This window comes from Numenius arquata, chromosome Z (genome assembly GCF_964106895.1).
Source record: "Numenius arquata chromosome Z, bNumArq3.hap1.1, whole genome shotgun sequence".
Taxonomy (NCBI): domain Eukaryota; kingdom Metazoa; phylum Chordata; class Aves; order Charadriiformes; family Scolopacidae; genus Numenius; species Numenius arquata.
This window is the reverse complement of record NC_133616.1, coordinates 19,856,345-19,984,544: the sequence shown is the minus strand read 5'-3', so window position 1 is coordinate 19,984,544 and position 128,200 is coordinate 19,856,345. Positions and strand designations below refer to the sequence as shown.

At 40.2% G+C, this 128,200-nt stretch overlaps 2 protein-coding genes across 2 annotated transcripts; one reads left to right on the top strand and one right to left on the bottom strand.

Moving 5' to 3' along the window:
• The first annotated feature begins 30,938 nt into the window (after positions 1-30,938).
• IL6ST (interleukin 6 cytokine family signal transducer) lies at positions 30,939-66,989 on the top strand. The gene is made up of 16 exons (XM_074165881.1): positions 30,939-31,032; positions 38,701-38,781; positions 39,883-40,194; positions 41,992-42,124; positions 43,389-43,549; positions 43,893-44,044; positions 46,079-46,238; positions 52,565-52,647; positions 53,777-53,996; positions 55,211-55,387; positions 56,084-56,185; positions 56,741-56,887; positions 57,629-57,769; positions 59,062-59,158; positions 60,017-60,098; positions 60,955-66,989. Exons 2-16 carry the CDS (start codon positions 38,715-38,717, stop codon positions 61,678-61,680), a joined length of 2,760 nt encoding a protein of 919 aa, XP_074021982.1. The 5' UTR covers positions 30,939-31,032; positions 38,701-38,714; the 3' UTR covers positions 61,681-66,989.
• A 14,584-nt stretch (positions 66,990-81,573) lies between these two features.
• IL31RA (interleukin 31 receptor A) lies at positions 81,574-117,684 on the bottom strand. Its single transcript, XM_074166500.1, has 16 exons — positions 117,447-117,684; positions 106,644-106,725; positions 104,292-104,588; positions 102,811-102,931; positions 100,430-100,611; positions 98,931-99,082; positions 97,289-97,454; positions 96,599-96,681; positions 95,879-96,095; positions 94,227-94,409; positions 91,443-91,544; positions 89,954-90,100; positions 87,303-87,443; positions 85,845-85,938; positions 84,277-84,355; positions 81,574-82,173 (listed from the first exon to the last, which is right to left on the bottom strand). Exons 2-16 carry the CDS (start codon positions 106,693-106,695, stop codon positions 81,574-81,576), a joined length of 2,616 nt encoding a protein of 871 aa, XP_074022601.1. The 5' UTR covers positions 106,696-106,725; positions 117,447-117,684.
• Positions 117,685-128,200: the final 10,516 nt, after the last annotated feature.

The following is a 128,200-nucleotide window of genomic DNA, read 5'->3' as shown; positions in this document are numbered from 1 at the left end:
ATAATATGATGGGGATTCTCTGTAGTTTGTAAATGCAAAGGTGCTGATTCTGAGGCTGTGTGCCATTAACATATCTTTTTAAGGTTAAAATGATAAACTCACAATAAAAGGCAGTTTTATCAAATGAAGGATTTTTGCTCTTTGTTTTTCACATATTTTCTACATTGTAAGTTTGTGGTTTTGTGAATTCAACAAGCTAAGAAAGTACAATGAAACACTTATCCCTGTGGGACATACAGGGCTATAGCACACACTGTTCAAAACTGCTCATTGCACTGACAGATTTATGCCTCTTCCATTTAATTCTTCGTATTCCTCAGTGACAAAAATGCAATTGTGTGTTGTTATTTTCATAAAACAAGGACTGCTTGGTCCTGAGTTATTACCCATTATTTCATCACTTTGATCACCGAACTGAAGGAAATCCAACCAGACTGCTGTTCAGTCAAGAGCCTCGGCAATTGCTATAAGCCTTTGATTAAATATTTCACAAGACTGTCCTTGCCTAGAGGACGACAAAGACATCAACCCATCAACCCCTGCTTGCTTCAGGATTCTTCTCCAAGTCTTGCTGCTGTTACTCTGGAGGCTTCCCCACTTCTGATTACAAAGGGGCTGTGGGCGTTACTGTGGGCGGGGGAAGGGGGGCTTCATCCCCTTTTGTCACCCCATCTGTATCACCACCATTGCTAGTAAACCTGTCCTACATTAGCTCTACCTCAGCAGCTCATTCAGCCAGGACATGGCATTTCTGTTTATTTCTAGATAAATGTTTTACTAGCTGTACAAACATTTATTTTGCTGTGTCACAGTAAAAGACAAACCTAACAGGAAAGAGAAAATAGTCATGTCCCTGTAGCTGTAGTTTCCAATTTCCTTGCAGTAATGACTGTAAATAGAAGGATGGCTGGTGGCTGTCACAGAGAGTCCCAGAAAGAAAAAAAGCAGAGCACAACAACAGATGCTTTGACGCAATACAGGGAAGAGGGAACTTTTGCACACAAACAAAAGGATATTTTGTTTTTAAACATCTAATCCAAATGTCGGGGTATAAAGCTCAAATTCAATAAGTGATCACAGAATCACAGAATCACATGGGGTTGGAAGGGACCTCTGGAGATCATCTAGTCCAACCCCCTGCCAAAGCGGGTCCACCTGGAGCAGGTTGCACAGGAACATATCCAGGCGGGTTTTGAATGTCTCCAGAGAAGGAGACTCCACCACCTCCCTGGGCAGCCTCTCCTCAGTGCTCTACCACCCTCAATGTAAAGAAGTTCGTCCTCATGTTTAGGTGAACTTCTTATATTCAAGTTTGTGCCCGTTACCTCTTGTCCTATCCCTGGGCACCACTGAAAAAAGACCGGCCCCCTCCTCTTGACACACACCCTTTAAGTATTTATAAGCATTGATCAGATTCCCCTTCGGTCTTCTCTTCTCTAGACTAAAAAGACCCAAGTCCCTCAGCCTCTCCTCATAAGGGAGATGATCCAGGCCCTTAATGATCTTTGTAGCCCTCTGCTGTACCCTCTCCAGCAGTTGCCTGTCCTTCTTGAACTGGGGAGCCCAGAACTGGACGCAGTACTCCAGATGGGGCCTCACCAGGGCAGAGTAGAGGGGCAGGATAACTTCTCTCGACCTGCTGGTCACACTCTTCTTGATGCCCCCCAGGATGCCATTGGCCGCCTTGGCCACAAGGGCACATTGCTGGCTCATGGTCATCCCATTGTCCACCAGGACTCCTAAGCCTTTCTCCTCAGAGACGCTCTCCAGCAAGTCAGCCCCCAACCTGTAGTGGTGCATGGGGTCATTTCTCCCCAGGTGCAGCACCCTACACTTGATGTAAACCTCTAGCTTCTTGCTGAAATCCATGAGAGTAAAACGCTCATGTGCCTGGGCCTGACAGGCAACCTAATCTGAGGCAGGATGGAAAAACTACAGCATGACAGAAGCACGCTCTGTTAGAGGAAAAATCAATTCTCGCATGCTGTGTCTTTGCACCTGACCAGTCTTGCTCAGTCCAGCCTCACTGAAAGGGCCAGAGTCCCTCCTACAGTGTAGCAGACTGGTATTTGCTCCATAGGGTCACTGCCTGAGCTGGTCCACTCTCCAGAGTCCCTAAGCTTCTCTGCCCTGGAAGTCCACCAGTTGCAACCCCCAAATTCTCTATTCTGACTCCAGCCCTTTTGTACCTCTCCCTGTGGCCTCACACAAAAGGCAAGTGGTTCATATGTCAGTTCCTAGAAATATCCAAACTTCAATGCAGACCGGTACAGAGCAGATGGTTTTGGTGCACAGAGAAGGAAAAACCAATTCATACAGCTCTGGCTGGCAGCGAATGAGGTTTGTCTTCCCAGAGAGAGAGCCCAAAGTAACCACTCTGGCAGAGATTAATTATCTTTAGTTTAACACACTGCTTGGGAATGGCTACAATGTGTGGAAGGAAAAGAAGACCAAATGGCACAGCAAAGAAATCCCAGTGAGGTCAAATGTTTGTAACTCCATCAATCAGTTGACTGGGCGAGAAAACCAGGAATTTTGCCATCAGAAAGAGGCAGATCACATCCTGCAACTCCATTTTTTCCTTAGTAGAATGGGATCCTTGTTGCTGTTACTGGTTTTGAGAGAGGGTTTGAAACTCTCTCATCTCTTGTGTTACCCTGCCTGTCCAGGGACCAGGGGAGTCCTGGGCTGCCTGATGGCAATCATATAAATGCTGTGGTGGTGCCCGTTTGTTTGCCAGCTACAGTTCCATGCTGGAGACAAAGGTACAGGAGCAGTCTGTGTTGGCTTCCCATAGAGCCTTGAACAAATTTCAAATGTTACAGCAAGAGAGAAAGGGAGAGATGTTCCCCCACGCCTTGGGCTGGACACTTCCATTCCCAGAAAGGAAGTAATGAACTTTCTGGTTTCCCTCTTCAGCAGTGCTTTGTTAATGCAGCATGGGTGGAAAAACCTGAATAATGAACTATTTTGGATATCAGATAGCGTTGTCTTTCAAATGAAATTCCTTCAAAAATGCAGAATTTCACATGCAGTCATTTGAAGCTAGAAACCACTGTCTCCTCTCTATACAATCATTTTGTGTGACAGGACACATCCGCTAGCTGATTTTTTTCCTATCATTTCCCCCCTTTTTCCTCATCTTTTTCTAGGAAAGTTTTTATTTTCCCGGGGTCTCCAACCCGGGAAATAGACTTTTTCAGGAAAGGAATGTAAATCAAATTGCCTGTTGAAAAGTAAGCCTAGGATACAGTACTTACCTGAACAGAGACAGTCTTAAATGCATGGTAACCTGAACTAAGATCCAGGTCACTTTTCCAATGTGTTTCTTCTGTAGACTGTCAATAAAGTAGTAGTTCACAATTTACCAAATATAGATCTTTTAAAAATTAATGCTTATAGAAAGCACTAAAAATTATTCTCAGAAATGTTCCCACCGGGAACTATTCTTATCTTTTGGGTTTGATAGCCAAGTTTTACAGTAAGTAAACAAGCCAAATTAAGTCGAAGTCTTTCACCTTCAGAGGAGAGCAGACTGTTGACTGCAGCATACTGCATGAGAGATAACGAACCAATACCTTCTTAAGCTACACTGACCTCTTGCCCAGACCTTTCCTGGAAGATAATGGCAGGAGAGACAATAAAAGGCTAACACATTTGCGTAGCAATTGCCAAGAAATGGCTGGTCAGTAGGTCATGACAGAAACTATTTTTTTCCTCTGTCTAGTGATTAAATATCTCTGGCACATTCTTCTGTGGCAGTAGTTGAGTGTTAACTCATGGAGTGTTGCAGTACTCAGGTGCCCGAGGAGTTTGGCTTGGCACAGAGAGCTAAGAAAATATGTATACATACAGGATACATTTTCTGACCAAAACACAATATTCTTCCTCACTGGAACACGTTCTACATTCCATATATCTTTCTTATGAACAGAATTTGAAAATGCTTTTAAAAATGGTGCAGCCTTTATTCCAATGGACCATTTACTTACACATTGATACTAAACGGAGTGGTCCACTCTTCCAGTAAGCTGTGCAGGAGGTTAGCATTAGTCCATTATTTAAAAAAGAGAAAAATGTTCATATGTAAAACGAAGGATCATCCAGTATTATGAGGATCTTTCAAAGGCTTTTCTATCAATGAGCAGAGTATCTGATGAGCAGGCTATTTTTTTTGTATAAATACATAAAGAAGAAGCAATGTGCTCTAAAATTCAGTCATAATAAAGCATTTTAAACACCCCAAAGATAGAGATCTCTGTCCCTTCACCCCAAATGCACTGCATTCTTTACCATCACCAAAGACAAGTCTGGATAAGCCCTACGTTTTTCCTCTGCAAAACACCAGAAGCATCCTAGTTACCACTTCAGGCCATAAAAGCATAGAAACTTTTCAAACAACTCTAACAGGGCTATGAGACCTCATCTGATCATACTGTCATCATGAGTCATCAGAACTGTTACTCTGCATCTGTGTTATAATAATGATTTCGAAGAAGATGTAAGTATTGAAAGTATATATTATTTGCCTTTGTATTTTAAAAGTGGATTTTTCCTCTCATTATTTTCATACTGTTTTCCTATGTTCCTTAGTTTCAGAGAAAGCAAAGATTTTCCTGTGCTGTCCCTACGGGTGGAAAAGCTCTGCATTATGACAGAGGCAGTTTAGACCAGAGATTGTCAGGTGTCCAGCATCAAAGCCACCTCCAACCAACAGGGCACCATGGGCTGTGAGCAGCACTTGATGTGAAGCAGCTGACACAGAGCCAAGAAATAAACTCCAGGCTCATCAGGATCCTAAAGTTCAAGTGTTCCCTCCCTGACAGCCAACACTGTTGAGGGCCTGCCTTCTGCAGCTGCTAACGAGCCTAGTAAGGTCTGCAGAGACCTAGAAGGTACAGCCTCCTGCAGTAACTTTCCATTCCCCATCTCACTGTTTATGGTGCTCTAGGGCACTTGGTAACGTGGTGTGACCTTCTGCTGCCCTGCAAACACCAGGAAGAACCTGCAGAGTCAAGGGGGTGTTCATAGCTGTTCAAGAGGAGTACTTGACTCTATGCACATGTGCCCTCCTCCACCTTTGTGCATGTTTCTGTGCTCACCATGTGGGATCCCATCCTTTGGAAGAAGGATGGTGGTGGAGTGCCTTGGATCACACAGGAGCAGACTAAAACTGTCTGAACACATCAGTGCCTTGAGAAAATGCTTGGTCCAGCCCTCCCAATATGTCTCTGTAGCCATCATCATCACTACAAAAGACCCCACAGTCATAGCCTTCCCTATCAAGATTACATCAGGAAGATTAGTTGGTTAAGAGGACAACTGAGAGGAAAGAGCAGGAGAAGCAGATTCCCTGCTTACACACAGCGCCACAAACTTCAGCTATGATTTCAACTTGTCAACTGAGCTGAAAGTAGCTTTGCATATATAGCAAAAACTATGAAGGGAGACCTTCCCAGAGTGCATGAATAGTTGGTTGCACTTAAATGGTTGAAAAGAAATGGGACTGTATCTTTCATACACAGAAATTGAGTGTAAATATCTAAGAAAGCAAAAAATACGGGATCTAACCAGAAAGGCTATACTGAATATACAGTTGTAAAGACTGCATTTTCAGTTTCTAAATTTGCCACTCATCTCCTGTTTCTGAAGTGACTATTTGTAGCAAACCCTTCAAAATAAGGCAGAGACTTATTACAAAGAACAGGTAAACCAAACTATTAAATGATGACTTAACCCAGAGGGAGGCTCTGCCTCCTGTTTTGTCCAGCTCCTAGCACCACACAGATGTACTTTTTTTCTGATCTGGAGACTGTAGCTTCTTAAAGGTTCATTCACCCTCCAGCTGTTGATCCAAAGAGACATTCTGTGTAGAGAATCTATCAGAAAGGGGTTGGATGCTGTTGAAAATTCTAAAACTTGAAATTCTAAAAATGTTTTTGTGCTTTGGCCTCTCCTGTTAGAGTGTCTAGTGTTTTGCCACAGTGTTGTGATCTTACACAGAGTTTCCTTCCATTGTTATTTGGGCATTTTTTGCAGTATGTCCTAGAAACTACAGACTGAAGCCACTTGAAGTTTGTCATTGTCCCTGCGGTCTTTCTCTCTCAGCAAAATATTTTTAAAAGACTGATTTTCCTGTAAATAAATTTGTCATCTTATTTTCATTGTGGGTTCCAAGACGTATCTTGGGAAAGCTCTTCTAATTTGCCATTGCTTAGGTTTCTTCATGAGACACAAAATCATACCCACTGAAAGGGTCATGATAATAAATATGCATGGAAATTTCACCTCGGAGATGTCGTGGCTTGTCCATGGCAAAGGCCATGAGGAGCAATTTGTGCCCTTGCTGTCCTTCTACTTCCTTCTTTTCTTTTGGGATTTTTTTATTCCCAATGAATTTACATCAGAATTCTATTGTTTTTACCCTTACACACATGCCTACTGTACTCTTAATTAAATGCTGCATTTATAGGCACTTTAAAAGCACAGCTCAAGTCTCTCCCCTACATTGTTCCTATGCAGAGTTCATACTACTTAGTTTCAGAAATTAAAAAATCAATGTGTCAGGACGTTCAGGTATATTACTCGTTTCCTTGGAGTAGTCATTGAGAATTCAGACACCACCTTCTTAACCTCAATAACTGTGAGGTCCTAAGACTCTCGGTTCACAACAGCAAGAAATACTTTTCCAAGTTCTTTTTACAAAGAAAATTTCATTTGGCATCAATACTGTCAGATCTATCAACATCAGTTTTCAATGTTATTTTTGTAAACATAAGATCAGCACATCAGACCATTGCCAAAAATAGACTGTAAAGTTGTGGCAGGAACCAGGGTAAGCTCTTTATCTAAATGGCAAAAAGCAAGCACCAGTTTTTGCATGCTTCTGGTGCTCTCTGGTAAGGTGGTAAACAGGAAGATAGTCTGCTTTCACAGAGGTTTTATTCTCCTCTCAGCTTTTATGTGAAGATAGCACCTGGTTACTAAAATCCACAGAAATCTTGTAACAAACTGGAGGGTATTTTTATACATTCTAATGAAATTTAGCACATGAAAAATAATCACTCCATCACTGAAACCTTCTCAAGTAGGGTGGTAAATACTATTGTCCCAATGACACATTTGAAGAAACTAGGGTAAAAAGATTATAGACTAAATTTCCAATAGTGGCTTCTGAGAACGGGGGCTAGAGCGCTATATTCAGTGCTCAGGTGTTAACCTTCCAAAACGTGGCTTCTGTTTTCCCTCCTTACGGGAACTTGCTTGTGAGTGTTGAGTATTTCTGACAGTCAGGTGGAGAAATGCAGGAAGCAAATTAAGGGCTGAAAAGTAAAGATTATAAATGGCTCTCCTCAGGGCACAGTGCAGAGAGTCAGACTCTGACAGCAGATCCTGGCCACTGGCCTACGCTTATTCTTGGCTAAAAGCCACCTTGGCTAGTTTAGCTGCAAAGCTCCTGCTTTGGGGAGTGTGTAGTCATCACAGTACTATCACGAACAGTCTGAAAAGCAACACTACCCACGGACAATTCACATAAGACGCTGGGGATCTTGGCCAGGAACCGCAGCCCCAGAGCAGCAGTTAAGGACTGAGAAAGAGCCTTTATCTTCAGGAAAATTAAGTGACAACCTTCTTCATGTCAGTTACTTCATGTGATTACAGTCTGGGCTAGGAAAGAGATAGAGCTGCATTGGGTAAATTATCTGCCAGCTGAGATTAGCTCTTCCTTTGTCTCCTTGACCTTCCCTGTCCTCTTGTCTCCTCAATCTCGAGTATGGAAGAGAGCAGGCAGAGATTTTGGAGTCACAGTACCACTCTGCACTCTGCCATCCCAAACAACAGAAAAGAGATTAAACAAGCTAATATGTAAAGAGCATGTTCCAGCTGCTCTCCTGATGGGTTTTGTGAATTCTAACTGAAGTCGTCATATAATACCTACAGCAGCTTTTCTGCAACAGTAACTGAACAATGACTGTTACCACACAGGAGAGCTGCAGCCATTATCACAAAGAACAGTTTTGTTTCACATCCTCTAGCTGATCCAAATCAAAATGCTGCTGCCCTCTAGTACTGCCCATGGAGGGACACCAAGTATGGTACATGAGGTCAGCACAACCTTTCTTGCACAGCGTCACTTGGTAAGCACCTCAGCACACCATTTTCACCCAAACAAGATGTTTGGGTGTCTTAATCGCACTCTCAGAATCATTACAAACCCCTCCCAGACCAATTGGACCAGGACCTTACCTGGGTGGCCAGCACTTGGGAATGCAGAGCTGTATTTACAGGTTAACCATAGGAAAGTGCTGAGGAGGCACTGGATTGTCACATTCTCCATTTGTAACAAACAGGAAACTCTTGCAGTAAAATATAAATCACAAGTTTCTTTGTTCTTTTCTTTGACTTGCCTTTAAGATTTAAAAGGCCAGTGCTAACAGTGCTTACAACTGTCCTCTGTGAGCTGAATCAAAATTATCAACTCAAACCACGGAGGCCACTGGAACGCTCTAGGATGAGTTGAGTTCTTATGGACACATTCTATTTCAGATGGCAGTCTACTCTGAAAAGTTTCTTGTATTACTGTTTCACCCAGACACATGTAGCCATGGAAATAAAATCCACATGAGCATAAATCCTTTATTTGTGTTGTCCATAATCCTAGTTTACTAACCCAAATGTTGGACAAAGTTCAACCAACAGTCAAGGCAGTTCAAACTAACAGGTATGAATTGTTTCAAGTGGTGACTTTAGTTATCCTAATTTAAAATGTGAATAAAGCCTGTAGACATTCCTCTCTGTGCTAACCTGCACTTGTTTACAGTTTTCTTTGAATATGCCATTACATGAGTAGAAGCTTTACTTATCTCCTGGACCATCTTTTCAACTCTGTCAGAACATCAAGCTAATTCTCACATTCATATGCATTTCTGCAAGTTTACAATCTGCAAGAGCATGACAAATTCTGCATTCCACACAACAGAGTTTGGGGGTTTTTGTCTGTTGGTTGCTATGCATAACCACATTGTATTATTTAACTATGAAAGAATATTGCATTGACAGTCAAGTTGATTTTTCTATTCCAAACATTCTTCTAGAAAAATTTTAATCCCTCAGCTGCCTGAAGCTGAGAGATGTCAAGAGATCTGTGTCAAAATGTTCTCTAAACAGAGACCTTCAAGGAAATGCCAGCACAGGTGTGAACTACTTCCTTTCAAGCACATCTACTAACAATCTCAATCCTAGAGTTAGTCTGAGAAACCAACTCTCAAGCTATTTTTAAATATATTTTCATAACAGAAATCATGTCTCAGCTCAAGAGAAAATTTTCAGAGAGAAAAACATCCTAGTGACATTTTTGATTTGGCAGCCATCTGGATGTCTACAAGCCTGAATTCTGCTGGGGAGTATTCTTTTCTTCTGTTTACAGGAGATCCCTGAGAGAAGTCAGCACTGACCCTCCAGATGTTGAAATGTTATCCACATGGTAGGATGACTAGTGTTAACTCCTCAGTGCCATCAACACACAGTAATGTGATGCATTATTGGAAATGATAACACACCGCATTATATGAACTCTCAAACAGCCATGTCACAGCATCAAATGGCTGTAATTATTTCAAGTACATCAGGGTATGGTATACCACCTCAGTGTAATTACATGTATTTGCTCAGGCGTTATTTTTTTGGACTAAAACCGTCAGCCTGTCATTTTTAAACTGATTACCCAATCCTCCTGGGCAGGTCTCCCAGAGTATGTAGTCTTGTCTGTACAGTGAGTAAGAAAACATTGAATAACAATACTTGGTGATGTGGGGTGGTTGGGTGGGTTTTTTTTGTTTTGTTTTTAACAGTAAAGGAGTGTCAGCTGAATGCTGAAATTCTAGGAAAACAGAACTAGCTATCCCAGTACCAGTTCACTTCTGCTGTATACGCTTTATCAAAATGGTATGTTACTATCACTTGTTTCAGTGGCGTTCTCAATGAACTAGTAAGATACATTATTTTTAAATCAGAACTTGCTTCCTGAGGCTTACACTTGCCCTCCCCCAGCCCTCTGCAAAGAGGAAACGGTAGTGCCTAGTTCGGCACAACAGAGCAGCACAGCAACAAAATGGAAGGAAAGATGACAACGTGTTGAGCTCTGAGTCCCGTGTACCCATAGAGAGACACGCTGGAAAGCTGTTGCCAAGGGGGAAGGAAGGAACTGAGGAGCAATCACAAGACGCCACGTTTCCAAGGTGAAGCTCACAATGTGATTTGAGCTACACCAAGAGCTTCAAGGAGGCATTCGCAGCAATTGTGAAAGCAACTATTGCCACCAGATCCTAAGAGATTAGCAAATAAATCAAAATAAGATATTCAAGAGAGGTAGCAGCATGCTCTCTGACTTGGCCTGACTATTTTTTAAGAACATCTGCAAGGTTATGCTTCCTACATACAGCGAAACAAACACCAGAACACAGCTCCAGTTTCTGCATTGAAAAATAGGAACCTGCTTTCCAGGCAGAGCCAGGGAAGTTTATCCCTTCTCTTCCCATTGTCCTTCTAACAGTGACTCTCCCTTCTCTTCTGGGTTCCTGGCCACCTTGTGCTGTGAACATACACTAATTTTCACACCGTCCTTTTATACTGACCAGGACCAACACAGCTGGCTCAGGCATCACCTCAGGAATACATTCTATATACAGGCGAACTGTTTAGCACTGTACAGCTGTGCCATACAGTGCCAGGACTGCGCTAACAGTTCTGACTTTCTGGGAATACTTATCCAATTTAAATTAAGATCTTACTGGCAAGTACTCTTAATAGCCTCTAGCAAGAGTTTAAGAAAGTAACCAATAACTATGTTTATGAGAGAGTGGAATGTCACTGAGCAGTGGGACACGTGACAGTAAGCAGTACCGGGATTTATAAAAGAGAAACCATTTAGGGTGTGATTTGTGTGGTTGGCTTGAACAGCAAAAAAAAAAAAAGCAAATTCCATTATGCAAAATAGTCTTTCACTTTGCAGTCAGCATAACTGGAAATATAGCTTATGGCAGAAGCCAGCATTGCCTCAGACTGCATCTGCCCTCTCCCAAGCTGCAGGCAAATCTTTTGCTATTCATTCTTATTCCATTAGACTGTAATTGCACCAAAGCCCATCTGTTATACATAAGATGCGACTACTTTTTTAACTGTTCGTAATTTTTTTATTTATATCAAAGTAGCACCTGGACATTCCAATGAAGATTTAAATCTCATTGTGCTTCTTACTGTGCAAATACATTACAAGAGGCAGACCCCATATGAAATAAGAGGTGTGCACACAGAGTAGCAAGAGTAATAGCAGCTATGAAATGAAACAATTTGGTCCAGGTGATACAGCAGATGCCTTGGTTGGTTCCTTGATTCAGCCTTAAGTATTGTTAGTAGCTTTCTGAAATTGAAAATATGATGCCAGCTTGCAGTTAATGACTGAAAACAGTGGTATTCTCATGTTATTATCCATTAATATCAGTCCCTCTGTTTGGTTATCAAAATGGCTCAGCAGGAAATGAAGCTTACAGAGTAGCAGGGAGTGGTTTTTCCTTTTATGTCCTTGCTTCAGATCCTCCAGCTGTAAAAGAAAGATATGTTACTCAGAGAAAGGAAGGCTAAGTTGTCCATTTCTGATACCCATAAGTAAGAAAGAACGTTTGCTAACAGCATGTTGTAAAATTCACCCAGTTCTCCATAGAACTACGGTAAGAAAATAATAAACATCACGAACTTCATTCCCCATTGTTTTCTTTATGTGAGCTCTGTGAAACAACATTCCAGGTGCTGGTCTCTTCTCACAAGCAAACAGCGACAGAACAAAAGGGAATGGCTCCAAGTTGCAACAGAGTAGGTTTAGACTAGACATTAGGAAGAAGTTCTTCACAGTAAGAGTGATCAGACACTGGAACAGGCTGCCCAGGGAGGTGGTTGAGTCACCATCCCTGAATGTGTTTAAGAGTCGTTTAGATGCGGTGCTGGGCGATATGATGTAGGGAAAAACTCTGTAGAGTAAGGAAGATGATTGGACTCGATGATCCCAAGGGTCTTTTCCAACCTGAATGATTCTATGATTCTATGATTCTATGATTTCGGAATTAAATAAATGGTGCTTTAAATGACATGTTGATGAAACCATTCAAGTGTGAAAGGTCTGCTTTCTCTTTCTTACCCCTCTGGTGGTTGTTCTCCCTGTAGCACTACTCTCTTGGGGCCTTTAAATTGTCATACAGACTGAAACCCTTCTTATTGTCCTTGCAACATGGCATGGTCTTCCAAATAAGACCAACGTCCTTGCTATTTGATTTTCAGAAGCTTATATTGTCGTATTCTCATTTTATCTGAATGTGGGATTTTATCAATGTTCTACAGAGATTACATATGTGCTGCCTGATTTTCCTAGTAATGTACCCCGCATACAACTTTACCTTTCTCACTGTGAAATGACAGGATGGATCTATCAACACAGATACATACATCCCTTGTAGTCCTTAAAAGTCCTTTTCCACCCCAGGAGGAGGCTGCATTTTAGCAGTGCATAAAATATAATCATCACATATGCATAATTTCTTAGGCTTTCTCTAAGCATTAGCTATTTTAAAATTAATGGTAATAGCCTGTGCTCTTCCAAACATGTCACCAATGTATATAAATTAAGAAATCCATGTTCTTTCAACATTTACATAGCTTCACTCTTTCAGAGGATCTTTTACAGAATACTCTGTAATCCTTCTGCAGAGCATCTCTTACCCCTTACCTCATTCCCGTTACTATTTTTAAAAGCCAGAGATTTAAATGTATTCTCTAAAATGGAAGATTGCACTTGGTGTAGGACAGATACAACAAAGCCAGTTGAAAAATACAGCTGCTTGGATTCTAGCATATACTATTGTGAAATCACTGTAGAGGCACATTGGGCCAGTCAGAATCAAGTAAGCGATTTAGCTTCAAATCTTCCAGTCAACTTTAAAATAACATTTATAGAGCTCTGGGACACTGTTGGACTGCAGATAAGGGCAGCAGGGCTCTCAGAACCTTTTTTGTGTCATGTCACAAGAGCCTCAAAATATATTTAGTATAAATGCTTGATGTTTTGTTAGTGATATAAAGCATGTCAAGCATTTTTCTCAATATTTGAAAATTTTAGAATTTTAAAACTCTTTTTTAGGCCTAGTTACATTCCTGGGGTGAAAAGAAAAAAGAATACATGATAGACCCATTTCCAGCAATGCTTACATGACTTTGTATTAGAGAAGAGCATTACAAGAAGTAAAGAGGAAATACTGTAATCAGCACCCACAAGGTTTGAATGATTTAATGTAGAAAGTGAAAATGGAAAGACAAACATCTTTTTCCCAAAATAAGTCTCGTCTTCTTTAGGACAAACTCCAATTTGTATCTGAACAATACTTCCAATATAGTTCAAGTGTTCATTTAAAAAAATCACAAAAAATATATGTTATGTTCTCTGGTGCTTTTAGAAAAAAAAAGTTTATTTGTCACAGAGTTTGAGGCTTAAGGCCAGCTAGAAAGTGTGGCAGCTGCTCAACAACTATTTGAGGTGAACTGTAGACAGAGGTACTTTTATACATGGAAATTCACCCCTCCCTTTTCAAACCAGAAAAACAGGCAAGATGCCAGGGGCTACAGGCTATGAGTATGTTTGTGAAGGGGGAATTCACCTGCCAAACCATTAGCTCCCCGAGGACTGCACGACCTTCCACACTCCCTCTTCCAGAATACACTCTGAAACAGCTTCTGCCTGTGTTGCAGCCTAGAAAGATTAGAAACCGTGATCTAGTCCCATGGTCTTCCCTGGACTTTCCCCACTAATGTTATTTGAGCCTATTCTGTGTCCTGCATAATAATTCTCTATGCACATACAGAGAGTCCTATCACGTACCTACAATGCCCACAGCCTCTCTTACCATAGATTGAAAAGGTTCAGAAACTCCTATGGCAGCTTTCTAAACTGATATAAGACCTGATGTGGATGAATCAGCTGACAAAAAAAGTGGGAAGGCAAACTTCCTGCTACCAATATTTTTTAATCACAAAGTTTAGATTAATGTTTCTATTTTACTTATCCATACTTCCTAGGCTTGGAACAGAATTGTTTCACTGCAAATGGTATCTGGCTGCTGAGAACACTCTTTAAAATAATCTTACCTGGGTACAACTTGAGAGTGGGCCACAAAACGTATAGTGGAAGCAGTAGTTTTTCTTATTTCTGTCATTACATTACAAAGGTGAAGTACCATTCTCATCACCCTTAACAGTAAACCACTTCAATGTCAACATAACTTCAACATAGCTTCACTGTTTTCACAACATGGAAAGTTTGTGCATGGAAAGTTTGTGCTTCCCAGCCTTGCAATGGTGTTGATTCATGTATTTAGAATATAAATCCTGTATGTTGCAGCAGAGGGTGTGGAAGCCAGGTCACCGACACAAAGCACAACCAAAGACATAGAGTTAGTCTTTCCAATTTAAAGACAAGCCCCTATAGCATGCAAATTTAGTGACATGGTTTAGAGATGCGGTTTTTTGTTTTTGTTGGAGTTAGATTGATGGTTGGACTAGATGATCTTAAAGGTCCCTTCCAACCTAGACAATTCTTTGATTCTAAACTTGGCACTCTTCCAAACCAGGACAAAAACTACACATAGCACTGTTGTGTTTTGCTTTTTTAACAATTCTTATTATCTTGGAATTGAGCACCATTTTGCTCTTCCTGTAAGCTGGAGCATTTGTTTGTTTTCTAAATTGTAATTGTCGGACATGGTTAGCATGGTTTTCATGAACGCAGAGCTGCAAGAGGCAGCAGAGAGGACTTGGAGTACTTCTTCAGAGCAGACTGCCTCTCCAGACTATGCTTCTGCTTTTATAGCATAGTCTAAGCAAAGTGAGGTAAGATGATAAACAGTGGCATCTAAGAGATCTCTGGGATCATCAATAAGTGCAACCATCAAAGAAACCCCTTATGAAACATATTATTCCAGTGGTATCTTGTTCCATTATAGCCCAAAAAAAGAAATCGGCATTCTTTGGAAATGTGCTGAATGTGAGGAAAATGGAACATTCCTCCCCATCTGCTGGAAATACTCTAAAGTAAATAAGGATGCTAAGTACTGGGCAGAAATACTGGAAGTAATTTTTTAAAATAACAAAAAAGCAGACGCCAATGGAGGCCCCTAGTTGTCTTCCTAGGCTTAGCACTGGAAAGAAATTATGGTTTGGGAAACTAAATCTGCAGATAGCTGCCAGATGGTTAATCATGGTTAGTGGAGAACACAAAGGGCTTTGCTTGATGATTGGGCTTAGCAAAATAACAGCGGTCCCGAAAACCTGAAAATTTTACAGATTCTGAAAGGTCTGGAGTCAGTAAATTTATACAGTCTGGCTCACGAATTCAAACCCTTCATTTAAACGCATGTCAGACCCCACTTAAAAGTTGACTGTTGCCTAGGAAATACAGACTGCGAGGAAAAGCCTTAACAAACTTCCACTTGAGGGGAAAGGTGCAGGGCTTGACTACACTGCTAGTACACTACAACCAACATTAGACTAAGATGATAAAACTATCAGATCTCACTCTGGTGTTATCAGTTGCTGGGCCAGGAAGCATTTCCCATACCAACATTAGACAACACAACATTTGCTGTACCTGCTACAGTCACCTCGGGTCTTTAGATACTTTACAAAAGAAGTAAAAGTGACTTAGGAAATATAACATTCATAGTAATTGGAGAAATACGTTTGTTTTTCACAGGACAGTGAGTTGTATGGCCATTCTACAAATGTAATCAAAAACTGACAAAAATCCCAGAGGTTTTAGTGCAAGAAATAGAGCAGACTGATATGTGGAAATTTGGTGGGGTTTTAAAGCAATTTATTGCTTAAAGCAACTTATTTTAAGCAAATTATAACATTCTTTGTCTTAGGTACATAGTAAAAGATATTTTTTCTTTTTATTCCAGAAGCTAAAATTTATATACTACCCAAAATACGGTTGTCAGAGCCACAATGTGTTCTGTATCTCTTCAATAACCTTGTTACTTACCTTTTCCTTTTGACCTTAACAATTTTTGTCCCTTTTCAGACAACTTACTTTGCTGTTATTATCCCTAGTTCTTTTTTTAGCGCTAGGGTTTGACTTGAATAGGAAGTGGATTTGCTGTGTTTCCTTTCAATCTGTGTGTATGTCAGTCAGTCAAGCACTAAGCATTCTGTCCTTGTTTTCATGTTTTTCCATTTCACTTCATGAATATACTAGAGCTTCATTTCATAAAGGAATTGACATTAGTGCACTCAATGTTTCAAAAATCAACAGTAACTGAAAAGATACACACTATAAAAAATGTACTGTTATAGGCTCAAAATGCAGAAGACCTCTGTTACCATGACTTTTCTTTACATTTTTAGTTATATCTCACCTATTTTTGGAAAGCTGAAGATGAAAACTGACCTTGTAAAAGACAATGCAAAAAATTTAACTATTTCTTCTTTTATACATTAAGCTTTTCCAAGGAATCTTTGTTTTTCAGTCTCCATTTGTACATGGGCAACCTTCACAACATGCTACTTGGGCACGACATTTTTGTGCACACAACAGGTGAAATTCCCTTCCAGAAAATTAATTATGTCTGACAGACTGTCATTTTTTGTCTGCATTTTAGACTCATCTGCAAAAAATTAGTTCAACAAAGCTAGCACATATAGATCAACCTCATTTAACACACATACGCTGCATTATCAGTATGACACTTTCACAATGATCCCATACACCTAGGTAATTCAGGTAGGTAATTCAAAATGTCTTGACTGTTATAATTGCAAATAAGTATTTTCTTCTTACTAATTTCTGAGCAGCATCCTGTCTTAAGAGCACAGTGACAGGTGTATTTCCACTCCTTCATAGTCTGAGTTTCATCCTCCCTAACAGTACTTTAGAAAGGGATACCAACTTCACTTTAAGCATGGGCTATGACTAAAATCTTTGTGTGAAAGTCAAGTTTTAAGTTAAAGATGAAGCAATATAATTCTTACAACAATTCATATTCTTGAGGATTTTCCTGTAAATCATTACAAATTCATGCTGCTGATCACTTAGGTTGCGTATAAACAAGAGGGGTTAGTCAAGGTTAGCAGAACCCTGCAGAATTTAACAATGGGAGTTCAGTCCAACTGTTATTGAACTCAGCAGCAAATTCCTATTGATTTAAATGAAACCAGAATTAGGATTATTATACATTCATAATCACACTTAATTTCCTAATAGTGGCTGAATATTTAATTCCTCAAAGAACATCTTTACCCTACAGGATCAATAATAAAACACTCATTAGCTTTGCTGGTCTAGAATTTTACTGGCAATTTTCACTTCACAGTTGAGGAACCAAACCAGCTAGCCCTTAATAAGATGAAAATCTAGCTATGATTCTGCAATATACTTGTATCATCAAGATGACTTCATGTTCCTACCGATGAGAACACTGAAAACATACTGGTCATGTTGACTCCAACTAGTCTTAAGAAAAACAACAAAACAAAACAGTGAGAAAGCTATTACCAACAGAACTTTTTCATCTATGACCCAGCATCCATGAGACGAAAAGGCACACAAAAATCCTAAATCATGACCCGAAAAGCTTCTACCTAGATTTATTGTTCTTTTGTGCAGTGACTGTTGGAGTGTTAGGTTACATTCCTTTTCTCAAGAAAGGCATAACTGATTAACGAGCAGGCCAAAAGTTGTTTCTTGAGCTGGCTGGAAAAGTACCTTCTTACAGCATAGCACATACTCACAATGATATTAAAAAAATAAGTATGTGAGTTACCACTTTAGAGCTATCAGGCTTACAGTCTGTGAGCCAATAAACCTAATCTTGATCTGAATCCAGCTTTGGATAATTAACTTCTTCCTGTCTGCAAAATCCCCCTGCAGAATCAGCTGGATACAATCTAAGGCTTCACATTATTAAACAATTGTTACATTCACCCCAGACATGGCTGAATTCAATCATCTGTAAAAGGGACTTCTAACACAGAAATGAAACTGAACTTTCTGTCTTCAACCCAGACTTTTTTTTCTTTTTTTTTTTTTTTCTTTTTTTTTTTGGGGTGGGACAAAGAATTTCTGCTTATAGAGAAAAGAACTGTGTGAACACTGAGAATAGTTTCCCCTCATCCCTCAGATACAAGGGTCAGCAACTTGTCAAGGATTACATGTCAGATTGCATTTTTCTTTTCTAAGTCAGTGGTTGAACTTGCTGGAAGGAACTCGGCAGGAGCCAGGAACTGCTGCTTCCCAAGGGGCAAGATCCCACCACCATTCCAGCTATCAGTCAATAGCTGATCTGAATGTGAGGTGCTAGTTTCTGGCTGCCACCGAGTCCCAACGCAGGTAGTGAGGGCAGTGGCTTTTTAATCACATCTTCCTTCTCTTCCACGGCTGTATTTGCCCCTGGTACTTCTATCTGTGGCAAGGATTCCCATAGATCACAGTCTGCAACACCAGCCCACCTTACCAAATTTGCTTCCTGACGTAGAGGCATGCCCTGGAAGATACTAAAATAAAGCCAGATGCAAAAGTCAGGAGAAGGAAATGCAGTTGAGCAAGTAAGGAAAAAATATTTAAAAAAAAAAAAAAGCTCTAAAGGAAGACAAGGCAGGAAAAGGGGAGCCTGACACCTAAAGCTCTACAGGACAGCAGAGACAGCAACTACCAGATCATTCTTGGGAACACTGAATGTTCTAAGAAACCTCGAGCTACAAATAAACTGCAAAGCAACTTCAGACCATAACTTACACAACATTTGAGAAGCTTTCCCAGAGGTGGGAGTGGTACACAAAGGCACTATGGGCCGGCTTTTTTCAAATTGAGATATGGAATACATCTTTACTAAACATGGAATTGCTCCAAAGCAGATGGGTGCTTATTGTGAATATATTGCTGTATATCTAGGCATTCTCTGATTCTGTAATTAATGGTCATGTGAGTCTCTATAAACTATGCATATTCTCAGTGATGCACAATTAAACTTGTTATAAGGTATGCATAAATGTAACATTAAAAAAAACAAAAAAAACAACCCAGAAAGATGTTAAAGAAGTTTCTTCTCCCTAGGTTTGCTATAGCAGAGTCTCAGGCAATAATCCAGAGAAAAAAATAATTTATTCGAGCGGTATAACAGCAAGGACAGCCCACAGTGGCAGCCTCCAGAGAGGGACCCAAAAATTCCTGGGCAATTACACCCTTACACACTAGGGGTTCTCCCCTCACACTTTTCACATGCCTTGCACGCACCACCTGCTCCAATGGGAATTTGTGGTCTGGGGTCTTCTTGTTCCATATTGGATTCTCTGTCTCCAGGTAGAGCAGGCCCATTACCTGTTCTTATCTTGTCGAGGTACATCCTGCACTGACGGTAATGGTTTCCTTATCTCCTGGTTTGTACTGGTCTCAGGGCCTTCTTTTATGTAACTAAGTACAAGTCCAAAAGAAGTTCAGCTATCTATCTAGGTGAAAGTTTGAGGCTTGCAGCCTAAGGCTTCAGCAACTTTAGCGACTTATGCTAAGTGAGTTATATATAAGTAGTATGCCGGTGCAGCCTAGCATTAAGATTATTAACTTTAAATTATTAATTTTATTTAAACTGAACCCCTAATATTCCATATTCCTTTACAAGGACCTGTTGAATATATTCTAGTAACCCTATAAATAGAATGCATTGGACAGTACATGGACTAATAGCCCAATCTTCAGTGATAAGCTAATGATTACCACAGAATTGTAAAATAATTTAGGAAATAATTTAGAAAGAACTGAAGGCACTGTGGTACAAACCTCCTCTCAAAGCTCGTATCTCTCTCCCATCTTCAGCTCATGGGAAAACAGTGCACTCAGCACACTCAAAAATGAGATTACTCAACTTCACACTAATGTTTCTCAAACATTTAATTTAAAAGACTCTGCATATACTACTGCTGTTACATGACGACATGCATGTAATATACAGAGTGAAGCTGCCAATAGGAAACTACTAGGAAAATATTATAATTTGAGAAATTTTCAACAAATTCAATGTCTCAAAAGTAATTTGTTAACAGCTCCTTTTGATTCAAGCTTATCAGGCAATTAATGAGTGATATAAGAATTTATAAGCATTTCTGAAATACATTTATTCACATTGCTAAGGACTGCATATAGAAGATCAGGATAGTGAAAATGTTAATGCCTCTTTTTCAACAAACTATCATTGGTAAATGAAATATTCTTTTAGTTGATATTTATTATCACAGACAGTTATATAATAAAATTCAAGTAATAGTTTATGAACTATTACTTTGGAGCAAATACTAGCAAGCAGTTTCATAAAGGATCTGTTCAGGAAAGGCACTAAAATATTAACAAGAGCAGCCCACGTGTTTCAGGATATATTGATATTGACATGACTGGAACCCAGTCTTGAGTACATACATACCTTCAAGAAGATTCTCCCACTGCTTAATTAGCTATAGACAAAATATATTTAAGTCAGGCTTTACAGACTGAATGACAAGTGGCCCCAAGAAAGGAAGGGCAAAAGAAAAGATGCAGGAAAGTGACAAAGTCTGTAGTTTCAATAACAATTTGGTTTGTAGGCTACATCTCTTACCACTAATGTTTGTCTACCATTGTCTTTAATCTTTTAGGATCCGTGATTCTGGGAGAACATCTGTATTTTTCCACACGTTTATACAGCAGCAAGATAATGAGCTCCTAGTCCAGTCTGGGAAATGTGACTGCTACAACAAAACCAAAAAGAAATCACAAAAACTACAAAATTCTGTTCTTGGAAGTTAAAGCTTGATTACAAATATTCATACCAGAATTTCAAGTAACAATGAGAATTTCTAAATTAAGGGTCTAGAAAGAATGCTTCACAGCTCGGTGCAAGAGATGCTTTCAGGCAATGATTCGTATCTCTCTGGCTTGTCTCTTAAAGCAAGCTTTTACTGCTGTTGGCACTACAGAGGAGTTTCAGTACTGAGAAATTTGGCTTCATTTTGCTATGCTTTATGCATAACCACCATCATTTTTGTTTGCTAAATTCTGATGGCAAAGCACTTGTTACTATAGGTGGTGAGAAAAGAGGAAAAAGAACTGTGTAATTTCAGATTTTTCACCAGAATTTAGTTTGTTATATAGCTAAGTGATAGTATAAATGTGAGACACAAATACTCTTATCCAATTAACCTTCTCCCTAAGATGATCCTAAGAAGGAATTATTTTGATGGATTGATTCTGGACAAGTTGTAAATACAACAGCTATATTTCAGGTAATGCTAAAGGGAGCAGAAAAAAAGAGGAAAAGATATGAAAGTAAGGTTGACAATGGAAGAGGAGAAAAAGAGCACAAGGAGATAAAAAAAGAAGAACTCTTAATAAATGTTAAAGAATAATTGTAGAGGAAAGAGAAGAGAATATAGATCAGTGAGACCAGAAATGTAAAATGCAAAGAAAATCCTTATAGGTAATGAAGCATATGGAGCAAAGATCTGTATCTGTATCTTTGTACCATATATAAAGTTGTGGCATGAATTGACTAATATAAATCATTATTGTTTCTTTTATTTTCCAATGAATTCATAAGTTTCCCGGCTACCTAAATATATTGTTCACTGCAGATATAAATTATTTAAGACCTGTAGCAGATGGAAGCTATACCACAGTCTACTATGTCTTAGCAATGGGAAATTATTACCGAAAGCCTGTATTCTCCTTTGTTCTCCTTCATTCTATTGCTTACTTCATTCTATATACATACTTTTTGCGCTACACTTTCATGTACAAATTCCTATACTCCTTGTATCTCTTAGTTACACATTCACATACAAATAAACCTGGTATGCTGAATTTTGTTACTATTTTTTCGATTGTTCCTATTCTCAAGTCTTTATTCCTTCATTGTATGAAGCTGTTACTCTTTCTCACAAATGCACTCATTTTTGGTGACATTACTCTATCAGTGAAGTACTCAGAACTGAGTATGTTTCTATGCATAGCCTTAACTGCTCTGAATAGCATTAGTCAATTTAACTATAGGGCAGCAATGCATGAGGGGTTCTGTAATACAGAACTTGGCTTCAGTTTTACTGATGAGAATGTACTTCCCCAGCCTTTACTTGCAGCAACAGGCTCCAGCCTTCTGTGTTTTGTTTCTTGCTCAAGCAGAAAACTTCAAGCACAAAGCTGTCAAGATCCCTTTTTTAAAATGTGTCACTTCAAGGCAATTAACTATATATCATTGCTGATAGGTCTCTTCCTGGAAATCTAGTGGTGTCTCACTTTATTGATTTCTGTCTAACAGTAGGTATAGTGTGGAAAAATACAGGAAGGATTTGTCAGTAGTTTGCCTGCAACAGATTTTTTCTCTCTAAGCTCAACATACACTGTTTCTTCCGTAAGTGTCTACCCTCCTATACTGAGAAGTCACAAGCTGTAGTATGATAAAGCCAGTGTTTCCAGCCATAACAACAGCTTAATTCATACACAGCATGCTGCAACAGAATAGATCTCCAGAAGCTGGGTGTCACCCTGATGCATGAATTCACAGGAAGCAAATTTATGGTTGTTAAAGAAAGTCAAGCTGAATATTTTCTACTGCATACGGGTTCTTATACCACAACTACCCTGCTGAGTACTTTGCAGTATCAGACAGCGTGACCAGTGGTTATGAAACACAGCAACTTAAAGCACAAAGTTGTTTGTTATTACAGCTCCTCTTTGTGCACAGGAATGTGCTAGCTGGTACCTCACTGTTTAAGATATGGCAAAGTTTTTAATCTTGTGTTGTTCTGTGATCCTGCTTTCCCCATATAAATCATAGAATTGAGAATGGTTTAGGTTGGAAGGGACCTTCGAGATGATCTAGTTCCAATCGCCCTGTTCTTTGCACATAAAGGAAGGATGATGAGGTCAGCAATAGCTCTTCATGTTTAGAGTCATTTCACTACCTAAGACCAGCCCCTCACACAGACAAGTTTTAGCCTTAGTATGGAGAACTCCATTATGCAATGGAGCAACCACAGTGTGGAGGCTGGAGTCGGGCATCCCCTGTGCTGTCCCTGCTACGCTCTGCAGTTGAGGATCAAGAACACGAGCTCCATTTGAAATTCTGTGCCTTGTAAGCCAATTATCATACAACCTGAAGAGGCATGTCATGTGATTTTGTTCTTTAATAACTGGAATATTGTTACAGTCTGTCCAAAACACAAGGAAGGTCTGAATAACCATGGCCAGTAACATTTTGTCTGACTAGGACTGTTCCCTTGCTCACTGGAAAGGACAGAAAGTGCTACTTACATGGGTTTTTTACATGAGGTCAACATCAGAAAGGAATCCACAATTACATCCATATAACACAGACTGGCTGTGAATATACATACTGTAACAAAGGAGATTGAACCATGGGCTTGAGTTTTCAGAATGCCTTTTTCTATTGCTAGAATCACTTCTGCCAGTCTATGTTCAGGCTCAGCTCAGCTGTTCTTCACACATGACCTTATTTTGTCCAAATACTGGATTATCTTGGCAAGGAAAGACTCACTGACACTTTCTAGCATATTCGTTATTGTCCATACTGCTCATGAAAGTCTTTATGGCCAAGTAGGAAAGACAATCCCACTCATTTTGAGGACATCTTCCTTTCCTTTTCAATCGTCTTCTGCTACTCCTGGTTGGGTCCACTGTCCTAGAGTTCTGCCTTAAACATTGTTGAAGAACATGTCTACACTTTGGGCTGTGTATGCAGAATCACTCCGAAGGCTTTTTTGCTCTAGCAGCTGCCAAAAGCATACTAACCTCATGGGCAGCTCACAGTTCTGGCATAAATGACTCCAGCATGTCGTAACACCTTCAGCTTCTCTTAGCCACGAGTCTGAATCAGCGCTTGCTTGCTGTGAACTGCAGTTCACTGTATTACTCATTCTAACTTAAGCATTTTCTGTTTGACTAATTTCATCCTTTTCAGTATTTTTATTTTATCTTCACTGGTATTTCATATTTGCTTTCTTCGATTTAGAAGCCTTTTCATTTTTCTGGTCTCACTTTTGGCCGCCTTCTTCCAGTGAAGCTCAGACTCCTTTTTTTTCTGCCCGCTATCTTTTGGGAAAAAAAAACCACCTAGCAACATGTTCCATCAGTCAAAGCTTCCCAACTAGGTCTAAAATGGCATTACCTGTATAATTTCCAGCCCAGAAAAACAATCAGATTGCTAGGTTTTGCACCACTCTGCCAGATGTGCCACTACTTCTCAGTGCGCTACAACCAATCTTCTTTCTATTCCACATGCCCTGCTGCAGCTTCATGGTGTTGCCATTCATATTCCCCAGAATCACAGCAAAAGAACTGGGTCAAGTCCTCTTCAACAACCCAAAGCTTTCCTGTGAAGCTTACCTCATGTGGAGGAGTCAACTATCCCCATTTCTAACTTGTTCCAATGGTCCCAAGATTCTCCTGAACTGTGGAACCCTAGTTACAGCTCTACAGACCCTTACTGAATTTTGCAATTGTCCCCAGTCTCAGATTTTAGCAACCTACTGGGCTCAGGAATGCTGAAGAATGAGGATAGCCCTGTTGCCATATGCATCATTCACTGCTTGGTGCAACAAGTGCCATGAAGTATCAAGTGGACTTGCTTTTGCCTAAGTTGTACATATAGGGCCCGTGCAAACCCCATGAAGTTAAACAAGGCGAAGTGCAAGGTCCTGCACATGGGTTGGTGCAGTCCCAAGCACAAATACAGGTTGAGCAGAGAATGGATTGATAGCAGCCCTGATGAGAAGGGCTTGGAGGTGTTGGGTGATGAGAATCATAGAATGGTTTAGGTTGGAAGAGACCTTAAAGATCATCTAGTTCCAACCCCCCTGCCATAGGCAGGGACACCTCCCACTACAGCAGGTTTCTCAAAGCCCCATCCAGCCTGGCCTTGAACACTTCCAGGGATGGGCATCCACAGCTTCTCTGGGCAACCTGTTCCAGTGCCTCACCGCCCTCAGAGTGAAAATGTTCTTCCTGATATCTAATGTGAATCTACCCCCTTCCAGTTTGAAGTTATTACCCTCATCCTATCACTACATGCCCTCGTAAAAAGTCCCTCTCCAGTTTTCTTGCAGGCCCCCTTTAAGTACTGGAACGTCTCTCTCTAGAGCCTTCTCTTCTCCAGGCTGAACAATCCCAACTCTCTCAGCCTGTCTTCATAGGAGAGGTGCTCCATCCCTCTGATCATCTTCATGGCCCTCCTCTGGACCCACTCCAACAGGTACATGTCCTTCTTGTGCTGAGGACTCTAAAGCTGGATGCAGTACTCCAAGTGGGGTCTCACCAGAGCGGATTAGAGGAGCAGAATCACCTCCCTTGATGTGCTGGCCACGCTTCTTTTGATGCAGCCCAGGATGCGCTTGGCTTTCTGGGCTGCAAGCACACATTGCCAGCTCACGCTGAGCTTCTCATCCACCAACACCCCCAAGTCCTTCTCCTCAGAGTTGTTCTCAGTCCATTCTCCACCCAGCCTGTATTTCTGCTTGGGATTGCCAAGAAGTTAATTCCATTCTATGATTCTATTTGATTGGTTGCAGTAGTGTCTGCTTGGCTGAGTGAACTTTACCCCTTTGTCACAAGGATTGCAAACACCTACTTGCTCTAGGAAAAAACCAATACCCTCCAATCTTCCTCAAAAGGAAGCAATGAATTACCAAGCCTGGTTTTTGCTGCCACTGAGCAGCTCACGTTTGATAAGCTATAAAGCTGGGAAATGCTGTGACCGTCAGTAAATCATTTCCAACGGTTACATCATTGACCTGGTTTTGGCTGGGGCAGTTTTCTTCCTAATAGCTGGTACAATGCTGTGCTTTGAATTTAGGGTAAGAATAATGTTGATAACACATTGATGTTTTATTAGTTGCTGAGCAGTGCTTACACAAAACCAAGGACTTTTCAGCTTCTCATACTGCCCTGCCAGTGAGGAGGCTGGGGGTGCACAAGAAGTTGGGAGGGGACAAAGCCAGGACAGTTGACCCAAACTGGCCAAAGGGTCAGTATTTGGTCATGGGATATGCCATGCCATATGACATCATGCTGAACAATAAAACTGGAGGGAGTTGCGGGGGTCAAGAGGGTGCAGACACTGCTTGGGGACTGGCTGGGCATCAGTCAGCAGGTGGCCAGCAACTGCATTGTGCATCACTTGTTTTGTATATTCCTTTATCATTATTATTTCCCATTCCTTTTCTTTCCTATTAAACTGCCTTTATCTCAACCCATGAGTTTTATCTTTTATCCAATTCTCTTCCGCATCACACTGCAAGGGGACAGAGTAAATGGCTGTGTGGTGTTTAGCTGCCTGCAGGGTTAAACCACAACAATCACCCATTTTTTATCTTGCTGCTGCCTCCCAGCCTGCCTCTTCCCTTCTTGTTCAGGAGACTTTACCGTAACTTCATGACCTATACGACTTCAGCAGAAGTGTCTGCTACTGTTCTGGCCATCCAGGCCCAAGGACTACTCCTCTCCACTCACGGGGAAAAAAAAATGACTCTTCTAACTGTTAAAGAATGTCAGAAGATGGAGATCCACTGGAGTGTAGGGACACTGAACACCCATATTCGTAATTTCAAGTTCAGGACAGTGATACAAGCTGAGATAACATCATCACTTCAGCAAAAGGTTTGGATGTGTCACTGAACCTCCCAGATGAATAGTTCCATATAACGATTCAGCCATCCCACAGTCAGAACATTGCCATTAAAGGGTCTTGTTATTCAGCTTCTCCATGACTTTGAAAATTTTTCCCAAAAACCCTGTTATGACAGCGGTCCATCTCCAACAAAACCACATGTATCCGAGGAATCTTTTCACACCCCTGATGTATCTATGGGATGCTTTAAGTCCTTATACCAAAATAAAAATACATTCCAGAAAGATCTTTTCCTCTCTGTGGCACATCTATTGTAGGATTCAGTAGATTCTGCATTGACTGCAGACTTTGTCACAAAACTTGTTACAAAACTGCTGACATGATCCATAAAGAGTAGTACAAGTTTGATCCTAGGGATTCTCTAGCAGCATCTCTAAAAATATCTCTGCTCCCACAGTCAACCAGCTACCCAGAAACCTTCGCCAATCACAGAATGTTTTTCAAGTGTTACTGCCCATTGCCATATTCCCAGGCTATCCCCTTCTTCCAGGGGTTGAAACAGAGGGTGTGAAGGCATGCTCCACCTACCTATATCCTAGCTGTGGATGATGGGAGCTTGGAAATATTCTATGTAGGCCTGATCTGAGCACTGTGCTGGAACACAAATCGCAGTGTAAATGAGTAGACAGACAGTTCATCTCAAAGACCTTCCAATTCCTGACAATTAACTTCCTTTTATTCTTGCCTCATATATTTAGTGAATTCAGTAGACTAACTTAGTTCATATAATGCTTAATTCAATGTGCAGATTAAAATGCTTGTTTGCAGGAACGCTTAAAATGTGGCTAGAATTTTTAATTTCTCTAGGTATTTGAAACTTATTATTAAGTCACTGGTGCTTACATATCAGTACTGTATTGCATATACAGTAAGTATACAGCAGTATAATGTGTATCAGTAGGGAATAACATAATGCAGTAAAACAAACTAAAGAGTCTTTCAGGACATCATCCATGTGCAGAAAATGCAGTTCACAACAGGCTTGAAGAACTTAATTGTTTTCTCTACCTGGGATCCTAAATGTCCTGATTCTATCAAATGGCAATCATAATGCTATTAATTTTTTACCTGCTTGCACCAGAAAGTGCCTAGCCATATTGTAAGAACAGTCAGATTTTTGGTGTGCTATTGAAAGTACGGTCTGTATATTTTGAAAGGCCACAGTCCAGACAATCTATTTTATACTCCAGGCTACAAGACCCCATGCCAGAATGTAAGCATTAACAGCTCCCATGGACCATGTTTACGCCAACAGAGGGTCTGGCCCAGTGTTTGTGACCACAGTTGAGTTTCACCTTCACCATCAAGATTAAAAATAACGCATTTATTACTTGCGAAGATGCTGACACAGAACTAGAAATCACTGCAATATGAACAATCCTCCTGTTAGATTAAAACCTTAGGTTTCATAAGCATAAAAACAAAACTCAGCCCAGAGTGATGTAGTGTAATTGCCCAAAACATTTCAGTCCTGCCTGTGAAAGAAGGATAAGATTAATACAGACAATATTCGGGGGAGATAGTGATCATTTAAGAAAAATATATCTTATCACATTTAATTCCACTTACTTCCTTTGAATGTCAAATTATTTCCTCTGAGAAGCACAAGCCAAACAGTAACCCTGACTGAGAATCACTGGACTATCAAGAGCAACAAGATAAACTAAGTAATCAACAGGGGCTATTACAACTGTCTTCAGGTCACCCACAAGGTCAGTGGATACCCCACCATCTCTGTTGCAGTTAGGGTTGGTGGAAAACACAGAACTGACTTGTGCCCGCTGACTGACACCACAGAGAAACGGGACTCTGTGTGTCTGTTTCTTTATACTTTTACAAAAGGTTCTCAAGGGGAGATAAGGTATATAGGAAAGCATGCTATCATCACTTTCCAAACCAACAAAAAATATTAGGGAAAGCAACTCATCTTAGAGCTCACACGCTACTAAATACAGCAGCTAAATTGTTACTATATTAATGATATTTTGTGCCAATACAGAAAAATTAAGTACAATTGCAAATTGCTTTGCTCTTCTGTGCAACCTCAGCTATGTGGAAATAGTTTTACATTGAGTCTATATATAGCCTGTGAAATACAAGAACTTTTGCTTATTTGAAGAGTTACAATACATGTCATATGTAAGTGTGGACTGAGACAGGATTAGTTTTGATGAGGGGGTGGCAGGGGGGTGTTGTTCTACAAGTTCTGGCAGTAAACCAGGAATCGCTTCAGGCTATCAGATTTCGGAATGAGAATGTCACAAGAGGCTCTCTGTTGGCTGGGGGAAGGGAGGGGAGTTGAGCATCTACTCCTGGAATGTCTGTTTAGCAGCAGAATTCTAACGATCTTACATGACTGAAAATCTACCAATTATACATGATTCTCAAACTGTAAACCTACACCAACATAAGCAAAAATACACCAACCATAATCTGAAGAGAAAGCAAAGGTGACAAATCATAATGCTGAAGTATTTTTTTTTTGTAATGAAAAAACTGTGAAACTTATTTCCCCAGATGTCAGTTGTCCTGATACATTAATAAGGCTTTGAACACCCAAAACCCTGTAAGAAGATGGAAAGGACTGGGACTATTGGGTGTAGAGACCACCAACAGGAGAAACAGCACCACCGCAAGCACGTAAGATTGCTGGAAAGAGCATCAGCTGTGAGTAGGGACATTGAAGTAATAAATTTAATCTGCAGGTTAGATAAATACTTATCAGAAACTTTCTAAGTATAGGCGATTTTGTCTTGTGGAAAGTGGAGGACCTAAATGGCCTCTGAAGTGCGCATCCATCTTTACTCGGTTATGTATAAAATATACAACATTCTCAGAGTCGGTAACAAGGTTTTTTTGGGGGGGATAGTAAACCATCTCAGAAAAAAAATCCAAACATAATCAGAGATTTGTACTAACCATGTGAGAAACAGGTTATCTTCCACTATCTTCTTCCAAAGTTCTTAAATCTTTTCTCATTAGCAGTTCATGCCAGCCAGTGTTTGAAACAGGATATTGGACTAGATGCCCTATTTGTCTAGCCAAACTGCCTATTCCTCTAAAGAAGTAATTAAAAATATAACTCATATCCCACCAAGGCTCAAAGATAATTTATGAAATAAATGGGCAAACGCCTAAAGTGTATGGCAGGAAGTAACTCGGGCATGCATCAGTGATATCTAGAAATTTCCTGACTAGAAACAGCATACTTTACTTCGACACTCTTAGCACAGTGTCAGTTTGTTGATGTGGCACTGAAATGTGCTCCTTCTCACTCGTGAACTGGAAAAAATTAATCTGGAATGAAGAGGCCATCATAGAGCACATGACTGTGTCCCATTTACAAAAGTCATTTTTCAGGGTTACTGAACGCAGAAATGCGCAAGGATAACTAAGCACCGAGGGAACTCAGAGGCTTCCCTGCACCCTGATCACATGAACGACCTATATTAAGGGCCATTTCCTAGCAACCCAGCCTTCCACAAACACCTTTTCTAAGGGCTGCTGTCGATAACCGCGTTGTGCTAGCACTGCTACTCTTGATAACTCTCCAGCCGCTGCGGCTCCCAGGGGAGCCTTGTGAAACGCCGGGAAGGCTGCTCGCTCCTCAGGCCCGACCGGGACGACAACCCCCGCACAGGCCCGGCCGGCTGAGGGCCGACAGAAGCTTCCAGAGGCCTCGCCGGCGGCAGCGCTGGCAGGGGCAGAGCTGCCCTCAGCTGAGGGGCCCCGCGGGTGCCGCCCGCCGCGCAGGTAAAAGCCGTGGGGTGGGAGGCGGGGGAGGGGGGGGGGTGGGAAGGGGGCGACGGAGGTGACTGGGCTCCCGCCGCCCTCCCCGGGAACTGGGGCTCTCCCGCCCCTCGTCTGTTCTTACACACCTTGGGGAGAGCCTCTCTCCGAGGAGGGGCGGCGGGGGGAGCGCAGGCACAGCCAGGCAGATGGCGGCGGGGAAGGGCACCCTCCTCCCCTCACAGACCGCCGCCGCCCTTCCCGCCGGCCGCGCGCGCGCCCCTCGCGCCCGGGATCCTGGCACCGGCCGGGCGCGTTACGGGAAGCGCCTCCCTCCTCTCGGCGGCGTCACGCGCCCCCCCGCCTCTTCGTGCGCCAATGGCGGCGCGGGTGGAGGAGGGAAGGAAGGGCGGTGGGAGGGAGGGAGCATGACCGGGCGTGGGGCCGCGCGTGCGGGACGGCGGCGCGATGGCGCGGGGCGGCGGAGCCGTTATTTAGGGGCTGGCGGCGGGCGCGGGGCGCCGTGAGGCGGCGCCGGGGCCAGGTAAGGGCCGGGGACGGCTCGCAGCCGTGGGCGGTTCTCCCTTTCTCCTCGGTCCCCTGTCAGCTTCCTCGCCGCCTCTTTGAGCCCCTCTCCCTCAGGGGCATCCGCCGGCGGGGGCCGCGTTGGGCCCGTTCGTCTTCTCCGGGCTCGGCGGGCCGGGCCGTGCGCCGCGGGCGGGGAGGCCGGGGCGGGCGGGTGGGCGCTCAGCCAGGGCTGACTGGGAGGTGTGGGGGGAGGACGGCAGCTCTGTGCCGCTCGCTTCCCGAGCCGATCCCATGCCTTCCCCGTCATCCGCGGCCCGGCTGCCGCCCTCCTCGAGTGGGGCCGGGCTTTGAGGGGGCGCGGGTGCGCGGCGGCGTCTCGCCTCCTCTCGGCTGGAGCTGAGAGAGCCGGCGCGGCGCTGGCGCTTGAAACGCAATATGGCCTCGCCCGCTGGCTGGCCGCTCGGCCTCCTCGGTGCGGGGGCCCGAGAGGCTGTCGAGGGTCTCTTCTTGCCGGTAGTACCAGCTGCTGGGGGTGCCCCATCCGCGACCCTTTCCCTCTCCCGGTGCCGCCGCACTGACCCGCCGGCGCGGCGGGTGACACCGAAGATTATCCGGGTTTTGCTCTAGTGTGGTGGCTGTTAACGCCGACAGTCTCTCTCAATTAATAAAGTTGCTGCCATCCTCCCTGGACTCATGTCTTTAGGGCTTTTTCAGCTCTCTGATAAACTTGACCATATTATCGGCGGGTGCTTTCTTGTTGGAAAGTGTTGCGCTTTGTTGCGTTCACCACAAGTGGCCTGATCTGGTTGCCTGTAGACCAGAAGGTAGAAAACTGCTGGCCTTGGCAGAAGGGCACACTTTGGTTTACATCTGGTCCAACTACTGGAGGCATTGATTCCCTGAGGAACTGGGGAGGAGCGGGTACAGTGGGCAGCCTGAGTTGTCTGCGAACTTCTGATGTGCTCCTGACCTCCAGCCATCCTTACAGGGGGTCTTTGATGCTCTTCCTAAAGAAAAACGGTGTCATTATTGTCATCTTGCAGATGATGAGACTGAGGCACAAAGGAAAGCAGTGTGCCAAGAGTGCTGGCAGTGCAGGAGAGAATAAATCCCAGTCTCAGTTTTCATCCTTGTTTTAAGCTGACTAGGTGATTGCCAGCTGGTGGCTGCTTGTTACTTCTGAGGCATTTCTGAAGGAGAAACCTGGTAATAGAATTACGTGGGGGTTATAGTTCTGTCATCAGTGATCTACCGTGTCACTGAAAAGCAGGGAGGGGGAAGGGGACCTACAACCTGAATACTTTTGGGAGTTCTGGGCTTTTTTCTTTCACTCTCTTTTCCCTTTTAGAACATAAAATGTATACTTCTCTTCCTTAATACTGTTACTTTAAGAGGAATAACGATATATAAAAGATAATCTGTTGAAAGCATGTAACTTCTGAACTTAATAAACTTTTAATCTGTATGTTGGTATATCACAATAGGAAAGTAGGAAAGGATGATGAAAATCAGGTTACTTCTAGGAAGTAAAGTGCTAAAAATAAATATTAGTCTCTTGTCTACTTGTCTAGAAATGTGTTCAAATAAAGCCTATATATATACTCTTTGGGCTGAGGGGGGAAGATGCATGCACATCTGTAAGTCTGTATACAAAACTGTCTCCATGCTTCTCTGGAGGATTAACAGTAGTGCAGTTGTATGAAAATAAATAAACCTCTTGGCCAATTCATTTAGAATGATTCTTATATTAGCAAGAACAGTCTAAACTAGAGAACCAGCATTGGTGGTTGTCAGTCTTGAATGTTTGACTTCAAGATGAGGACATGGAATGCTAAGACATTACTTTGTATAAATTCATAGAATCGTAGAATGGTTAGAGTTGGAAGGGACCTTAAAGATCATCCAAGTTCCAACCCCCCCTGCCATGGACAGGGACACCTCCACTAGAGCAGGTTGCTCAAAGCCCCATCCAGCCTGGCCTTAAACACTTCCAGGGATGGGGCATCCACAACTTCCCTGGGCAACCTGTTCCAGTGCTTCGCTACCCTTACAGTAAAGAATTTACTCCTAATATCTAGTCCAAATCTCCCCTCTTCCAATTTAAAACCATTACCCGTTGTCCTGTCACTGCATCTCCTGATGAGTCCCTCTCCGGCTCTCCTGTAGGCTCCTTTCAGATGTTGGAAGGCTAAATTCATTTGCTTTTAAGACTAAAGCTACTTGCTAGCTGCAAAAATAAAAAATCTGAAGTTTTTCAGAGAAAATTATCTGCGATTTAAGAAGGTACCAGAAAGAAGAACTTAATTCTTGAAAGCAAATCTTTGGTGCCTCTAATGAAGTATTTAAATCATTTTAACCTGTGCCCCTTTGTTTGGGTTTTTTATTCTGAGTGCTATACTAAAACCCTAAAGGTAGGGAGAAGCCTCCTTCAAGAGGCAAAGGAATGAGTAATGTCGATAAATGACTTACCTGTTTGGTGAAAGGGATAGAGATATCGTTTGTGTGTAGGTATTTTAAATATGAAAATTAATTTCAGAATATTCTGTGTGTATAATGTTATGTAAGATTTTCAGGTGATTCTCTTGAAGGTGTTTGGGGTTTTCAAGAAGGAGGTAAACTTGGAGGAAGGAAGGAAGCTTGCAGATTAAATACACCTAATTCGGAAGTAGTTACAGGTTGAGTAATCAAAATTCCTTGAGAATAGTTAGAGCTTTTAGATGGGCTTTAAGTATTACCTGGCTTCTTATAAAACCTCAAGCAGTAGCTGCTATATGCAGTATCGCTTTTATGAACTCATTGCTTCTCTTATGTGCCTGAGCTATGTGGATTCTTAGTGAAAGATTAACACTTGAAGCAGTAAGATTAGCTCTTCATTTTTTTTTGAGGAATTTCTGGAAATCCATTTGCCAGCAACCTTTGGGCTTTTGTGATTGGTGTGATGGTGAGCCTAAGTAGACCTAACACCTTCCTGTGGTGGTCATGGTGTTATCTGTACTTCCTGACTTGAAAGCTGGCTTTGCTGGCAAGAACATGTTATTTTGGCTATAGACTCTTAAACTGTAATTGTCCAAGTGACCTACAAATGACAGTAATTCTCACCTCTCTGAAATGGAGAGTTGGTAACTCATCATATGACATACACCTGTAAACAATTTGGGGTAATTTTCATTATTCATGAAATAAGATGAATTTGTAAGACTCCTCTCTGTTGCTCAGAATAAGTAACAATATCCACTTTGCATTAATGACTGACATTTCTTCAAAAACTGTTATTCACAGGCTAGTCAAAAGACTCTATTCTGTTGCTACTTTATGCATATGAAGGTTGATTTCGGGATCATTATTAGCTTTTTCATAGGATACTGCCTGAAGGATCACTTCAGGTTCCAGGTGTAAAGGCTTAGTGCTTTCCTTTCAAAATGGTAGCAGGATTTAAAGAATAATAGAAGTCCTGTGTGATTTAGAGATTAAATTGGGTGGTCTTGCGGCATATGGGTTTTGTGTGTCTGTTGTTACTGAAGTAATCACAGCATTTTAACAGTTTTTTTCCTCTTTAAGATAAGTTCTGTGAGTTGAGGACTTCACCAGCAGCGGTCTAAATTGACCATGTTGTTTTTACTGTGTAGTATTTTGACGGACTAATCCTTTGCCATTTTGGCAGACTTAATTATGAAAGTAACCTGATGAACTTTTAACATCAGTTTCTTTCTTTGTCCCCCTTTCTGGTTCACTCAGTTGTCCATAACTACATAGCATAGATACAATGTTGATTTGGCTTTTTAAACAAAAAGCTTCTGAACTGACTGGCTGCTTCAGATTCCTAATACGCTACACCAGTCTGTAAAACAGAAGACTTCGGGCTGTGCTGCATAATTGCTGAAACTACTGAGTTTTCTGCTGTCCAGACTTGCAACTTACTCTGACTTAAAGTAGTTAATAGTGAACAATTGCTGTTCAGTAGCATTTCATTTGAATAATGGCACTATGTTTTGAAGTTTTGGTATAGCTTATGTGCAGGTTGTCTGCACCTGAGTGCCTTTATATACTCAGATTAGAAAACACTAGTTTCCACAGAAGTTTCTTCCTCACTCTAATCTGAAGTATGACTCCATGTTTTGTTAGTTACAAGCCCCACTATATTTTTTTTCCTTCTTTTTTTTTTTTTAAAGACTTTCATCTAGACAAGGTGAATGGAAGTGCTTAGTGCAACTCTGGTTCCTTCTCCCAGAATTAAATTTTAGTGAAGAATCAGTCTTGTAAAAGCCGGAGACTAATGTTTTAAAAAATTGCACACATTAGAAAGGATTGCGATAACCCCTTTGAGTTTGGAGGTGTGTAGCTTCAGTCTTCTTCAAACTGCATTGATCAGCAGGGGGAAAATGTAAAATACATCAGAACAGCCTAAAAGCAGATATATGCTGAACTGTAGCATTATTTTGACACTAATCACAGCCAATTGTTTCCCATACTGTGGGCGGGTGGGCTTTCTGCTTAACTTTACATTGCAGGTAATGGAGCATGAGTCTCAGTTCTCTTGACTTTCAGGAGCCAAGTGCAGTGGAATAAGTACTGTAAAGTGTGGAGGGTTTCTTTGCTCCCTCAAAACAGATACTAGCCTTTCCGAAGTACTAAGTGGTAGGGATTTGGACTTCAGCTTCCCATGAGTAAATGAATTTGCTCAGGACAATTAATATGTATTCAAAATCTGGAAGACGGTTAAATATGGAAATGGCATTTGTTTAAAAAGATGAAGTCATCTTATTTTGATTTCTTATGATAAAAATTATACTTTATAGCAAAACATGTGATAATGTTATATAACTGTTTTCTTCTTTTGAGTTGGTTATTGCTGTTTAAGTGCTGGTTTTTATGTTCCTTCAGGTGCTTCACAATATATTTCATTATATTATTGTTCACTATTTTATTAATCTGAGCTATACTTAAAATGACTTCATATGATTTTAACACCAGCAGTTCTTTAATAGTTTTGTGGAAATACCATTTAACCTGAAATAAATCATTACAAAAAAGAAAACCAGTAACTGTATAATGATGTAATACTTAGCTTAGCTGACACTGCCATTATTCTAGTGTGGCACCAATCATGATACTAAATAGGAGAGAAATACTATATTGAACAATCTTTTAAAACTTTCCTTTTTGCCTTTACATCTTCACTCTTTTCAGTGTGGGGGCTGCTTCTGCTGCTGTTCTGCAGCTTTTGGCAATTAGTGGGGAAGCGGAGCTGCTAGTTCTTTCCACCTAGCTTGTAATTGCTCTCAGGGTTTTCCTGAGTTTCAGATCTTCTGCAACTCAAAGTCATTTAAGTTGAACAATCTTACTTAAAAATAAAGAATTTTAAGCTCTATCCTTAATAGAGCACAACAAGCTTTAGGTAGGAAGCAGTATTTCTGATAAATGTTAAAGTCAAGACACTAAAACAGATTCCTGTGTGCTGATTTTATTCAATGTCTGAAGAACTAAATTAAAAGAGAATATTTTTCTGGGTTAGGTTGTATTCACCATGTGAATTTATTTAAATTTGGGAAACAAATTGGGATTTTAAAAATGCAGAAAAGCATTTTTAGATACTGGAAGACTTTGCATCCATAACAAGCAAAAAATCAATTGGTTTGTTCTCTTACTATATGCTTGTAATAAATATCTAAAGATGTATTGCACTTAAAACTGTATGATGGTTTTCATACCCAGGCCAATGAGAGTACTTGAGTATAACATAGAAAAAATGATTTGATTCTCAACTCTCCATATAACTACATTCTGATTATAAATGTCTTGTTATTTACTTTAAAAAAAACCCTAACACTTAGTAATAAATGTAAAAGCTTGATAACATAATTATCAAATCATCTAATTGGCAATATTTCTAGTATAAAATTTCTATATAGGAAGTTTTGGTGGGCTTTGAGTAATGAACTGACAAGTATAGATGCAAATAAGGATACTGCTGAGTGATTCTGATGGCTATTAGTCCTAACTGAAACACATCTACGTTGGTGAGCCTTACAAAGACTCTGCTATAAAAGTGTTAGTTGTTGGTTTCTAACTCTTGTGAATAGAGATTCTATTATACTGTTTACCTTGATTTGTTTGGTGTTTGTTTTTTTTTTAAAAAAAAAAAGGTCCTAGATATGCTGATGCCTAAGGAATGAGGTTCTAGCTTGGTATTGATGCATCAGTGCTAAATGTGTTGTCTAGTTTTATTGATCAGTATGAAATGCCTTGCATCTTTCTGTCATTATTATGAAGTAAACTACATGCAACCAAAACAACAAAGTATTTCCTGTCATAAAATGCAGTTTCTTTTCCTTCTGATAATAATAAATATAACTTTTAAATTTACCTTTATAGGGAATACTATGGAATTCCTTAAAACTTCTTAATGAGTTGCTTTCTGTAGGGGTAAAGCTCAGAATACCAGTTTCCAAGTAAGTTTTGACAGGTCAGTAAAAATAAAACTTCAGAAGCAGTGTTGCTGCAGGCAATTTAATCTCGAATCTTAGTAAACCTACACATTCTGTGTTTAGTTTCTAGCTATAAGAACAGTATGAAGTCTGTTTCTAGAAAACAGGCTGTGGACTAAATGTCCTGTTTAACTAAGCAAATCTACCTATTCTTTTAAAGATGCATAAATGTAACTAAAAGTAACATAGCTGATATGCTTAGTAGAAAATGGTCACTTGCTTTTGGTAATTTAGGTGCTTTATGACTGAGGGTTGAGAAACGCAGAAGAGGCTTTGTGGCTTCAAAACAACTGGAGTGGAAGCTACTCTGTGAATGATTCAATTCCTCTAAACTGTTTTGTAGAATTGTCAAAACAGAGAAAAAGTGAGCTCTACTGCAATGCAGAAATAAATAACATAAGATGTTAAAAGAAATTTCCAACTTCTGAGGAATTACAAACTCCCTTGTAAAGTTCTGAAGAGTTAGTTAAAGCTTTTTCTGTAGTAGTCAGCAGTTCTTGATATGGAAGTGTTGTGCCTCATAATTCTTAAATGTATTTTAAGTCTCTCTTGTGAATGAGACTCATGGTTTTGTGGTGAGTTGTTCTGAACCTTTGTGCAAAACATTTATGTCAGTGCCTTTGAAATCTAGGTAAGTATGGCAACCATAACCAAATTCATAGGGTTCTTTTTTAAAACCTGACCTGTGGTTCAGTTAGAATAGAGAGTGTAACACCTCCCAGAGAAGTACCGGTGAAGCTTGTTTGCATATATGACACAAACACCTTACGCTGATGCGTGTTGTGGATGCCCCATCCCTGGAAGTGTTCAAGGCCAGACTGGATGGGGCTTTGAGCAACCTGGTCTAGTGGGAGGTGTCCCCCCCCATGGCAGGGGGGTTGGAACTTGATGATCTTTAAGGTCCCTTCCAACTCTAACGATTCTATGATTTCTTAAATTTGTAACTAAAGAGACTGTAAAATGCATCAATTGTCTTAAGTAGACATTCATATTTCATCATATAGTCTATTGGATTTTGTTGTACAAAATGGAAACAATATGCCCATTCTCTCTCTAGAGTGAGAAGACGCTAACTCTTTCAGGAAAGTAAATGTGCGTACCTAAGAAATTGTCATAGATCAAATACAAATCTGAATTTGTCAGTGATCTAAAGTGAAGAGTAACAGTTTAAATTAAATAATAATCTTTCTCTGTTACAGAGATTCTGTGCAGCATGTTTTCTGGGTGGAACTGGGTGGCCCATGGCTTATATCTGCTCTTGAATTTTTGTTCTCTTAAAGGTAAGACTTTGTGTCTCAAACACAGGACATATGTAGAACTTCTTTAATCAGATGCTTGAAGCACGTACTTGCTTTTTGTCTGGATACTTGTGGGGTGGGGGCAGAAAGCAAGGTGTATTAACATAGAGAGATGTGGTCTATGGTCTTGATACTATGGTAAAATAATGCATGTTAAACCAATGCTCGCTTCTTCTATTCATTGCTCATCTGTGTACAGAGATAGTGAATGCTTTGCTTCCACTGATGTCACTGTAGCAAACTGAAGTTTAATTTCACATATGCCAAATGATATCTAAATGAAAGCATGTCTTAGCCTAAAGGCTGTTAAAACAGTAAGCTACTGGTGAACTAGTGTAGTAGGCTCTGTGATCAAGTTAAGAGTTATTGTGTAGCAAGTTGTCATCCTCAAGATGTTTAGTATGGCTGTTGATTCAAGGCAGCATTTCAGTCATCTATTTCATCTTTAAAACTTGACACACTTGATGTGTCTCGGTAGCAGTTGTCACAGTTTTATTGCTGTTTGGAAGTTCCTTTGTAAAAAGTACTATCAGATGTGCAGAGTTCACTGTAATTCCCAAATACCCTTACTGTGTACACACTGAAGCTTTTGAAATGGACAACTCAAGCACTTAACTGTTTGCATGCAATTCTTGTTCAACTAGTCCACCACAACAAAGATGCATGCTCATCCCAATTCTTTGTTGTCTCAACAGAAAATACCTTTTTAACTTCAAGAGTAACCTTAAGTATATTACCTTCCTCCTTCAAAATATACTAAATGTTAAGTCCTTTACTCTCCTCTCTCTCTAATGGTCCTTGTTTATTAATAGAGTTTTTTTTTCATGGTAAAACACTTTTGCAAAGCCTGGGGAGCACCGCACTGGTTTTGCTCCTTAAATCCCTTATGCTTCATTTGCCCCCTAAAATGCTTGGTGGTCCATTAATACACTTCAGTTTCATACCCATCAGGTATACCTGTCAACTCATTTCTTGCTTAGACATATGTATTATTTTTGACACTACATTAGTGTTGTATCACCAATATCGATTATGCAATGCTCTGTAGTTTTTAACAAAGATGCTGTTCTTTTTTCTTTTTAGTTTCAGGTGGACTTGTACAGTCATGTGGTCACATCATCCCAGAGTCTCCTGTATTGGCCCTTGGTTCCAATTTCACAGCATTATGCATTCTGAATGAAAGTTGTCTTGACTTTGGCAATATCTATGCTAATCAAATTATCTGGAAAATTAAAAATAGAGTGGTACCTAAAGAACAGTATCGAGAAATAAATAGAACAGTTTCCAGTGTCACATTTAATGACACTTCTTCACTAGCTACTCCTCTGACATGCAACATTTTAGCAGATGGACAGATTGAGCAGAACATTTATGGAATTGCAGTTACAATAGGCTGTAAGTACCATTTTGCTTGCCTTTTATTCTGATCTTAAGAAAATTGCTTCTGAGAAACAGAGAAGGGAATGCAAACAGTAGAAAACGTTCACATTTGCAGACACTTATTTCTGTTCCCTCAGTTCTTAGATAATTGTATAAAAACATTGTCAAATTACATGCCATCAAAGCTGGAAAATACGCACAAAATAAAGTTTTCTGAAGAAACAGAAAATACTCTTGGGAATTTCACTGTTGAAACAGGAAGAAGACAGACCAACAGAAATTTTGAAGCAGGAAGATTTAAATTACAGAAAGATGTGAATTTAACTGAAATAGGTCCTGGAAAAAAAAAAGCCTAACTTTTCCTTCTTGCTTCTGTTTCAGTGTTCAAGGAAATAAAACAAACTCGTATGTCCTGCTTTCATATTAACACTATGAAATGAGTGTTTTCTTCATTACTGTACTGAAAAATGTTTAGCCCATCTGTATCACTAAAGCTAGCCTGAACTGCCGTAAGGATGGAACATACTATTTGGATTACTCTACCTTCATACATAAGAAAATACTTTTAACTAATTATAAACTTCCCTTATTCAAACATGATAGTGCTTGCATAGTTTTGAGCAAGTGCTCTTTGAGACTGAGGTCTCAAGAAAATAACATGAATAACTTAATATACTACTGCTTAATTAGTTGGTGGACTGTTTGTAAGTGTCCTCGATAGCGGAGTGTGAAGGGCTGATGAATTATGTTGCCTCCTAGTGTTGGCAAGAGGTATTGCAGTTGATGCATAGTCTGTACTAAAGGCTGGCTTGAGTTTGCAATTTAAACTAATGTGGTTCTAGTTACAGAATGCTTTCACAGAAAAACAATGTTTTCTATTTCAACTTCTGATGAGTAAATTTCTTACCAGAAAAGATGTTACATGCAAAATCTATGGAAAGGTGAGGACAGATACTATATCCTAAGATGGTAAACTGAATGACAGTACAGATAACATTCTACATTTGAAATTCATGTATGAATCTTGAGATGCATTTGTATATAAAGCCTCTGTATTTTCATTTTGTCAATTAAAGAAAAATTCTGTAAACAATGAAAATAACAGGCTTGAGAACAATACAACTATTCAGGAACAAAACAATAAGGTTCATAAGAGACTTCTGTTGAAAACTGCATTCTGCTTGAAATTAAATAAGATTCTTAAAAGTATATTATACTCTTGTGAATAGTGATATTCTAAAAGCTAGAAATAAACTCTGTGTACTATGATTTGAATTTAAGAAGTAAAAACATAGTTCAGCTGCACTATGTAAAAGTTTCTTACGTGCTACTAAAGTGCATTGATGAAGATCCCTTATCTTTCTTGTAGGTGTTCACAGCTAAAGCATCCTTCTTCCATAGCTCAGTTGGGGGAGAACAGACCTATCGTAATTGCCTTAGAGCTCAGGTTATTGGCAAAATTGGCACATGCCAGTCCAGCTGTAGTGTTCCTTAGCATTTTTTCTGTGTGAATTGAAATAGATCTAGATGAAAGATGGTTGATAACAGGTGTTCTGCCTCAAAGAATGAAAAACCTTCTGTGTTACTGTCAGGTGCTTGTTCCTTATATAGCCTACTGTTTGTCAGAGAAGCTGGTTAAGCTTCTTGTCTTCCATTGCTGGAAGGTATCTAACACTTTTTGCCCCCTCTGTTAGTAACCAATCTGACTAAATACTTCTGATGTTCACTGAAATTGCGCTGATGGGACATTCGGCATGATTCTTACTGGGTTAAAATGGGTATATAGATTAATTATTAACTCTTTCTGTACAGTGCCTCCAGAGAAGCCCAAGAACTTAAGCTGTATTGTGCATCAGGTGTCAAAACTCACATATCCTATGATTTGTACCTGGAATCCTGGAAGGCATACTTTCCTAGACACTCACTTTAGGTTGAAATACAGATGGTAAGTAGCACTCTATAGAATATCTAAATAATTTTGAAGAATATTTATAGGCTAAACCAAACTGCCTTGAAATTCCTTGATACTTTGGAAGAGTTCTTAACTTAAATCCAGATTTCTGAAGCATTGTTGTTTATTTTTGGGGAAAGGGAAGAGTTAAAGAAGTTCACATTTAGAGTAATTCTAAGTCAGACTTGAAATTTTGCTGCTGCACTTGTTTTGGGGTAGCAGCTGTCTCATGTTTTACATCCTTCAAATACATGATTAGTGTGGCTTGAGTACAGTGCACCTGATCATTAGCTGACTAGACCCAAATTATATATTTTGCCCTTTTCTGTGTTGACTGTTCTATCCCATACTGAACAAGTAGAAGATGTCCCTGTTCATTACAGGAGGGTCACACTAAATGACCTTTAAAGGTCTCTTCCAGCTCAAACCATTCTATGATTCTAAGTAGAGAAACCAACACATAGTGACTGGATTTTGTAGAGGTATTATCTACTCTGTACTGCCCAAGAACTCAGAATGGTGTTTGTCCACAGTTAATCCTAACATGAAAGCTGCAGCAAAAGTATTTCTCCTGTGAAAGCAAATTAAGTATTTTTCAAACTCTTCAAACGGTCTCTTCGGTCTCTTGTAGTTTAAAATGGGCGGAATTGTTGCTCTACTTTGGAGACAGGAATGACTGCCTACAGCTTTCCATCTACCTCGCTCTGCTAAAGCGTTTTAGTAACAAGTGTAATAGAAAGTATGGATAGGTAGAAAACCTTAATGCTTTGCAAATCTGATGCCCCTAGAACTACCAGCTGTTAGTGTAGCAGAAGATGGTGAATAGAAATGGTGTGTTGCAGCTGTAACACTGTACTCTTGAAGGGTATTCACTACATCATTTAATGCATGAATAAGCCTCTAGTTACTAACCATATTGCTTTTGATTAAATGTGTCAGTACTTGATCTTTATTTTTTAAGTCAGTTTTTTTATGCAACTTCATAGTTACAATACTGTGGCTTGTGCTTTTGCAGTTATGTGACTTGAACTCAAGAGATTTTATTCTCGTTTCTATTCTAATGTCATCACGCATTTGTGGCTGAACGAGCAGTTCTAATCTCTTCACCTTTTCTGCCCACCTGTCTACTTACAAAGATAATGGCAGAAGGGAAATATACAAGCTAAACTGATTGATCACTCTGATCTACTTAAAAAGATTCTCTAAAGGAAACCAAACTTACTGCTTTGAATCTTGTTTTTCCTTCTCTTTTATTTAGGCCACAAGATGAATTTCCTGACTGTATACCAAAAGATGTAAACAATTCTTGTACAATTACTGATGTTCAGTTCTTTGTTAACCTGGAGGTCTGGGTGGAAGCAGCAAATGCTCTTGGGAAGGCTGAATCTGATCACCTTGTTCTTGATCCCATTGAGATTGGTAACTATATGCCTCTTGATAAAGCTTTAGTAATGCATAACTGCTGCTTCTGTGCATATTGCTGAATTGGTATGTTAATGTTTCTTCACTATAAAAATTAATACGGCCAAAATATTGTTGACTAGAACTTGAACTGTGCTGGACAAAGGTAGGTAAGGTGAGAGATTTGATCACAATTCAGATAGCAAGTTCTTGTTAAGTAGTCTGCTTTAAAACCAGTGTGAAGTAGCAGCCATTTGAGCTTGTGAAAGGCTTCAATGGTAGTGTTACAGCACAGTGTACCAACTGCTAGAGGCATGGTGAAATACAGCTGTAGAGATGACTCTAACTCCTTCTCTTCTAGTTAAACCTCTGCCTCCACACAACTTATCAGTCAACTCAGGAATACTACCTACTGTTCTGAAGCTTTCCTGGGATAATCGGATTTCAGGAGCTGTGATGCAGCTGAAATTCAATATTCGCTATAGGACCACTGGTGACACAAACTGGATGCAGGTAATGTTACTAATGTCCCTGTCACTCTTCTGCTGTAACCTAGCCATTTGTCAAATGACAGTAAAAGTGATCATCTCCCTGTATTCAGCACTGGTGAGACCACACCTTGAATACTGTTTTCAGTTTTGGGCCCCTCACTACAAGAAAGACGTTGAGGTGCTGGAGCGAGTCCAGAGAAGAGCAGCAAAGCTGGTGAGGGGTGTAGAGCACAAGTCTTACAAGGATTGGCTGAGAGAAGTAGGGTGGTTTAGTTTCGAGCAAAGGAGGCTGAGGGGAAACCTTATGCCTCTCTACAACTACCTGAAAGGAGGTTGTAGTGAGGTGGGGGCTGGTCTCTTCTCTGAAGTAACAGGCCATAGGACAAGAGGAAATGGCCTCAAGTTGTGCCAGGGGAGGTTTAGATTAGAGATGAGGAAAAATGTCTTCACTAAAAGTGTTGTCAAGCATTGGACCAGGCTGGCCAGGGAAGTGAATGAGTCACCATCCCTGGAGTTACTTAAAAGACATGTAGATGTGACGCTTAGGGGCATGGTTTGGGGGAGGACTTGGCAGTGTTAGGTTTACAGTTGGATTCAATGATCTTAAAGGTCTCTTCTAATCTAAATGATTCTATGATTCTGTACAGTATGGTTATCTTGCATACATACCTTAAGCCTGATGCAGTCAAGGAGCTGGAAAAGAGTAAGGAGTATGTCTTCAGTGCACTAATAGGTTCTTGTCATCAAGAGTTGCAGTTTTTTCTTCTACATCAGTCTATGGACACATTTTCAATAGCTTCTCAGTTTTGCCTCTCTTTAAGCCTTCTCTCAGAGTGGCAATATTCCAGCAACACTCTTTTCATCAAGATCTTCCCATATTTTATTTCAATACAGAGGTCCAAAAGTATTCTGAATTTTGTGATTTGTTGGAAGGAACACTGCTTCTGACTTAGCAAAATATGGTGTTTGAAGCAAATAGTCACAAGCATTTGTGTTATGCTAACGTAGTGTATTCCTTTGGAGTAACTGAGTTTTAGATGCAGAGATTAATTATTAAGGTCACCTGTATTGATATTTTAAAAAGCACCGTCCCACACAGCTTATTCTGTAACTCCAGGATCTGTTGATACATTGTCCTATTAAATCCCTTTAACTTGTTTTGTCCTTTTAACATGAGCATAAGACCATTGAAATAGTAACTTTAAAAACAGCTAGGCTTGCTTAGCTGTGGTGAAATTTGACTACTTGGACAATTCTTTGCATTCAGGATTAACCTCTTGAGTGTCCTCCACGTGTGTTTAATCTGCGGTTATTCCTCTTGCAGGGTAGTGGACTATAAAAACCCCTTAATTGCAAGTGGAATAACATGTGGTGGAGTCAGTGTATGTCTAGATATGTATATATATCTATAAATTATAATCTACATTACACATCTGTTTCTGTACATAGACAGTAAGAATATATTCTGGCATTCAGTTCCTGATCTAAGATAAAGTAAAGAGCTTGTGAAAAGAAACTAATTTATTAGCAAAAGTACAAAGCACTCTAAAACAAACTATTTCCACTGTCAGTTAAGAAACACTCTTCTATATCAGTGGGAGCAATGATCCTGGATTTTCTAGCTTTGTAGGAGGCTTCTAGCACAGGTATCTTGCAATTGATAATCAAGCAGATAACCTAGTAAAATTCTGAAATGTAAGGTAGGATATTACAGATCAGTAAGTAGAGGAATTATATGGGAGGGAGGGAGGGAGGGAGGGAGAGGTATGCATAAACTAATTAAAAAAGAAAACAAAATATGAGACATTGTCCTGAGATAACTGCTTACCTATTCTAGTATATGTATTGTATCATACCTGGTAAATACACGCAACTGTGACTGATCCCTTACCAAACCATGGTTAAGAATTGAAGCTTTTGGAAATAAGGGGGACTAAAACTGTTGTTTGTATTGGGTGTGTATGCAGTGGGGAGCCCTCTTAGATGGGAGCTGTAGTAGCACAGAATTCAGCTTTACAAATTTTGATCAGTGCCTCTGAAATATTTCCATTTACAGGTTCCTCCTGAAGATACAGCTTCACCAAGAACTTCATTCAGTATTCAAGGGCTCAGACCCTACACAGAGTATGTCTTTTCAATTCGTTGCATGAAGGAAGATGGAATGGGCTACTGGAGTGACTGGAGTGAAGAGAAAACTGGGGTCACCACTGAAGATAGTAAGTAATATATGAAAGTAGGTCACTGACTTTCAAAATTGTTCAGCAATTTGGCAATAGCCAGCTGAAATTGTGTATGCTCACTTGAGCAGCCCAATTATACATGCAACAAGGCTCTCCTGAATTACTTTCAATACTCACTGACTTAACCCATGCATTCCATGGGGCTTGAGAATAGCTTCCCATAAAGCTAGTCTAGGGGTGCTCCCTGAAAACAGCTAAAACGGGAGGTAGGGAAGAAGAACTTTCTTCACAGAAAGTTACATTCTCAAAGTCTCTTAGAGATGTAGGGTTTTTACTTTTTGTTCTGCCTTTGTGCAAGTTGGGTTTTTTTTCAGTAGACAGGCTGCCTTAGTTTATGAAAACTTGATATTTAGGAAAGCATTAGATAAAGCCATAGGTGAACAAGCATCAATAAGTATGAAACAAAAGATTTTAGTCATATAGGGTACTGTGGTGAGTTGACGTTGGCTGGATGCCAGGTGCCCACCAAAGCTGCTCTGTAATTCCCCTTCCTCACCTGGATGGGGGAGAGGGAATATAATGAAGGGCTCACTGGTTAAGATGAGGACAGGAAGATCACTCAGCAATTACTGTCACAGGCAAAACAGACTTGACTTGAGGAAATTAATTTGTCAGAGTAGGGTAATGAGAAATAAAAGCCAAATCTTAAAACACCTTCCTCCCACCCCTCCTTTCTTCCCAGGCTCAACTCCACTCCCAGTTTTCTCTACCTCCTCCCCCCAAGTAGTGCAGGGGAATGGAGAATGGGGGTTGTGGTCAGTTCATCACATGTTGTGTTTGCTGTTCCTTCCTCCTCAGGGAGGCACTCCTCACACCCTTCCCCTGCTCCAGTGTGGGGTTTCTCCCACAGGAGACAGTTCTCTATGAACTTCTGCAGCATAAGTCCTTCCCACAAGCTGCAGTTCATCACACACTGCTCTGGTGTAGGTCCCTTCCACAGAGTGCAGTCCTTCAGGAACAGACTGCTCCAGTGTTGGTCCCTCCATGGGGTCACAAGTCCTGCCAGCAAATCTGCTCCAGTGCGAGCTTCTCTCCACAGATCCTGCCAGGCACCTGTTTCAACGTGAGCTTCACACGGAGTCACAGCCTGCTTCAGGGCATCCACCTGCTCCGGCGTGGGGTCCTCCACAGACTGCAGGTGGATATCAGCTCCACCATTAACTTGTATGGGCTGCAGGGAGACAGCCTGCCTCACCATGGTCTTCACCACAGGCTGCAGGGGAATCTCTGCTCCGGCACCTGGAGCACCTCCTCACCTTCCTTCACTGACCTTGGTTTCTTCATAGTTTCTCCTCTCTCCTGGTTGCTCATGCACAGGTTTTGTTTTTCTTCTTATATATGTTATCCCAGAGGCATTACCACCATCGCTGATGGGCTCAGCCTTGGCCAGCGGTGGGTCTGTCTTGGAGCCGGCTGGCATTGGCTCTGTCAGACATAGGGGAAGCTTCTGGCAGCTTCTTGCAAAAGCCACCCCTGTAGCCTACCTGCTACCAAAACCTTGCTATGCAAACCCAATACAGGTACATAAGCTTACTCACAAACCTAGTAAAGCAATGATATGAATTAATGTGCATTTGGGAAGCGTAGCCTCTCACGCACCAAAGCATCTAAATTAAACACTGTGGTTTACTATTAACTTTCTCAAGGTATTCTGAATCTACAACAGTCTTGCTTGTCAGTCACTTACAGCAGCCTCTGCACTGTCTCTTACCCACTTGTTTACAGTATTCTACACACAGCAATCAGGAGTCCTGCTGCTCATCACTGATACAGTTGTCCCTATGGGAAGCATAAGAAACAGAATGCCAACTATAAACTGCTGACTTTAAGCAAGCTTGAATCTGTGTGGAAAATGGGAAATGGTTTTATTTTGGCTATATTGAATGACAAAATCACTGTTTCCTTAGAATTTCCTTTCTTGATGTCAGAATTCTTGCAGTTGTCATCCTGTAGATCTGGGCTTGTAATATCCTGTCCCTTTGCAGTAGGGGTGAACTCTGCATTGCTGGTATCATGATGTAATGATGAAAACTTCTTAGCAGCATCAGCTGTTTGGGAGAAATAATTTGGATCATGTTTAGTCTTGCACAGAAAGACTTTGCAAGCAGGGTATGTATAACTTCAGACTATAAACTGTTATTTCTTAAGGTACACAAAACATAGCAAACCACTAGGTTAAGCTTCAAGTTTGCAGCCTTGAGGAAAAAAAGAAAAACTGCTTAAGAGCCTCAGTCAAGTGTCAGCCTTCACTGCGTTGTGGAGCAAATCCTCAGCATTGCAAAGTTGCTGCTGTCCACCAATCTGTTAACATCACAACCAGCTCATCAACTTGGCTGGCATTTCAGCTCCTTGTGATGCTCCAGTCATCTGTCTCCATTGAAGTGTGTGCTCTGCAGGCGTGCTGCGTCACCCTGAACTCATTTGTATTCCTTCAGGATAGCAGCACTGAGACACTGCACTCGGTGTCTTCTAAGATCTGTGTCCACTGCATTCCACAGCATGTTTTTTAACTTCATTGATTGCTTCCAGTTGCTCATGAACACATGCATTGCTTGGAAATGTACTGTGGCATTAAAATTCACTGTGTTATGGATTTAATATGTTTCACAGCTGATGGAAGTTGTTGCAGTATTTCCCCTCTATAGAGACCCTCCTGCAGGATTGCTCTTAAGTAGAGAGACTGCCTTCTGGCATTGAGTTGTGCCAAAACTATTAGTTGAATATGTTTAGAATTTTCTGGTACTGCTTTTTTTTTTTTTTTTTTTGGCTGTTTTGTTTTGCATCATTTCATGACTTAGCAATTGTTGCAACAACTGTAGACTTGTACAAAACAAATAACTGCAATAACTTGCAAAACAATAACTGAGCAGTAATTATTGGAACACTGACATTAAAATCACATTCCTGCATTTGTTACAGTATGAAAAAATCCTGTTCTCAAATAGTGGATTCCTGCATTTTCCATTAACAGAACAAAAATACATGCAGTACATATACAAACACAACCTCAACCTGTGCATTTGGCCCTTTAATTTGCTTTCCAAATAAAAGTCCCAGGCTTTGATATATAACTTACTTTTCTGTGGTCTGTTTTGCTGTTGTCATTCATCTGAATGGCCCACTTAGACTGAACTGGAACTAATTTAATGTCTTTAATAGAAGTTTGAGAGGTGCTATCTGGTATCTTCTTGAATCTGAACCTCCGTTGGTGTCAGAACACCCTACACTAGCATCTTACTTCTTGCTAAAGGTAAAATTAACTAATTCCAGCGCGTGCAGTAAGCTTTCAAGAAATACCTGTGCTGTTAGTTGTGATTCATTGCAAATGTAAATACAGTCTGTTTTCTGCTGGTAGAACAGCATTTTAACAAATTGTTGTAGCTACCATTCCTAATGGTAACAGGACAGTCACACTTTTTCTGCATAGCTTGCTAATCAGTTAGAATTTTTTGCTATTGTAGCAATAAGTTGACAGTAAATTTCCTATTTTGAGTTTGCTTACCAGAGGTGTCATCACCTCTTGCAAATGCCTAGATGCACTTGCAAATTTACAGGCTAGTGGGATAACTTTTGTTGAAAAGGATCTCATGAGGGTTGTAGTTCCCTGATCCTTTTTCAACCAAATATTGGGCTCAACTTCAGGTTGCACTTCTTGGCAAAACCTGTGCCAAAATTTTATTCATAGATATTTTTTTTTATTTATTTTTTTTACTGTACAGTTGCCTATTGCAAAGATTAAATGAAACCAGCAGACACTGGATACTTAAGTTACTTATGCTGTTATTAATGCCCTCAATCAAATTACAAAACCGACTTTTAGATGTTGTGCTTTTTCTAAGACTTAGACCTATATCCCAGAAGATTCCATGTCTCCTTGCCTTCTGCATTCAAAAGATTTGGATGTTTGTCTCTGTAGCAAACTACCAAGATAAAGGCGTATTTACCACTACTGTATTCAGGAAGCTCTAATTCTATATTTCCGTATGGTTTTATCAGTGTTATGTTTCCAAAGTGTTAAGTACTGTAACTATAAAGTGAAAGTTTAAACAGAATCCTTAAATGCAAAGTCACAAATGTACAGTCATGACACTGATGAGTAATGTAAGTGTTCTGGCAATTTGAAATCTTTTGGCAATTGTTTTACTACCTAATCCTTACGAGGAAGCATTTTTTGAACCTCCAAATAGTGACAATAAGCCAAGGATCTTCATATGCAGCAGACCAGATTTGCTGCTTAGCTGTGTATATTACAGTAATATGCATTGTGATTTCTGGGGATTCTAGAATTAGTAAATCACCCTGAAAGGGATTTGATTTTAAAAGCCTGTTTGGTTTCCTCCTGTATCATCAGTAGCAGCAGCATTTGGGAACCACTTGCTGGTTTCTGACTTTAAAGAGAATCTAACTCTGTGGAGATTTTATGTCTTGTTTTTCCAGGAACTTGGTTATTTTCAGTTAGAAACTTTTCTCTTCCAATGCTAGGGTTGTGATGAAAGAAACTACTTTAGCTTGGTCCCGTTTCCATTTCATTTCTACTTTGATAGCCTGCAAGATTGGCTTTGTTTCTGGCCTATACTGATCCTACCCCATATGGAGCCAGTGAATGAACCTTCTGTTTGTGTGCTTGATACCGAGTAGGGAATGTATTCTTCCCTCTAACTACTGCAAATATTTTGTAATATCTGTTTAGCTTCTAAGTCAGCCTGATTTTTTTATTTTTTTTTTAATGTGCTTTAGCCTTTCCTGCTTGCACTTTTCCTGGTCTCCTTTGTGTAATATCCTACCTGTTCCTCAGTGCCTTCCAAGGCACCCCCTTCTTAAGCAGTCTTTTCAGTGCATCATTTCAGTGCATGTTTTAAAACAGAGTTAAAACAATATAGGTTTCATTGCCAAAACACAACTGTACTCAGAGCTGAAATGCACTGGATCAGAAATACTTCCTTATTTATCCTAATTGAGTTCCCAGTAATGAGTTCTGATTGAATTCATATCATCTTATATGTGAGAAGTAAGAAAAAGATTGTAGTATATACCACTTGTTTAAACAAAATGGAATTTAAGTATGCATAATGGCATTGCTTCAGCTCTATGGAAAATTTACTTTCTCTAGGGAAGATATCGTAAACTGTTCTTTCAATAGTCTGGTCACTTCTTTTCAGCTCCTAATGACAGTAGGGTTTTGTTTTCTGTGGTTACTGTCTCAGCCTGAGCAATTAGGATTTCAGAACTGCCTGCCTATTTAGACTGCATTGCTGTTCTGCTGTGGTGACTGGTTTTGCAAAAATACTGCTATTAGGGATTAAGTACCCACGTCTTATTTTTGCCTTAGAACAAAGGTGTTATAGTAGGAAATGAACGAGGCGGGCCATGTTGTATTCACGATCTAGCCAAGATCTAGGCATTTGTGACGTAGGCAAAACGTACAATTGCTTCTGTTTCATATGAATCAAATCAGCATACTCAAATGAAGTTGTTAAGATTGTTTGCTCCAATTCCCAGTTTTCCTTCCCTCCTAATGTAAAGTGTAAGAGACAGATGCACACTGTAGACTTGATACTGTTTTCTGCAGGTAAAATAACTCATTATTCATATGGAATAAAGCAATAATATAACACCCAGAGAAAATAGAGTCTAGCAAGATTATATATATACATACATTTTAAGATCATCTTTCTATTAGGACTAAGGCCCTCGCAAAGGTTTGGCCAATTTTTATTGCTTTATGCACTGTAATAGATTGATTCATTCTACTTTGAAATTAATTTCATAGTGGAAATACAGCTTGATTTTTTTGCAGTACTGACACCAGAAAAAATTGTAGTATTGTACAAAAGTACTGCAGTTCTATTACCCTTTTTAGCATAAAGGAAATAAGAAACATGGAGAATTCTTACAGGAGAAATTTGTCTCCTTCTTAACTCCACTGCACTTTGTTTTTTAAGGTGTCTTGATATTATGGGGCAGGGAGAGCAGTGCAGCTACAGACCATAGCAAGGTTTTCAGTACACAAACATGCAGGGCTGTGCCTCTGGGCATAGCCTGCACAGTGTGGATTTGATCATGCTTCAGTCAGCGCTGTCATCGTCAGTCCATTGTTGCAGATGCTCACCATGGTGTCTCTATTATACACTTAGAGCAGAACTGGTGTTTTGCTCATCCCTCAGGAAATCTTTCCGTGCAGGTTTTCCACTTAATAAACCAAGCATTATTTCCTTTGAGGAACTGAGGAAGCACTTTTTGTGTATGCTTTCATTAATAAATAAATAAATATTTCTACTATTAAGCATTGTTTCTTTCATCAGAACCATCTAAAGGACCACCCATATGGAGGATCATTGATGCATCTGACTCACCAGCTTCCTGGACCGTGCGTCTGATGTGGAAGGTAAAGCAACATGATAAACTGCAGCAATTGAGCATTCTTTTAAGAACGAGTTTTTAAGTGGTGAAATTGACCTCAACAAACTTCAGTAGGTAGCTGGGATAGTACAGGTTTTATTGATATAAGAAGTGTCTTTAGTATTCTTATTATAATAGTTACGAAAAATTAAAAGTACAGATGTAAACACCATCAGTTAACTGACACACATCTCTGATCCATAGCATACAGAATCCACTTTCAGATTCCTGACTTGCTGTCCTTAAGCTGTCTGTGGAATTGGAAACTTTCACTTGAACAAAGTAAACCTTCATGTTATGCCTTCTGCTGTATCCTAAAACTTTTCTAACACTGTCTGGACGGGAATACTACAGCTGCAAAATCCATTAAGTCTAGAGACATTCCAGAGGCCAAATTTATTAAATACAGCACTGCACGTTTGCATGCGGTAGGCCGTACTGTCTAGTTGGCCAATTAGTCCAAAACTGAGAAAGGGAATGCAATTATCATCAGTTCCATCTCCTGCTTGCTTTTGGTCTGTGAGCTTTGTCACATTTGTTCGATATGTCTTTTTTATTATTACTTTTTCCCTATTATTACTAAGTGGCTTCTGTGAAGTTACATGTATATTGATATGGCATCATTTTCTGATATAACTCGTGCCACTTGTGACATAATTTAGCTTAGAATTGGAAAACTGGTACTGCTCAATAGTTTCAACAGTTGTTTTTTTAAGTTATGTGAAAACTAATACTGTTACACAGAAACATAGTATTTTTCTGTTATTTGATAACACAGGAACAAGTATTTTTCCATGTGCAAGAAAAGAAAACTACTCAGGCTGTTTTGCATTCTGGTTCAACAACAGTTATCAACATATGTTCTGCAGTCTTTACGGAATAGGTTTTATTAAACTACTAGGTAGGAGTATGAACCAACAACAGAGAGGATTTAAACGAGAAATTGTTCTGGACTTACTGCTTTACAGAAATAACACAGGTTATTTGCACTTTCCTTAAGTATGCAGCTATTTGATCTTGTAACTTGTCTTGCTCTCAGATTTTTTAATTATGCATCAAAGACAATAAACATTTTCATGTTTCTTCAGTATCAATCAAAGATGTGTTTTTAACAGGCATTGGAGCCATTTGAAGCCAATGGAATAATCTTGCAGTATGAAGTAACTGTCAGAGCTAAATCATCTCTCTCCAGTCCACCAGAGAAATACAATGTTAATACCACCAACCTTACATTAAAGCTGCCAAACGGGACTTATGAAGTGACTCTGATTGCCCGTAACAGAGTCGGGGCATCCCCTCCATCAGTTTTACTTATCCCAGCAAGTAATTCAAAAGGTTAGTATCCTAGTAATGTCTTTCAACTGCACCTGCATGGTTTTGTTATAAGAAATCTTCAGTGTTGTAAAATGATAGCATTTATGTGGACACACAATTAAAGTATTCTGAATGTATCTACAGTCTTGCACCTTATAATTATGCTACCTTTTATATAGTAGGGAACATGTGGATTTTGTACTCACAGGTGCATTTGAAGCTATGTGTGCTATTTTGCTGTTCCTTTTGGTCAATGGAGCTACTGTACACTATATTCCGTATTGCTTCTTTTTTAGCATAGCAGGCATTTTGGTCTTTTAAATTATCAAAAGGTTGGGGAAGCAAGTATCCTTTACTTCATGTATATACCATCTCACCATTGTTCTTCCTTCTGCTTTCTGATCCTCCTCCTGACCCCTTTCTTCTGTTATTCTAGTCTGGCTTTCCCACACTTTCAGTATCTTCCCTGGTTGCTTTGTCATCTGCTTCCACTGTTTCCCTACTGTTTGTGTTCCTTTCATTGTGCAGTAGTAGTAACTACAGGCTGGTTTCTCTTTACTTCCACCCTCCTCTTAGACAATCCAAACAACTACCAGGACAGGAAGCAAAAAATAAGTACATGGACAGATGCTCCTTTTGGTGTAAGCACTAAGGGAGAGCCACAGGTTCTAAAACTATTAGATAAACTAATTAAGGGTATGTTTCAAACAGAGTAGCGTTCCATCTGGAGTACTTGGTAAGGTACATGAATGTGAGGATTATAATGGCAATTTAGAAGTGTCTCAAGGTTTGACCTCTCTGAAATAGACCCTTTCCTTCGGAAGAAACCTAGTATCTTTGAGCTTTTTAGACTTTGAGCAACCTTGTCTAGTGGGCGGTGTGCCTGCCTATGGCAGGGGGGTTGGAACTAGATGATCTTTAAGGTCCCTTCCAACCCAAACCATTCTGTGATTCTGTGGTCCCTTTACTGTGCAGTAAGGCAATTTACTGTGTTTGAGAACAGAGAAGCTGAGTCTAATCTCTGGTTTTTAAATAGCCTACTGCTACTTATTTGGGATTTCTGCTACAAGGATTCAGATGCAAGCTTCCAAATTTCAGAAAATGGCTTTTACATTAGGTCCTGTCAAGTTGTCAACATTGCAAAAAGTTGTCCACATTTGACAATAGCTATTATTATGAATATCTAGTGGAAGAGCTGTCAATATTTATCACTTTTCTGTTTTCTTTTATCACAGCTCCTGTGAAGAATGTTAGAACACTACCTAAAGATGGCAAGTTGTGGGTAGGGTGGACTGCTCCTAACAGTTATGTTCTTAAATATGTGATCGAATGGTGTCTGGTGTCCAACAGCTCAGACTGCATCATAGAATGGCAGAACGAACCAGGAAATGTTCAAGGAACATACTTAAAAGGTATTTAGCTCATAAGTCTGTAAATACTTCGTAGAGCACCCTAAAAACCTGATAAGTATTCTCATAGTAAGGAACATCCTTTTGCTGACTAGAATTTTATTACAGGACAGGAATCTGGGATAGTACTGAGGGCTTCTCTTACTTTATTATGAGAGTGGAAGTATCTGTGTATTTTTGTCAAATACAAAACTGTATCTAATCTTGCATTTTGAAATTTATATTATGTAACAGCAAGGATTTTATCTGCATTTTGTTTGGAAACCATTGATTTAGTGAAAAGGCTGAGTTCCTTCAAAATCAAATTCTGTGTTCTGTCTTTCAGTTCAAATAATGAAACTTGATCAGCTTTACAGTTTCTTTCAGATTATGATCAGTAGCTCAAATCAATTTTTGGGGGGATTCAGTGCTGCAGACAGATAAAGGCTTTTTATTTAAAATAAATAAGAAAAAAACCAGACTTCTATGAAGTCTGTTTATTAAATTTAACATTTGAATGTGAACCATTATATTGTTCCTTTAGTTGATATTTTTGACTGGTATATGAATGAGCTCTAGAAAAAAATAGTCAGTTGCATTAGATACAAGTGCATCTAATAAAACAGCCAAAACCCAGAGCCTTGTATCTGAAGTAAATGAGAAGGATGGTGAGGAATTGGACTGTCTGTGACACAACACATTTTAAATTCCTTTTATTAGGTGATATAAAGCCATTCAAATGTTACTTGATAACTGTGTACCCTCTATATGCTGATGGTCAAGGAAGTGGACAGTCTGTGAAGGCTTATCTTCAGCAGGATCGTAAGTATAAAATAATCACATAAACTGACTTTCTTGACTAAAAATAATGAGACCTTTGCTTTACTGTAGACTACATAATGAAAAATGGTCCTACATTTGAGGGTCATCTGACATAATTGATCTTGTCCCTTCTATTAACATCCATTCTACTTATTTACAGTATTTAGGAGTTAAACAGATCTCTGTGGCTGACTCTTTCCCTTTTTTCAAACCTATATCAGATAATTTGGCATGAGTTTGTTATTTCATTGGTGTAATAAAATTTCTATGCTGACTTATTTTAAATCTCAAATATGAAGCCAAGACTAATTAACTTCAGTTGAAGATTTCCTGTGATCTGCTGATTACTGTTTTTCATACATTTTTTTTCCTGGAGATTTCTCTTTTAAAACATCTTTGGGGTTGCTATTTTGTGTGAAGATAATGCTTTGCAAATTAGTTGGTCCAGCTCTTCCATTGAAGTTTATGCAGAATGGAAATTCAGTGCTCATTAATACACTGCTTCTGTGGATACAAGGGTGCCCAAAAGAAACTAATATTCATCTTCCATTACAGGTCCTTCAAAAGGACCAACCATTCAGACAAAAAAGGTAGGAAAAGCAGAAGCTGTTTTGACATGGAACCATCTCACAGTGGATGAACAAAATGGATTTATCAGAAGTTACACCATATTTTACAAAACTGTTGATGGAAATGAAACAGGTAACAAAAAGCAGACAAAGTGCTTTGTAGTATTGAAGTATTCCATCTGGCTCCTTCTTAATACATGTTCCTGAAAAACAAGATACAGAGTAGCGTAGGGCTTACACTCTGTCCTGGTGACATAAAGCTAATGTCTAAGGCATAGTTCTGCTCCATACCAAACAGAAAAGTCCCTGATGAAGGACTCAGAGCATTCAGTCTGTGTATATCAGGGTACTGAGTTTAGTTTCTGAAAGCCGATTTGCGGGTATTGTGCTCCCATCTTTCTATCTAAATACAGGCTGAGATCAAAAAGAAGGGATTTTCAATCCTTCTGGAGCTCTGCATCAATATATTACTATGTAAAACATCTTGTTGGAAGTGCATTTTAGTTCTCAATAGTGTGTGTGTCACCTGCAGGAACAAGGCAAGGAGCTAGCACTATTCAAAAGTTTTTCTTTCTTAGATTTGCTTGATTCCAATTGAGGGCCAATTACTTATGCCTACCCTACTTTTTGTTATTTCTGGTTAACCATGTTTTTTCTTGTTAGTAATTACCTGTCTCTGGTTAGCCATGTATTCTACTTATTAGAAATCCTAAAGCCTCAGCTTTACTACTAGTTTAGTTTTATTTTCCATACAGCCATACATTCTACTAAAACTATCTTGTACAACTGAACACATGATGTCCTAATCCTACGGTGTTTGTGGAGATCTAATAAATTTTACAGAAAACTAGTATAATTTTTTTCCTCTCTTTAGCTGTGACGGTGGATCCTTCCAAGACAGAGTATACACTTTCTTCTCTAACCAGTGACACACTGTATACTGTGCGGATGATGGCTTACACAGATGAAGGAGGCAGGAGTGGTCCTGATTTTACATTTACTACACAAAAATTTGGTAAGGAAGAGTGGCACAGTTAGTACAAGTAGGCAGTAATGTTGCAACAGTATGGCAAAGCTCTGTGTGAGATCTAATAGGAGGGGAAAGTTATTTTATTTAAAAGAAAAAAAGACTTTCACTCGCAGTCATACTTAAAGTGCATGATATCCAGGTAGCCTATCTAGTACTCAATCACAAAGCAGTAGTTTAGTCAGGATTTCTCTGACTGTACAGAGAACAAGCTATCCTCTGCAGGTCTCCTGGATGCTCTTTTCTGTTGGCAAACATGCTGGTTTTGGATGCGTTTTGTTGTATACTGTAGGTTATAGTATTCTTTTGCCCCAAATTGGTGTGAGTCATTAGGAGTTACTCAGTGCCCTCACCTTTTCTTCTGATGTTTGATGGCTCTTACCCTGGTCTTAAGGAGTCCAGAGTCTTTGTTTTAATCTGAAGCTAGGTTGGCCTTTATTATCCTCATACAGGTGTCCTGAGGAGCTGCAGAGGTGCACTGGGATCTTGATCTGCTCATCTAGGTGCCAGCCAGCACATGCCATTCTTGCAACCCTTCCTCAGGTTCCATGTTCTCATTCATATCACTATTAAAGTTTGCTCCAGTTCTCTACAGAGACTCATTTTGAACAGCTAAATTTATTGTACATTCAACTTTAGAGAGTGCTTCCTATTTGTAATGGTAAGAGCAACAACATTAACTGAACTGAGTTGTGAAAAGCACTTCTTTAGATTAAGCAGGTTTTTCTATTCTTTTTTTCTGTATAGTGTTGTTATTACCTAAGCATTCTATAAGGTTTACTTAAGAATGTGTATAACATTGGAAGGAATGCATAACAGAAATGCAACCTCAAGTGTTTGCAGGCAGAGGATGTTTCCATGTACAGAGTAAACTGATGGATGACTAGTGACTTCACTTACATTACTTATTTGACCATGCTATTGTTATGGCAGCCAGTAGGCCACTGAAACACCTGGACCATGGGTGAATTCACGTAGATGTTCCTGTCATACCTGCCCAAACTGTAAAACTACTTGCTTCACTGGTATTACAAACTTCTAGAGCAACTTGTGGGTTTTGTTGATGCAAGGCATTAGATTGTTGGGACAGAGCTTTTCATGTTTTCACCAACAGGCTCTTTTCATATGGTGAAGAGGTTCTTCCAAAGGTGAAGCTTAAGACTGAGCACTGCGGGTGTATTCAGTTTCAGATTCTCCCTGTCCCTTTGGCAGTGTAAGCTGCTGCTGGGATTCTTAAATGCCAAAGTTGGGGTATAACTGCTTCTCTTCATTTTCTTCAGGGAAAGGAGAAATTGAAGCCATAGTTGTACCTGTGTGTCTGGCATTCTTGTTGATTGTGCTCCTTGGAGTTTTGTTTTGCTTCAACAAACGTGACTTGTAAGTATAAATAAAGTCTTTCTCTTACGCTTCTGATATGTCTGGTCATAAGAGAGACATGAAAATAATGTAATACAAACAAGTAAATACTCTGCAGTTAGGTCAGAAAAAGAAGATAAAAACACACGTACATTGATCAGTGATAAACATTTTTGTGTTTTCCTAGAGAAATCGGAGCCTCTTCTGATACTAATTTCTTACTGTTAACAATTAGCCCAAAAACTAAATGTTCCATGACTCAATTCTGGAAGGAAATTCCTGTCTTTCTTGCTAGAGTATGAGAGTAGAATGATGGTCCTTAGATTGTGAAGCACAGAAGATCTGTTTGCTGGCTGTTTGAGCTATTTAACTACAGTGTTAGCAAACATTAAGCTTTACAGCAAGTCTTTCTTCAGATATTTTCATTTTATTTTTACCTGTGAAGTTGGCTTAGATTTTGACAACTGATATTTGTAAGTTGTCTTAAGACAACTTATTGATAAGTTGTCTTAAAGGAGCAACAGTGTATTTTTATACTGACATGTATCATAGGCTTGCCTAAATAATTGGTTTGTAGATTCTAGAGTGCTATAAATGTGAAAATCCCTCACTAACTGTGTAGCATTTGTTGTTTTGCTTTATGTTGGGTAGCTACATCTAATGCGTGGAGGAGTTGCAAGTGCAGTGATGTATTTTGATAAGTAGTGCAGCGTCCTACAAAGATGTAGAGAAGTGCAGGAAGCATTCCTGCTTGGAAATAAATACTCCTGCAAAATTGCTATGTACAGGAGTAGTATCGTGGGTTATGCAGTACTTGCTATCAACATAGGAATTTGGGGCGTGCATCTTGTAATTTGTTCTGGTTTTAATTCTTTACAGAATTAAAAAGCATATCTGGCCTATTGTCCCTGACCCATCCAAGAGTAACATTGCTCAATGGTCTCCTCAAGTTCCAGCTAAGGTAATTCTTTTCGTGTCCTGTGTCTTCCTAGTCCACGAGGTTTCAAATAAACTAACCAGTGGGAGTCTTCTGTCTTATAGCCCACACGGATTTTAATGAAAAAAAGTTTCCAGATGTTAAGTTTCAAGACATTGGGTTACAATATGGTTAGAAGACTTTAATGCATCCATAGATTCAGCATGAGAAATAGATGGCCCTTAGCACAAGTTCACAGCAAAGAGCAGGCTTCGACATTGTGAATTATATTCAGTTTACTAATTGAAAGGATCAAGTCCTAATTATTTTACTCATTCACAGGAAATTAGGATTAACTAAACAGAATTCATGATTCCCATTCTTAAAACTTTGAAGTGACTTGTTTGCCCAGCTAAGTCCTGAATGAGAGAGAAATCTCTAAGAGTTCCTCATGGATGAGGAGATGGCAGTAAAATTTATTCCCCATGTGGGGTGAATGACTTAGCAAATTCTGTTCAATAAACTGTGGCTAACTTCTATGAAGAAGTGCTGTGATGTTGAATACATTATTGAAAGTAATGTGCGTATGGCCTCAGCATGGAGTGTTCCTGTGCTGCACAGCAAATGGTTGTGTGTTTACGGCTCTTAAGAATAATTAAAATGAGAGCAAAGCTTGCACATCCACTGTAGTTTTAGAATGGCTGCATAACTAAGACTTTGTCTTGGAAGCAAAGCTACATCCTTAATTTTGTAACAGATACTTTGGAGATATTGCCGAACTTAGTAAAAAGAAAACTTACATGAAGAAACTTGAAATAATTACAGAATAAAAATTCAGATGTTTAATGAAGGGTTTGATTTTTAACCTTCCTCTTAGGCAACACTCATCTCTTTCTTTCAGCATAACTTTAGTTCCAAAGATCAGATGTACCCAGAAGGCAGCTTTACAGATGTAAGCGTCGTAGAAATAGAAGCTGATGACAAGAAGTCTTTCTCAGAACAAGATCTAAAACCCTTTGACTTGCTTAAAAAGGAAAAAAGTACTTCAGAAGGGCACAGCAGTGGTATTGGAGGATCCTCATGCATGTCTTCTCCTAGGCAAAGTGTCTCTGACAGCGACGAAGGTGAAACTACACAAAACACTTCAAGCACTGTACAGTATTCAACTGTAGTGCTTAATGGCTACAGAGACCAAACTCCTGTACAAGTCTTTTCAAGGTCTGAGTCAACTCAGCCACTCCTAGATTCAGAAGAGAGATCAGAGGATCACACTGGAGGAGGTGACAGCGCAACCCAGAGGCAGCAATATTTCAAACAAAATGGTGGTCAGGATGAAACCAACACAGACAGGCCATGCTTCGAAAGAACAAGGCAAATTACTCCAACTAATGAGGGGGATCTTGTGGGATTTGCACAACTGCAGATCTCGGGTCACGGTTCACAGCTGTTGGGCATTGGGCTGGAAAAAATAACCCAGGAAGCTGCTCTGCCAGATGTTTTACAGACAAGTATTGAAGGACAAACTGTGAGACCTGAAACAGTGGAAGGAAATCCACCGTCAGTTGATGAAATGCCAAAAAGTTACCTCCCGCAGACTGTGAGACAAGGGGGCTATATGCCTCAGTGAGAGAAGAGACTGGCTCTGTTTAGGCCTTCATTAGTGCCTGTTCACATTTTCTCCTGTGTCTCTGATAAATTAAGCTAGGTGTTTTTATCTGAATGCAGATAGAAATATTGAAATTAAGTGAAGAGCAATTTGACAAAGTACAATAAGGACTGTGTTTTTGTGGAAAATTTGCAGTCCAGACCTACTGGAGACTTACCTTTATGCACTACACAAAATCTTATGTCTGGATAGCTGAACAAGCCTTTGAGCTACCTTGGGTTTTTTGTGTATTGTCATATCAGATTTACACATGATTGAAAATGGCAAGTTTCGATTAATCACATCAGCCAATAGACCTCCTAGAAGAAATACTTCAGTTTGTGACAGTGTACAAGCCTAAAAAGCCAGCTTTAGTTGCTTGGAGCTTTTGTGCAAAAGTAAGACTGAAGCTTAGTATTCTAAAGTGGAAGAATACTTGTGTCATACACTTCTCAGTAGTTTGATCGACTTTCTGAATTTTGACTTGGCCCAGTGTCTCAGTTTCCAGCTTAAGAGACATGCAAATAGTGTTCATCCCCATTTAAAAATTATAAAAATTAACTAGAACTTGCTGTGGTGTGCAAATAAGAAAACACCGTGATTGCTTGACTCTGAATGCTACTATATTAATTTATATTCTGCCTATGTTTAGATATGCGTGCACATGAATTATATAATAATTTGCCCTAAAAATGTGCCTTGCAACTTGACGCACAGCAATTCAGTCTCATGTTCAAAAGTTTAAAAATCCATATGAAAACACAGAATAACAGTTGCTTAAAGCTTTTGTACCCAAATGGCTGTCTGATTATACCATACCTCCCTGGTTATATGAATTGCCTTTGTTTAATAAGTGCACCTTTGCTGTATACAGCTTGAGAGGCAAGTAATGAGCTGTAAGTTGTTACCATTTTTCTAACTGCTCAGGAGAAAGGGAATATGACTTTCTTCCTGATTGACTACAGTGACTAGTGTGCTGTAAACTCATTGCTAATGCTGCAGGACCTCCTTGAAACTGAAAGCAGCAAAATGGCAAAGTAATTGAAGTAGTTGAAGCTCTTGGAAAGGAAAAAAAAAACACCCACACCCTGAATTTGAACATTACTGGTAGCATGTATCTATCAGCAATCATGAGCCACAAATGACATGTGGTTATTAAAATTCCTTACTTTTTTCTTACGTCTCACTTTTCCCCTGTTCGTACAGTTTGCATTTTATTGAAGATACATTTCTTGGAGACTGTCTCTACCAGGGTTTAAAGAAAAGTGAAGTTACATTAAAATAAACCCCTTCTCCAATGGTAACTAGAAATTTGATGGCACTCTTGTAGATTTACTTTTTTTAACCTTAACTTAGTGTAGTCAGCTTTCTAATCTGACACTACTAAAACCTCAATTGAAAACACTAAATGCTGTGTTCTGAGAATAAAACAAGTGTTTTATTTCTCCTTCAGCAAAAGAACTATGTATTTTAAACTACCTGAAACCTTTTGTGCTGTCGCCTCTGGTGCTGCTCTTCTGCAAAGCACTTGCTAAAAGCCGTGGAAAGGCAGGTGTCAGTATCATTTCAACTTCCCTTGTCCTTGTCTGCCAGCTTGGATGAAAGGACAGGTGTACATATAAATGTTCATGTGTCTTCTGCTTTTGTTACAAAGAAATTCAATGCTAGAGTACATTCATAAGATTACCTCTTGAAGTGTGAACTATTTAAAACAGATCAAGAATGCAGAATCTTTAATAACACTTCAGTATTCCACAGTTCCTTTCTCCCAATTTTTTGTATCTGGGCACTTTTTTTAATCTAAAAGGCTTTGTTGCGGCTTACTATAACTACACTTTTCTTCAAAACAGCCCCCTTCCTTTTCTACCCTCTCCACCTCAGCACTTTCAAACTCCCTCCCAGAGGGCAAGGGCATAATGAAGACTATGCTGTCACAAGACAGCAGAGACAGTCTTTCGTTTTTTCAGAGGCTGAAGGAGCATTCCTTTGTCAGAACGCATTCCTCTTGGAAAATAATAGCTCTTACTTCACTGGGGGATTGGTCATCTTCTCTATGCAAACTTTGTAGTGACTGTAGAAACCACAAGTAAAAGGGAAAGTCCCTGTTGAGCAGTGTGTGTGCTTATTAGAATGGCCCTGCAGCCACGTGTCTCTAATCCACCTCCTGCTCATCTCTGAAATATTGTGGGCGATAACGTGGCTACTTAGTCTGAACATTGCTTGAGAGGCATGGGGTTTTTTCAAAAACATGCTGATGATGTCTTTTTTTTTTTTTTAATTGTTTTTTGTGATCCATTGATACTAACTTGTGATAGCATATGTCACATTTTAGGGACAACTTCAATTATTCCTGAAGTTGCTGTTTGCCTTTCTGTTGTGTAAAGGGGAAGGCATTTTATTCTCAGTTGCTGTTAATCATGGACTATTTCCAACATTAAACAAACAGCATCAAGAGATTCTCCTTTTTAAAGGTCTGTGCTAACAAGAGTTCTGGCCTGTCATTTCTGGCATCTTTCTTTCTTTGTTGTTTATGGGCCAGTGGAAATAAACTAACAGCATTGTACAGAAGAGTTTCCCAGAAAGAATTCTGGCTGGCTGGCAGTTATATTCTATCTTTCGGGCTTGTGCATTTATCTAGGGCTAAAATACTAAAGAGTAAGCAGGGGATACTGGTGGGTGAACAGCTTGTAGAAGCCACAGTACATATAAATAACAGGTTTACAGCTTGTTCGTGAACCTTTGTGCCAAATACTCTATCATCCAGTGTTCAGGGTTTAGCTTGATTTTGTTCTTTGGATCATAGCAATCTAAATGTATCAAACAGTTGCATACAGGTTTTTAGAGTGTCTGTAATGTAATTACAGCAATCAACTGAAATTCTCTGAACTTGGTCCTAATGTAGTAATTGGAGAAAAAGCTTCCAGCCCCACCAATAATTATGGTGCACTTTACAAAATAAAGGCATTATTAAATAAAATCAAACTTCAGTATTGATACTTCCATGTCCATCTTGATTTCCTGGACTGGAATTTTTCAGGTAGGGTAGGGGGAATAGTTGTAAAGACCTTGTTACTTTGTCAGCAGGAAGGGAGGCTAGTATAAATATAAAATATTTTTCCTGCATTAGCATGTGTGAAACATCTCTCAAGTGCAGGCTGGCTAACTGCTCCTCTGTTGAGAAGAAAAGTGAATGTGTTTATCTCTGTAGTTCTGTTATGGTGGTTCTGCTAGAACAGAAGGTTGTTGGGGTTGTTTCTGAGTGTGTTGGCTCTTTTTCGGGGCGGTTAGTCTGGGAATAACCTCTCCCACTTTAGTGAAAGTCTTAGGATTACATTTCATACACCCTACTGTAGTAAACTAAACTGCCTGTTAAGCCTTAACCTGGCAGCGCAAAGCAAGCAGGGCAAAAAATTTTCCAAACTTTGTTCTGGAGTGTTTGTAACAAGCGTGTCACTATCTGTGCTACAGCAGCCTAGCACAATGCTAATTATCAGGATTGGAAAAATCTGGCCCTGGGAGGAGGAAGAGGGAGTTGAGGGCTGCGAGGGCTGAGTTCCTGTCTGGGGCACTGGAGAAGCTATGTGGCCTGGGGTGGGGTTTGCAGCTTCAGCTTTTACTGTAAACCATGAGCACCACCAGATGCTTAAAACTTGGGTTAGTATGCCCAATACGTGAGAATTGCCATGCTGATTTAACTTCAGTAATTGAACTTGTGTAATTGGTGTCAGGTCTTGAATAGCCAAGACCCACATCAGTATATGCTGCCGTGGTATTGACTTTGCAGTGGGATCTGAAACTCCAAAGACTCTCAAGTTAATAGTCAGCCCTGCTCCAGGACAGGCACATTTTAAATTGTAATTCACGTGCATTAAATGGGACTGAATATACTAGTTTATTTTCCCTGAGACAGTTGTTCTAATTGAGATTAACTGTTATTTGGATACATTCCTTTAACTATGTTAATAAATTCTGCTGACTGATGGTTTGTAAACTTCATTAATCCGCTGTAACCTTTTGTCTCTTTGCTAGGATGGATACATATAGCCACTTTAAATTCCAAGAGTTGCTTTTGATGTTATTTGGAAGCAGTTTGTAACAAAAGTGTTGAGTCTTTTGTCGTGAAACAGCCATTAGGGAATCCCAGCCAACCCCCACAGTCTTCAGCTTAGCTCTTGATCCAGAAAACTGCAGTAAAGTGGAGGTATAAGCGCAAAAGTCTAGAGAAGGGTTAAATAAGTATTTTGCTTTGGACTCAAATTCCCATTTCTCTTCCTTAAAAGGAAAAGGATCGGTTTAAAAAAAAAAAAAAAGCTAAAACGCATCTGGTGTTTGCTTTCACTGCTGTTTCCTTTGTAGTACTTGTGCAATCTGAGCCATTCCTAGAAATGAACAGTGCTGACTTAATGTACAAGGATGCATTTTTAAGGCCACAAGATATGATACAAACAAATTTAATGGCTAAAGGCTAGATCTCCACAATTGTCCCTTTCCCCCCCCCCCCGCCCTTAATTTTAGTGCAGAGAAAGGGTGGGCAACACGTGCCTCCCAGAATGTAGCCTTAGCCAGTACTTGTGCTTATTTGCAACCTTGAAGGGGATATATGCAATAAAGTCATCGATACTCTGCAGAAGCACACTTCTGTAACAATAGGTGAAAAACACACATGGCACAACAGTCCGCACTCGGCTGGAAAGTCCCACATCCTCCTGCTCAGGCTGAAGCCTCTCCTGCAGCCCGCTCCGGCCATTGCGGGCCCGGCCCATGGGCGTTCTCTGCAACAGCCATCGCTTTTCTTCACGTCGAAGCACATTCGTTAACGGATCCAGTCAACTCGCCGTGTTTTTGTTAACACACCAGTCTTGTTTACAGTGTCACGTGTGGCCTGACACTTGGATGCAGCGATGGATTGCTGGAGTAACCACGTGCTTTCGTCTGAGGTTAAGGTCACTGAATGTGGCTGTGCAGATCCATGCATGTAGCCTAGCGGAGGCATGGGACATGGGGATAAACATAATAACAAGGAAAGTGCCTTGATGCTGGATTGGATGGCTAGTGAATGTAAACATTAAGTAAAATTTTACTATGTACTTAAAGTTAAGTATGGCTGATTAACCTCCTGGTAATTTGAATGCCAGCTCTAAAGGGCTTGCATACTCTGGCCAGAGGTTAAATTTGTAAATTGCTGCATAAGCTGTCTCTATGTGGAAATGTGTTTTAATATACCAGTACACTATTTTCATTCTTTTGCAAGCTGCATGTTTATTGTCATATAAACTCTGCTTTCTACAATTTACTTTACGGTCAGTGTTGAATGTCTTCTTCTTTGTTGCCCAGCTGAGCCTGAATGTTGCATTTGTCCAGTACATAATATATGAAAAGAAAACAAAACAAAATTCCATACTTGCCTTGTGTGCTGGAGTTGGTGTTTTGCAAGGCTGGCTGAAGTAGAAACCACAGAAGGAGAAGAGTCTGGGCACTACCAGATAGGCAAGAAACGGAGAGAGGTTCCCAGGGAGAGATGTGACCATGGTGTAGCAGGACTTTTGTCCTTTTTTTTTTTTTTTTTTTTTTTTTTTTTGTCCTTTTGGCTACCTGGCTGGGTGTACGGGACTAGTTCAGCAGCGGCCGCATCCTTGTTAGCCCTCCCTTTGTAATTGCTCCTGTAAACAGGTGTTGGCTGTGACTGACTGGCCTTGGTGGTGTGACAGGTCACTGTCCTGAGGCCCCAGCTCTGTTGCAGCTGCTGGCCATGGTGCGTGTGTTCTGTGCCCGGGGTCTCACCAGAGAAGAAGTGTCCATGTCTGCCTGCAGCTGCATGCGCTGAAGGTGTAGGACCAGTGCTCCCGGCAGCTTGTCTAGGTCTGTTGAAAGTGGGAAGAAGAGTGTCCAAAAATCCAGTTCTGAGGAACACCATGGGAGTGAGGAGCAGGGCGTGATGCTGCCCACTCATGCTAATTTCCAAGAAAGGAGTCCCAGACCAGGCTGTGTCTGATGCTGCCCTCGGCCTCACCTGCGTTTGGTTCTTTTGTTTCTAACGCGTGGAGGACCCTCACAGGCCGTCAGTGAACTTACTTCTTGGTACTGAAAAAGCCTGGTTGGGTTTTCAAAGGATGGTCGTATCCACAAAAGGCTTCAGGGGTGGCACCTGAGGAAACACAGCTTCCCTTTCCTGGCTGAGTTCTGGTTTGTGTAGTCAGGGTCATGTAAAGCTGGGGGGTAGGGGGGTGTATTTACATTATGCCATCGTGCCAGTTAACACCTTGATTTTAAATGAGGTGCAGACACAACACTGGGCTGCAGAGTAGTTCACTTACCGCTGTTTCGCATATGGCCCCTGAGGGTTCTACAGGAGCGTGGGGTTTTTTGCACGTCCTCCTCAGCTGAGCATCAGCACAGTTGTGCTTCATGACTGCAGGGCAAAGCAGATGCAGGAGAGGAGGCAGCAGTTTCATCTTCACAGCCTTCTTTCACGCTGGCAGAGTGAGATTGCTTCCCAGAACGGTTAAAATAGCCAGAGGAAATAAGGCTGGGCACGGAATGACGGGAATGCCCCGCTTTCCACGGGAAGCACATACTTGCGCGGAGATCGCATCAGAAGGGCAGAGCTACCAGGTTCCTGGGAACAGCTCTCCACCCCCAGGGCTGGGGGCCAGCAGTTTGATGTTCACAGTGGGGCAGGCCAGTGCTTTCCCGTCTTCCCAGCAGTCTCCAGCTACCATGAAATAACCAGAAGAGCCAAAATAACCCTCCCACCTCCTACAAATAGCTGGGAAATTCCTGGCTCAGCCAGGGAGGCTCTGAGCATGAGTGACCCAGCTGGGAGGTACAGGATGAAATTCAGAGGAGTAAATCTGGCTCCAGGCTCCCCTGCAAAATGGAAACATCCGGTGTGCTGGGCATCACACTGGCTTTCCTCTTGCAGTAACACGTTAAGTCACACTGTGGGCTTGGGCACTGAGCTGGGTCAGGGGACAGAGACAGGTTGCAGTGAAAGGACAGCTCTGCTGGAGCCATCCACCACTATCCACCACCATCCACCAGCGCTCAACCGGACCTTGACGACTGCTGGCACAGCCCATTAGCCTGAGCACACAATGTCGTGCAGCAGGATCTGGGCGCCAAAATCCCAAAATTTCAGAAAATGCTTTTCAGGGCTGGGAGTGCCTGGGGCAGTCGTTACCTCCAGGATGCAGCCAAGCAGCAGACACATGCTGGAAAAGCAACTGGGACCACTGAGGGAGCACCTGGGGCTGTGGGCAAGAGCCTGGGCGTCACCTGGGGACCAGGTACAGAGCAGCTGCCCTTGACAGCACGTCATGGCCCCACTCCTGGCCTTCCCAGTGCCTTTCTGGGAAGTTCTGGGCAGCCCAGTCGGCCCCAGCAAACCAGGGCCCCTTCAGGCCTCCACCGGGGCTGTGCCAGGAGATGGCAGCAGCCTGTCACCTTTAACAGCCGGACAGGCTGACTGCTTCAGCCCCAGTTCCTACCCGTGGCAAAATTACTCAAGTATTTAATTTATGGTTTTTTATTTCTTTTCTGAAGCTTTAGCAAGTCCCCTTGGCGTCCCTCCTGCCTCTCCCTTTGCCAGGAAAAGCTCTGACCCTTGTTTCGTGCATCCATCAGCCAGGATGCTGAGTGGGACATTAAATCCAGCCCCATGGGCAGGCTCAGTGCCTGCGTGCTGCCAGGCAGGTCACCGTCCCAGTGCCCTCTGGCACACGGTCCCATTGGCCGGGGCTGCACCATAGCACGAAACTGGCCCAGATTGCTGGCTCCTCATCCCCGCAGGCTGGCTAACAGGCTGGGATTTGCTAATACGCAGCCTGTTCTCATGCATTGCTACATCCTGAATCACTGCGCTGCACCGTCCGGATAAGTAACCCCCACTGCCTCTCTTTTGTTACCCATACACATTCCCATGCACATTGAGAACAAGGATGGGGCTCGATGACCATTTCTGGACCAGACCAGTGGCAGCAAAACACTTCCTGCTTGAACGGATGCAGCTTTTTCCCCTGTTTTCAGGAGATTCAGTGCTGGGTAAAGAATATGCGTGGCTGCAATGTGATTCAAAGAGCCACAGGGACCACCTCACCACACACAGCACCTCTTTCCATCACCACTGCAGGACTTGGTTATGGACACGGAGAGGGTGCTATTTTGGTACTAAGACAAATTTTCCTAAATAGGGGTACTGTAATAACCTTTAAACATATTCTGACCGACACTTGTCGTGGATTATCACAGAATCACAGAATCACAGAATCACATGGGGTTGGAAGGGACCTCTGGAGATCATCTAGTCCAACCCCCTGCCAGAGCAGGTCCCACCTAGAGCAGGACCTTAAGGGTCACCTTAAATTATGATGTGAAGGTTCCCATGTTGAGTCAGAGACACCTGAAGAGGCTCCCTCACTTTCACTGAGAAACGGGCTACCTTGCCTCTACCTTAAGCTCAGATCAGGAACCTGGGTCACATCTAAGGACTAGCAGAGCTACTAGGAAATCCAAGGCAGCAACTTGGTTGGTAGTTTTGCATCGAGACAGTCACACAAACCAATGGCACAAGGAAATTAGATGTCCTCAGGGACATGGGGCTGGGGAAGTGGGAATGAGCACAGGCAGAGTGAAGAGGTAGGGGGGGGAAAGGATGGGGTCACCTCTATCTGAGATCAAGCATCTCCTCTCCCTTGCACCCAGTAAATCAGGAGATGTACCACACAGCTTATATCCAGGATCATCATTTACTTTGTAAAGACAGTACTTCCAGAGAACCAGCCCTGCATGCTGGATGAAAGGTGAAAATTAGCAAAATCTGAACTCCTGTGTGTCCATTTTCACCCCAAATCACTCAGCTCCCCCCTGCTTCCTTCATCTCACAGCTAAGACAGCATGAAACCTTGTTAGGCTCATAAACTGCAGATACCACTCATCAGAAGTGTAAAAGCAATTAAGCCCTTTGGAAAAGAAAAGCAAAAGTAGAAGAGTGATGTAGTCCCTAAAGACAAGCAAAACTAGGCCTATTTGTGCGCCAAGCTATAAATCTATAAAAAAATCACTGTAGATGAAAGCAAATGTAGGGAGTGCGTCTGAAGGAGCTGTAATCTCATGGGAGAAAGAAGCAGCAAAGGCAGCAAGCCATGAAGGCAGCTGGATGTAAGTGTTTCTGGGCAGTATGCTAGTTATGAAAAAGCTTTACATTAAAAGCAAAGACAGTGTCACCCGTTGTTTAATTCTTCCTGTGTTCAGAGGATTTTTAAGCACATTTTGTAAATAAAAACATCTGTAGCTCATAAACAACATTAGCATAAATTCCTACTTCTAAAAGGAAAAAAAAAAACAAACAACCAAACAAACAGGAAAGGAAACAAAACCTAAAACCTTTCCCAGCTCAATGCCCCCTCCCCAGCTAACTGCTTGATTTAAAGACAGTAACAGAACTATAACCTAACTATAACCTGGCCATGCCCAGACTGAGCAGACACTATGAGAAGATTCACTATGAGAAGGGTGCTGTGGTCATTTCATAGAATTAAGGATAAGAAGAAATTTCTTGCATTTTCTTAAATTAGGACATAATTTACCATAGTATCATTTTAGAAAACCTTTCAAGATATTTTTTTTTTTTCAGAATAAAGTGTTGGGTTTATTTCAGTGATGGTTTAGGTGGGCATCCCAGAGCATTTACCCTGATTATAATCTTATGCTTGTTGTTTCTGACATCCCTGAACACTGTTGTGTAATCTTTCCATGATTATAAAACATGCTACGTCTTCATCAAATGCCAACAGACATACAGTTGCTCGTGTAACGGTGACAATTCCGCAGAAGTTACCCTTGGCTGGGTCCGCGCTGCACTCTGAGGACAGCCATGACAGGCACAGGAAATCAAAGTAAGGCTGCTTTTCTGAGAAATAAGTACTCACTTCAAAACTCAGTTCTATGAAGTCAGACACTGGAATCTAGATAATATAAAAGTTGGCTCAGCAGGCTTTCAGCAATGATAATGCACTTGATAAAACATCGGTGTGAGGCTGAGCAATGCCCCAAAATCAAGACAATCTAAGAGGTTCAGAAAAATGCCGGTGGCAGACATTCAAACTTTAAAGTGTTGATCTCGTTACTCAGTAGGGCTAGTCAACGTTAAAACAGTACTTTTGAAATATAAAACACCGCATTACAGCACAGTTTCTTTGGCTGCTTGAATTGGGAAACACAAGCCTGCCGCAGGCTTAGATGGACTGTTCTGTTGCTGGGCTCCCCCTGGGCTGCAGCAGTTCTCCCAGCACCCTCACCCCCAAGCCAAGGCAACCCTCCACCCCCCTCCACGCTCCCAGAGCTCACCCAAATAACCCGAGTCACCCAGGACCCTGGGAACGGACGTTATTAAGCTACAGCTGGGGCAGCTCAGGGCAGCCTGCGCCCTGAAGTACCCCTCTCTCGGAGAAACACGACTGGTTTGAAGCTATTCCCCTTTCTGTTTGGGGAGAGTGTTTCCTACAAATGCGTTTCCTACAAATGTGTTTCCTACAAAGAGCTGAAGAAAATAGAGCGTAGGAACGGCCAGCGTGAAATAACCACCCTGTGTTTACTTTTCAAGTGTCCTCTTTTCCGCAGAGTAAGGAGAACAAATCTACACCATACATGTGCACATCTGTTTCTGTTCGTGTTTTGATATTCTATTAAAAGAATCTCATTCCAGAGAAGAATTTCTTAGTCAAACATCTGTTCCAGCTTTTGGATTGTCACTCTTCATGTTCATGTTCTGAGTTCAAAAGCCCTAGATAAAACAGCAGTTTGAATTAAATAGCAAAGTGGCAGTGAAATTATTATTTATTCTTGGAAAAAAGGGCAAACAAAACAATCATAGGAAAGCCCAGGAAAAGATCAGGCAAATTAATCCAAGTTTACTAGAATAATTACATTTTTGCCAAATACTGAAAAAATAATTTTTGCTAAGTAGGAAAATTGTGAAAAAAACTGAAATACATAAAGGATTGAAAGACAGCATTTTGCTTAGAGCCTCCCTCATAAGTTATCAGACTGGGAAGCACATGTACACAAAGAGGGTACACTTAGGACTTTGTAATAAACACGCTTAATAAACATTATGACTAAGAACAGTTCATACTATAAAAAGAATGTTTAATGTTTTCCCGTAAGCTCCTTTTACAAATGTCATCCTTTGTAGAGGGGACAAAACAATTGCTTTAGGTATGCTTTGTTTCTAAACCATGTTTTCTGATAAATAGCCCTACCACAAACACCCCATAAGACCACTGTATATTTTACTTATGTCTTGCCAGGAGGCAGAAGAGGTTGCTATTAACAAATTCCTGAACTTGCAATAAGTCCATATGCTCATGGGCTCGAGAATTACCCATGCTGGGAATGTGCCCTGCTTCCTGCTATCAACATGGCAAAACGTTAACACAGAGCCGCAAAACAAGTCTTTCACTGCCTTTGCAGGAGATTTGAAACGAGAGCAAAACAACTCAGAACACTAGCTCAAATTAACATGCATTTCAGCTGTTTGCAAGCAACTTTTATATAGCCTCAAATAATTTCTGACATATGAGGTCTATGTGTTATACCCAAGTAGCCTTTGGCAGAGTATTTTACCTGAATATTTCAGAATAGCTGCTAGTAAAACATAAAGCTATTGAATAAACATTCACAAATTACTTCTTATAATCCTAAGGACCATTACATTTGTTATTTGTTATTAAAACACTGCATATTTGTTATTAAAAACACTATTTTGTGTGACCACTGAGATTTAGAATTGCATTGCTGGTTACATAAACAACTTCCCAAATGTTCTGATGTTGAGTCTTCAATATCTTGTATTTTGACATCTAGGTTAGCAGAGTTAAAACATTACAGCCTAACACCTGGAACCCCTGTTACAACATATAAGCCCTCTAACTCAAACTCATGAAGAGAGGCTTCAAAATAAAAATCTGAGATTTCTTTGAAATAAAGATTCAGAGTTGATTCATTATCCTTTCTTGTACTATTTCTAATCTCTGACACTGTAAGGGCAGAGGATTTGGTACCATTCAATGCAGAAACTACCGTCTGAACCCTCATCATGACTTTCATGACCACATCATATTGCGTGCACCACAGCGTGTCGGAGGCTGCAGATAGCATGATCTCTGGCATTTGTTCTGCCCAGCTTTTCAGTCTCATTTTCAAATATGTGGAACATAGGCCAGCATTAATGCCCTAACATCTTTGTGTTTACAGAGATCTCCTCAACTTACCTATTACAGTTGCTTTGTCTATCACAGCTGCAATCACTAGGCACTTAAAGCTATTATCTTACTATTGATCACAGTAATTATCTGTACCATGGGAGCACTGGAAAATATGCCCTCACTGCCAGTGTAGTTCTGGACTTGAGCCTGCCTGTATGTCAAGCTTCTTGATCATCTGGACCTCTTAAGTGCTGGTTTGGACTGAACTGCGAATTGCCAGACACCAGTACAGGTTAGGGGTGGACCTGCTGGAAAGCACTACTGAGGAGAAGGATCTGGGGGTCCTGGTGGATAGCAAACTTTCCATGAGCCAGCAATGTGCCCTTGTTGCCAAGAGGGCCAATGGGATCCTGGGCTGCATAGGGAAGAGTGTGGTCAGTAGGTCGAGGGAAGTCATTCTCCCCCTCTACTCTGCACTGGTGAGGCCACAACTGGAACACTGCATCCAGTTCTGGGCTCCCAAGTTCAAAAGAGACAGGGAACTACTGGAAACAGTCCAATGTAGGGCAACTAAGATGATTAAGGGATTGGAGCATCTCCTTTATGAGGAAAGGCTGAGAGAGCTGGGACTCTTTAGCCTGGAGAAGAGAAGGCTGAGGGGAGACCTTATCAATGCTTATAAGTATCTAAATTGTGGGTTGAAGGAGGATGGAGCTGGACTCTTTTCAGTGGTTCCCAGTGACAGGACAAGGGGCAACAGGCACAAGCTGGAACATAGGAAGTTCCATTCAAATATGAGGAAAAACCTCTTTGCAGCAAGGGTGACAGAGCCCTGGAACAGGCTGCCCAGGGAGGTTGTGGAGTCCCCTTCTCTGTAGACCCCCCTGGATGCAGTCCTGAGTAACGTGCTCTGGGCAGCCCTGCTTCAGCAGGGGAGTTGGACTAGATTGTCTCTAGAAGGTCCCTTCTAACTCCGACAATTCCGTGATTCCGTGAAGGAGCCAGCCACCTCCTCACATGGGAAACTTGGATGTTGAAACTTGTTCCCACCACCTCACATGGGAAACTTGCATACACTGAAACAAGGAGCATCAATCTAAAAACACAGCAACAAATACAGTAAAAACATAGACTAGGATTTCTGCTCAAGGGCCAGGTTCTTGTGGACTCCTATGCTGGACTCCATGCATAACATAAACAGAAGATCCCAGCAGTGAAGCAGCTTGCAATCTCATCTACGCTGACGAATGAGTCTGAGCAGCAATGTAAATTACATAAACAACTTCCTTCTCTGCATGTATTGCTGCACAAGCACTAGATTAATTATGATACCTCAGTGTCTGGGCTCAGGCACATGCGTACATCAACATATTTAGATGTACACAAACACTGCAACATGCAGTTTCTCAGAGGAGTCAATGTAGTTACATAGATGACATGTATCTGCAAAACTGCCTCACTTCTGAAGCTACATCGACTTGCAGGGCCAACAGGATCACCTCCTCTTCTCTTCTTGAAAGTCTACACCCAAAGATACTCTGCATGCACAAACTCTTAAGGAAGCAAACAGTGAATGTAACATTTGAACTTTCCTTATTTGTGAATGTCCAAAATACTGGAAAAGTTATACTGTGCACAGAAACAGCACAATATACTTTCCATTGCATAGGTACTTTTGTTGTTCTTACAACAAGGGTGTTTAAGTTTTCTCCTACAGGCCAATTTGGAGAAGACAGGTATACTTGTAACAGCGAACACATCTTCATGTGAAGTCTAACAACCATTTGGGAGAGAACAAAGGGGTCAGGGAAGGAAGGTGTGCCTCATCTACACGTCTTTTTTTAAATACCTCCAGGAATGGTGACTCCACCACTTCCCTGGGCAGCCTGGTCCAATGTTTGACAACCCTTTCAGTGAAGAAATTTTTCCTCATATCCAATCTAAACCTGCCCTGTCACAACTTCAGGCCACTTCCTCTTGTCCTTATTGCCTCTTACTTGGGAAAAGAGACCTACCCCTACCTTCCTACAACCTCTCCAGGCAGCTCTCCAGCAACTCTTCCCCAAGCCTGTAGCGCTGCATGGGATTGCTGTGACTCAAGTGCAGGACCAGACACTTGGCCTTGTTGAACCTCATCCCGTTGGCCTCGGCCCATTGATCCAGGCTGTCCAGGTCCGTCTGTAGAGCCTTCCTACCCTCAAGCAGATCAACACTCCAGCCCCACCTAGTGTTGCTGTAAACTTACTGAGGGTGCACTCAACCCCCTTGTCAAGATCTTTCATAAAGATATAAAAGAGAACTGGCCCCAGTACTGAGCCCTGGGGAACACCATTTGTGACCAGTCACCACTTGGATTTAACTCCATTCACCACAACTCTTTGGGCCCAGCCACCCAGCCAGTTTTTTACCCAGTTAACCAATTACACCTATCCAAGTCATGAGAAGCCAGTTTCCCCAGAAAAATGCTCTGGGAAACAGTGTCTAAGACTTTCCTAAAGTCTAGATAGACAACAGATCAGGTAAGTCAGGCAGGACCTGACTTTCATAAACCCATACTGGTTGTCCTATACATACCAGGTGATGGCACTCAAGATGATCTGCTCCATAACCTTCCTAGGTACCAAGGGCAGCCTGAGAGGCCCTTAGTTCCCTGGATCCTCCTTCCAGCCCTTCTTGTAGACGAGCATCACATTTGCTAACTTCCAGTCAACTGAGACCTCCCTAGTTAGCCAGGGCTGCTGACAAATGATGGAAAGTGGTGTGGTGAGCACTTCCACCAGCTCCCTCAGTACCCTTGGGTGGACCCCATCCAGCCCCATAGACTTGTGTGTGTCCAAGTGGTGTAGCAGCTCACCAACCATCATTTCCCCTTGGATTATGGGGGCTTCATTCCGCTACCTAGCAGAGGGGAGCAGAATGTCTTCCAGCTCAGAGGGCTGGGTACCCTAAGAACAACTGGCCTTACTGTTAAAGACTAAGGCAAAGAAGGCATTAAGTGCCTCAGCCTTTTCCTCATCCTTTGTCACCATGTTTCCCCCCATCATGGTTTAACCCCAGCCAGCAACGAAGCACCATGCAGTCGTTTACTCACTCCTCGCCCCCCATGGGATAGGGGAGAGAATCAGAAGAGTAAATGTGAGAAAACTTGTGGGTTGAGAGACAAAAAAATTTAATAAGTAAAGTAAAAGCTGCACATGCAAGCAAATCAAAACAGTCACCACTTCCCATGGGCAGGCAGGTGTTCAGCAGGAAAGCAGGACTTCATTATACTTGGGAAGACAAAACGCCGTAACTCCAGATGTCTTCCCCTTCCTTCTTCTTCCTCAGCTTTATATGCTGAGCATGATGTGACACGCATCGTCACGCCATGCTATGTGATGGCACAGAATATCCTTGTGGTCAATTGGGGTCAGGTGTTCTGGCCGTGTGACTTCCCAACTTCTTGTGCACCTCCAGCCTGCTCGCTGTCAGGACAGTGTGAGGAGCAGAAAAGGCCTTGGCTCTGTGCAAGTTCCACCCAGCAGTAACTAGAACATCCCTGTATTATCAACATAGCCCCATATTAGCTACTACGAAGAAAATGAACCCTATCCCAGCCAAAACCAGCACACACATCCCCACTCAATAATGATGGAGATTCTCCTTAGTCCTCCTTTTGTTGTTAATGTATTTATAGAAACATTTTTTATTGTCTTTTACTGCAGTAGCCAGATTAAATTCTAGCTGAGCTTTGGCCCTTCTAACTTTCTCCCTGCAGAGCCTCACAATGCCCTTGTAGTTCTCCTGAGTTGTCTCCCCCTTCTTCCAAAGGTCATAAACTCTCCTTTTTTCCTGAGTTCCAGCCAAAGCTCTCTGTTCAGCCGGGCCAGTCTTCTTCCCTGCCAGCTCGTCTTTTGGCACACGGGGACACCCTGGTCCAACACCTTTCAGGTTTCCTTCTTGAAGAACGTCCAGCCTTCCTGGACTCCTTTGCCAACCTTGCAGTGTTAAATCTCAAAGCAACATACAAACACAAACCCTAGAGCATCACTATGCAAAACTGGTAAAAAGGAATTGTAGTAGGACTGTTGAAATGACTGCAAAGGTGACATGAACCTATTTGCTGAGCAAGAATAGAAGCAGCAAGTCCCCCCATGCACACTCTGTGCTCAGATTAAGGCTCTGTTGCACGCAAACATTTCCCTCTGCTATGTGAGATACCAAACTGGGACCAGCGATCCAACTCTTCTGAGTAATTTCTCACTTGTGAACAGAAGTTGAAGCATCTGTCTTGAGAAGTCATACACTACCTCAAAAACAGAGAGATCTGTCTATGATAAATCAATCATTCAGGAATAGGAGAAGAGAGCACGTTATCCGTAATGAAATGCACATTGTGGCAAGACAGACACCAGCAAGGTCAGCCCCCTTGCCAGTCCATCTGCGGCAGCTGTTCAGCAGCAATCACATCATCTCCGAGGAGCACACACTGACCAAGTAAGTGTTAACTGGAGGAATATAGCTTCTTTCTCTTCACTAACTTCATTAACCACTAACATATTTCCCCATCCCCCTCGGGCAGTTGCAAAGGGCAAGAAGTACCATAGGTTGTGTAGCACGGAAAATTTGCCTGTAACAGGTTATATCAACGTTTGTGGGATTCCTGTTCAAAGAATTAAAAATCCTGGGGAGTTAAAAGTAAACTCAGGTAACAAAAGGCTGAATGTTTAATTTAGCTAAAAATCTGGTAAGTGAAAAACATGACCTATTAATAATTTGCCTTAAGGTCAGAAAGGAATTATTTGTATGATACACAGAAGGACAACTGTGAAGATGCATCACTGTCTTCTTGAAATTATGCCACAAGCTGATCCCTATTAACCTTGCAAAGACCCATACACCTGAGAGATTAATTTTCTGCATTTTAAGGAGAGGTAGAAATGGGCATTTTTCAGATCAGTGATGGTGAAATGAAATGAAATCTAGCAAAACTGCTCTCTAGGAATAATGACACCAGGTGGTCTATAAAAAAAATGTACCAAAAATGTTAAAGTATTGTAATGTTCAACCTGCCATTGCCACTTGACATTGTCAAAGTGGAATAACTGTCCAAATACTCAACTTATTTTCTGATCCTTCTCAAATAGGATCATATTTCTAAATGAAAATGAAAATCTAAAATGCATATATGGTCTATTTAGTATAAATTGATACAAACTTGTCCATGTCCTCTCAGTTTTATTTTTTCTCATAGTTCACAGCATCAGTTTGAAAGACAAATTATGAAAGGTCAGAAAGAATACAACTCTGAATGCAAAACAAACCAGGTCCAAGAAAATGGTGTTACAAAGCATGGGCAAAAGGCAGCCCTAAGTTCTGAGGTGTACTGAGCCCACTTATTGCATTACTGTTTTTCAGGTAAAATAACGGGCAAGAAAATCAGAAGTGAGGAGAGAAAAGCAGAATAGCAACATAGAAGGAAATAAAATGGATGGAAAAGCAGGTTATTACTTACCCTCCAGAAGCTAAGAGATGTTTCAGGGACACTATTCCCAAACCACCCACCAGGAATCTCCCCTTTGTAATGATCCTTAAAGATTGCATTATTTTTATTTTTTTTCACCTGACTCAATAATGCAACTCAGAGTACGCAGCTTTCATAAGGGTGATAAACAATCCCTAGACAGGCCCCAAAATATCTCTGTATTTATTTTCAAATCTTGTGATATTAAAACAAATATTGAGATTTAAGGGGAAAAAAAAAACTGCCATGACTGAGTCAGTGACTTCTGAACCCTAGGAAAGGGCAATGTAGTTGTGAGTGGTAAGTCCAGAAGGGAGTGAAGCAGCAGGAGCATCAACTCAACCAAAGCTGTGTCCCATGCTCATTTCAGAGCATGACTTATCTAAGCAAGCAAGGGCTCTTAAGAACAAACATACATACATTTTGGCTTATAGCACTGTGGTTGGGAAAGTGATCCAACAAACTTGGAGGGAGGGTAAAAATCAGTGTTGCTGTACAAGTAACCATTTGCAGAAATTGTTTTCTCATCCTTTCTTGGAAACTAAACAAACATTGCTACAAGTAAAAGCGTCTTCCAAACTATAGGCGAAAAGAATAAACGCAAACTTTACCCTGCCTTCTGCAACACAATGCAAGTAACAGCCCATGCATCCAAGGTAAGGCTCAGCCTCCTCATCCATGTTGGACAACACATTTTCCATTCTCCCACCCCTTTTCCTGAGCAGAAATAAAAGGCTTTCTATTCCTAGTCACATTTGTCCCTCATTTTTCTGTCCCCATGACTCCTGTATCTTTTTCACCCCTGAAGAAGTCTTTAGATATGCACAAACAAGACTGACCATGTCAAGCCTTTAAATCCTGTGAAAATAGTTTAAAGTCTTAAAACAGCTATATGCCATACATGTGTCATACTAAACACCCCATTTTAACACATTTTACTTAGAGTTGACCCTCTGTCTCTTTTTTTTAAACCTGTCATTTAATATAGTAAATCTTTTTGTAAGGATTTTACAGTAATAGCCTCTTTCCTGCTAATTAGCGTGATGACGAGTTTCCTGCTTAATTGCTGCTGTGTAAAATGGAAACTGCAAGTAGTTTTATGACTTACCAAAATCATAAAATAAACTACAGAAGTTACAGCCTTCATGTAGAAATCTCTAATCCTAAATTAGTTACCAGAGGATATCTGGGGATGTTTTGTAGACTTAGTGTTTTTTCAATACCTCCCAGAAAAAATAATTTCCTAAATATAAACTCAGTGCTTATTCCAACACAAGATGCTGTATTTAGCTGAATTTTTTTTTTCAGTTAAAAATATCAAAACCTCAACTGGGAAACACAGTTTTAAACTGGGAGAAATTTGAGGCAAAGGAACAAGAATATATCCTGCAGTAGAGAGAGTTTTAAAAAGCAGCAAACAAACAGGAGACACAAAAGCAACACAAAAACACGAGAGAAAGGGGAGGAAGCAATAAAGCCAGCATAACTTTTCCAAAATGCAGATTAATCAATAGCATATACATAACAAATATCTGCTTGTTAAAGACAGAGAAATTGTCTCATGCCAAACTACTAATTCAAGAGTCAGGATGCAAAAAGACAACTCCTGAAATCTACCAAGTATTTGCGAAACAGGAGGAACAGTACACATAAAACCAGATACAAAACAATTGAGGGAAATAATAATAGGAAAGTAGTTCTACTCCATGTGACTTAAGGAAGGATTTGGCAGATCCTGGCTTTGTTCAAGTCAGTCCACGTTTGCCCAGCAGAGCTCAGCCCTGGGGTCTGATTGCCCAGGGAGACACCGGTGAGCTGCTGGCACTGCTGGATGTGAAGATGAGTTCACTTGAGCAGACCAATATGGGAGAACTAAGAAGAAATCAGAAAAGCCACTTCCTTTGCCTCAACACTGGCACACCTATCTGGTAAAAAAAAAACAAACCAAACCAAACCAAAACAAACAAAAAAAACTCCACCCCACACTGAAAGTGAACACTATGGGTATAAACACAGTGCAAAAAATTAACTTCACAGTTTTTCAGAGGAAGGGGGTGTTTGCATCCAAATTAACTGAGATCAGGCTAGGCTAGGACATAGGAATACACGTGAGCAGCAGTGCCAAGATATATCTTACAAGGGGACTTTACAAAGGAAAGTTTTCTCATGCTAATGAGCCGTGGATAGCCCAAACATGTCCAGTGTTATGTAGGATTGTCCTGTGGCATTTTGTTGAAAAGGAAGTAAGACATTTGACTGGCTTTTGGATTCATTCTTATTGCATTCCAGCAAGTTCTCAGAAATAAGAAATTCCCTTGTTTTAACAGAATTTTTAAGGTATGGATTGAACAGTGCTTTTTCATTGAAATCTTCCAGCTTTAGAACTTCTTCCTTATCATTTTCTTCATTTTTAATTGAAGTCTGTTGGGATTCACATAAATCCTCTTCCAGAGCCTCTATGGATTGGATTTCCTTCGCTGGTATCAAAGCTGAATGCATTTGACTTCCGATATCTTGATCAGTAATTATATAAGACATGCATGGTGAAAAACATTTAGAAACTTCAGTTTCTTCATTATACAGCATCTCTGTATCTCCATTAATCATGCCTTTTGTATTAACACCCGTACATTCAGAAACATGGTTTTCACAATTCATTAGTAGAGATCCTTCCTGACTTTCTTCAGGAAAACAATGTTCCAAAACACTTAGATCTTCAAAGTCTACGGTTTTAGCCTCAGATGTCACGCCCTTCAAAAATGAATTATTCTGCCAGTACAAAGAGATAAATTGGAAAGTTATATAGGGACATGTATTGGTTTATTTTTTAACATAAAATATTGACATTTGGGCTCTGTTTAACTCAATTTTAGAAGTGCATTAATTCATAGATTCATAGATTGGTTCAGGCAGGAAGGGACCTCCAAAGGTCATCTAGTCCGACCTCCCCGCAGTCAGCAGGGACACCCACAACTAGACCAGGTTGCCCAGGGCCTCGTCGAGCTTCACCTTGAATATCTCAAGGGAAGGGGCCTCGACCACCTCCCTGGGCAACCTGTTCCAGTGTTCCACCACCCTCATAGTAAAGAACTTTTTCCTAATATCCAATCTAAATCTCCCCTTCTCCAACTTAAAACCATTGCCCCTCATCCTGTCACTGCAGGCCTTTGTAAACAGACCCTCCCCAGCCTTCCTGTAGGCCCCCCTCAGGTACTGGAAGGCCGCTATTAGGTTTCCCTGGAGCCTCCCCTTCTCCAGGCTGAACAACCCCAGCTCCCTCAGTCTGTCCTCATAGCAGAGGTGCTCCAACCCCCTGATCATTTTTGTGGCCCTCCTCTGGACCCGCTCCATCAGGTCCATGTCCTTTCTATATTGACGGCTCCAGACCTGCACACAGTACTCCAGGTGAGGTCTCACCAGAGCAGAGTAAAGTGGCAGAATCACCTCTCTGGATCTGCTGGCAACACTTCTTTTGATGCAGCCCAGGATGTGATTGGCCTTTTGGGCTGCGAGAGCACATTGCCTGCTCATGTCCAGCTTCTCGTCCATCAGCACCCCCAAGTCCCTTTCCTCAGGGCTGCTTTCTAATACCTCATCCCCCAGTCTGTATTTATACCGAGGATTGTTTCGGCCCAGGTGCGGAACCCTGCACTTGCTTTTGTTGAACCTCATGAGGTTCATCTGGGCCCACCTCTCCAGCCTGTCCAGGTCCCTCTGAATGACATCCCGTCCCTCTGGTGTATCGACAACACCACACAGCTTGGTGTCATCTGCAAACTTGCTGATGGTGCTCTCAATCCCTCTGTCTATGTCGTTGATAAAAATGTTAAACAGTACTGGTCCCAGCACGGACCCTTGAGGGACACCACTTGTCACTGCTCTCCATCTGGACTTCAAGCCATCGAGTACCACCCTCTGGGTGCGACCATCCAGCCAATTCCTTATCCACTGAATTGTCCACCCATCAAATCCATATCCCTCCATTTCGGCAAGCAGGATGTTGTGAGGGACCATGTCAAAGGCCTTACTGAAGTCCAGATAGATCACGTCCATAGGTCATCCCTTATCTACTGACCTAGTCACTCTATCATAGAAGGCCACTAGGTTAGTCAGGCAGGACCTGCCCCTAGTAAAGCCATGCTGGCTATCTTGAATCATCTCCGTGTCCTCCATGTGCCCAAGCAATAAAGAGTTCATTGCATTTCAACTGGGATGCCGTTATACGTGAATGAGTACTAAATACAACGTTAGTCTGTTCATTTGTTAAACACTTTCATATTTGGTTTTCTGTGCTGAATAGAATAAGGCTTAGAGTCAGGCTTGGGCTGTTTCCATCCTTTTCACTCTAACCAGCCATTGTTTCAGACAAAAGTTTAAATCTCATTCTCCACAGATTATACCTTATATGTAAACCTGATCAACTCCACTTCATTCAAATAAACACCAAAACTTTAACAAGGAATAAATACCCAACAATAAAAAAGATGGAAATGCTGGTACAAAAATATATCAAATCTTTTTATATGTTGCACTACATATTTGTGGAGAAGGGAGGAGATATCCAGATGTGGGAAGCTGACTCAATAGGCTCAATAAGCTGAGCAAATTTAATTGACTTTACTTAATAAGCCATGTCCACCAGTCACTTTATAACTTCAAAACATTATTTCTCATTATCATGAAAGAATTAAATGAATACATTTCATAAATATGTATCTTTTCCATTAGTTTGAAATACAATGAAAAGTATTTTAGTGCACTTAGAAAAAAAAAACTGTTGAATTTCATTCTTATGGAGTCATAAAATGACTGTCAGAGAAGGACTTCTCTCCATTTGACCCCTTCTTTAGTACACAAAATTGCCATTATTACCATAGATGCATCAAGAGGCCATTCCACTGCCATGCTCTCTGCAGGATTGGGTATATCAGGCCAGCAAACTTTTTTAAACCTGTCATTGAGAAAGGAATTTTAGTCAAATGATGAAAGAAATACATTCTTAATAATAAAATTAATAAATGTCTACAAAGCCCCAGTAGTGCTAAAATACCAAACTTTTACAAGGGAATTCTTTCCTACATTAACACAATCTTCTTCATTAAAATTGTTTTCCCTCACATTAATTTTTATTGCAAAAGATCTCAAAAATCTCAGGTTACAGCAACATTGCAGAAAAATTACTAATGCACAAAAGTCTTTTTTTATTATTATTATATAGTAGATCAAATAACAGCATGCCAAAATAGGACCATACACAAAACCTGCTGTGATCATGTTTAAGGGTGGCTCTTCAGTGAAAAGCCACATCAGGTAAACTTTGCTCTAGGAAAATGTCCCTAACACTACACCACACTAGAGCTACTCCCAAGTTCTTACGTTAACAGCAAATAAATGATGCTAACTGGCACTGTCCAATGGAGCAGTAAACAGGAAACAAAATCAATCATTCATTGATACTGGGTATATATATAAGTGAGCAAACCCAGGCCATAGCTTGACTTCTCATATTGCAATTTTATCTACACAAGAATATAAACACTCAGCTACATCTCAAAGTACTCTCCAGCATCAAAACATAGTTTCTTAATATTGTAAAAATTCAGAATACACAACACAGACAAAGACATAAAAGATCTGGAAATAATACTTACTACTTCAGCTATACTTCCTACCTGATGCTTTGCATGACAATGATCTTGGTTCTAATAGCTTAGAACACCCCAAAATAGTTAAGATTTTCAAATTTCTTATTAAGCTTCAGCCAAACAACCTGCTCACTTTTCATACTAAAGAAAAGCCCATGTTATAACCTTAAAAAATCCTCACAGTCATCTTTGGGATGTTATAGCATCCCCATGCTCTGAGGAAGCAATTTAAAATCTGGCAGGGAACACCTGTGACAGCAGATAAAAGGATCATGAATCATGTATAGATATGGATCCATATTCATGGATCAAGCAGCCAAATGCTTTCACATGATGCAATTTCTAGTTTCTTCCTGACTTCTTTACAGTTCAAGGGAAGGATCACAAACTAATGAAAGTAATATTAATATAGCTAAGATAAGCAATAGGAGTTAAATGAAATGTGTTCTAGTGGTGTACTAGCAGATATACTAAGAGTGCCTGGGAAAATATTTTTGGCATTAACAACTTTCCATAAACTGATATAGCTGATATGTAAACTTGTTTCTCCTATTTCTTTTGCTCTGATTTACCACAGTCTCTAAAATTAATATTTATTTTTGTACTATAGCACTTTAACTGCAGTTACAAGATAACCTGTATGCTTAGTTACTTGTTACTCCAATTGCTTATTTTCTTAATTTGACACTGGTTTGGAGCCCAACAAAAGCATATAAGACATAAATAAAAATTTCCCTTTTACAAGTTAAAATTAACAGATTGCATTCAGTTTTAGAAGGCAGAAAATGTACTCACGTGTGTTTTTTCAAAATGCATGTTATCCAAAGGCCTAACAGAAACAACATGCTTAATCCAACGGGTAGAGCAATGAAAATAACATCTTCTTTATCTTTAGAGAGGAAAAAAAAACAACCACCCATGGATGTTTATCATTTCTTCATGTATTCCCTTAAGACAGTTAATTTTCAATGTCCAAGTCACCTAATTAGCACAACTGTAAAGAGCTCTGTCAAAACTAGCCAAAATAACTCAGAATACTGTAAGGTACTCATTGTACAGCATGTCAAAAGGTGAGTATTTTGAATCCAATAAGTCACAGTTACTGAGCCAGAAAAACAGCTCATGATGAGACTTCTCAGGGTATCTCAGAAGCAGATGTATTGCATTTTAAAGTTTCCTTTATTTAAATAGAATCACACAATAATTCAGATTGGAGAGGACATCTGTAGGTCACCTTGTCTAACTTTGAAATTAGAATCAGGTTGGTTAGGGTCATACCAACTCAACCTTTAAAAGTCACCCAAGGTGAAGACTCTACCACCTGGCTGGGCACCTGTTGCTTTAGAGCCACCTAAAACTGCCAAATAGTGTCACTTCCACCTGTTACTACAAAATAAATAGTAAATTCAGTACAGTTGTGTTTTAAATACACAACAAATGCAGTTACTCTGACTGAAACTGCATAGATTTCTGAGCTAGCTTCCAAGTACCTACCAGAGGTAGGTATTGGCAATAACACCTGCAGACCAGACTTCAGCATAGCCTAACTAACCTTGCATTTGAGCACTGAAGTAGAAGATGAATTTACAGGCAAAAAATTAATTAGATTCGAGTCCCATGACAAGTTTAAGCATAGTTCATGCACTTTGTTGTATTTCTGCTTGGCCACCATTATGACAATTTATGTATGTATTGAAAACATCCTTCCAGAAGTAAAAATGAGGAGGTGTCTGAACTTCCGACCTGCAGCCATCATACCAACCTACTTGGTAAAATCTGGCTGAAATAAATAGTAAGAAATAGGAAAAGATATTTACACACACACACTGGCCACAACCTGGGCACTCATGCATTAGTTGAGTTTATAGAGCAGAAGAGATGCAACACAGTGCATGGCTATTCCAAATCTAGTATCTCAGAGGGAAATGCCTGCTTTTAAAATAAACTGTTAGGCACCCCATCCCATGATTGACAACGTACAAACTGTTGCTCCCACAAACATTCATAGTATTCCACAGCTTTGTTGATCGCAAAATAAATATTTTGGGTTTTGAATTCTAAACTTGAGGTTGTAGTCTGTGAGATGATCAGTGAAATTTAGTTAAATTCAGCTAGGGTTGGTAATTCTTCCTTGTTTTGTTTAACACTAATTAAAAGAAAGAAAGAAACAAATGCCTAAACAAAAATGTCCTATATTTCTTACTCCCAAATCTGTTTTTAAAATACTAATAAGTAACCTGGAATATTACTTACCGAATTTCAAAGTCTTGAAGGTTTTTGGCTCTCCACTGGTTCCACCAGCTCCATTGCTTGCCATGATATAAACAGTATATTGCATATTAGCCTGTAAGGACTTCAGTCTGTATTGCAGAACATCAGAGTTCACTGTCTCATCTTTTTAGGAGAAGATTTATGTCAACAAACACACAAAACAGTGTTACATCAGGGAACCGTACACTTATTTAGCATCTTTTACAATGATAGATCACAGAGAGAGAAAATTTAAATTACCAAACAATGTTTATCAATGCTACTTAAAGGTTTAGGGCGGGGGGAAAAACATGTTATGTTTTTAAAACTTTTAAAAATAAATACACATTTTTTTGCTAGTATTAAAGATAGGCAAATTATGGTCTCCTCTAATTTATTTTATCATTGAAAACAGGGTTTTGAGAACTTTATTTCCTGGAACATAGGCTCAGAAATTAAGAACTTAAAATAGTTTCTGCAGCTCGTGAAATTTGAACTACATTACTAATACATGCAGTTAGACACTGATCATCCAAAAGGATGCAATCTATCAGCACTGGAATATCACCCCAGTGAAGCCAGAGGAAAGCCAAAATCAACAGGAATTTTTTTCCAAGTTTCAAAATGCTTTTCTGAATAAAACTCAACATTTCCAGTACCTTGTCCATTACTGAAAATAGTATGATGTGCTTCACTTTTAAATTTTTTTAAGCAGAGCATATTTTGTAACATTCTATGTGTACAAACAGTATTAAAACCATGTTCTTATTATGAAATTAAAGTCACTAAAATATTTTCTGGTGCATAAAGTCCAAGCCAACTCATGTCATCATTTAATTCAGTCAAGAAACACTCAGGCAGCAGATATGCTGCAATATGCCCTGAGATTAAACAAACTGAGTTTCTCTTAAATCAAGGAGGGGAAAGTGAAGTTCTAGAGTTAAAAGGCCATCAGTGAAGTCACCTTGGCACAAACTCTATGTTCTGCTCTTATCAAAAAGACGTGACATCAGAGAAGCCCCAAAAAAACATCAAACCCATAGGGTGTTGCCATCTAAATTTAACTTCCTTGAGTTGCTATTTAAAACTAACTTCCTAAATAAATGAACCTGAACCCCTAAAACAGGCACACTCAGCTTTACATTAGAACTAATATGGAGACATATGGCTCCATAACATGAGGCTGCATGACTTGAGGATGACCCTGCACAAAGCAGTCAGCATTAAATTACTCAGAAACCAACATGGCAGAAAAATTTGCAGGTAGAGGACTGAAACTGACATCAGCTGGCATCAGAAATAATCAGCTTCCTCTTTCTAATTTAAAAACTACCAAGACTACTCTTGCCCTTGCTCCATACTGGATATTCAGAAGCAACTGAAGACATCACAAGATTTGTAAGTTTGAGATCTTTTTTTTAAAAAAAAGATCATGTTAGGTGTCTGCTAACAGTCACGTCTAAAACAAAGGAGGAAAAAGAACTATTTCTGAAGCACTGAATGATCCAATAGAATCTACGTCACCAAAACACTTCTTATAAAAGATTCTGCTAAGATTCAGGCCAGAGAAGCTATGAATAGATAGGATTATACTGACACCTTGTATGGATACTACTCCTGAAGTAGGAGATTAAGACTACGCTCAAAAAGTTATGCTATCAGCCTCCAGAGCAGAAAAGCAATACCAAGCACAGAAAATCAAACACAGCTGAAGAAATTAATCTAAAAACTATGTCTAAAAAAACTATTTCTTGGCAGCTCATTTGAGTTGCTTGGCTATCATTTGCTCTTTTGTTTTTATTACAAAACTGACTGTAAAAACATTTTTACTAGAAAATTTTCACCATACTGTTCCGGAAGCTGAGAGCTTGGGAAAGGCATCCTTCCAAGGACATGCATGGAACTTATAAAATCACTGACCCTTCACAAAGTTCAAAATCATGAATTTGCACAGGATCTATGACTATCCAATATATTTTAGCTCCACTTCAGCTCCACTACTTCTGTCACTACTTTGTCCATTGGCTTCAGAGATGTGTCACAATGGAAGAGAGACTTGAAGATTGTGGGAGACTAGTACATAAGTAAAAGGGGAAAATAGCAAGTATCTGACAAATGAAACTCTCTAATTGGGCATAACCCTGCAAATTTGATTTTTTTACTGTTAACAGAGAACAATCGGCAAAAAGCCTCTCATATACAAGTTTCCATCCTAGTCTGGAAAGAGAAGAGGAATGATAGTACTGCCATACATTGACTAAATTCATCACCTGGAGATCCATCAGATTTGAATCTGAGAAGCAGAAAAGATGATGTGGTCAACAGCCATGGCTGTACTACCCTGGGTAGTACAATACTAATAGTAAAAGATACTAATTGAGAGCAAGCAGTGCTGTACAAAATAAGTTCAGAACAAAGAAAGTGAGCAAGAATACACGCGCAGTATTAAAGCAGGGACTAATGACTAGAACACCCCACCATTTCAATTAAACCTAAAAAAAATTTAATCTTTATGTAAGCAACATTTTACTACCAGTATTTTAATATTTCAGTTTATAACATAGAAAGTGTGCTAATATCTATGAAAATAAGTATCTTCAGACAGCAGATTGTCATAACCCTGTTGAAAGCGTTGATGTTTAACGTATACTTACTCAATTCTTTTCCATCTTCAGGTTTATAAAATATTGTATAGTTAGTGATAAATCCATTTCTTTTATCTTTTGAAATCTCCTTCCATTTTATTGTAACTTCATTTTTCCCTGGAATCCCTGTGTCAGCCACAGGTCCTTCTGATGGCTCTACACAGAAGCGTTATAAATTAGAAAAAGTAGTACAATAGCCTAAGTACCGCAACGTTACCCATCTGTGTTACTTCACACATACCAGTAACATTAGGGACAACAAATGTACAAGTAAATATGTCATATAAGTGCTCTGATATAGCCCTTAACTTTTCTCACCCTCTTCAATGAGTGATCTCTTCTGGTAATACTTCCCCTCGCCTACTCTGGCTTTGCAGAGTTCTCAGTGTCACTGCATCCAAATACCCCAAGACCATTAAAAGGCTCTATCCTCACAGCATCCTCACTGGGGAAACTCCAGTGCAAGCTCACTGTGTATGTAGGACATCTCTGGCTGAGTTAAGATGCAACTGGGCCCTCCAGCACCCACAGGCTTTGCCCATTAATTAAACAAAGTCCCTCTACTTATACAATACAACCTCCTGTGCATGACTGGTAATTTTGAAGCAATAGTTCTCTGTGTTTCAGTTTCAAACCGTCCTTCCCTTTCTCTGACAAACTTTAGTACTGTCACAGATCCCTATAAACAGGGAGGCACTCGAAACAAAGTTCTAACTGTGGTGGTAAGAATTACTCAGACATACGGTACTCTATTACTTCCTCCTAGTAATTAATGCTGCTTAGTAGTGCATTGCACTACGTGTGTGTGCACACTTACATAGGCCTATATACACACACACGCAAGTTGGCTTTTTCACTTGAAATCTTGACATTACCAGTAAACTCCGTTCTTACAGCTGGCTGTATACATCACTGAATTCACACTAAACTTTTACAAATAAAGAAACTTTTCTCCCTCCCTCCCCCAAACACTATTTCACCCACAGTTTCTATCCAATCACAAATGTCATGGCTTCTTATCATTTTTTATACACAGGGCTGCAAAAATTTTGCTGCATTATAAAATTTAACAAAAAGCAAGCTTTTCAAACCATCCATTTTATTCTGTGAGTAGGAGTTCCTCATATATTATGACTGGTAAATACAGCCAAGCATTAAAATCAAGTTTAATTATATACATAAATGAGCTGTAACTTTTAAGAGATAGCAAGTTTAAAAAACTGTTTCGTGTTTGTAGCTACACTCTTTTCAAGTGCTTTGTATACAGTATGTAAACTTTACAACAAATGAAAGGATATCTATCACAAGATACAAATATTCTTTATTGTACAATTCAGTAGCTGATCTATGAGTAGAAATCAGGAAGCCCGAATCCTTTTTTTCTTAGCATCTACATCCCACCTTCAGAAATGGCAGTACCAAATTGCTCAAAGTTAATACACCTTGAGAGACAGACTGCAACACAGCTTTCCCAACACTATTAGTTTAAAATACGTACTTTTTTCTTGAACATAAGTTTGTATGGAATATGGAGCTGCTACTTTATTTCCATAGAGAGGATACACTGAGATGTTATAGCATATAAATGGTTTAAAGTCTCCTGTAAAGGGAAAAAAGGAATATTTACATATAATTCTCTATATGAGATTAACACAATGAAAGTAGAATAAGTCACAGGGCAGTTCTAAATATACTGTTACAGAACTCTATTTTCTACAACTTTTTAGCAAGCACAATATATATTTATTGCCTCGAATGCTCATTACTGCCCTTAATGAAATGTATTTTATTTAGTAGTATTCATAAGAGCACTTGGTTTCTGACTCATTTTTAACTGGAAGCACTTTGAATGGGTAATTATACATCAGCCTGATATAGCTTCTCTATACGAAGCCATTTACTCATCTCACAAAAGTTTAAGGTTTTGGAGGAAGTTTTTATTTTCAAATAGCCAGTGTTAAATTATACTTCCTGGAATATTTTTAATTTCCCATATCTTTAGGTTTACTGCTCTGCAGAAGAGAGTTTTGTCTCATGCATCAAACAACTTCAAGGGCACAACGGAGCACCATCTCTTAAATCTAGGTTGATGTTCCAGTTACACCGACTGCAGATCTGCTTCTAACCAGCTTGACTCAAAAGTACAATTGTACAAGCAGAATCTCTGCAGTGGAATTTTATATGTTTCAAGACACAGTTCAAGCTTCTGGAAATGAAGTTTTGAACTCTGAGCAATCCAGCAGCCAAGTACTCAACAGGGTGCAGCCCCTGCTTACCAGCGGCTCTCATTAACTCTGAGAGGACACAGCTGTGGCTTTACACCCTGTGGGACAAAACCAGCGTACAGGGTTTCTGAGACCATTCTTCCTCAAGATCCACAGCTTGTTCCGCAAGAATAATGGCTATCAGCAGATACTTGTATTACATCTGCTCTCTGCTGTTTTTTCAGCCCCTTACGCTTGTTGCAACCCAGCAAAAATTAAGATGGACCTTATGTCATCCTTAAAATTATTCCACAAAAGAATGCCAGCAGATCTGAATAACAGTAAGTCTGAATTTGCCTTGACATTTCTAATGTGGCTTTTGCTTAGAGTAAAAAAAGATCTCCTAATAATGCCGAGGAGGAAAGTTGGGGTTTTTTATATATATTGAGAAGAGCTATAAACAATATTTGCTTCTCACAGTAAATTGCTGAAATAATGTAACTTTCAGCACAAGACTCAAGACTCACCCATCTCAGTGTGTAATAAACTGCTCTTGAATTTTACTTCAAGCAGATTTTTGTTTGATTTGTTTAACTTTAGCATATAAACAGTATTTAAATCACTGTTGTTTGAGCCAGTAAGAAAAAATTCATGGGCAAGCTAGCTATATTCATCATTAATGAACTGAGTGTTGCTTTTCACTTCAGAAAATGCAGGGTACTTGTTTTCTGAAAACTTTAGACATTCTTTTTCCTTGATGTAGGATTCAGAAAGATCCTTATATGAACAAGATCCACTGTAAAATTTGATAAATTTAATTTTACTTGTGGAGAACCAAAGAACTAATAATCCAAAATTCACTTATCACATATATAATGTACATTATATGAAACATTTTCACCATTATTTCTGTGTTTGCAAAAAAAAGATCCAAACAGACGCATTTCACTAAAGGTAATGTGCATGGGATATTCACATCAACATTCACAGTTTGGCCTTTACACATATCTCTTGAACTCTGCACATTGTTTGGTTTTCATTGAAACTACATACACATAGCCAAAACATTACTACTTAGTGAGATTATCTGTTAAAAAAAAAAAAAAGTCAGTCTCTAAAACAGAAAAAGTGAGCAGCTCCTCACCTATTTGTCCCTGCATAATAAGGTCACTGAAACCCCTTAGAAATGCCTTAGGCCATAATACAAATTTGATTACGTGATACTTAACATGCCAGATTGACCAATCACTCTACTTGCTTATTTTAAAGTAGAATTCTCCCTTAATTCTCTTTCAGGTTTCTTGCTCTCTCTCTAATACATATGAAGGCACGTGATCTTTCCCCAACTTCAAATTCACTTTTTTGGTACTAGATGTCTCTGCTAAAATAGTGTACATCTGTCATTTGCCTCCCTACTAGAAGATTCATGGCGTAAGACCAAGCCACCAAGGTGCTTAAATGTGAAATCTGTAGCCTAAAAGATTAGGAGACAGCAAGTCATCGCAGCAGGGCAGGAGCCACGTGCAGGGGTGAGAGGGCATTCACAAGGGGTTCCTTGCCCTAGAGAAGCGTGACATGTTATATTTTATAGCGTACTGTATATGCAGGCTGACTCCCGTCATTAAGACCTGACAGCGCTGCCAACAGATCTACGTCAACACAAAGCAAACGCTCTTAGTTTCTCCACTGCACTGACTCATTTTCATTTTGGAGGGGGGAAACTGAGGCAGGGCAATGCCTTGATCCAGGCGTGTCCGACAGCTCACCCGAGGACCGTGAAACCTGGCTGCCTGTCAACGAGTCTGCACATCCCTTGTGAAATCCAGCAGTAGCTCTCCATCTATAAGGGAGCAAACACCACCTTGCATGTTGCGTGAAAATTCAAGAGTTAAAATTGTTGTTAAATTATGTGCAAAGATTTCAGTAAAGCATGTAATACTGTTATTTTTGAAAATGGTCTGAGGAAAGCTGGATGAATTGATCCTTGTTTGTTCTTTCCAGTCTACCTATAAGTAAATATACATAAATACATATATAGATGTACATTGTTATCAGCTGTAACTGATAAATGAACATACTTTTGTTAGTTTTCCAGTTTGTAGAATTTGATACATATTGCCATGATCGATTAAAAGGATCTGTCTCCAGTTCCTCATACCACTCCACTACATACTCGTCTGCTTCTGGCTCAGAGGCTATCCATTCCACAACCACTTCTTCATTTGTTGTAAAGGTCCTCACTGTTTCAATAATCTGAGGAGCTAAAAATTTAACAGAAAATGTCAGCAACTTTATCTCCATAAAAACTGAAGCAAGAAAACAAATCATTTACAACATGCTGAGATTGCTTCTTTAGAAGAGTATGTGACTTGGTCAAGGTTAAAAAAAAAGGTTTAAAAGGTTACTTTATACCTATGTTCACATGTGTACTTAAAATTCTTTAAAATGAAGCATGTAAGAATTGTTACAATGAAAAGGGGGGGTAGACATCAAGGAGATGATACTCAAGGAGATTTACAGAAACAGAATCAAAGACCATTCTCTATTTTAGGATCTGAATTTTACTGTTTGTACAATTGTACAACACAATTTACTACCAATTTTAAGGGTGGTGCAGATAATCAAGTTTTCCTTGAGATTATAAAGGCAATAGGAAAATGGTAGATCAAGTCAGCAAGGTCATGAATGACAGTGAAGCAAAAGTGAACCATCAACCCGCAGAACAGAGGTAATGAAAGTCTGAGTGAAAACCCAACCTGGCAAAGCAGAGGGAAAGAAAGACCTGGTGAAGCAAAGGGAAAAGAGATGTATGTAGGGGAAAAAAAGCGTGTCACAGCATGGAAAAAACAGAAGAACATTTATTGTGGTGTACAGAAGTGGACAGAGAGGTAGTCAGCAACCTCTACAACAAGATGACATCAGGTCTACTTATCCAGTTTTCTGATTAGACTGGAATTTGATTGAGCAATTCCAAGGGAATGCTTACACTGATGTCATGAACAGATGCTGTAAAGAAGTAACTGAAGTGTGTCAAACACAACATCTCTTACAGATCCTGGGTAGGCAGCAGGATGTTGCAGTACAAGGCGCACAGAGATATCAGAATTAAACCTAAGAGTCAAGGAACATGAGTGCAGTGCTAGAGTGGACCAGCTTCCTGACCCCAGCAGTGGGTGGGATGGGATTCTTTGGGAATGCATATGAAACAAGGATAAACACAACATTTCTCTCTTTGCTTCCATTGACGCATCTTAGGAACTTCTATTTAACACATCTTTGAATTATATTATTAAATGCACTACAATAATGTCCTGTGGTAAGCATTTTATGACCCAGTAAAGGGATGAGACTGAATTGGATGGGACTCTATAAATTTACTTGGGAGGTCCAAGGTTAAAAAAACCAAACAAACCAGAAAGTAATAAAATAGAAACTCTAATAAGACATCAGAAAATGTTGATAACTCTATATGTAAAAACAAAAACCCCAACAATAATAATATATAACAAAAACATAGCATGTGATAGCAAAATACGACAACCAGATAATATTGTTCTAGTAAAAAATAATGGACTACACAGCTTTGTACATAATACAGTTCTATATATATAGATCTATGACAGAAGTCCTTAGGACAATTTTGCTTCCACTATAACAGAATTAAAACAGATGTCTGGAAGATAAATTTTTGTTAATGAGAAAAACATATCACAATATTGAGAAATCTTACCTTTTTCATTGGTGGATGGAATCCTCAAAATAGCTTCAGGAGAATTTCCAGCAGAGTTATAGGCAGTAATAGATATTATATACGCCTCTTCATTTAAAAGCAAAATAATTTTCTTATCAGTAGAGTTGTTTGTCATTTTAAGTGCAGCATTGTTTTCTGGAAAATACTGTATTTTGTAGCCTAGAATTCTCCCAGAAGGTGGAAAGCTGTTTAATGGCTATAAAAAAAATACGCAGTAGTAAGTGTTTCACAGTGTTATTTATATAATCAAAGTATATACTTTATTAAAGAGTCCAGATCAAATTAAAAAACGAGCAAGGTACTTTCTTCAGTCCCATCTTCAGGACAGTCAGCTGCAACGATTTCATTAAAGGAAAGGTTCAAAAGTCAAATACTGAGATTTGAAATGCAAACAGCTTCTCATCACTCTACTAGACTTTTGTAAGCTGTATTATTTAAGAACAGTTTAAGGACTTTCAATCAGATTTTCCAGTGATCTGAACACAATTAAACACTTGCTTTCTGCACAGATTACAAAACTGTATTTATTTACCATTCAGTAAAAAAAGCCTTTTCAATTCTGCTTTTGTTCAGTGAGGATTTTTTTCTGATGACAGCAAAATCTCTGGCAGTCGTATGTTCTGCAACACTAAAGTATTTCAATGCAGTATCAGCTGCAGGGTACCAATACGATTATCAATTCACAACAAGAGTATATACCTTCCACATAAGATGTACAGATCTACTTCCAGCCGAGTGTGAAGACTCAATTACCCTCCACAAATCCACTTTTTCTGAAGGAGCTACTTAAAGACAGAAAAGCATCTTCTATTTGTTGTTATATTAAAAAGCTACTGTAATATGGTAAAAACAATAAAAACATTTCAAAAATACAGTCTAAGAACAAATTACTGAGAAGTTTTCCCTTGTGTAATGTTGTGCCTTCTTTCTCTAATTAGTACAGCTTCTCTCTTTCCATAAGTTTCTTTCTGGTTTCTATTATTTGTTAAGTTCTAAAGAAGATTTTCTAGTCTTGTTTTATAACTGGCAATTTAATTGCTGTGCTTATAGTTAATTTTATTGGACATACTTGCTTCACAACATTTCTGCTAGTATCCTACTTAGCAATGTTCAATCTCTGTCTACGCTCTTAATTTTTCCTCTCTTCACTGTCTGTCTATTCACCCATCGTCTTCCTTAGCCCCATGTATCACCTTTCAAATCTCCACTCCTTTTTCGTGTCTTTCGGTTTTCCCTCTTCTACATTTAAACAAAATACACACGTTCTGTTTAAACAACAGAACTCTAAATTTAATGGACTGATAATATGCTGAAATACATTTTTTCCATTATTAAATCCTAAAGCCCCAAAGTATAACCAAAGAAAAACTTACTAAATTGTGAGCCTACCTTTCTCTTCTGTGCTTGCTCTTTCCTCTCTACTCCATTCACTCCAGAATATTGACAGAACACTGATACACCGAATGGCAATTGAATATTCTGTGGAGTCCCACAGACCTGTGAGGTTACACGATCCTGTTTTCTCTGCAGAGTTCAGTGGGACAGTGACAAATTCCTGAAAGCAGATACATGAACAAAAATTATTTGCTAGAAAATTGCATGCAGATATATGATGTAGTTTTTTTAAAAAAACTCACAAAGGATGTAGTTTTCGTGTTTCCCTCCTCACTTCTCTGAAACTCAGAATTACTTGTTTCGCACTTCATTTTTCAGTGTAAAACTCTGGGGTTTGAAAAACTTGAGCTGAAACTAGGTCTGTACTGACTAACCTGTGGCTTGAGCTGTGTACAGCTCACACACGAATCTAGAGCAACTGTGCTGGCACAGGAGGTGCTGGTTGACTGCAGTTGCCACTGCTGGGAACCAGTATCACCATAATGTCCTGGATACAGCTCCACCTCACAGCAGGAGCATCCCTGGGGAAGCAGTGATCACCTGCAGCTTGTGAGGCAGCTGGGTACTTGTTTCTTCTCTTGGTTTTCGTTTCTGAGTTAATGCTGTAACTTCATAAAAATGTGAATGTCTTCAACCTTTGGGAAGGATCTCATATGCATGGAAGCATCACAAGGACACTAGTGTCCTGACTCCAAAAGGATAATGATCGCGAATGGGTCTTTTAAACACATATTAGTTCAGTTTCTAATATACCAGGTGGACCTGAACCATCCTTCCCATCAGATCATCCCGAATACTATATTCTGAATCCAACAATGAATATGTCGTATCTACAGCAAAGATTATTGCCATGAGAATGTGAGGAAAATGCTAATCAGAAACATCTTTAGTATCAAGAGTTTGTATAAGCTCTGAGGACTACTATTAGTTACCCTGATGAATTCCTCTCTCCCAGAATTGCACTTTTAATGTATAAAATAGTAAGGTCAAGGCAGACATCTCAGTTTAACGAACTTAAAAACACGAGCCAAGCAACCTGGCCCATTCTTAAATTTGGAAGAAGAAACAGTAAGACTGCAAAGAGAATCTCTTCTATACTGAGGAGACAGTAGGCCATCTGAAAGAAACAAATTGCTAAATACTGCTTTTTTCTGTAACAGTTCAATTTAAGTGTCAGGAAGACAAACTCAGAAAAACAACTTCCCTTATTTTCCATCTTGCAAAATTTATACTTTGATTTACTTGAAAATTAAGGTATCATTAGTACATCTTAATCTAACTCAACTATTGTGGTTGGAAGCAAATGTTGCTTTCATCACCACAATGCGACAGGAAAATAAAATATTTTGACTGACTCTGTGTGTAATCCCTTAGCCTAAGACCATCCCTTAGCCTTTCACAGAAATATATTCAGAAGTATGGTATGTACCAAAACAGACATTGACCAAAAGGAAGAGAACAAGTAATCCTAGACAACAAAACCATGACCTTAAGATTGTGCATACCTAATTATGCTCCACTAAAACAACAAGGTTTTAATCATTATTTCCAACTAGTTGTCGCCTTTTTTCTATTTAGCTTTTCATACATCAAGAAATTATTCACAGACATTCAGAAGAAAATTTATGTAGCTTACTGAAGAGTTTGAATACGACTTTCTGTATTGAATCTGGCAAATTAAATCTTGTGAAGGGATAATCTTCTCAGGCATTTTCCAGGTTACTGTAAGCAACTGCTTTATACCAGTGATTTTTTTAACTGAAAGTATTTCAGGAGGTTCAAATTTCTCTAGAATGGAGAAACAAAAACATTAACAGGGGAAAGTGCTTCTATAAAAGTTCAGAATTGCTTCATGTTCCAAGAAGTTTAATCACTGTCCCAGTAACATACATCCTATCAGATCATTCACATGACGGTCTATTTCATGGACATAACCCAACACACAGGAAGTGATTGCACACGTAATGCTGACAAACTCGCTCTCAGATGTGCAGATTTCTTTCATCTGTATCGACACTGAGGAATACTACTCAGAGACAACATCAGGGGAAAGAAACTAAAAGAGCTGGGATGCTGAAGTCAAGTCCAAACAGCAGATGAGGGAAGAATTCAGTTGAAAAGGATTTGAGGGAGAGACAAGCATGAAGGAAACAATGGGAAAAGAATGGGTTAGCGCTGAGAAAAGAGGTGGCTGGTGCAGAGCATGTGGGAAGTAATGAGGAGCCACAGCGGGTGTGAGCACAGGCAGCAAAGGAGGGTATGGCTGGAGAGCTGACAGACTGCCGGAGCAAAAATACTCAATTAAAAGGCTCATTGATTAACTACACCAAAATTAACAGAGGAAAATGCAGCCCAGCGCAGAGCGAGAAGAGGTAGAAAAATTCTTAGTATTGTTCCTGGGAATTGCAAAACAGGTGGTTTTTAACTTTCCTAACCAAAAAGTAGAATAGTAGAGTTTACTGTCATAGCCAGATATTGCATTGACATCTAGGACCACTCAAAAATACAAAAGCACAGTCCAAGTACCGCTTAGTTTGACAAAAAGTTTTAGTATGTGACATTTACTTGTTAACAATTAAAAACTTAGCAATGTATAATGGATACATCAGACCTTAGCTTAAACAAATATTATTGTAGTTAGGCACTTCATAGTATAAATACAGCACACTAGCATTTTTCACCTCTTAGTAAGACCAAGAAATTTCTGAAAATTGCTGCTGTACCACCAACCAGTTCAAAGGATTTTACATGGAAAGGCCATCAAGTAAAACTTAACAAGAGACTTACTTCAACTACATTGGAAGCATCCAAATCCTGATTAAAAAAAATGGGAAGGATGAAACATTTTATTAGACCCTAAATGTAATTTCAGAGACTTCATAATTTTAGCTAGTAATTAAAATTAGATGGCACTTCTTAACTGAAACCAATTTAAAACCAAATGAAACCCAAATAATAGTTTCAGAACTATTATATTGAAAAAAATATTTTTATTATTTTCTTCTCCATAAACCAACTTTAATGGTAAAATTTGTTTCAGCATTTTCTAACCTGTATGCTATAGGGAGGGAAAAAGAATTGAGGAGGGTGCAGTCAGCTCAACATATCTTTCTTTATCTCTTTTTTTTTCATTACCTATTTCTTCCATAGGTATATGAACACATTCTGACGAGGCTTCACCCAAAACATTTTGAGCTTTCACCTGAAAACAAAAAGAACTACTATATGGAGTATCTGGATAATAAAACGAACATGACTCTGTTTTGCTTCGACAGGAGCCCACTGTATGTGGAAGAGTCACCCTTCCTTCTGTCATCCTAAAAAAAAAAAAAAAAAAGGAGGAAAATAAAATGAGTTAGAGGATTTTCTTAGAATAACACAAACTGATTGTTTGGTTTCTTATATATAAACATATAGACATATAAATTATTATTGATATATTTATGAGGTTGCAGTACATTTTTACCAGTGAACATCTCCTTAGATTATATGTTTGTGTACATTAATACTCTTTCCTAATTGTACTGCTCCTGCAAATGCATATAAACAGCCTGCACAGATTCAATTAGTTTTAAATGCAATTAGTAAGACAACTTTCCAGGAGCACTAATGAAGAGTAAAAACACCTTAATAGGGAATTCACATTATATTATTATTTTAGATGAAAATCTCAAAGAGAAGTGAAATCATGTAACTCCACACAAGACCTCCTTTAAAAATACAGATTGATATAGCTAGTAACACATCACATAGAACTATGTGGTAACAATCTTTTATACATCTTTTCAATATGGGAAAAAGAAAAGCCAAGTTGTACCACTGCCAAGCTATTACAAGGTAATAGAAATTTGACAGATTTTCCTGAAAGAACACACTGATAATACACTGTCTTTACAGCATATACTTTCATAATAAGTAGTGTGGGATGCAAAGCTAACAAAATTTGTTTCATTCTACCGACCTACAGAGAAATTCTTCAACAAATAAAACCTCATACGTGGGGCCTGTGTTAAATATTTCATATCATGCAGTAAGCAAACAGATCATTCGTGTAACTCAAAAAACAGTTTGAGGCTGGTATTTGATGAACATTTTTAAGCTAGTGTAAACCTGCACTGCTGTGAAATGAAGCAGTCCTACCTTCCCTAACATGCACAGCTGTTTGTTTCCGTCCACAGCTCTCTGCCCTCTTGTACCAGTGCTTTTGGAGTCACATGGTAAACTCAATTGGGGAGTTATATGGATTAAAATCAATGGTTAGATTTTACTGGAAATAGTTCTGCAATCCAATTCACTGTGTGGTTAAAGAAGAATTTGTGCTGGTACAGAAAGGAACAATATTAAAACTTATTTTCAATAGCTGTTCTAATTTGCGGTTTCACAAACTCAGCTAAGTTATAAAATGCAGAAACACTAGAAGGAGTAAGAAAGTTCCACTTAATGAAAGTGGAAGCCTGAAATGTCAAGCCAAAAATGGAGATAAAACTAAAGATATTCTCCTGCCCTACCATTTAAATAAAAAAAAGATACCATAAGCTAGAATAACTTACAATAAGAAAATGTCTCCTTTGGAGTCTGAATGCCTTCCAGTTCTCAAGAACAATTTCAGACATTTTAGAAAACTCTTCATGAAATCATATTACCTAGAGTCTTGATTAGGCAGAAAAAGAGCACTACAAGCAGCACTATTATGAAGAATAGATTGACGAGTACATTTGGAACAAAATCTGTGCTATGACCTCCAAAACTGTACCTCAGATCTGCCTTGGAACAACACTGATTTCACCATTTTCACAGTAACTTATGAAAAAGTAAGCTCCTAAACAGTATTTAAAATTTAATTGAAAGAATCAAGTATTTATGCTGCTATGATGGGGTCCCAGACACACTAAAAAGCCTGAGACCACGTAATTTGTATTTGTAAATACAAATCGCCAGGCGCGAGCAATCCACAAAGGGCAACTAACTCCCGATCCTTTCACTGAAACCTTATGACTCCACAGGTCCCCAGGTTAAACCCTATTGGTGTCAAGCAGAGTAACTTGAGGGGCTTTAATAGTTTTACCTATTGTAATTGTGGGAATTGTTTAATGTAGAGGAGGAAGTAATCTTTTTTACCCATCCAGAACAAGGCTGGTAAATCACACAGGAAGTTTCTGAGTAACACTCCCATGCAGTGTCTCCATTCTCCACGTGTACCTGGGCTAACCTAGCTTTTGATCTAATTAGTAAGGTTACTGCAAGGAAGTGAGTATCAATTCTAATGTAAACATTTGCTTACAGAATATTGGGTTGAGAATGCTCAGTTCTTTTATGCAGTGTACTAAAAAGGTATCAGATTGTAACTTTTTTCAGCCCTCACCAACCACAAATTAATTGAATTCACTGAGGAAATGCCATGACTCTGAACTCCAGGATGTTTCCAGGTTCTCTCTAAATAGAAGCCACAATAGAAGGGGAAGGGATCTGGTGGTCTCACCCCAGCAACCCAGTTCCCAATACACCCTTATACTTACATTTTTCGGTAAAGAGTATAGTTTGTCCTAAGATTTGTTTCTCTTCCTGAAGTCCAGGTGCAGTTAAGTTCAGCATCAAAATAATAAATGCAGGAAATATTTCGTGGTGTGTCTGGTGGAACTACAATGAAACAGGTTAAAAAAAAATAAAATTAAGTAAGTAACTTTAATGTACAACTGACTTTGTTGGTTAAAAAGCAGATTATGGCAAACTTCACTAAGTGCCTTACACAGCACTTCATTTTTATAATTTCTTACTGCCCTCAAAACTCCTAGCAAAACCAAAATCAAAACCATTCTTTCTTCCCCTGGGGAAAAGGGGACATTTTCTCCAACCACTTCTCAGAAGTACTTAACTAAGTGGGCCTGCAGATCTTTTAGTAGTAACTCATTAACTACCTTATATCAAACCACTACATACATTGTCCTGAACCTCTAAGTATACCCCCTGCAACACGCCTGTTGCTCAAGGCCAGCCTTGAGCCTGAGCTTGTAAGAAGAAAACAAAGAAAACAGCACAAAACTTCAGGAAAAGGCATTCTCTGAAAGATAAAACTCCTCTTGGTTCCTTCCCCGAATGTCTAACCACATACCCTATGAACACCTCTAATCTAAGGAGCCTGCACGACCTCAGAGTGCAGAAGATAACTTCCTGGGAAACATATCTATATGGCCTTGAAGAGATGACTAATTCTGGACTCTCTTTATCTTATGAGCACGATAGCACAAAAGAAACAATCCTCTGCAATCTCTGTAGTCTGAAATCATCCATAACAACGTGACACCCTCAAAGACTTTTTTGGTAAAGCCAGACCTCTCACACAATAGAAGAAAGGAAGAGAACTGTGCCCAGTGAAATAAAATGGTTGAAAAAGCCCTCTATCCAAAATACTATTTTTCTGTCCCATCTAATGATAGGGAACACCTTCTCCTGGTTTTTATTCCACAGAGGTAACTTTCCTGCATTTATTGTTTCTTTACTAGAATGGGACCACCAGGCATACATTAGTATAATCTGGACTTAATCTTTCAATAAATTAGCGAATTTTTATACAAATTTACCCTGTAACCTTCTCCATAAGAGACTATAATTATAATTTCTTTGGAACAGAGGATTAGAGAGGGAATTCTCCCTGAAGAAAGCAAAAGTTGGCTAGGCTAGACAAAAGACATAACCAACGGGACAGACCCAGTATCCTCTGAACTCAACAGAAAACCTCCATTCACTGCAGCTGGCCAAAAGTCAGGATCAGAGAAGTTATGGACCAGTGTCAGTAAAGAATACCTGCAATTTCATGCTTTATTTCAGAAAAAAAAAAAAAAAAAAAAAAAAAAAGAGATACTTGAATACAGGTGTCTTACAATGCCACAAGCTGAAAACAAACAAACAAACAAACAAAAAAGTAGTTGCTCTAAAACTAAATTTTTTACAGTAAGTTATAAAAAAATGTAACATTCTTTTTTTCTGCATTTCTACTTACATCCAGATTTAACTTCAGTGTGAACCAAAAGTTGTTCCTTGCCCAAGTACTTAGTGAAACATTTCACATGAGCTTTGCTGTAAGTGAAATTATGGATAGTTATACTAGATACAGTCTCGTTCACAATGTTATAATTTTCCTGAGCAATTAATTCATGATTCAATTTCCAGATGATGTGGCTTGCATTTCTGTGAGGTGTGTAGCGTTTTCCAAGGACACAAAACAGTTTCAGGGTGGATCCTCTTTCAATTTCAGGAGATGAAGGAAAAATGTCAGCATCTCTGATAGAGTTTTCATCTAAAAACAAAATCAAAGATATCACATAATCTAATTCCTTTTAAAATACCAGTGGAAAAATGATAACTAATTTTCTTGTCTACAGATCATTTAATTAGGTTTTTTTTTCATGTGGAGTTCAAATAAAAGGCTCAGTCACTTGAATCAGATATTGCTATTTGGAAACTCAGTTCACGTTAATTGCTATATTAACATATATTAACATACTCCATTAACAGGTATTATGCAAGAATGATGTTTCTATACCTTCCCAGAAATAATGGAGAAATTTAAACTCAAATATTTTTTAATATCTGAAAATGAAAAAAAAGAGACTCTTGTCTTTTAAATCTGTTTTTTAAAAAACATTCCTATAGGTAAAAGGTATGCATACAATTTAAATGTTATAATTACTAATTACTATATCAGAAAATACGTCAAACTGGTAAGTTGTAAATTTACAATGAAGCTGAAATATATTTCAATATCTCATTAGTACTTTTGGCCCTCATAGAATTTATATTCCCAGACACAGTGCAGGAATTGTATGGAAAACACATGCAAAGGCAAACACAGAAGCAGGCTGAATGAATGAATTCAGAAACAAAGTTATCAAATAGTGCAAGAATCACCCATTAGAGTCCTGCAAGGAGGTAGCAGTCTAATTTTTTGCTGCTACTTATTTTTTGAAGCCAAATTTCATAAATAAATCTGTTAAATAAAACTAAAAAAAACCCTAACTTTTACAGATAGGGTTTCTTTGCTAGAATGTAGTAATGAAAGAGAATCAAATATTAAACTTTCTTCCTAGTTTTCTGGTAATCCTCTCCTTTTTGGGTGTATTAACTCTAAATTTCTTTCAATGTTTCTTTTTGTGTCCTTTTTGTTTCAAAGTAATTTCTTTCTGTTTCACAGTCATACTAATGGCTATTTTACACTCTACTACACCAAATTTTACTATATACCAGTTGTAAGCAATTACCTGCACTGTTTCATATATTGTTCAAGCTTCTACCCCTCTTCCATCTAATCCCCAAACAATTTAAACCACAAATACTATTATATAATAAATTGCTGTTGTGTGTTAAGTTGTATGTGATAAATTGCACATGAATTTTCAATTATCATCACAAAGTCATTATTTCAATCTGTCCTCGCAATTTCCTATTCTAACCTATACTATTCAAATTAATCAGTTTAAAGTGGCATTGTTGTCATAAGAAGAATGTTTAATCCTCAACTACTCATTCACTGCTATCATCCCATTTGCACCCCAGAAAAAGTGCCTGTGTAGTGAACCAAAAGGAAACAGATACAGATGAAAAATAAAATCTTGGCAAAAAATAACATTTTTCTGCCTCCAGATCAGATTCTTCACCGCTTCAGTGGGACTCCAGCGGAAGGAGAGGGAGATGAGAGGCAGAGGGAGTGCAGAACTACCTGCTCTTCCAATTTCAGAAGGTACTTGCACTGGCTCAAACTGACTGTGATAACTACCACATTAAAGAAAAAAATAAATAAAAATCAATAGTCACACATTGTTAGGTGACATTAAAAATTCGGAATGAGAGCATTAGTAGCATTGCATGAATCTCTGAATAGGTAATACTTGACTTAAAACAGCCCAAAACCAGCAGACATTATCTGCATTTTAAGTGTTCATGTGTTACATAAAGATTGATTTGTTCCATCAGCAGATCTCCGAAGTTACCACCTTTATAGCCCAACAAGAATTGAACTTTGTTATGGTTTCCATATGTACATTCTCCTTCTATATCCTATGCAACAGGGAAACAGTTAATAAAGTAAGTTTTAAAATACTTTAAATACAAAAGAGAACAAACCCAGGCTATCATGACCACAATTAACATTCCACAAGAGGACATCAAGAATGCCATAAATTAAGTTTTATCTCCATAGTGTACACTACTCAGTCAGTCACCTACTCATTTCTATTTTTTAAATACATTTTTTTCATTTCAGAACTTTGAAATTTCATTTGGTGAAGGTCACCTATTGGAAAACCTTTTTATGGCGAGAGAGGTGCTCCTCTCCATAGGTGATCCAGACACATACCTGCTACCAAGCTGCAGAGCAGGACAAACATCCAAATCAAACAGCTGAACATTTCCTTTTCAGGAGCGATGGGCAGGAAATGCTGTCATAAAATAAAAACAAAAGTAATACACTTCAAGTAAAGATGCCCCTGTAACACTTTGTCAGCTTTTGTGTAAGAGTTAATAATGTTATTCAGCATTTCTAACTTGTGTTTGGGTATTGCTTTGTCTAAGTGTTTCTTTCCTGCACGACAGTAGAAATTTGATGCCATTTTCCTAAGAAACGTGTATAAGTATCGTATAAAGAAGAGAAGGGTAAGTGCACCTGAAATCCTTCTGAGGGCAATCCAATCCACCTAAGTAATTTACCTTCCAAGGACTGTGTAAAGAATTGGTAAGAAATATATCTATATCCACTTGAAATCCGGCCTGCTGAGCCACCTTCTGAGCAGAGTCACTTAGCAGAGGGAATTCTTTCGAAGGTTGTCGCAGGAGAAGGAACGATCCACATCTCTTGCTCATCACCATCTAATAAAACAATTGTTCAGGAAGTGGGCAACAGTTCCTGGTCACCATCCACCCAAGAGAGGGTGAATTCACATTGGTTTTACCCCAGACAAATGTGGCAGGCATCAGCCTTGAGAACACTGCAAAGGAGAGGGAAGGCACCTTTCTTTTGCTTGCTCTTTGAAGCTAAACTGCTGTGCAGCCAAAAAGCCCCAGAACTCTGGGGTAAGAAGGAGGAAAGCAAAGAAGTAGAATGATTTCTTCTAAAGCTGGAGCTGAATCTAGGGCTCCAGGGGAAAAATGACAGAAAACAAAACTCCCCTTGCCTCAAGCACTGCTGTCATCACTCATGGAATCACAGAGTGGAAGGGACATCTGGAGGTCATCTTGTCCAAGCACTCTGCCCAATCACAGCCACCCAGAGCCAGTTGCCCAGGAGCATGTCCAGATGGCTTTTGAAAATCTCCAAGGATGGAAAGTCCACAACCTCTCTGGTCAACCTGCTGAAGTGCTCAGTCACCCTTACAGTGAAGAATTGTTGAGAGGGAACCTCCTGTGTTTCAGTTTGTGCCCACTGCCTCTTGTCCTGTCACTGGGCACCACTGGAAAAAGCCTGATTCTGTCCTCTTTGCACCCTCACTTCAGGTACTGATAAAATCCCCCCTGATCCTTCTCTTCTCCAGGCTGAATGGTCCCAGCTCTCTCTCAGCCTTCTCCCATATGCTCCAGTACCTTAATCGTCATTGTGGCCATTCATTGTACTTTCTCCAGTATGTCCATGTCTCTTTTTTACTGGGGAAACCAGAACTCGACACAGTACTCACGCCAGTGCTGAGCAGAGGCGAAGGATCTCCTACCCTGACCTCCTGGTTACACTCCTCCTGAAGCAGCCCAGGATACCACTAGCTGTCTTTGTCACAAGGACACATTGCTAGCTCGTATTCTACCTGGCATCCACCAGGACACCCAGGGCCTTTTCTGCACAGCTGCCCTCCAGCTGGTCAGCCCCCTGTCTGTACTGCTGTCTGGGGTTGTTCCTCCCCAGCTGCTGGATTTGGCACTACTCATTGAACTTCATGAGGTTCCAGGCAGCCGATTTCTTCAGCCAGTTTTCAAACACAGAATCATAGAATCGTTTAGGTTGGGAAAGACCTTCAAAATCATCAAGTCTAACCATTAACCTAGCACTGCTAAGTCCACCACTAAACCATGTCCATAAGCACTGCATCTACACATCTTATTAATACCTCCAGGGACGGTGACTCAACCACTTCCCTGGGCCACCTCACTGTCTGCTCATCCAGCCCATGCTTCATCTGCTTGACTGTAGCAACCCCTGACTGTAAAGCAGCCCAACTCCAACATGACAGACAGAGCATGTTGCAACCCAGACTACTCCTTTGCAAGCAGGAGATCTGCTTGTAGAAAATGGAGATTTCAGATCCCCTTCAGCAGACAAGAGCCTAGGGCCCAATATTCCTACTTACTGGACAAGTAGCTCTAGCTACTACGTTCATAAGCAAAAAGGGGCATTACTATTTCTGCAGTGAGTTAGGGTGCCTGTTTCACATAAGGTTTTCAGATATATCTGAGGAGCTGCTAGAATCTCAGGTCTCCATGCAAACCTGTATCTCAGGAAGGTTCCAGGTGGGAGACAAGTGCTATCGCCCTAGATAGAACAGGTACACCAGGAGCTTTCAGACCACATAAGGCATCTCCTCGTCCCACAGGTTCAGACAATGCTAGGAGGCAGGTGTGCACCAGGTCACTGTTTGGGACAGAGATCTATAGGTGGGATATATGCAGAAGGTTTTGCTACAAAATAAAGTTTTACAGTAATCTAAAACAGAAAAGCATCATAAAAAATACTTTGTGCTCAGTTTCTGTCAGATTAATCTTAAACATTACTTTCAGTCTGTCTCAGGAAGCATTTATAAACTTTGAGGCTATGACAGTGCAAAACAGGAGAAAGAAAATGAAAAGGACACACAGGGTAAAAAGAAAAATGAGGGAGGAGTTTACCCAGTGACACACAGCAAGATGTGTACCAACAAGAAACAAAGCAATTACAAAAAGATAATCCATTACTACTTTAATTACTTAGGATGTAAGCTCTTATTCTCAAAGCAGTAAAGAAAAATTACGCTATTGATGGCAATAAAAATAAAGAACCTTAAGCCACTGTTCCAAACACTCTGTACCAGTAGGTGCAGAATTAAAAATAGATGCAGATTTGGAAATATTTAGATAGTTATTTTTAAATTTTAGAATTAATATAATCCATAGAAATGTTGATGAGATACTAGAAGTTCCACTCTGCTAAAGCAAAGAATATATTTCGTAAGCACTAAAGTGTGTGTTTATTCTTATAATATTTTTAAAGTTTAAGAAATGTACCAAAGTAAAAAACTCAGTCCCAAATTCATGGCTACAAGAAAACTACATTCCATTCAAAAATACAGAAAAATCATAATGATGATTCAAAAAAAGGCTTTGACAACTTCATAAGGAACACACACCAATGATTCCTATACAGCTGTGGTAAACACTGATATTAGTTAGGAGACTAGCAGTTGCAGAAAACTAACACGCTTCAGAGATGATTACCAATATCAACAAAACCAAGCAAAATAACCAAGAGCACTATAAGATGATATGCCTAATCAAAACTAGGAGGAATAGTAAGCCAAACACAAGTCAATAATGAGTTACAGATGCTACACTGGCACAAACACTTTTTTTTTAATTTTAAAAAATATATAATTTTACTGGTCAAATAAAATGTTTTTGCAACCGCTCTAGGAATATGGCTTTAATCTTGGAGGATATACTCATTCATGAGGATACCAAGTCCTCTGTGTGGCATGTGAAGATAAGCATACATATAATTGTTTACAGGAAAGAGCTTAAGGCACTTAACATAAATAATAAAGCTCTATTGTTTCTTTTCTCTAAATGTAACTGCTAGCCACATGTAATAAAAGCTCGCTGTGTTGTAAAAACTTCATTAAATAAAACCAATAGTTCAAAATACAGGCTTTCCACTTGTCTGCATCAACCATAGAATACAAGGTTTACATATTATGGTAGTGACTAATTAAAGAATTTCCCCTAGTGATTCACATTTTCCTTAGATTCACCAAATATAACTACACAATAACAAAAACCAGTAAAAGTTGCCGTAAGATTAACTAACAGTATGCCAAGAAACAACTGCTTCCAGACCATATAGGCAGCAGCATCATTTCAAATATAGGCAACTGTGAAAGAATCGAGCAAAAAGAGAAAAAAGCACTGTCACCACTGAGCAACAGTCAATACTGAACCCGATTACACTGCTCTAGGTAAAAAGTGCTAATAAGGTTTTCTACTTTGTGGACTACTCAAAAAAAAAAAATAATAAAACAAAATCAGCTAGAACCAAGAACAAAACAAAGATCATGGTTCTCCCCAGGTAGGACACGCAAAGTTCCTTCCAGCCTAGGAAAGAATTGATTTGTGAAACATTTTAATAAAATTAACAGCCTATTTCAACAGAAGATCCGGTGCAAAAAAAAAGCAACCATGAGTTGACACGGACACTGACTTTATCTGGGAGCTGCTACCCTTCTTCTGGAAATTAAATTATTTTATAGATCTTTGCTGCAGGTTTGTGAGAAAAATGAAAGGACAGTATGAGTGGAACCATGGCCTTGGTTAAAGCATAGAACACTTCAAAGGGTGCAAAAACTCTAGCAGGGAGTTGAAGAACAATCTCTGATACAAAAAAGAAAACAAAAAAGAAAACAAGAAAAAAGGAAAAAGCCTATCAAGTTTATCAAACACTTCCCATTGTCTTTCTTTTCTTATGACTTGGCAAAGCTCTAACAGTTTCTGCTGATATTCTACATATGCTGCTTCACTATTTTTGAGGGGACATGAGACAGAAGAGGCTGCATTTCTGCCAAACGCAATAGTTCAGCTATGTCCACTAATAAGTAAAACATTTTCTTTTAATCATATTCCTTTGATTAGGTCTAGCAATCCCACACTTTTTTTTATCAAGGAATGCAAACTCAAAAGCATTGGGAAATCATAAAAACATTTTTGAATTAACGCTTGTGCCAAGAAGTACCACACGCCACCGTGTATTCCACCACAGCAGAGTGCAGCACTAAAAGATCAGGCACAGCAAATCTAGCCACGATGCCAAGATCCAAACCTTCGAAAAGCGTTAGTTCCACATGCTCACCAGAAAGCTTAAACAGTCAAAGATCCCATCCTCCCTCAAGTGAGCGCTCCTCCTCCTGTGCCCACACCTACCTTTTCCCACTCGTCTAGTGCTCCTCTAGTGCTCGTCACACAGTGAGTCACTTCCTCTTGATAAAACAACAGAAAACTAGCAAAAAGAATGTATTTGTGCTACCTTAGCAAACGTAAGCACCTTGCTAGGTGATTTGACAGGTATCTGAATTGGGGAAATAGAGGAGAGGACTGGGGAGAGTCATGGAGACTCCATGACGCTTCTTCCCAGCTGTGAGCTGTTCGTTTGGTTCAGTCCTGCTGCCCTGTTTGCATCTCCTTCCACTTTCTCCAACACCAATTAGCAGCTGGTAATTTGATAGGCCAGCTGCTAGTTATTAGATGTCGGAGACCAGGATGGTGACTCGGCAGGTTACAACCCTGCTCATGTCTTACATGGTTGTCACTATACTGATATGGGAATAAAAAGCTCTTTGCAAAGCCGTTTACTTAAGAGATCACACTCGTAAAAGTAATGAAAGAACCCTCCTGAGCGAAAGTAATATCATAAATTCAGAATTGCTTCACTTCAAGGTACCTATAAAAGCTAAATTCTGACGAGTAAACAAATAGCATGAACAGAACTGTCTGCTTCAACTACTTGAAAAAGTGATTCACTAAAGCCACATCTCTTGCAGGAAGTGGCAATCTCAACGAAGGTCTCATTAAATAAATAAAAAAAGTTGTGTAATGTAGTTGATGAAACACGGCTTTCTCAAGACCAAAACCTCTAGTTTTCCATTTTCACTTAAGGAAGTCAGAGGAAAAAGTTACCCAAAGTAACTTTTCCCCCTACTCTATTTAGGACTATTTCTGAATCACCCTTCTCCCCCATTTCAGGACAGGAAACCTTTTTCCATTCAGATCCAATTCTAAGATTGTTTTTTAACTACACCAACACATACTCCTGCATGCAGCATAGCTATTACACCATGAATAAAGAACATGGTTCATCTATATGGAAAGGAAGCGTGCCTTTAAACTTTATAAAACTATGAGCCCAGTCATCTTCAAGAATTTCTAACACAGAATCACAGAATCATGCTGGTTGGAAGGGACCTTTAAGATCATTGAGTCCAACTGTTAACCTAAAACTGCCAAGTCCACCACTAAACCATGTCCCTCAGCACCACACCTACCCACCTTTTAAATACCTCCAGGGGTGGTGACTCCACCACCTCCCTGGGCAGCCTGTTCCAATGCTTAACAACCCTTTCGGTGAAGAAATTTTTCCTAATATCCATCCTAAACCTCCCCCGGTGCAACTTGAGGCCATTTCCTCTTGTCCTATCCCTTGCCACTTGGGAGAAGAGACTGACCCCAAACTCAACATCTGTGCTAAAGCCTGACAGGGCATCCCTCCCTACTAAGCCTGACACTCTTCTAACAACTATGAAAGAGGAAAGAAGATGAATAGCCATTGCTGTATTTTATTTAGTGTTTAGTAGCTATCACTACAGCTCTGCCATGCCAGCTACCATACGGAGAGACAGACCTTGTCCTATACAATATCAGCCAATGCTGAATGCCAGGAGCCCGAGGCCACAGTCGGCTGCAATGTTATAGACAGATGCAATTGGAAAAGCCACAACCATCAGTTTTCAGAAGTCCAAGATTCAAATCCATGTGTGTTTACACAAACCCTGGAGGGAAAGAGGGCATTTCAGGCAAACAATCCAAATATGAACTTCAGTCTCCTTCCCAGACAACAGGGTGTAGCAGCGTCAGCTTCCAGGATTGGTCAGGATTCCATTGAGGGTGAGCACCAGTGAGCGTCAGAAGAGGAAAATGGAGGTTTCTCTACATAGGTCAGAGAAGAGAATCACATGTAAACATATTGGAGGAAGCAGCAAATGTGAAGGACAGCTAATGGATGTTCCCAACACTCTAATTCCTATAAATCATGCAGTGAAAAGTTCATCCATGAGAAAAATGACAGACACTGGAGTGAAGGATCCTGAGGACACTGGTTTCATAACCCACAGTCCTTAACTGAGCTTAAAATAGCCAGCTGAACCTCAGACCAGGATGAATAACATTTAAAATTTTATCATTTCAACAGAACTTCATTTAAACAGGACTTAGGCACATTTTCTTTTGAAAAATAAATCTATTATATTTGTAATTATGACACCTTAAAATATAATGGTATCATAATCTACTAAAAACACTTAAATAAATGTAAACAATACATGTTTACTGACAAAACAGAAACCACTAAGCTTATGGACACATCTGAAAGAGCAGTGTGGAGCAGAGCCCCTTGAAATGCCGTGCCAACTTCAGACTGCAGAAGCTTGTTCTAAAAATGCCATAGTGTGAAAAAAACAAAAACAAAGAAACAAAGGCTGTATTCATCAAGTTCAATGACTTGTTAATTTAAAAGCTGCGCATCAATTGGAAACTTAAAAAGCAGGAAAGCCATTTTCCTCTTTCAGTCTCTAAACAAAAAAAAATAGGCACAAAAGGATAAGACACTTTTGTTCTAAAATCCTGAAGAACATAGTGACCAGGAAAGGTCAGCTCAGTTAATAACTGCTGATAACAGTTATTTTGTTTAGTATACCCTAGAGTTACACATGCAAAACATGTTTTTATGAACCCTTTCTTTTGTTATAGAACAATATTTAACTGCATATTGAATAGTAGTACTGTACATTGTGTACAAAATGTTGTACATTGTATTTAAATTCAAATTTTTACCTAAATGCAGCTTGATACTAATACAGAAAAATAATTAATCCATATCTAGTAAATAGAATATAACTTAATATTCTCTGAACAAGCATAGCAAATAATCCTCTAAATGTATCTCAAGGTATAAAAAGCTCAGCTAGATAAAAAAGCTGCAAAACAACTAGCTGTTTGCTAATCAATACATTATACCTCATAATAAAAACTTAATTTTTAGGGGAAAAGCTTAAAGCTACAAACACAAAAAAAAGATTTAATTTCTTTACTTTTACATATTGGGCCCTTTTTCCATTTTAGCTACATGGATTTAGTGAGGTGTTTTAGTGATATGGGTTTTTTTGTCAGAGTTAGGTTGATGGTTGGACTAGATGATCTTAAAGGTCCCTTCCAACATAGACAATTCTATGATTCTATTACGTCTGATTTGATAATGCTCACTAAAAGACAGGCCAGGCCATCAGTATCACTAGAACTGCATGCTGGCGATACTAGCGGAGAGAACTACGGCTCTCATGGCAGCACTGTCATTCCTTGTTCTTTTTTCACTGAGAAATTAAAAGCAGTCAGGCTAGGACTTAAACAAGCTTCATGTACAGGTCTGGTCTTGGAGCCTACTTCTTAGGCTCAGCGTTTTGAGGGACTACAAAGCCTATTTTGGCTACAAGAGTCTACTTTGAGAGATAATTTTGTGTCAGACGTTCTCAGTCAGTAAGTCGTCATTAGATAAGACAGTTGCCTTTCTGCCCCTTCCTTGAGCACAGTCACTCAAACAAAGGCGAAGAACAAGATGCCTCAGCCACGGTAAGCAACTAGGTGAGAAAAATTGGCCCTCCTCCTCAGGGCAGGAGGATCCATGTGTTGAGCTTTAAAGAAACGCAGAACTCTTCTTGAGAGAAGGTGGCCAGACCCAAATCTCTCACGATTGCCAGATTTGGGTGGTTTTAACCTGAAGTTTGTACAGAATACACACCTGTCAGAAATCAGAAAGATTTTCTGTATTACATCAGAGCTTGTCCAGCCTTGCCTTTTAAACTAAGACCATTTCCAGCTGTTCCAGAGTAAAACACATGTCCACTTAATGTTAGCAAACTAACATTATTTTAGCAAATACTTTCCTGGAGTGTTCAGGGAATCAGCTGCAGCCTCAAAATGCAGGATATAATTATAATCCCTGTCCTATTGCAGTGCTGCAAGCGCTAGAAGAATGCAGAGAACAACGCAGGTAATCCTGTGCTCCCACAGACACAACAAGGAAAGAGAACAAAATGAGCACAAACCCTCACTTTCACATTTTCTTATCACTCAGAAAAGATGACCATGAACCTGCAGCTTATCTGTAAATGTAATATACCATTCGGAAAAAGATATTTGATCATATATTCTAGAAAACATTACAAACTCAGAGTCATTACAGAGTCAGCTAATAGTGAGTTTTGTGCTTATGCCACTATTGCATCACTTATTCCTGTCTTCAGGAATCAATTTGGAATATAGACGATACCTACACATCATTTCATCTCGTATCTTTTTCACAGTGATTAAGAAGCTTGCTTACACTCCCACTATCAGATATCCTTCTGCATATTCATCTCAGCCTTACATAAATGCAAAGAGTATACCATAAGTCCTCTTTAAAAGGTTTGTTTTCCATTTCCTTTTTTATATTCTTTTCCTTTTTTTCCTTTTTCCTTTTTTCCCTTTCCATTTTCCTTTTTTATATTCTATTTACATTTTTATATTCTCTTCTGAAGGTTCTCCAGTATTTCACACCCTTCCTGAAGTGCACCCAAAACTTCTGAATAGACAGAGCTAGATTTACCGGAGTGAGCTATGGGAGTCTCCAATGCACTAATGCAGTGAATATATAGGGAAGTCTCTGCACAGCTAACCTTCACCCGTTCCTTACCACCTTTCACTGCTGGATGCTAAACACCTCACGTGCCTTCTTAGAGGAATGCAAGGTCACCACCAGATACTCACTTGCTATTCCTGTCACTGTACATCTAAGCAGAACATTAGCCCTTTTTTTTCCCCTCAACAGAGGACACAGTCATCTGAAACAGTCTTTACATTACTACTTTCCAAGACTTTTTTGTCCTGTTGAGCAACCCCTACATTCTTTGATCCTGAACTATGTATCTTGGTGTTGACATGCATAAGACAATTGCCACATCATCCTGCTGATTCAAATTGTCTTGTAAAGGTTATATATCCTGTTTTTCTCGTTTACTACCTATACTGTAAACTTTACCAAAAAATATTTTTGTATCTCAGTCAAAACTGCTAGCTGAGACATGGCATGGTAGTGTCAAATCACACTCCACGGGACCTACTAAAATCAGCTACGTTTTGAGATCTCCCAGTATAGCATTTTTTAATTAAAAATGTTCCCTACAAGCACCAAATAATGCAAAAATTTCCAGACTGACACGATTACCATAGAAAAATCAAGATATTTAAGTTCAGTACTGCAACCTCTATGATATAAACCCAAAGCTTTCCCCCACCCTGTTTTTATGTATTTTGAGACCTGTTGTTACTGATAAGCTTCTATCCGTCAGAAAAATCTGAACTGACCATTCTGTTCTTTCACCCAATACATGAGGCTTTCTTTAAGCATGAGAACATTCTCTTGCGCGGTGTCTTAATTCACAGATGGAGGCTAAAAGTTGGATTTCAACTATTTTAGACAGCCATCATCAAAAGAGAACAGTCACATAGTCCATTACAAATGAGAAGTTTAGTGCAGCTTCCCCAATTTAAGCATGAGTGATATGCATGACAGAAGTGTACTCAAACACAGTACAGAATTATTTTTTCCCAGGAGGCAAAAACTGTGCAAGCATAGAAGCAGCATGGGGACAGTGTATTTAAATTTGAAATGCCACTTTGAGAAAATTTGAGTGAATACAAATAATTCAAGCAGCCGGCAGCTAGGAAAGAGCTTTTACTGCCTCTGTTGACTGCATATATTGCAAACATTCTGAGAACTAACTCTTAACCATTGCATATACAAAGGAAGACACTACCAAGCATCTGTATCATATTCTTCCCAAAAAGAGACAAATGCAATCAGCTAAATAGGAAGTTCCAATTCTTATGGTCTCCTAGACTTGGAAGAAAGAAACTGAAAGGAGTTGCTTGGCCCGGAGAGACACAGAAGTATGTGCTGCCTCAAGTCTGGGATGAACATCTGGACAGACGTGAACGCAAGTGCGCATCACCACTGGTGAAGATCCACTCAAGTAACACTCCAGGGAAGAATTTCACGCTTTCCCACGATCCATATTAACAAAAATCAAGCAGAGGAACCTCTGCTAAAAAAGAGCTTTTCACTTACCGAAGCTTCAGAACGGGAGTTTGTCTAAACAGGGACCTCTGCCTGCCCGCGACTGCGAAGGGATGTAACAAAATAGGAAGTTACCAGCCTCCGCACAAGTAACACTTCTTCCTGTAATTCTGAAAGCCAGAAACCCCCGCCCCCGGCTCCAGGACTCGCGGGGAGCGGTGTCGGACTCTGCCCCCCCTCCCCGATCCCACTCCCGCTGCCTCCGCACCGGCGCCGAGCCCCGCCGCCCGCGGGAAAGGATGCTGCCCGGGGGAGGGAGCATCCACCAAAGGGGCGGCAGCTCCCCCCGTCCCCAGCCGCCCCCGCTGGGCCACCCCCTGGGGGACGGGGACGAGGGAGGTCGCGGATGCCGAGCCAACAGCCTGCAACTCCCCCAGCTGTCCAATTTTAGGACGCATTGCCACAAACCTCACGGTACTTCCAAAGAGCATTAAGTGGTCGGCTATATAATGATGTCCACAGCAGGGTTTTGATGCAAATGAGTCAATTTGACGATGTCTTTAAATTGCATAAACGTGCACAGTGAAATAAGCCTTTTAGGCAACAGCCATCAGGGAGGAGCACTCACACATATGTACCCCATGCATTATTTAGGGCATCAGCACTGTGAGAGAAGCAACTGAAGCTATGATCCCTTCCTTTTAAAGCTAACAAATGTATTACAATTAGTGACTTAGAAGAAAACTGCAGCCATCAGCAACATAAAAAGGAATAAAAGCAACGAGAATTAGAAGGAACATTGCAATTAAGAGAGGGACTGGGAAGTTAGTAAATGGAAATCCGAAGTCGCCGGTAATGTGCCTCTTACTAAGCACTGACAGTCCTTCCTAAGCAGCCACTCTCCAAGAACAGATATTGCATTCTAATACCTTAATCAATACAGATGTCATCCAGAGGTCTTGGCCCCAATTCCAGAAGAGATCCATAATAAACAATAAATGTGTTTGTCCTACACTAATGTCGCAGGCAAGACAAGCTGTAGATCTGGATACAGAGCTTCATTTTAAAACCAGTGATATCTGAGCTGTCTGAGGCCCATCAGCCCTTCCCATCAAGGAGATGGACACTGGTCTGGGAAGGTTGTGCTGGTTCCCCGCTCCACCAGCCCCAAGCACTACCAGCCAAGGTCCCCAGGCTCCCCCAGAGTTTGTCTCCATGTATCTCTACCATCTCCAGGACTTCTCCCCACTTTCAAGATCCTTCTCCCTGCAGGATGTTCACCTCCTGCAGCACCAAGAGCGAGGTGGTAAACAGCTCCTCTTCAAACTGGCCACCTGTCACAACTGGGGTCCCCCAGGGACTGATACTGGGTCCAGTGCTGTTTAACATCTTCATAAGTGATCTGGATGGTGGGAAAAAGTGTACCCTGACCAAGTTTGCTGATGACACCAAACTGAGAGGGGAAGTGGACACCTTGGAAGGGAGAGCCACTCTGCGGGAAGACCTGGGTGGGCTGGAAGAGCAGGCTAACAATAACCTTATGGAGTTCAACAAGGACAAACGTAAGGTCTTGCACCTGGGAAAATACAATCCAGGAGTGCAGCAGACAGGGATCTACCTTGCTGGGAAGCAGCTCTGTGGAAAGGGACCTGGGGGTTCCAGTGGACAAGCAGCCCACTATGAGTGAGCTGTGTGCTGCTACAGCAAAGAAAGACAACAGGATGCTGGGTTGCATCAACAAGGGCATCACCAGCAGAGATAAAGAAGTCATTATCCCTCTCTACTCAGTGCCACACCTGGAATACTGTGCTCAGCTTTGGTCCCTGCTATACAAAAAAGATATGGACAGGCTGGAAAGGGTCCAGAGAAGGATCACAGCGATGATTAAAGGACTAGGAAGCCTGCCTTATGAGGAAAGGCTGAGAGAACTGGCTTCGTTCAGCCTTGAGAAAAGAAGGCTTAGGCAAGACCTCATCACCAGGTTCCAGTATTTGAAGTATGGCTACAAAGCAAATGGAGACTTCATTTTTACATGAAGTCACACGGAAAAGATATGGGGTAATGGTTACAAGTTACTCCTGGGGAGATTCCAACTGGACAAAAGAGGAAAATTTTTCACAATGAGAACAATCAGCAATTAGAATAATCTCTTCAGGGAAGTGGTGAATTCCCCAACGTTGGATACTTTTAAGATTTGGCTGGACAGGGTGCTGGGCCATCTTGTCTAGACCATGCTTTTGCCAAGAAAGGTTAGACCAGTTGTCCCTCAAGTCCCTTCCAACCTGGTATTCTACAATTCTTTCCGCTCCCCAGACTCTTGGCTTTCCCATGTGATTGTCTACAGGCAAAAACACAAAGCGTGATCAGCCTGCTCACTGGCTCATGCCTATTCGCTAACGGGAGGATTCAGGAAATACCCTTTTTGCTTAGTAGAGGCGTTACAAGAAGTCACAAGCAGCCCACACAGCTTTAGTTACCAAGCAGCAGGTTTGTACTCGAGAGTTCAGAAGTTCAGTTTCAAACCCTCACCCTACACACGCACCATAATTACCTGTGGTAATTACCCATCAGCACCCACAATTTAAGTTTGTTTTATTTTGTTTTGCCTATCACAACTACCCCATCCCCTTCTCCCTGCTGATCCCAGTCTGTAAATGGGCAGGCTGGCTGACAGCAAAATTGCCCCAGCACAAGCCCGATGTCTCAGGCCGAGCTGTTGCTGGGCTGATGCCCACTTCATTGGCTTATTCCTACTGCTTTGACTTGCCCAGCCCATGTTTCTGCATACCTCTTTCCCTCCATTTGAACACACAAGCTCAGCACCCACTCCCAACCTTCGGAGCACGCGTTAGCCTTCACCCTCTTTAACTAATCATCAGATTCAGCCAGGTGACCTGTTGAGTCCCTTTCTGCTGTTTGAATGATGTTGCTAACTCCCCATCATCCATGACCCCAGTATAAGGCTGCACTGTGAGCTGCAGTTTTGAAATGGTTTTGATATTCCCTCTTCTATTTAGAGGTACTGTAATACATTAGCATATATACCAATTGTCCTGCTTTCAGCTGGGAAACAGTTTATTTTTCTATTGACTGCTGCAAAAGGAATGTCAATAATCCCTACTGGTTTTGTTTGTTGCTACTTGATGTTTACATTCTTCAAGAACTTTTTTCCAGCTTCCCATAGGAGCAGAGACAGAATGATGGAATGGCCAAAGGAATATTCCATACCATAGATGCAATGCTCAGTGCACCAATAGGGGTCAGCTGGGTGAGAGGAATCTGCAATCACTGCTTGGGACAGTGCCAATTCACCAAGCAGTGAGAGTGACCTGTCTCATTATTATTGTTATTTTTCCTTTCCTTTTATTGCTTCTATTAAACTGTCTTCATCTCAACCCAAAAGGGGTTTTTTCCCTTCCTTTCCCTCCTTTTTTTTTTTTTAATACTTTCCTCTTCCTCCCCTAATCCCCCCATCTTCCTGGGCGTGGAAAAAGGGAGAGGAAAGAGCAAGTGTCTGGGTGGTTCTAGCTGCCAGCTGGGGTTAAACCACACCACCATTATTTTGAAAACTTCCATTTATTTTACTACTAGTTAATACATAAAACAGAAGTGTGATTCAACAGCAACAGACCCAAACTGTAACCAGACTCTCCTTGACATACCAGATTTTTGGTTTTTTTCCTTTACTGAGCATGAAAGAAAGGATAGGATTGGATCTTTTTTTTTTTAAATTTTTTGGTGCTGTATTCTGGACTTGGTCGAATAGTTGCCTGTGCTGACAGACTAATACATTCTTTTCAGTGGACTGGGCTGTAGCACTTAAAGAGATTCCAGGATGCAGAAGGCACTTAATGAAAGTGCCAGTAACTGTTCCAACTACCATAATTTGTAATGATTTAATAGTAAAGGAAAAAACATCGCGCAAAAAAAGGTGATGCAATTTACCAAAAGTGATTTGCCACAGAACACATGAAATCATGCCAGAAATAATATGATTTCAACATGCACGGACACTTTCATGCAGTTTGCACATGAATGCTCTAAAAGGACAAACTCTTCTGTCCTGAGAGTGGGAAGAGAGTGAAACTGCTGTTCCTGAAACAGGGGAAGAAAGTGCCTGTTCTTATTGCCCACTCCTCCTTCCAATGTTCTTTTGGCTGGTGATTCAGGAATGGCTGCTCCAGGGACAGGCTGATTCCAGGTGTTACTCCTTCTTGAAGGGAGGGATCTGCGCTGTCCCTGTTGGCAGCATGAGACAGGACACTGCAGAACTGCTGCTAAAAATCTGAGCCTCACCATGCATTAATTGGTTACCTTACAGTAGCTCAGTTTTGAAAAGCATTTATCTCCTGTATTATGTATGAGCACACCCTATAAAGTTACTAATCACTGTATAATTACAGCGAGGCTGTAGAAATGAGCACTTTGGCACAGAACAGAGAGTGGTATAGTTAAGTGGAAAAACGAGGTGCGTTTTCACTGGCCATATGCAAATTGACCATGCAGCGTTTAATCAACTACTAAAACATGAGATGGCAACATATTCTAAAAATCATCCACACAGAAGAAACCCTCAAGCATTCAGAACTGTAATTTCAAGGATTTAAACTCTGCCACTTTTTGAGCTCCCTGTACACCTTGTTTTGATCCATCCAATCAGGATTGCCAGAGCTGCACAAGAAAAGAATCAAAACATTTCAAAATTTCAGGGACAACTTGGTCAGATGCTCATTCAAGGAAGAAAAAAGAAAAAACCCACAACACTTTATTTACATCTCACTTGTTCAGCCATTTCCAATAAATTGGAAAGTCATGCCCTGAAATATGTGCTACGGCAGAGCTCAGAGGGTTGTGATCAGCAGTGCAGGGTCCAGCTGAGGCCTGTAGCTACTGGTGTTCCCCAAGGATCAGTACTGAGTCCAGTCTTGTTCAACATACTCATCAATGACCTGGATGAGGGGACAGAGTGTACACTCAGCAAGTTTGCTGATGACACAAAACTGGGAGGGGTGGCTGACACACCAGAAGGCTGTGCTGCCATACAGTGAGACCTGGCCAGGCTGAAGAGTTGGGCAGAGAGGAACCTAATGAAGTTCAACATGGGTGAGTGCACCTGGGAAGGACCAGTACAAGTTAGGGGTTGACCTGCTGGAAAGCAGCTCTGCAGAGGGACCTGTGAGTCCTGGTGGACATGAGACAGTAACATGCCCGTGGCCAAGGCGGCCAATGGTCTCCTGGAGCACATTAAAAAGAGCGTCATCCTCCCCCTCTACTCTGCCCTTATGAAGTCACATCTGGAGTACTGTGTCCAGTTCTGTGCTCCCCAGCTCAAGAAAGATGGACTACTGGAGAGAGGCCAGCGGAGGGCTACAAAGATGATCAAGGGAATGGAGCACCTCTCTTAGGAGGAAAGGCTGAGAGACCTGGGTCTGTTTAGCCTGGAGAAGACTGAGATTCCCTCTCATCAATGCTTATAAATATCTAAAGGGTGAGTGTCAAAAGGATGGGGCCAGGCTCTTCTCAGTGGTGCCAGTGACAGGACAAGGGGCAACAGGCACAAACTGGAACAAAGGAAATTCCACCTGAACTTAAGGAAAACCTTCTTTACTTTGAGGGTGACAGAGCACTGGAACAGGCTGCCCAGAAAGGTTGTGGAGTCTCCTTCTCTGTGGAGATATTCAAAGCCTGCCTGGACACCTTCCTGTCCAGCTTGCTCTGGGTGAACCTTCTTTGGCAGGAGGGTTGGACTAGATGATCTCTAGAGGTCCCTTCCAACCCCTACCATTCTGTGAAAGCAGTTCTAGGCCAACTACCCTTCACAGCCTAAGCACCAGTGAGAACTGAAAGCAGAAATGAGTGAATTAGGGAGATCTATATGAATGGGCAAATTAGTAATCACCAGAAGCAGCGAACTGGCTGTATCCACATTAACCATTTCACCAGCATCCTGAAAAGCCATTGCTCATTGCTGTTGGCAAGGAAGAAGTCAAGATGCACGTGGCAGTGACATATGTTGCATTGTAGCAAGACTTTTTTCTTTTCCTATCCTGCTGCAAAGGCTTCAGTTAGATCTCAATGAGCCATTCTCTTAGAAACCACTCTTTTCCCACACGATGCAAAGTATTGAATAAGTCAAATACCAAAGCCATACCTCTATTTTCCTGTAAACTTGTACTTGCAATGTAATTGCAAAAGGAAGCAGAAAAGGAACCACATTTTTCGTGGACAGGTTTTGTAGCTAAAAAACCACAATTATTTCATTTTTATTTAACTATTTTAATTATTTGTATAGGAACACAGTAATACAGATAACATTTAAGAACCAACTACTGAAAGGATAGCAGCACATCTTTGAAAAAAAGCCTTCCTGATATACAAAACAGCAAATAGAAGTCAATAGTTTGCATTCACATTTGGAAATTCTAACTGCTTCAAAACCTACACCTTCCTTGCACAGTAACATTTAAATTGCTGTGACTTCAGATCTGGCAGGTTAATGTCATAAAAAATAAGCAGCATGGTTTTAAAGCTATATTGCAAACTGAGCCACATTCTGACTGCTTCACAAGATCACCAGACAGCTGTGTAGTTATAGCATACAGTGGAAACTATCATTGGAAGATGGGGGAGGAAATCCAGTGAAAACAGTCAGATTCTGTTACCAGCTTCTGAGTACACACAATTGTTTTCCAATAAATAATGTGTCATCAGATATCTACTAGCATCAACCTCCGTGCAAGGCTGCATTTAAGTGGCAAAAAATTAACAACGTCCTTCTTAAATTTCCTTTTAGGGTAACATAAAAATTCCAAAACAGCACTCCTCAAAACCATGCTCTTAAAATTACTGATTTATGACTAGAGCCTTAGTTTCAATACATTGGCAAAGCTTATAACTACCTTATCACTGAACAAGCAACAATAACATGCAACAACTGCATCACTCTAATTTGACATAGCTCTAGAGGCAGACCTACAAACTGTCCAAACCTAATACAATGGGTAAGAAATGTGCCAACTGCTATGCTGTGTAGTGAGCAACTGTCCATATTTAATATACACAGGAAAGTTTTAACAGCTAAGTGCAGTTATTTGCAAATCTACTTAATCTCTGTTCTAGAGAGGATTTATTCCTCAAGAAAAGAATCAGGTGTTTTCCTAAGAAGGCCACAAAACCGTTATCCATTTCAAAATAGGAAACTATGCAATACTTCCTTCCCATCACATCTTCCTTCAGTATTGCAACAGCATAACATCAGCTGCAACTGCAATCTGTTATAATACTGGCAAAGAAGGGACGCTTCACCCCCAGAGTGCTGCCTTTGCAGGTTTACTACAGAAGTTTTTAAAATGTTTTCATCCTATGGTAAATCAAGCTTCCCAAAGCTTTTATTACAATTACAAAGGCAGAGAAATATAATTAAACCCATTTGTACAAACAGACCCAGGGAATTGCTGACAATCACCTGTGGCTTTAATAACAGGAGTACAAGATGCCATTTCCTATGGTTTTCCCTCCCAAGACCACAGCGAGCAGACTCCCAACGACAACCACAGCCAGCATGAGTTACTCCTGACAGAGTGTCATGGTAGTTTAGTAGTTTATAGTAACAACCACCTGCACTGAAAGCTAGTTTCTCACGAACGTACATTTTAACAAAGACCAAAAAAAAAAAAAAAAAAAAGAAAAGAAAAAGGTTACATACATAGCTGAGAATGGCTTATCGTACAAATACTCCTCTCTTGCACAAGCACCACGTTTGGCTTTGAAAAGATTCATGTTATTTCTGGAACTGGCATCTTTCAAAGGTGGTATATCCAACAGCACCACACTTCTCTGAATTAAAGGGTAGGAAGTGCAACACCACATCAGTGGCAAAAAAAATCTCCAAGAGCCAAAACAGCCCCCTCAAAGGTGAATTGTGTTAATTACCAGATTTGGAAACTCTTGAATCCCTGCTAAGCAAAGCCCCTTGCTGAGCTGGCCCTCAAAAGACGGTGGGACATTATTTCTAGGCTTTCTTACCTTAAAGTGACATGGCTCCTGCCCCACAACATGCCACCCCAGGCTGGGTGCACTCTGCAGTGCCAGGGTTTGGGTATCAGGGGGCTGCCCAGTGCCAGGCACAGACGGTGCCACACAGTCCAGTGAGCCCACCACACGGGACCTGCTGAGCCCCTCTGCAGAGCTGGTGGTGCCTCAGGGAACACTTGTTTAAGAAAGGGCAAAAATGCCAGACAGCCAGAGGAAGAGGGACCAAAAAGGAGAAAAAAAGCAGCAGAGCCAACACTAGGGCCAAAGGAGGAGCTCCATGGCAGAGCAAGTGTTTCCTGCAGCCCATGGAGGACCCACACCAGCACAGTCTCTGCAGCCTGTGGAGGACCTGGGCCACAGCAGGAAGGAAAGGTGGGAGCAGGAAGAAGCAGAGTGAAACCCCTGACTACTGACCACAGCAGTAGTGGTCAGTAGTCCCCAGTCCTCCCACGCCACTCGTTACCACTCTAAAGGGAGCAACTGTAACCTGCAGCGATAACAAGACAAGGAGGAGAAGTTCCCTGGAGTAAGTTGAGCTTGGAAAAGGGGGACAAAAGGTGTTTTCCCTCTGTTTCAATGTTTGTCTTTTTGATTTCCAGTATCTGAATCAGAAATTAAAAGATACATGTATTCATTGGTAATAGTTAATTTTCCCCAAGTCAAGCCTGTTTTGCCCACAATGGCAATTGGTAAGCAATCTTTGTCTTGACAAGCCTTATTGTTCCTGTTCCTCCTTATTCTTGCCCACTAAGGTGGAGTGGCAGGGAGTAAGTCAGCAGCTGGGCAGCAGTTTGGCTGCTATCCTGGGCCAACACATCGGATTTGTATATATTCTATTTTCTGCTGCCTCTAAAATCAACTGGATGACGTACAGCGAGATAAAAGCGAGGGCACTTCAGACATGAAGCTTTGTTGTCAATCCTGAAACCACCTTGTTTGTACAGAGAAACTCACAGGAGGTTCAGCTATGACCCCCTTGGACATTCCTCTCCTCCCTCCAAAGGAGCACCACCCAGAAAGCAAGCTAAGGGTGTGCTGGTACAATCCAGCAGCAGCCCACGAAGAACTTCAACAAGAACTCTGACATCTCAGCCAGAGCAGCAACAAGGTACCGCCACTTCACTTGGCAGCCCCAGACACATGCTGAATTTAGCATCTGTTGTCATTAACAGCTGACTGTTAGCGCTATGAACTTCATTCACTAATGATGACATTTTAGTTCACTGAGGTTTCTACCTAGAACAACCAGAGGTGTAGACCATCAGCCTCCAGCTGGGCAGCTTAGGATCAGCCACCATAGCAGCTATGAACAGGCTTTCTTCTCGAGTATGCTGGCATTCTTATGAAGTGCTTTGTGAAACTTTTCAGAGTGGAGAACATTAAGAGGTAAAGCTCTTCACTAATGAATCTCTAGCCCTGCAAATCTGAGGTAAATCTTGGTGACTGAAGAATACAATATGGAAGCTCTTTATAAAAAATGAAAACATCTCTAGCTTAGAAAGATGCAGCTACAGAAGCAAGCATGACCAATCCAAATCTGAAACTGTGCAGGCACTTGATAAGTCACCACATTTCTGGAATAGGACAAACATTTTAGGAAATGTCTCCGATACAAATTACTTGTTTCTAAGTCTCTGAAATTTTCATAAAGGATTCGCAGACTGATTTGAGATCCTCCCTCCCTTTCTGGATACCCATAATTATACTTCTCTCAAGGAGTCAGGAAAACAAGTCTCTACTTGGTGAGACTAGGCATTTTGGTTGCTGTGTTCTGAGGACAGGTTCTTCCCTCATGACTTATCAGATGCCTTATGAAGGGCACATTAACATTTAGCTAGGACTAACATGCTACCAGTTATCCACATCTTCCAGTAAATAATTTCTTTCTATTCTTAAGTTATATATATATATATAGTACTGGCAGTCTTTGTGCATGAGAAAAATTCCCAAAGAGAAGTGGTTCGGTTAGGGTTGGAAACATACTCACTGGCCTAGACAGTATAGACATGAATAAAGCATGTTCAGTTCTAGACGTGATCTCTGAAGTCTGAGCAGACCAACTGCTACAAGAAAAGCTTCTAGTGCATGCCCAGCAATTCATTCACTCTGGTGAAGAATGATACCTTTTACTTAGTACATTACAGTATGCTGCATTGGACCTCAAAACTCAGGATCTCCTAAGGAGAAACATATCTTTCCTTTAATACGATATAGTTTATTTTATGACTGGCGCGTTTAGACTGAGAAGCCCATGGAACGGAGCTGCAGGGGTAGTTTCACAGTTTCGAGTGATACCTGGCAATGGACTTAAAGGGAGAAAAACAGCATTTTGAAGTAGGGAGAGTTGACTGTTTGGATCTTTTGAGTTTGTCAAGACAAATAATTACTGGTAAGTCACCTGCCTGTTTTCACCTCCCTGCTACTAGTGGTAAAAGGGAAGTGCACCAAAAGGCCAAAATTGATTAAATTTCTTTCAGTTCAAATCTCATTTGTCTTTCCAGGAAAAAAAAAAGTCTTTGTAAACAATCCCATCTCCTGTGACTATGTTCATATTTCACTTTGAATAGTGGAGTAACAGCAAAGCATAGCATTCTTTAAAGTTAGAACTATCAGTAACGATTAGATATTAAAACCTATTTTAGACGACTCAGTTTAAAAAAGGAAGGGAAAGACAACAGTGCAAGGAAATCCTGCTTGATAGCATTAACACTGCAGTGGTGATGACAAGGTAGTATATTAAAATCAGTGAACTACAGCCACTGTCCATAGTT

Coding starts and splice junctions, on each gene's coding strand:
- IL6ST (XM_074165881.1), top strand. CDS start 38,715: ATGTTTTCTGGGTGGAACTGGGTGGCCCATGGCTTATATCTGCTCTTG. Junction 38,782..39,882: donor GAATTTTTGTTCTCTTAAAG/GTAAGACTTTGT, acceptor TTTTCTTTTTAG/TTTCAGGTGGACTTGTACAG. Junction 60,099..60,954: donor CTCCTCAAGTTCCAGCTAAG/GTAATTCTTTTC, acceptor TCTTTCTTTCAG/CATAACTTTAGTTCCAAAGA.
- IL31RA (XM_074166500.1), bottom strand. CDS start 106,695: ATGTTCAGCTGTTTGATTTGGATGTTTGTCCTGCTCTGCAGCTTGGTA. Junction 100,612..102,810: donor TATACTCTTTACCGAAAAAT/GTAAGTATAAGG, acceptor TTTTTTTTTTAG/GATGACAGAAGGAAGGGTGA. Junction 85,939..87,302: donor CTTCAAGACTTTGAAATTCG/GTAAGTAATATT, acceptor TCCTCTCTAAAG/ATAAAGAAGATGTTATTTTC.